This window comes from Hypomesus transpacificus, chromosome 4 (assembly GCF_021917145.1).
Source record: "Hypomesus transpacificus isolate Combined female chromosome 4, fHypTra1, whole genome shotgun sequence".
Classification (NCBI taxonomy): domain Eukaryota; kingdom Metazoa; phylum Chordata; class Actinopteri; order Osmeriformes; family Osmeridae; genus Hypomesus; species Hypomesus transpacificus.
This window is the reverse complement of record NC_061063.1, coordinates 6,761,860-6,898,180: the sequence shown is the minus strand read 5'-3', so window position 1 is coordinate 6,898,180 and position 136,321 is coordinate 6,761,860. Positions and strand designations below refer to the sequence as shown.

At 46.4% G+C, this 136,321-nt stretch overlaps 16 protein-coding genes, 1 long non-coding RNA gene and 1 other non-coding gene across 23 annotated transcripts in view; 8 read left to right on the top strand and 10 right to left on the bottom strand.

Moving 5' to 3' along the window:
• efna1a (ephrin-A1a) overlaps nt 1–2,908 on the top strand; it is a 13,238-nt gene extending 10,330 nt beyond the window's left edge. Inside the window, exons 2-5 of the mRNA XM_047019277.1 lie at nt 5–300; nt 765–830; nt 948–1,040; nt 1,175–2,908. Of these exons, the coding sequence (XP_046875233.1) occupies nt 5–300; nt 765–830; nt 948–1,040; nt 1,175–1,299 (580 nt within the window). The 3' untranslated portion in view covers nt 1,300–2,908. The remainder of the gene's footprint in view (nt 1–4; nt 301–764; nt 831–947; nt 1,041–1,174) is intronic.
• A 4,019-nt stretch (nt 2,909–6,927) lies between these two features.
• On the bottom strand, nt 6,928–7,944 carry dpm3 (dolichyl-phosphate mannosyltransferase subunit 3, regulatory). Its single transcript, XM_047019328.1, has one exon. It carries the CDS (start codon nt 7,895–7,897, stop codon nt 7,619–7,621), a length of 279 nt encoding a protein of 92 aa, XP_046875284.1. The 5' UTR covers nt 7,898–7,944; the 3' UTR covers nt 6,928–7,618.
• Nucleotides 7,945–16,104: 8,160 nt separating this feature from the next.
• trim46b (tripartite motif containing 46b) lies at nt 16,105–27,366 on the bottom strand. 3 transcript variants are annotated; one of them, XM_047019342.1, is made up of 12 exons: nt 26,941–27,030; nt 24,042–24,303; nt 23,554–23,704; nt 22,807–23,005; nt 22,430–22,576; nt 21,939–22,034; nt 21,343–21,596; nt 20,684–20,805; nt 19,590–19,928; nt 18,038–18,267; nt 17,732–17,799; nt 16,105–17,624 (listed from the first exon to the last, which is right to left on the bottom strand). In XM_047019342.1, exons 1-12 carry the CDS (start codon nt 26,962–26,964, stop codon nt 17,189–17,191), a joined length of 2,328 nt encoding a protein of 775 aa, XP_046875298.1. In that variant the 5' UTR covers nt 26,965–27,030; the 3' UTR covers nt 16,105–17,188. The 3 variants fall into 3 exon arrangements, with proteins under 3 accessions (XP_046875298.1, XP_046875297.1, XP_046875296.1); XM_047019341.1 differs by lacking the exons at nt 16,105–17,624; nt 17,732–17,799 and adding an exon at nt 19,268–19,380 and having other exon boundaries at nt 18,175–18,267; nt 26,941–27,366; XM_047019340.1 differs by lacking the exons at nt 16,105–17,624; nt 17,732–17,799; nt 18,038–18,267 and adding an exon at nt 18,780–19,380 and having other exon boundaries at nt 26,941–27,366.
• A 1,698-nt stretch (nt 27,367–29,064) lies between these two features.
• Nucleotides 29,065–32,328, bottom strand: LOC124467178. The gene is made up of 5 exons (XR_006956048.1): nt 32,241–32,328; nt 31,026–31,137; nt 30,700–30,841; nt 30,248–30,409; nt 29,065–29,590 (listed from the first exon to the last, which is right to left on the bottom strand). It is a non-coding gene; the product is annotated as an uncharacterized LOC124467178 (long non-coding RNA).
• Nucleotides 32,035–34,342, top strand: s100a10a (S100 calcium binding protein A10a). Its single transcript, XM_047019343.1, has 3 exons — nt 32,035–32,353; nt 33,538–33,691; nt 34,112–34,342. Exons 2-3 carry the CDS (start codon nt 33,551–33,553, stop codon nt 34,271–34,273), a joined length of 303 nt encoding a protein of 100 aa, XP_046875299.1. The 5' UTR covers nt 32,035–32,353; nt 33,538–33,550; the 3' UTR covers nt 34,274–34,342.
• Nucleotides 34,343–36,591: 2,249 nt separating this feature from the next.
• Nucleotides 36,592–38,562, top strand: LOC124467177 (ictacalcin-like). Its single transcript, XM_047019344.1, has 3 exons — nt 36,592–36,693; nt 37,722–37,864; nt 38,159–38,562. The coding sequence occupies exons 2-3, from the start codon at nt 37,727–37,729 to the stop codon at nt 38,300–38,302; spliced, it is 282 nt and encodes a 93-aa protein (XP_046875300.1). The 5' UTR covers nt 36,592–36,693; nt 37,722–37,726; the 3' UTR covers nt 38,303–38,562.
• A 326-nt stretch (nt 38,563–38,888) lies between these two features.
• On the top strand, nt 38,889–45,974 carry snx27a (sorting nexin 27a). Of its 2 annotated transcripts, none has more exons than XM_047019625.1 (13): nt 38,889–39,291; nt 41,613–41,844; nt 41,994–42,186; nt 42,651–42,715; nt 42,941–43,045; nt 43,245–43,323; nt 43,432–43,595; nt 43,760–43,849; nt 44,087–44,236; nt 44,349–44,477; nt 44,622–44,681; nt 44,878–44,926; nt 45,708–45,974. In XM_047019625.1, exons 1-13 carry the CDS (start codon nt 38,981–38,983, stop codon nt 45,773–45,775), a joined length of 1,695 nt encoding a protein of 564 aa, XP_046875581.1. In that variant the 5' UTR covers nt 38,889–38,980; the 3' UTR covers nt 45,776–45,974. The 2 variants fall into 2 exon arrangements, with proteins under 2 accessions (XP_046875581.1, XP_046875580.1); XM_047019624.1 differs by having other exon boundaries at nt 38,890–39,291; nt 44,878–44,929.
• An 8,785-nt stretch (nt 45,975–54,759) lies between these two features.
• Nucleotides 54,760–66,214, bottom strand: chrna11 (cholinergic receptor, nicotinic, alpha 11). The gene is made up of 10 exons (XM_047019871.1): nt 65,795–66,214; nt 64,313–64,452; nt 63,795–63,839; nt 63,560–63,669; nt 63,365–63,444; nt 59,704–59,871; nt 59,167–59,361; nt 57,848–57,934; nt 57,313–57,422; nt 54,760–56,011 (listed from the first exon to the last, which is right to left on the bottom strand). Exons 1-10 carry the CDS (start codon nt 65,844–65,846, stop codon nt 55,280–55,282), a joined length of 1,719 nt encoding a protein of 572 aa, XP_046875827.1. The 5' UTR covers nt 65,847–66,214; the 3' UTR covers nt 54,760–55,279.
• Nucleotides 66,215–69,709: 3,495 nt separating this feature from the next.
• LOC124467559 (small conductance calcium-activated potassium channel protein 1-like) lies at nt 69,710–73,647 on the top strand. The gene is made up of 9 exons (XM_047019870.1): nt 69,710–70,603; nt 70,839–70,934; nt 71,093–71,380; nt 71,663–71,784; nt 71,931–72,072; nt 72,208–72,318; nt 72,670–72,797; nt 72,955–73,024; nt 73,164–73,647. Exons 1-9 carry the CDS (start codon nt 69,710–69,712, stop codon nt 73,392–73,394), a joined length of 2,082 nt encoding a protein of 693 aa, XP_046875826.1. The 3' UTR covers nt 73,395–73,647.
• Nucleotides 73,648–73,878: 231 nt separating this feature from the next.
• Nucleotides 73,879–75,624, bottom strand: rps27.1 (ribosomal protein S27). Its single transcript, XM_047019279.1, has 4 exons — nt 75,543–75,624; nt 74,827–74,935; nt 74,599–74,709; nt 73,879–74,143 (listed from the first exon to the last, which is right to left on the bottom strand). Exons 1-4 carry the CDS (start codon nt 75,546–75,548, stop codon nt 74,115–74,117), a joined length of 255 nt encoding a protein of 84 aa, XP_046875235.1. The 5' UTR covers nt 75,549–75,624; the 3' UTR covers nt 73,879–74,114.
• On the bottom strand, nt 74,365–74,495 carry LOC124467633. Its single transcript, XR_006956100.1, has one exon. It is a non-coding gene; the product is annotated as a small nucleolar RNA SNORA35 (small nucleolar RNA).
• A 218-nt stretch (nt 75,625–75,842) lies between the features above and the next one.
• lrrc71 (leucine rich repeat containing 71) lies at nt 75,843–80,177 on the bottom strand. The gene is made up of 16 exons (XM_047019703.1): nt 80,096–80,177; nt 79,586–79,692; nt 79,200–79,302; nt 78,934–79,009; nt 78,729–78,803; nt 78,495–78,563; nt 78,220–78,379; nt 78,010–78,093; nt 77,775–77,849; nt 77,468–77,581; nt 77,280–77,367; nt 77,111–77,190; nt 76,948–76,974; nt 76,560–76,671; nt 76,263–76,354; nt 75,843–76,115 (listed from the first exon to the last, which is right to left on the bottom strand). The coding sequence occupies exons 1-16, from the start codon at nt 80,175–80,177 to the stop codon at nt 75,993–75,995; spliced, it is 1,467 nt and encodes a 488-aa protein (XP_046875659.1). The 3' UTR covers nt 75,843–75,992.
• A 648-nt stretch (nt 80,178–80,825) lies between these two features.
• ash1l (ash1 (absent, small, or homeotic)-like (Drosophila)) lies at nt 80,826–104,265 on the bottom strand. Of its 3 annotated transcripts, none has more exons than XM_047019820.1 (27): nt 104,064–104,265; nt 102,979–103,075; nt 99,409–100,201; nt 94,020–98,454; nt 91,854–92,526; nt 91,475–91,648; nt 91,208–91,302; nt 91,013–91,086; nt 90,822–90,867; nt 90,592–90,700; nt 90,234–90,440; nt 89,984–90,130; nt 89,070–89,178; nt 88,801–88,950; nt 88,257–88,327; nt 87,967–88,133; nt 87,463–87,615; nt 86,991–87,045; nt 86,508–86,640; nt 85,804–86,088; nt 85,628–85,714; nt 85,346–85,436; nt 84,963–85,101; nt 84,664–84,836; nt 84,287–84,453; nt 83,615–84,083; nt 80,826–83,394 (listed from the first exon to the last, which is right to left on the bottom strand). In XM_047019820.1, the coding sequence occupies exons 3-27, from the start codon at nt 99,997–99,999 to the stop codon at nt 83,303–83,305; spliced, it is 8,892 nt and encodes a 2,963-aa protein (XP_046875776.1). In that variant the 5' UTR covers nt 100,000–100,201; nt 102,979–103,075; nt 104,064–104,265; the 3' UTR covers nt 80,826–83,302. The 3 variants fall into 3 exon arrangements, with proteins under 3 accessions (XP_046875776.1, XP_046875777.1, XP_046875778.1); XM_047019821.1 differs by having other exon boundaries at nt 102,979–103,072; XM_047019822.1 differs by having other exon boundaries at nt 83,627–84,083; nt 104,064–104,264.
• Nucleotides 104,266–104,740: 475 nt separating this feature from the next.
• On the bottom strand, nt 104,741–107,954 carry rnf115b (ring finger protein 115b). The gene is made up of 9 exons (XM_047019823.1): nt 107,828–107,954; nt 107,170–107,228; nt 107,000–107,057; nt 106,674–106,930; nt 106,413–106,481; nt 106,223–106,295; nt 105,961–106,054; nt 105,587–105,702; nt 104,741–105,375 (listed from the first exon to the last, which is right to left on the bottom strand). The coding sequence occupies exons 1-9, from the start codon at nt 107,903–107,905 to the stop codon at nt 105,250–105,252; spliced, it is 930 nt and encodes a 309-aa protein (XP_046875779.1). The 5' UTR covers nt 107,906–107,954; the 3' UTR covers nt 104,741–105,249.
• Nucleotides 107,955–108,305: 351 nt separating this feature from the next.
• On the bottom strand, nt 108,306–112,126 carry scamp3 (secretory carrier membrane protein 3). Its single transcript, XM_047019008.1, has 9 exons — nt 111,681–112,126; nt 111,395–111,475; nt 110,989–111,102; nt 110,713–110,836; nt 110,392–110,520; nt 109,885–110,044; nt 109,640–109,741; nt 109,359–109,476; nt 108,306–109,065 (listed from the first exon to the last, which is right to left on the bottom strand). The coding sequence occupies exons 1-9, from the start codon at nt 111,732–111,734 to the stop codon at nt 108,916–108,918; spliced, it is 1,032 nt and encodes a 343-aa protein (XP_046874964.1). The 5' UTR covers nt 111,735–112,126; the 3' UTR covers nt 108,306–108,915.
• Nucleotides 112,127–112,458: 332 nt separating this feature from the next.
• tmem106bb (transmembrane protein 106Bb) lies at nt 112,459–116,637 on the top strand. The gene is made up of 8 exons (XM_047019009.1): nt 112,459–112,564; nt 113,416–113,626; nt 113,962–114,025; nt 114,119–114,278; nt 114,412–114,552; nt 114,649–114,698; nt 114,790–114,843; nt 115,041–116,637. The coding sequence occupies exons 2-8, from the start codon at nt 113,428–113,430 to the stop codon at nt 115,177–115,179; spliced, it is 807 nt and encodes a 268-aa protein (XP_046874965.1). The 5' UTR covers nt 112,459–112,564; nt 113,416–113,427; the 3' UTR covers nt 115,180–116,637.
• Nucleotides 116,638–119,607: 2,970 nt separating this feature from the next.
• scin (scinderin) lies at nt 119,608–126,968 on the top strand. The gene is made up of 16 exons (XM_047019007.1): nt 119,608–119,927; nt 121,031–121,185; nt 121,461–121,622; nt 121,832–121,981; nt 122,379–122,471; nt 122,567–122,699; nt 123,002–123,090; nt 123,384–123,599; nt 123,763–123,884; nt 124,027–124,117; nt 125,081–125,251; nt 125,440–125,617; nt 125,737–125,855; nt 126,087–126,164; nt 126,296–126,356; nt 126,607–126,968. Exons 1-16 carry the CDS (start codon nt 119,735–119,737, stop codon nt 126,774–126,776), a joined length of 2,181 nt encoding a protein of 726 aa, XP_046874963.1. The 5' UTR covers nt 119,608–119,734; the 3' UTR covers nt 126,777–126,968.
• A 1,016-nt stretch (nt 126,969–127,984) lies between these two features.
• On the top strand, nt 127,985–130,788 carry arl4ab (ADP-ribosylation factor-like 4ab). Its single transcript, XM_047019808.1, has 2 exons — nt 127,985–128,111; nt 128,836–130,788. Exon 2 carries the CDS (start codon nt 128,948–128,950, stop codon nt 129,551–129,553), a length of 606 nt encoding a protein of 201 aa, XP_046875764.1. The 5' UTR covers nt 127,985–128,111; nt 128,836–128,947; the 3' UTR covers nt 129,554–130,788.
• Nucleotides 130,789–136,321: the final 5,533 nt, after the last annotated feature.

Below are 136,321 nucleotides of genomic sequence, written 5' to 3'. Positions count from 1 at the left end.
TCAGGTTCCAGTGGGACGACTACGCCGTGGAGGTGCGCCTCAACGACTACCTGGACATTGTCTGCCCCCACTACCCGCTGGGGGAGGTGCCCTCCCAGGATGCCGAGCGCTACGTCCTCTACATGGTGGAGAAGGAGGACTACGCGGCCTGCCGCCCACAGTCCTATGACCAGATGCGCTGGGAGTGCGGACACCCCTTCGCCCCCCACGCCCCCGAGAAGTTCTCTGAAAAGTTCCAGCGCTTCACGCCTTTCACCCTGGGCAAGGAGTTCCGCCAGGGAGAGAGCTATTACTATATCTGTAAGTGTCTCCTCTCACAAGTTTAAAAGGGTCACACAGGTAGTTTGTAAGAGGTTTTGGCTGAAGGAGCTTTGTCTGTTATCGGTGTCTAATACACAATCTTAGAAACTTTGGCAAAGCCTGAGATAAGCTTGTTGACCTTTTTGAACAGCCATGTGAAACACCGATGGCATGCTTATATGTGCTATTGCGCAACAGATCTTGGTCACATGCCAGGTAGGTCAACTCTGGCCCAACGCCTTGACCTCCGAGGATGGCTCTAATTAGATAAACAGAGGTTATAGGTCAGCGCTGTTCACAGATGGCTGGGGCTTTGGCCCACGCCCGTCTGTCCATGTCTATGTGGATGTGTGTGTGTGTGTGGAGGTTATTAGAAGGACAGAGGAGGACAGAGGAGGAGGAGAGAAGTGCATTAGCCAGCCTGTAATTAACGCTGGTGTTTCTTCCTCTCTCTCCCCCTGCAGCCAAACCCCTGCACCACCACGGACAGGAGTGTCTCAGGCTCAGGGTGGACGTTGTCGCTGCCGACGGTGAGTGTCGCTCTAGTGGTCGGATGGAGGATTGCAGATTTGAGTATGGTCATGTTTGAGCCTGCTGGTTTGACGTCGGGGACTTGGTTTGATTGTGTGTTGTGTTTGTTCCTCCAGGCTCTCAGGAGGCCAGAGTGGCAAAAGGAGGAGCTGGAGGTGGGGCTGGGGCTGGAGGTGGAGCCCACAATCCCTCCAACAGACTTCCAGCAGGTACAGTAAGAAACCAGGAAGTGTTTCATCTGAATGTTGTAGCTGACATTTTCTAATTCAGGGCACTAGTGTTTTAGATGTTGAGATCATTTGTAGTCAACTTATGTTTACTGATTCTTCTACTCTTCCCACAGATGACCCAGTGGTGATCCTGCCTGAGGTCCAGAAAAGTGTGCGGACAAACTCCGCCGTGACATCATCGTCCCTCACAACCCTCTCACTGATGCTCCCACTCTTATTATTGATGTTGCTGCAATAAGAGACTACAAAAAGAACTACAAATCCCTTGGACTTTCAGGGACACTGAAGGTGGCCTGTGAGGCACCTCAGACACAGACTATAAGCCCAGTGCTGGCCATTGGAAGAGTTTTTACACTTGTAAAGTATGGATAAACACTCATGCACCACGTGTAAGGAGTGAGACAATGGTTGGAGATAACCAAGGAGGCACTTAGCCTTCTCACTCTTTCCAAAAGATGTCAGTATTTTTAGTTTTTTTTTCCAGAGAAAATTATTTCTCTTTAATTGTAGTATTTTTTGTGCTCTCCTCCATATGTGACTTTTCTTTTTATATAAATGCTAATATAAAAGGGGAACACAAACTGGAACAGACGAAGAACAATCAAGAAAAACAACTTTCTCTTTGGATTTTTATGTTATGAAGATGTAAACTTGTAAAAAAAAACAAAACAAAAAAAACAGCATTTATTCAAAAAATGTCTCTAACCTATTGAGCCAAAGATCATAGCGGTCATCTTTCCAGTGTATACTATTCCACCCTGCAGTGTACTGTTTGTTGTATTGTTGTTATTGTATTGGTATTGAGTGACATCAATGTCCAAGTGATTCTTTTCTCAATGTAGCATCGACAAAAGCAGGGCCTGTACTTACCACAGCTGCTCCTTTGCAGACTCGACAATGTGCTATTGTACCGTAGCACTATACTGCACAACAGAAAGCAACACACTACTTATGACTTTGTACAGACTCTGACACACACAGACCATCATAATACAAGCTCCATAGTACAACACAGGGATTCACACTACATAGAACCGACAGGTGTTGTGTACATTCTGTGAAAAATTATTTATATGTGCTGATATTTTACTGTATATGATATTGTATGTTGAACGCAATGATATGTTTACTGTAGAGGGGAAGGAGGCAGATGCTGTTTCTCAGGGTGAGAAACTGTGTGAAAGGAAGAGTGCATGTTTTTCCATGAGCGTGAGACGGAGAAAGAGTGAGTGTGGAAGGATTCAGACACGATGTTAATCTGCCAAAAGTGAACACTGAGATGTTGTGTGTAGCGTAGAGAGGCTGGCCTCCTCTGCTAGTTGTGTCCCTGTAGCGTTTATATCCACCAGCATTTACAACCATGATTGGACTCTTCTCACCGCAGTCCTTCCTATTGTTTAACCGAAACGATGCTATTGTCAGTCAAGAGTGCAAAACAAAATTCAATTTTTATTGAAAAGTACACGTTTAATTCAGTTAAGTTTTTTTGTTAAAATATGTATTGCAATTTGTTTTCATGACAAGTGTGGGAGTGGTTTTGTTACTCTTATTGTTGATAATACAAACCCAGACACAGCACATTAATGTGTGTACTCAATGGACATGACCCAACCCCAGTGATGGCTGCCAAGCACAACATGATTTTATAGGGAGGCTTGAATGACAGACACGACACGTGACCAACATGGAGTCAACCCTACTGTTCTCAGAATATGCGTTACCTTACTGTGTACATGTGTAAGTAAAGTGTATTATATGTACATATAGAAGAAGATTATATAAAGACCTGTTTGATATGATTAATGTGAAATTCTCGTTAAATAAAAAAAGATATTTTTGGAAAACGAGAACAGCGTCCCTTCCTCCAATGTAATAATTTTTTCAAAGCTTGAAACAAACCCTTTTTTTATGTTATTACAATGGAAATAATGATGAGTTGGTAGCTGCACCAATGAACAATCAGTAGTAATGTAGCAAGATTGACCATATATAATCATGCCATTTGTCTCAGTCTATGACCGGAAAGGGAACACAATAGAGAGATGTAGATCTGCAGATGTTATTAACAAAAGACCTGGTGTTAAGTCGGGTGCTGGAGAGACACAGGTGTGGACCCTTCTGACTTAACTCTCTCTCCCTCAACTTTGTGAACCTCCACCCTTCACTCCCACATTCCATTATCTCTCATATTCCCGTCCACTCCTCGACACCACTATTGTTCTTCTTCATTCTATTTCTCTCTCTCCCCTCCCATAAGATCTTTATGGCCGTGACAGTTAAAGCAGCTGTGGCCCCAAAGTGTGCTGGTGCCACAACACTCCCCTGTGTTTTCAAAGTGATTGTCATAAATTAGGCTGGCAGACACTTAGCCGTTTGACCTCTCCAGGGGCCTCTACAGGACAGTAGCTCTGTGAGAAGACTATTCTCTTATTTACTCACTCCACCAGCGCCCTGACATAGGTAAACTTAACTGAGCGATGAGGAACAAGGGTAAAAATCTTTATCACCGCAGTAAATTTTAGGGGGAGTCCAGACAAATAACAACGACAATTGAACAGTCTGCAGACACTGCAGGGATCCGTGGCTTAGGAAACGTAAGAGGAGAAACCTAGTCGGTGCACAAGGTAGACACCCCTCATGAGTGAGTGTTTGGGACTCCAGTTTTCGACAGTCTTGTGGTTGGATGGGTTTTCATTTACACAGGTTTTCCTCAGAGCCAGCCTACAGCAGACATGATGCTGTGCTGTTCCTTACATCACTAAGCAAAGGTTGAATTGAATAGGGACTGCATGGGTTAACTTTAGCGTTGGGATTCACACAGCGAGAAGAGCTGGACTTGGAAGACGGTTGCGTCGGTTTAAAACGGCGGGCCAGCTGGTCGGAGTCTGTTGTTGGACGAAGTCAACAAAACAACAAGACACACGCTGGCTCACAACCAGGCTACTCTTGAGGTGCATTCGGCTCACCGCACAGGCGAGAAAATTATATTTCATATCCTCCTACCCTGTGACTGAGTTAAAGCCGCTGTCACCGTGGCAATAACAGTGGAAATAACACTGAAATATTATGAAAGTGATTGGGAGATATCACAGACAGCAGTCTCGGCCAAGCCGGCACAGGAAACGATATAAAAGCAAGGATGGTTGAGGGCCATGGGGACGCTATCTAACATTGTTGTTTCATTTGTAGCATTTGTAACCTGGGTAGACGTGTGTGTGTGTGTGTAATTGGGAAGCCAGCATTCAAACATTAGTAAGAGAGACCAGCTGTTTAGGAGCCATGAGAACAAAATAGGCTGTCCTGATGGTACATTTTAAATCTGATCCTCTCCATGTCTGAGTACTGTTGTGGATCAGATCCCCCCCCAAAAAATACAAGAATGTCATTTTTTACTCCAATACAAAATATTTATTTTGTATGTTAATGCTTATCAAGTTTTAGGATTCCTGAATGCTGAAGCCCCTGGCTTTGTGGAAGCCTCGGTGATGGCGTCGAGTGACAGAGCGAGTGAAGGTCAGAAAGGACAGTGGGATGGCAGGAATCACTGGTCACTGTCAACAACACAGTCAGCGCTGGCGGTCGGGTTCTCCCAGGCCCTCACTTGTTGGCCCCCTGCCATGGGAGAGCGGTCAGGGTGTGGTCTCCTCTTCCCAAAAGTCCCTGTCACATACTCTCACCCACGGCTCTGACAGGGTCCTCTATCTTGTTTTCCTGCTCGGGATTCTCTGGTTTCCTGACTCTGTCCAGTGCCACCTCTCTCTCTCTCTCTCTCTCTCTCTCTCTCTCTCTCTCTCTCTCTCTCTCTCTCTCTCTCTCTCTTTCTTTCTCTGTCTCTCTCTCTCCCCCCCCTCTCTCCCTCCCTCTCTACTTACCTAGTCACTGTTTAAATATGCTGTGCCCCTATCTATTCATATCTCTTTCGGTCTTACCTCTTTAACATTGGCTCTTTTAAAAGCTTTGAGGTTTGCCTGTGAATTTACAACCTTTCATCACTGTGCGGTGAGGATCTCTCTCTCTCTCTATCTCCCTGTCTCCCTATCTGTCTCTCTGTTTCTCTCTTTCTCTCTATTTCATACACAGAGCAGTATGGTGTCCCTGCCTGCCGTGAGGCCTCCAGGGAGACACTGTAGAATGTCTCTCATGTTCCGTGTCTGTTTGTTTGTCACTGTTGTTTTGTGCTTCTCTCTCTCAACGCCTCTCACCTCTCGCCAGCTCAGAGAGCAGAGGGAGCACATTCTGTGCACATAAGTCATCTCTCTCTGCCTCATTGTCTGTCAGAACTCCTCCCTGCCTGACCTCCGGGAAATATTTCAAAACCCAGAAGAGGGCACACACAGACTCCACTTACCAGTAGTAACTGCAACCAAAGGAACTTCGAAGTTTCAGAGATCTGTGAGTGGGGGGGAGAAACTCTTCTAAGGAAGTGAATGGAGATTCAGAAAAAAACATCCCTTTCAAGGCTTACTAATACTCAAATGTGTTTTATATTCCTGGCTATTTACGATTGATGCATTCCAGAACTCTTTAACCTCCACATAACAAGTGTTATGTGATAAGAGTAGCGGTTCTAGGAGAGATATACTCCTTTTCACTAGCACAGATGACTTCATCAACTATTATACTGACACCTACACTTATGACTCATGCTGGTCCATACATTGAAGAAAAGTTTATTACGTAATTTTTAAAAGGATTTTCTGAGGGCTGGGACATTTGTAAAAGCAACTTTGCTTCTTGCTTCTTCCTAATGCCCTTCATACACAAAACTCATCCTTCGGTTGCGAGAAACCTTCAAAAAGGCCTTGATCAATGTTCCTTAACTTTAGATGAATCACATCAGCTTGAGCAGAATAGCTACTGTCACAGAGACACACCTGGGGATCAAAACACAGAGAGTTTGTTCTTCTATTAGTCTTCTAACCTTGGGGCGGCCCAGAGCTGAATGGTGGGTCAGGGCACGGCTAAAACAAATAGCAAGAGATACAAAGGACACATTTCTCTCTCATACGGGGCGTCCCTCACTTTTATGGGGTTTCCTGATGGATTTTAGTTCCATTTCCAGCTCAATTTGAACACTGTGTAGCACTGTATCCTCAGTGTTTCAAGTCAACCGGTTCAATCAGATATGTTCTCTTTGTTCTGCAGACTCCTACCCCAGTACACCAAACAGCAATAATGCTGTTGCAAATCCACAACTAAAACGTGAGGATATTTTACATTGAAGTGCTTTGGGATTTTATGTGCAGTGGAGTCTATTCGTTAGATTGCAGAATTGTTCTCACTTTGGCATGTTGAGTCTGTCTGGCTTGGTGGTAACGTCATTCATTTTGACATACATTTATTTATTTATTATTCAGTCATGTTTGTTCTTACATTTCAGAACTGCTGAATTACGATGGTTCTATGGTATATTGGAGCTTTCATTTTTATAAACTCTACAATTTGACCAGCAGCCAGACATTTGCACATCAACTCAAAGAAAACTGCCAATTTGTTTGCAAAGTTATTGTTCTGAAGGACTGCAGCAATCCTGTAATGAGGCTCTAAACTCGACTGTTCTTTGTTCATGCACAGCAGGGGTCACTGAAAATGGGAATCTAGGCAGTATTTTACAGCTGACATAGTAAATGAGCCTTTGCCAAAAACATCAGATCCGTTCTGAGCCATATACTTTTCTCATACATCTGAGCTGAACAAGATTTCAAAAAGGGAGAAATTTAGAAATGCTGGTTTGGCCAACACGCAAGAACATTTGAAGATTTTTTTTTCTTTTTTCATAGAACAGAAGACAGCATTCAACGTATGGAAGCCCCTAAGCTCTAAGTCCCAGTCTGGCATGCATTCATTAGACAGACACACAGCAAGCTTTGGGAAAAAATAGACCGCTTTTATTAAGTCACCACAGCCTCAGGACACAAGTCTGAAACATTACAATGGAATGTGCACTTATTAAACATGAAAAAAAACTAACAAAGCTGATGACAAAGATGATTTTCAGAAACACTAGGATGTAATTCCATGTTCAGACTTATCTAGACACAGCTACTGTAAGCCTTACCAGTCCTAGTCCAGCCTGACAATTAGGGCTTTATATACTGAAGTACAAGGACCTACACAAGAGCAGAGTGCTTTAACTATGTCATATATTACTAGTATTCTTTTGGGAATGTTCAAATAACTTTTCCCCCCCCAGTATTAAAATGTAATATTCTGCTGGTGCTATAGGATGAGATCAAAATCTTGAAAGCAGCCCATTCATGTGCACAGTTGAAATGTAACGCATCTGGCACTGGCGTTACATAGTCACAATCAGGATGCTAACTACTGTCAACACAAAGCACTTGCTGTGAATGATTGTACATTCAGATAGTAATTTCCTAGTTTTAGAGTATTTCTCACTAAATCCTGAAGAATAAGACAACCATTCTGTTACCGAACAAAACAACGATTGCTGTGCCTAAACCAACACCTGTGAACATAAAACGGCAGAGTGATCCATGATAAAGAACTCTTTCTTCATTGTCCATCACTGTCTTTTATGAGTCTTTGCGATTGTTTCACATCTTCAGTCCCTTTTTCCTCAGGTCCTCTTTGGCCTCCTTTATCTGAGCCTGAAGCTCCTTTGCGGCATCCTCACAGTCATTGAACGTGGCCACCCTATAGCCCAATGTGGCCAGGGAGTAGCAGCCAAACACCACCAGCAGGTAGACGGGCATGGGCCACGCCACCTCCATGTATGTCTGGGGGAGCCGCAGGTCCAGGAGGTCGAAGGTCACCAGAGCCCAGGCAGCGCCTAATAGCGATACACCAAACAGCCATTCCAGCAGCTTAGTCATGTTGGGGGAGACGGTGAAGATGCAGGGAAGCACCAGGGAAAGAAAGCCTGGTATCAGATGACATTAAAAGAAGAGAGTTTTAAGTAAAGGTGAGATTCTACGTTTGGACACTGGAAGAATTCTGTATGTGTGATGACGAATACGTATTGTCAGCCATCTAACCGGTAAGTTACAGAGCTATCCATTTATAGGAAACTAGATAAGAAAATTAGTATTAACAACTATATGCAAATGGAATTACTATTTTTGTCTAAACAGTAGGCTCTAATTCAATTGATTAGCTTCACATGCTGCTAAGCTAGCAAGCTAGGCTTTCAACTACAACTCAAACTCCTGGCCACAGACAGACGAACATTGATATACAACAATTGATATAGCAACAATTGTAAAAACAATTGATAGATACATACGTGCAGACAAGAGCAAATATGTCTGTCACTATATTCGTTAATCCAGTTACTTGCTACGAACGTTAGCTTCTTCTAAAGCCAACTCACCACTCCTCACTCAGCGCGCAAATAATTGACGTCAGAGGGACGTCGTGTAATATGGGACATGTAGTTCTTAGCAAGTGAGCGGCCACACAACAATGGAAGATAGAGACAGAAACAGACAGAGAAAGGGGGCGACGTAAAAATAGAGCTAATGGGAAACGCAAAACTCGTTAAAATGACATAGTATTCAATTGCCGCTGATGTTTTCCCTGCCTGCTGTAATGTGTCAATTTACAATGGCCCCTGGCACAAACATTAACACAAAATTCTAGTTTTAATTGTTTTTCGAACTAACATATGTTCCCACCTCCTAATTTAGAGATAGCATTTTAATGATTGCCATTAGCTTCCCAAATGGGCAAACAGATGCTGAATCAGACAGTAGTACCACAGTTACAAAAATGTGGGTTAGTATGTGCTATGGGGCACATTTGTTCATTCACAAGGGTGAACTCAAGAGCGTCTGTCAGGCTGCAGCAGGGCACAGCCCTCTTAGAGTGTACTTAGGAACCAAAGAGACATAAACATTGTTCACTTAGCGAGTGCACGAGAGACACTAAAGAGCCACTGAGACATAAACATCATTCACTCCGCAAAAATGGAGCGTTCTTAGGACGTTGGTGTTTATGTTTGTGTGTGTCAGTGTTAATAGAGAGAGTGACGGTGTGCGTGCCTGTGAGGGAACAGGTTGTTCTCCATGTTTACAATGTGTGAGAGGGTGTGTGTATGTTTGACTCTATCTCTGTGTATGCCAGTGTGAATCATTTATTTTAGCCGAAATTTTTATAGAATATCTGTTTACGTGTGTGCTATCTATTGAGTCTGATTTGCTTGGGTTTGCGTGTTTGTCTGTTAGTGTGTGTGTGTGTGTGTGTGTGTGTGTGTCTTTGTGTTCATATCTTTATGTACATCTAAAGTCCACGTCTGCCAGTAAGTGTTGACGTGCATGTGTTGCGTGACCGTGAGCTGCGCAATGCGCATGTGAATCTCAGTGGGAAAGGGCGTGCTGGCGTTTCACAGCGTGTGTCTCTGCCAGCTCCTGTTCCTGTACTCAGGAAACCTGGGCTTCAGTGGAGAGAAAAGGGGGGGAGGGGGGGCTGGCAGACAAAACACAACAGCCTGAGACAGGGAAGGGGAGCGAGGGGACACAAGCTGTGAGAGGGGCAGGGAGGGGGAGAGAGGCCGCAGGGGAACACCTTAGAGGGGCAGAGAGGCTGAGAGAGAGCCTTGGGAGGAGAGAGAGGGTGAAGAGGGGAGAGTTTGTGATTGAAAAGCAGGGAAGGATTTACTCGCTCAAGTTAAGAGAGAGAGCGGGGCCGAGAGGTAGAGAAGGAGGCAGGGGAGCAAGGGGGACCCAGAGGCGAGAGGTTGAGAGAGATGAGGTTTTAGAGTAGGGGGTTTGCAGGTGCAAGCTGAACAATTGATGACCTTAATGGTGCATTAAATCCAGATGTTGATCCAGACTTTTCTTCAATCACCCAACACCTCTGACCGCCACCCAGCACACACAGGCCCCAATTCCCACATCATGTAGTGACAGAGGGTAAAGATAGATGGACTTGATAAATGAAGAGAGAAAAAGAGACAGAGAAGCAATGAGAGAAAAGGGAGGAAGACAAAAGTGGGAATAGGTAGAACAGGGTAATAGAGAGAGAAGAGAAGAGAAAAGGAACAAGAAAGGTAAGTAGAAAGAAAGGAAGACAAAAGAACTTGGGAGAGTGAACCACAGAGAAAATGAACAAGAAAGAAAATGAAAGCTGTAGATAGGTAGAAAGATATACCAGTGATAAAACCGGGAGTAACTGTACTCCCAGAGAGAGAAGATAAGAGACAGAGATAAAACAGGAAACTCAGTTCTGGCGACGTGTTTGGACCATGTTTCTGAGGCTAGGTCAATATTAGTCAACTGAATGATCTAGATAAGAGATTGTTCTAGAAAAAAAAGATTGGGTTTTGTTTGACCAAGAGGAATGTTAGCATGAATACCTTACCAGATTCTACCCAGTATAGAAAGACACAGTGAGATAGCAGGATAAACTAAAATAAAGAGAGTATAACAGGGAAAGAGAAACAGACAGAAAGATATAAGAGAGCGAGCGAGAGAGAGAGCGAGAGAGAGAGAGAGAGAGAGAGGAGAGAGAGAGAGAGAGAGGGAGAGGGAGAGGGAGAGAGGGAGAGGGAGAGGGAGAGGGAGAGGGAGAGGGAGAGGGAGAGGGAGAGGGAGAGGGAGAGGGAGAGGGAGAGAGAGAGAGAGAGAGAGAGAGAGAGAGAGAGAGAGAGAGAGAGAGAGAGAGAGAGAGAGAGAGAGAGAGAGAGAGAGAGAGAGAGAGAGAGAGAGAGAGAGAGAGAGAGCAGAGTGTGTACAGTAAGAAAATGACCCAGCCAGGGAGTAACAATAGAACTTTGGCTGACAAACAGGAACCCTCTGTTTCCTCAGTGGTGGACCTCAGTCATCAGCTACGCAGCAGTAAGACGAGTGTGCCCAGGGTAAGAGAGAGGGCACAGCTTGTGCCCTTAGCGTGTATGGCTGTGTCTATGGTACAGTACACCTACAGACATTTATTTGCTGGGTGAGCGAAAAGCTAAAGCCATTTTCGGGGAGAACAAACTAAAGTTAGAAGCTTTCAGGCAACAAGGACATTTGTTTTCGAACCACCTCGACAACTCATGTTCCGGGGTCAGAGTGTGGCCAAGTGTGACCTGTAGAAACCAGATGACCCTCGTCCTGGTGGTGGTGGCTGTTGCCTGCGTTGGAAAACACACCTGTTTGTGTTCCTGCTGTGACGGAAGGACAGAACAGAGGGGGTTGCAGTGACAGACAGAGGAAGAGAAGGATGGGCTTGGCTTGCCCTTCCTGTACCCTCCTCACCATACTGTCCCCACGCATCGCATCACTATGTTGCCTCTGTTTGTCTCAGTGAACTGCTGTTTGCTGACCTTAATAGCTGTCATTACAGATTAATGTCTATGGTGTGTCACTTCTTTTCAGTGTGTGTGTGTGTGTGTGTTGTGTGTGCGCGCGTGTGTACGAGCGCAAACGTTGGTGTGTGTAGGCCTGTTTATGTGTGTCAATGTGAGCGTTCGTGAGCGTGTGCGTGGGTGTGTGTTTGTGTGTGTGTCCTCTCCAAACGCATCCATCAACCCCCAGCCCATGTGTTCTGATCAAATCTGCTGCTGTCAGTGGAGCAGCATCCATGCGTAAGGTGGCTTCCTCCCTGGAGTGGGACGCCACGTCCTCCAGTGTCATCGCTATCGACGCTTGAGCTAATTGGCACATGCTAAGCTAGCCTGCGGCTATGTTAAATTAGTCTGCGTTGCTTCCCCCCAGCCACAACGCTGCATGGGACCAAGGGCCACATTGCTTTCAAAGCTTCAATGTGGGTCATTTGTCTATGCCCGTCACGTGGCTGTTGAGGTCTAGACCAGATCCAAGTCATCTGATTCGCTCTTCTGATACTGGGGATAGCCTGGGGGGGGGGGGGGGTCGGAATGGTTCTTTTAGGATTTTTAAGTTAAAGTTCTTCTTCTGTAGTCTGTGTTTACGGTCAGGATTGGTGAGAGGTTATTGTTGATGAGGGGATATTAGTTATAGGGATGACACGACAACACCCAGCATAGTGACCCGGTAATTGACATCCTCATTCCCGATGGCCTCCTGTCCTGATTCCATGACATTGATCACCACAAAGAGATCATTGGATATCGACATCTGTCATTCATATAATAAGGTGATCTCATTATACTAATGGAATTGAGACGTACTTTTAGAAAAACTAATATGCAAACACAGTACAACCAAAAACGAATTACAGTAACGACAGGGTTAAACGAGTTATTTGCATATTATATTACAGCAAATGCATGTAGCTGTGCTCTTTTACTGCTTCTCATTATGTGGACAATGGCTTGTCTATGCTAATTAGGTTAGAAATACAAGGGTAATGGCCACTTCAAGGTTGCTCCAAGTTAATCTCTAATTCAATCATCTATGACGTGCTTTAGAATCTGGATATCAAAATGTCATTGAAGCTGCTAAGGTACATTAAACAAATCATATCAAAGTATGACATGGTTTGTAAGGACGGAAAAAGTACGGACAAAGAATGTATGTTTGATTACATGCACATAAAATACTTATGAAACATAAAATGTATGTTGAACAAAACTTTATAACTTAAAAGATGGCCAGTGAGGAATACATTTCCATAAATGGAATGACTACAGGTTGTCATTGAGGCTATAACGTTCACATTAAAGGTCATGAGTAGTGGATTACAGTGCTCGGTGGCTGAGTAAAGCTGATTGCTGTTGACCCAGACAGACGTGTCTGTCAGGCTCTGTAGATGAAGTTGATTGGACGTGACGTCTGGACTCTCTCGACCTGTCGATTTCTTAGCTTGGACATAGGGGATATTGTCCTGTTCCTGCCCCACCCCCCATTGACCCCTCAGAAATCTGACCCATGGACTGCTGTCTCCCTCAGGCACCTGTCAACCTTTGACCTCTCCAACCTGGAGTGTTGGAAGGGGGGGGGGGGACTGGGCAAGTGTTGACATGGTAACAGATAGGTCTAAGAGTTCCAGACTCTTAAGAGACAGTGACTGTTTTTCTCTTTACTCAGGTCAACTGTTTTTAACCTGCCCCACCCCACCTCACTTTTTCCCTGAGTGTGTCCCCCCCCCTCTGTCTACCTGAAATTGATGCTATCACCCATACTCTCTCTGTCATTCTCTGTCTCTCCCTTTCTTTCTTTTGTTCTCTCTCTGTCTTTCCCTCTCCCACTCCTTTTTTTTCACTCTGGTCTTGCTCTATCCATCTCTCTGCGTGTCCCCCCTGTAGTTAACACACAGAGGGCTGTGATGTATGCACAGCTGGTTTTGACAGAGTGCTCTGGGAAACATGTGTGGTTTACGAATCTCCTGTTGACATTCTGATCCGCCTTGGCTTTCGCTTTTCAGGGAACAGGAATTTTAACAGCTCCGGTGACGCTCGCGGTTCCAAGTCAGCACGTCTGACCAGCGCGAGAAAACGAGTTCTAAAAATGTACCGCAGCCCGCCGGCCCTGCCGTATAGATTGAGTTCATATTGTACAAGCTCAACTGAAAGTGTGTTTCCATTGTCAGACCCACACCCACTCCCCTCAGCATGCGTTACTATTAACACTATATCATTGCTCTCTCCAGTCCCAACACTGGTCCGTGCTGGGCTGGGGAAAGAATAACATCCTACTGGTTTTGAATTATGTACAAAGCGTAAAGAAAAATGTAAAGTCATACCAACCTCACAGTCACACCCAAGAGCCAAAGGCTACAACATGTGGTTTGATTTCCAGTTTGGGAGCAGACTTCAAGCTCGATCTTTGACAGTTTTACTGACTTTTTTCCACACCATGTGATTAAAATTTAAATCTTGATATGAAATCAAACTTTTGCAGTCCCCTGGTCTACTACATATTGTAAAGTCGTCTATGATACCTCAGATGACACAATATTATTAAGGGGAAAAAACACGTGGGTGGCCTTGTAATGATACAGCCCACTTACATTAGAGCAGTGTCTTGTGATAGTTATTCTGTCTTCTCATATAATCATATGATGACATTTGTGTGATGGCAATTGAAACAGCCTTGAGAAAAGGCAAACAGATATGCCTCTGTATTGTAAATGGTAATAGACTTCTCCAGCTCCCCTCCTCCCGCCCTGACCCCCCTCCCACCCTGTGCCTCGTACAGCAGGCTTCAGGTCACGGCCATATGGAGCCTTTCTGGTATTACTGCCACCCTTCGTTTACTGCAACGAGGAGAGACGTCCCCTTCATGTCTCCCTCAATCCTCTTACCAAACATTTAGCTGATTGATTCTCTCCGCTCCCTGCTGTTTCTATTTAGCTTATCAATTTGGTAAAGGCCCAGGATGCTCAGGCAGCAGTCTAGATAGCCAGGAGAACCATAAAGGTTTAATGCTTTCACCTTCATCCGTAGGCAGCTCTTCGTATGTGAATCACTCCAATTAAAGTTGAGAAGAGATGAGACATAAGTCATATGGTACCAGAACAATGACATTGTAGGTATGTCCAGCTGGGGATGTCTGAGGTTTCCATGTGTGGCTTTGTGGAGCTGTGAGTGTACTGTATTGAGATTGGGTTGAGAAATGAGTTTGCATTGGAATCAAATATAAAGGAGAATGTGAATATCACGTATTGCAGTTTGCTCTGTTACAGTTATGATTCATATATATAATTATGTATTTAGAGAAACCACTTATTGTTGTCTCTGTTTTGTTAGTCACTTCTGTAGACACAAGAAAACCTGGTAGAGTAGTTTCTCAAGGACAAACCCTCCAGTAACTCGAAATCCTCTCAGGCTCTGAGAGAACTCTCTGCAGCGCACACTGGGTGTGTGCCTACAAGTGGAACAGCTTGTCAATAGCGTATCTGGCAAGGTAAATGAAGTGTGTTCAGTCCTTTCTGAACATCTTGTGTTTGTCTGAGGCATACACTGGCAGGCAGGCAGAGGGACAGACAGACGGACAGACAGGCAGACAGACAGGCAGATAGGCAGACAGACAGACAGACAGACAGACAGACAGACAGAGGGACAAAAGGATAGATATACAGACAGACAGGCAGGCAGAGGGACAGACAGACGGACAGATAGATATACAGACAGGCAGACAGACAGACAGACAGACGGATAGATATACAGACAGACAGGCAGAGAGACAGACAGACAGATGGATAGATATACAGACCGGCAGACAGACAGACAGACAGACGGATAGATATACAGACAGACAGAGGGACAGACAGAAAGACAGGCAGGCAGGCAGGCAGGCAGGCAGGCAGGCAGGCAGGCAGGCAGGCAGGCAGGCAGGCAGGCAGGCAGGCAGGCAGGCAGGCAGGCAGGCAGACAGATTCTATGGCCCAGCAGATGGTACCATCACAGCAGGACTTACAGTGTCTGCCGCGACTGTCATCAGATAAGTTCAAATGACTTATTTTATTTCCCCTGCCAATAGCGATGATGATGAGGAAGATTAAGTATGGGTAATTCCTGCAAGGTATTTAAGAGAAGGCCCATGCTGTGTTTAATGCTGAGTGGAAGGATTACGTGGTCCCATACATGTGGTGTTGTGGCTGCATACCTCCACCCAGCCTAAACCCAATCTGTTACAGATTTACACCAAAAAAGGAGACTAACAGTAAGAGAAAAAAATGAGAAAGAGATGGGGGGAGAGGTGAATAAAACACATTCCACTCCCCATATCACAGGAGATAACAGTGATCAAGCCATGGAAGGAGGAATATGTTTTATCTAAAGTCTAAGGACGTCATACAGCCCTTCTCCTGGGCTTGGGCTTGTTTTTTTCTTTACCTTTTATTGTTCGTTTTATATTCCATTCGTTTCTGAGGCAAACCCAGCCACCCTTCTGGGTTCCCCTGAATATGGGGCCAATTAAATACATATGTGGATTTTAATATCCACGCTCGTAAAAACTGTAGCGATTTACATTACATCTACATATGGAATGCTGAACGTAGTCATGTGTGGTGTTAATGTCAATATCAATAGCAGATGCAGATCATACTTTACAAATCATATTTCATTTTCCACAGTTTGTTTTCAAAATGTGTATTTCACTGCTGCTCTCTTGTGGTGACAATGTGCTATGGTCTGACCAAGCCATGCCACTTGACCTGTGGCAAAACGGGGAGGACATCTTGTAGCTTAAAAGAATTTGCCTTTATTTAACTTTCAAGTCATCAATCCTTTTTGTTTTGCAAACATTCTGCCAGCAGGTAAATTCTAGCCAATAATAACAAGCACAGCTCATGAACTTATAATCAAGACATCTGAAATGAATTAAAAAATATTCTTTGTGTACGCCAAAGCAATCATTAACATCAGCCAACAGGTATAAGTATGATTATCAGTATCATGTGCAGCTACAGACACATGTGCACTCGCTCTCTCTCTTTCATGTGTCCACATGTGCACTCGCTCTCTCTCTCTCATGTGTACACATATGCACTGTCTCTCGCTCTCTCTCTCTCATGTGTACACATGTGCACTCTCTCTCGCTCTCTCTCTCTCATGTGTACACATGTGCGCCCGCGCTCACACACACCATCAATTCAACCATGGACAGAGAATAACAGCAATGCATAAACACACTAATAAGCAGTGTTATTAGAGTGGCTATAGAGGTTCAGCAAGGATTACTAATTCCAATATTGCCTCATATTATGCCTCTGATCTACCTCCAATTCTACTCAGTTACATCCTTGTGTACAATACAATATATAGGTATTGGTTACTTTGGTTGGGATGCTGAGGAGGGTGAAGGTGAGGAAGAGTTCACTAACAGTCCAGACATTTTTCATTTCAAGAGCATCAGTGAAAACCAGCAGGGCCTGCTTCATAGGAGCATCAAAAAGCACGGACTCTGAACAAGGTCCTGAAGTGAACCTGCTGTTCTACATCTCTCACATAAGGCATATATACATATCGTATACACTATAAATGTATACAACAACACGTATTAAATAGAGCAAGCGTCAAAGATATAATAACATATTAACTAGTTATGTGTAATTTGCAAGCCCCTACATTAGCGTTTTATTATTACTGGGCAAAAAGATGTGAACAAAAAATGTAACAAAACTTAATAACATTTGCATATTGGTAGCAATAAAAAGTATTTTTCTTATACAAATTAAATACAAAACAAAACATCTGAGGTGTGTCGCTGTAGCTGACTAAATAGTTTGCGATTCATTTGACATTCAATCACCTCAGATTATTTATTCATTTTAGTGACTCGGGATTGGATGGTAACCCTCCTGACCGGTGTCGGATCTGCATTCCGATTGGCCACCAGCTCTTGTAATTGCAGAGCCCCTCCACCAATGAAACAGAAAGCTGGACAAACCGGGCCGGAGCAATCCACAGGCCCGTCCCACAGAGGGCGGAGTGAGTGGGCATCGTAGAAAGTGACACGCCCCTTCTCGAAGTCAAGGCACACCCCGAGCCTGGGGGGCAGGGGGTAGGTGAGCCCGCCGGGAGAGGAGGGGCTGTTGCCGTTGGTAACAGGGTCGCGGGTACCGTTGGCATGGTGATGATTAGAGTGCTGGGGCAGGTAAATCTTCCCCATTCCCATGGTGAGGAAGGAGAAGGGAGGAGGGGAGTCCAGGGCGTCCTCCGCCCCACTGTCATGGCCGCTGTCTGGGTCATAGCTACGGAGATAGAAAGGAACACTATTAAACCTAGTCTCTCCTAATGTTTTCTTCTAATATTGTTTCTGCGGGTGTCATGATATGGGATGTTCCTCAGTGGAACTCACCGAGGACTGGCCATATCTTGGGGAAGGTGGAACCACTCCTGGAGTTTGGCCTCCAGGCCAACCCCCACCTATACGACACATACAGAGGCCCTTTACATCTATACGGTATGTTACATATTACATACCTTAGAATCCTAACCCCCAATCCTCTTACTCAATATCTGAGAGCACAATATCTGACCCTCCAGGTTGGAACATTTCTCCTCCACTAATTTACATTTGTTTGAATCAAACAGCAGAGGGAACACAGAAAACCAAACCAAAAAAGGTATCCCATAATCCTCCTCTCCCGTTTGTTTTACTTGCCTTGACGAGGTAAGACCCAGGCTCCACTGAGCATGCCCAGTAGTGGCGACCCTGCGTTATGGCCACGTCCCCCACCAGGAGGTCGGCAGTCAGGTGACAGGAAGTGAGGGCGCGGTCAGCGGCCTGGAGCAGGGAGAGTCCGGGGACGCTCCGGGCGCCGCGCTGCTCCTTGCTGACCACCAGACGGTCGGCATGGAGACCCCAGCGAGAGTCCAGGTAGAAGTTTAGCACTGAGTGAGGCAAGAGGAAGCGTGGAAGAGAGGAGGGAAGAGAGGGAGAAGGAAGGAAGGAGGGAGGAGTGTGTTTGCAGGAAAGAAGCGAGAGGGGATTGATAGGATAGACGGAGGGTCCGTTTGGGTGGACGGGTGCAGGAGGAGAGGGAGAACGTAGAAGGAGCAAGTGCGTTGGCAGGTAAGAGATGGAGAGAGAGAGGGGGGATGGAAGACAGGTGCGGGAGGAGAGAAAGAAGGGCACAGAGGAGGGAAACAGAGGAAGAGTAGTAAGGAAGGGAAGAATAATAAGGACAATAGGAAACAACTGAGAGAGAGAGAGAGAGAGAGAGAGAGAGAGAGAGAGAGAGAGAGAGAGAGAGAGAGAGAGAGAGAGAGAGAGAGAGAGAGAGAATGACAGAGAGAGACTGAGAGAGAGAGAGAGACGGAGAGAGAGAGAGAGACTGAGAGAGAGAGAGAGACGGAGAGAGAGAGAGAGACTGAGAGAGAGAGAGAGAGACGGAGAGAGAGAGAGAGAGACGTAGAGAGAGACAGAGAAGAAGAAGAATATCAGAGAGCAGACATGCACAACCTCAGAAGAAAAGGGGAGGAGTTCAGGGAACAAGGACTGAAGGAGCCGAACTTTATCGACATACTGAAAAGCTGACAGACTCAAAGCAGAAGGTGGAACTCTGGGGAGAAACTCAAGAGGAACCATCAAAGAAGGAGTCAGATTACAGGAAGCTAGTCCAGGGGGAGACACGAGGATGCACCACTGACCACTCAAGACTCCACTAGACCAATAACCTGGATCTCAACCACAACCTGTTTGTTAAGCCTTGGGTCTTAACAAACAGCAAACCTCAGCAGTTCATTGACAGATCTTGTTATTGGAGAGAGAAAGAGAAAACGAGGGAGAGGGAGTGAGCGAGGGTTAGGATACATGGCGATGCATAGCAAAGTACATGGAAACAAAGGGTACAGATGCAGAGTATCAAAATATATGAATGCACATCCTTACGCAGAGATGGAGTGATACAAATCGGAGTTGCCGACATATCGAGGGAAAGGAGAGAAAGTGGAAGAGAATCGGTGAAGGGTGGAAGGATGACGGGATGGGAGAGAGGCGGAGAGCTGACACGCAGAAACACGGGAGGTGGTAAGGCCAGGAGAATGGGGTGGGAGAAGAGAGAAATGGAAGGAGAGACAGATGGAAACAGGAAGAAAAAAGAGAATGAGTTATTTAGCTGTGCGTTCAGGTGCTCTCACTGAGTTAAGTTACACCAAGCTTTAGCTGTAAGCTTTACCAACCATAACATTGTGTGTGTGTGTAGCATTCTTACCTGGTGCGGGCGGTGTGTGTAAGTACACCTCCTCGCTGTACTCCCCGAAGCCCGCCTTGTTGCAGCCTCTCACCCTCAGCACATACACGCTGTCCATCTCCAGCCTGTCAATCACTGCACTCGTCCCGCCCACTTCCTCCAGGCGCTGCCAGCCCCAGCGGGCAGCGGCCAATCCCCCCCGCACCCCACCCCTGGCCCCGCCCCCCGGCACCACCCCCCGGCGACGGTACTCCACGGAGAAGTGCCAGGCAGGGGCGGACTCCTGGGGAAGCCGCCAGCACAGGAACAGCTGGTCGTAGGCCAGCGTGCGCTGGGTGTCGATCACTGGAGCCAGCGGGGCTGGTGAGAAATTGAGTCACAAGTGTCAGTCAGACGGCAAACACGTTGGCAGGACTAACAACCCAGACAGACATTGAATCGTGTCTAGCTCAGGGTGGAAGAAGAGATCTGTTTAATCGCCTTGGGATTTGCATAGAGAGGCGCATGGCAACTTTAGGGGTGCAGAGGCATGGAGGAGACCTCCTTTGTCTTCCATAAGCCATGGAAAGGATTCAGAGTCCTACCGCACCCTGTGGGAGGCGACAGGCAACACAGACCCACAAGCAAAGCAGCAGGAGCTGCCTTTAGAAAGGTCAGACACCTTCACATGTCCATGTGGAGCTCTGGAGGAACACACTATCAGCCAGGCAGAGCGGACCAGTTTCCTCACTCGTCAAGAGTTATTTGTTTAAAGGGGCCATCTTGGTATGACTTCATTTTTTTGCCAATCAAGGCCTTTTTCAGTATGAGCTGGTTCCTTGGAATGCACTATTACTCCGACACTCCACTATGACTTGCCTCCATACACCACCTACAGTAACTAAGCAGTAATACAAAACTGTTTATAGCTATTCACACTAATCTCCGTAACTCCCCTACTTAATCAATTAGAGACTACCAAAGCAGTAATCGTATTACTACACACCATCCCATTATACAAAATGACTGTCCTCTGTTTCTTGTACTCTTCCCCACTCGAGCCACCACCAGCCCACCCCATCTCCCCCGCTCCCCCTCTCCCCCGCTCCCCCTCTCCTCCCCCCCAGGTCTCTCACCTTGGGTAAACTGCAGCTCTTTGAGCAATTTGAGCTCCTTGGAGACGTCCAGCTGGAAGTGTCTGAAGGAGGGATCAGCAACCAGAGAAAAACACTGCATCCCCTCGATGGACTTTGATAACCTGAGGTAAACACAATACAACACGCGCACACACACACACACGTGCACGTGCACACAATGGACACCCACACACATTGAAACATTGGACACACATAGAAACATAACAGAGAAAGCGGATATTTAAGGATATTTGACACAGAGATTATAAAGTTGCAGCACAGTAATTGAATTTGCATTCAGCAGATAATCAAGACATACCACTGCCACATCATTGTACATACGTCAACATGTAGTAATCTACTGATTCTTCCTCCTCAAACACACTAACAGTATTCCGCATCATTCCTGGTCTTCAACGAGCACAGTTACATGTATATCTAGTGCCCTCTTGTGGTAAACATGTCACTATTACAGAAGCAATCATCAACACACACTAGGGGTGAAGACAAACAGAACCAACTGAAAAGAGGCAAGCGCAGAAGTGGATAGAAGGAGTGGTTCATGGGGGGAGGGTCAGAAAAAGCAAAGTAGAAATAACAAATAAAACTGCTGTGGGGACAAAGGAGGATTCTGAGGGTTGTGGACAAAGTCGTCAAACCTGTTGTGAGTCTGGCGAGCGGCCTGAACGAAACAGGAAGGGTCTGTCTCCTTCAGCAGCTCTTGAGAGAAGGCCATGAGCCCCGCGTTCTCCATCAGGCTCCGCCTCTCATCCACCTGGCCCGCCAACGCTTCACCCCTCCTCTGCCGCGCCCCCTCCAGGGCCTGGGCCAATAAGGCGTGGCGTTCCGCCAGAGCAGCCGTCAGGTCCCTGACGCTCTGAGTGAGCTGCTCACGGGCAGCAACGCTGTTCACCTGGAGACGCAGACATGGGAGTAAGGAAGAGGTCAATGTGTTCCAAGACTGCAGGAGGAAATCTATTTTGTTTCCCCTTGAGGTTTTTTTTTTAAGAAAAGTACATTGGTATGGGTTGAATACAGCTCAATTAATACTCTGTCAGGGGCTTATACCAATATGTTGTAAAAAACGTAATAAAATAAGAGAGAGATGGGAGATGGGAGAAATATTGGAACTTCCAGGCATGTTGGTGTTGCAATGGAATGAATAATGCTGAAGGGGGAGGTAAACCCAATCCTAAACCCTGTCGGCTGTGGTCTCCCTAGCAGAGTATGTGTCTCTGACTGCAGCGTTGGTCACCTCCATCTGAGTGGTGGCACTCTCCAGCTGGGTGATCTGGGCCAGCACTGTCTCCTGGTTGGCCAGAATGTAGTTAATCTCCTTGGTAATCTTATCCTAAAAAAAAAAAAGATAAACATTAGCAAACAACAACAAATGGAGCACGAGACTTTAATCTGAATGCACGTTAGTGAGTTTTAGCCTACATTTGAACCAGACCCCTCACTGGGTCGTTATGACGCCAAGTTAAGTCCTGTCCTGCAGGACTTGTCTGTGACATGCAGATTTACACCATTAAACACATCAGGATGCTTCCATTTCCCTTCCATATCATCCTCTAAAACGAACATAAAACTGAACAGAACTAAAATGGCCGATTAGTAGATACTTGCATGTACCCTATGTGTTCAGTTTGAGTGTCCGCGTATAAACCACACAATCCCAATATCGCCTACCTCCATTGGCTCAACCAGCCAAGCAGCCAGCTAGCCTGAGGTTTCCCTGATACCCACCTTGAGTGTCTGGTAGGCCTGGGCGACAGGCATGACCTTGTGTCCCGCGTGGGCACGGCGCAGCTTGCAGAGCGGGCAGAGCAGCCGCTGGCAGGACTTACAGTAGAACTGGAGACGCTCCTGGTCGTGCTCAGGGCAAGTCAGAACCTGAAGGCACCAGAGGAGAGGGAGGGAAAGAGGAGAGTTGAGATTACAATGGATGGATAAGAAGGATCGTAAATATTGTTTGTGACCAGTCTTTTTTTTAACCTTTTAACAAGACGAGAAATTCATGGCTTTGTGACACAGGGCCATTCTACTCCCCCCTTTACAGGACCTTCCTTCCCCGTACCCAACCCCCAACTCCCTGCCTGCCAGCCCTCCCCAGCAGGCCTTACCTTGGGCCTGAAGTTGAGAGTGGGCTGGACGTGTTCGTGCTGGGCCCGGGGCGTCCCCCAGGGGTGGTAGAGCTTGAAGCACTCGTTACAGAAGCTGGCCCTGCAGTCAGCACAGCCCTTAGTGGCCTCCAGGGCCTGGGGCGGCTTGCAGAACTGACACATCACTGCTACACTGCCCAGACTGACCGTGTGTCTGTACCTGAGAGAATGGGGGAGGGGGAGGGGGAGGGGGAGGGGGAGGGGGAGAGGGAGAGGGAGAGGGAGAGGGAGAGGGAGAGGGAGAGGGAGAGGGAGAGGGAGAGGGAGAGTCAGCATGAAGCGGTTACATGTACACCATCTACAGTGGGAGCAGATGTAGCTGTTCCTGTGTCGAGTGTGGATGCACTGTCTGCTCAGCTGCAGAGTCAGTGTGCACTCTCTGCTGAAGCTCAGCTCCGTGCTGAATCATGGGAGTCAGCATTTGGACAGATTCCCTCACCTGCTGCTCAAAAGGCTAACGCTGCTGCTAATTGAAACGTAACTACCCTGTAGCACAAGAGGAAATAGCACAGCTTGGCATGAAGCACACACACACACAGAGTTGCAGATGAGATGCTGTGTCAAATGTGTCAGATTGTGTGTGTGTATGTCTCTTTGTGTGTGTGCCTGCTGGAGTGTGTATATATCTCTGTGTGTGGATACGTGTATGTGTGCCTACTGGTGTGTGTGTGTGTGTGTGTGTGTGTGTGTGTGTGTGTGTGTGTGTACCTCTCCACTATTCTCTCCAGGGTGAGGTTGCGCAGGCAGTCCGTCAGGCCCTTCTCCCCCAGCTCCACGTCTCTCCCACAGGGGATGCAGGGAAACATCATGACCAGGGGAGGGCCCTCCTTACGCCGCCGCCCAGGATACGTCCCGTACCCTGGAGACCAGCAGACAAACATGGAGGAGCAGGATGAGTGGAGAGAGAGAGGCAAAGGACTAAGATAATAATATTCACAGCACATCCTTAGACAAGGCTGGACATATTGATTGTCAATGGACAGTGACAACGAAAAAAGGACTTTGTAAGCAAATTAGACTAGAATAGCACTGTCATAACCATAACACTCGGTCATTTGATCACTAATATAATATGAAAGTGGTACAAAGACTGTTGCACTTGTTGGCCGGATGGCGTAGGTACAGAACATACTCGATAAACTAGACTTTTCCACTTCGATACAAAACGAAGAAAAAGAAACGATACAAAAACTCACCAGCTCGCAGAACGCGATCGATGGGCCTCTGCTCAGCCTTGGGCATGGGCCTGCGTGCCTGGCGAGGGGAGCGGGTGTTGGGCGTGGAGGCAGGTGAGTTGGGCTCTGGAGGCAGCTCGGGGGGAGGGTAGCCATTTTGAACCAGGACCTCGGAGGCACACATCAGGCAGACACTGTGTTGACATGGCAGCACCACGGGCTGCTTCACAATCTCCTTACACACGGGGCAGTGCAGCTCTCTCTCCATACTCTTCACATTCGACTAGAGAAGAGAGGAGAAAAGATGGAGAGTGGAGGAGATGGGGAGGGGGAAGGGAGAGTGGAGGGGGAAGGGAGAGTTGAGTGAAGGGGTGGTGTGACGTGGCGTGGTAGGGCAGAAGAAGAAGCAGAGAGGAGAGGTAGACGAGTAGAATGAATCAGGATCCCAAACAGCAGAGCGTGAGTTTGTCCAAACTGCCGACGCATCATCTATCTCCATCTAAGACTTGAAAGAGGGAGTGAGACGCAGTCAGAGGTTGAGGGTGGGGAGGCAGGTACAGCGAGAGGCCTAAAGGACACGGCACGTGTGCAGAGAAGACAGGGATTTCTCCTGCCACATGTGAACACACAATGACCGATGACAGGACTTTATAAATAGAAGTCCCTGATGGAGCATTGGGGCCATCTCGTTAAATATGAATTTGAGACAGACTTTAATTATTTAATTTCTCCACAGGCCTGCATGGGCTGTGTGCTCTATGCCCCGCCCCCAGCCCTCACATGGGCTGTGTGCTCTATGCCCCGCCCCCAGCCCTCACATGGGCTGTGGGCTCTATGCCCCGCCCCCAGCCCTCACATGGGCTGTGGGCTCTATGCCCCGCCCCCAGTCCTCACATGGGCTGTGGGCTCTATGCCCCGCCCCCAGCCCTCACATGGGCTGTGGGCTCTATGCCCCGCCCCCAGCCCTCACATGGGCTGTGGTTTCTATGCCCTGCCCCCAGCCCTCACATGGGCTGTGGGCTCTATGCCCCGCCCCCAGCCCTCACATGGGCTGTGGGCTCTGTCCATTCAAGAACATCCACATGCTGACATCAGTTTACAGATGGATGTAATGCTAGAACGAGATTTACAAGAGTTGATCTATTTGAATAAAAGGATGAATGAATCGATAAACACAAACCACATACAGTCCACGAGGACAGACTGACAGGTCACCGCCTGGATCTACTGCCTCGGCGGCTGCCCTTGACAGAGGACTTATGGTACGCTCTGGAAAACGCACTGAGACCTCAAAGTGTTGCATCTCTCTTGTGCTACAGTCTCCAAAAATAGCTTCCTTTCAAGGGGATTATAGCAGCATGTTAGCCTACGTGTGATAAATGTTGGTCACCCTGCACTGACTCTACATTATGCATGAAAATGGATCACAAACTGATGACCAGCTCCCATGCCCACAAGTAGGCACACAAACATATATGCAGGCAAACACATGTACACACATCATTCAATCAACCAGATTACACAGAAAACCACTTAAGAAATGTCCTTTCACGTGATTGCACTGATATAGGAAGGAGCAACAGAAGATGAGAAACTCCATTGAATGTTAATAGCCTACATGAATTGTTTTTGTCAGAATAAAACCTTTCAATTTTAATTTGATTAGCAATATGCTTTTCACTTCATACAGCTAGGTAATAACGTAGGCCCTACACCACAAGTACAAAGGTTGCACACATTTGAGAACAAGCATTGCGTTCCCATACAATACATGCATTAAGGAAGACATACAACAGCATAAACATACTCCTCGCTGAAAAAAAACATTTCTGTGTCATTCACCAATGTCAACTCAAGCCTGCCCTATTTTATCTCGCTAAATGAGCATGCAATTGGGGAAAACGAAGAACCGTTTTGCTTCTAAAGATTTCATTTTTTAAATAACATCAGAGTAAACTGCTATTAGACGTGTGTCACCGGCGAGGTTGACAGAACACGCGCTGCGACATCCTACCTTCACCTGGATTCTAGGCGCCATGATAGGATGAGCGGAATGAATTCCTCCTCCTTACAATCTGAGCGTTGGGTTGGTTTTACACCCGGTGGTTTTGGATAGTAAGGAAGTCAGGGTTAGGGAACGAGAAAGACGTTCCCGTCCCAAACAGTTTTATGGGAAACATTTTAAGAACCTTCATGTGGAGGATTCATGTAATTTTATCAATTTGCATCGCTGTTGTCACCAATAAAGGAGATTGTGAAGCGCTCTTTGTTTGCACACACTGTTCTTTAGTATATTTGTAGTTTAAAACCATTTTCCTATTTTCATATAAGCCTACTGAAACATGTCGTGAACGTATTTATATCCGTATTTGTAAAGCATTTGTATTCCCCTTTCCATGCAACGCACAATTTCCGCGTGTCTGTATCCCGTGTCCATGGCAACGAGCATCCTTCCACGTCCCATGAGCTCTGACATATAGTGCAGTGTAAGTGTTCATGCTGCTGCACTGCTTATTTTACTATCGTGCAGTAGGTTAGCACACTATGGGTGTACACCGTAAAACTACGTATTTTATATCTCCTTTTTTGTCTTGTTACCATGTGCTATCTTTTTGTTTATTGTAACATAATACGGTCCCAGAGATAGTCTAGTCCTACATGACGTGTCAATAGCATTGTCTACAGAAAGATAAAAGCTTAGATAGAAATATACACATTGGTGGCACCGATGCAAGGCCCATGCAAACCTAGATGCAAAGTAGAATGTACAAGCCATGCATAGCCTACTACAAGTGGGTCCGACAAGTGGGATGTGGGATGTGGGTTCATGGTAGGTTTGCCTCTCACCAATGTAGGCCTGTACAACATACGACATGCTCTGAATCTATCGGCTAGGCTACCGTCACAGCACGTTACTCACACTAATACGAACCAGTGCGTCCATCCTTGAGAATTTTCGAATCCGACTTCGATGAATTACACCGTCAACGACAGAGGTATCCGTGTATGATACCTAACATAATATTTCCAGAAGTGAACCTCTCAATGGTTATATGTTCATCCAAGTAAGATGTAAGATGAAAGCATTACGCCTGTCTGCGTAATTGTTGTTTGGAGCGTTGTAAAACGCATAGACCTATTAATTAATAAAATATGAATTGAAAACAGTAAAAACGAGAAATGTTAAGATACTCAAAATAATTCAAAACTATCATCAAAAGGTCTCCGATTCCTGACTGATAATGTTATCCGCTCCTTGTCCTGATATCCCGTCCCCCAATCCTTCAGATATCGAATCACGCTCGACTAAAATGATGCCTAGCCCTGTACTCAGGTTGTGAGCTGCACGTACATGCCCACTGATGGTGTGACCCACTGAGCATGCGTGATAAATCTTGATGTAAAAAATTGCCTCAAAAACTTAAAAATACTTACCACACACACATCTCTGATTCCTGCAGTGTGAATGTCCTGCAGTCCCCGTCGAACTGTATTGCATAGCCAAATTAAAGGAAGTTATATCTGACAGATATATTTGTAATTGTAGACTATATCAAAGACAGATTCATACTCAAGGTATCTTTAAAGTAAGAAAACATTTAATTCGTTATCATTTAAACTAGAAATACATAACAATAAGACTGAAACAAGCTTTTTATTATGTATTGTTATTTATTTTAACATTTTGGCAAATTAAGAATAGCTAAACATTAAAAGGGGGTCTTAAAGGGGCAATTGACTGGGTTTTTGGGGTATTTCACACTGTTCCTTAAGGTCTCCGAATAGGGTATGTAACATTGGTTGGGTTGAAAATGGCCCGGGTGCTGTTCTATGCCCTCTGACAGATCCTCTGAAATGTTCCCGGGAAAAATCACTAGCTTTTCTCCTTTTATGGTATGCTCATTAATATTTAGATAAGCTGCGCGCTGATTGGTTGGTTATCAACGAGTGAAGCTGGGAGCAAAAACGCAACACGGCCAACAGCAGCACTCACTGAAACACCAAGTTGGAGACTTGAAATAAAAACGCGCAAATAAATCTATTGTGTCTACACAACACTGTTTTCAACAGATTGACTATATATCATTTGAAATGATAACATTACTTGTTTCCACTTCTGTTGTTGAAGCAAACTGGATTGACTTAGGTGGGTAGAACATTAGGCTACTGCTTAGCAACCAAACCATATCGTGATTCTACTCGGCTTCAGTTAGCTAGTTAGGCTAGCTCTAGATATCTTGCTGTAAAATAACATGACAAAGTTCTGGACAAACATGCATCGAGAATTGTAGATTTTCATTACACAGGTTATTTATTTGAATGAAACACAGTCAGGAACATGAATCAACGTTAGCCCCATTGCCAATAAACTAGGCTAAATGATCACACATTCTACCTATGCTCTTGCGTTAACTAGCAAGCTAAACTTGTTTACATCATGCCTACAGTCTAGGTGTTACTAGTAACAGTCACTAGCAATGCTAACGTATCCTGTATCTAGAACCTGCCTTTCTCCAGTTCTTTCAAATAGATTATCTAGACAGGCGTTAGCAATATGCCAGACTGCAGTTCGTTTTCTGGCTATTTTTCGGAAGCTTCCCTTCTAATGCCGACTACAGCTAGTCTAGCTAGAGTCATTTGATGTGTGTAGAAACGTGTTTAGCATTCTACCTGGTATGCTATATACAGGAAACGTTAGCATTGCTAATAACTGTTAGCACAACATCATACCGTCCTTATAGCTTGCGGTTGCAATGAGCATACGGTTGGAACAGCACCTCTTTCCAGGTTCAGCTTCCTAGCATATCCTGCTTGAAATTGTCCAAGGTTGTCAAAACTGTCTTGGGTTAAATGTTCAGAGCAAATGAATGATTGAGTGTCGAACTTCGCCGGGATCTTCTCATAGACAACAGCAGCCATGCCTGTTGAATGTTTGGCTCCTTGGGAAGACTGTGAGTGTTAGCCTTCCCTGTACAGCCTGGAACACAGCATTTACGACCGTGGTCCATTTTTAATATCCTTGTTATAATTCAAAACGTTCTTCTTTGTAATTCCTTATAAGTAGCCTACACAGAGCAGCGCGCAGCTAAACTAGTATCGGAGATAGACGCTACCTCGGGCTGGTCTGGATGTAAATTCCGGGGCGTGACAAAGATACAGACCAGAGCCAATAAGAGGGCGATCACCGGTCCTACGTAGGACCGGTGGCTTTGTTGAAAAGCTAGCGTTTTACAGCAATTTTTTTTCTTTTCGAGATTTGAATAGGAAAGAGGTGTCAATGGACTTTGATATTCACGGTATGTTCAGTTTACCCTCCAAACTGTCGTTTTTCAACAATGACAAGGTAAAATCGGTTTTGCAGTCAATTGCCCCTTTAACATAACCACTGTCTATAGACACCGTTGACTCTAAAAAACATTTTTTTCAAAAACGTTTTAGTGATTTTCCAGTGCGGTGTGGACACTTGTAGCCAAGCCGGCAACTAGAGTGAAGTACTCTTGAAAGTCAAGACTCCCATCAGCGTCCTTGTCCAACATGTCAATCACCTCATCCACTTGGTCTCCCCCTTTCTGTTCAGGAAACAAACAAGGGCCAATAAAAAACGTAGTTCTCATACTTAAATTGGACAAATATTAAATGTATAACTCCCAAGGCCATTCATTGCAATATTATTCAGTTATGTAATCAATGTAATTACATTACATGTTTCTTACTGACGACAAAAAAGTAAAATAGAAATAAATAAAAATAAAGTTCTCTACTTTTGAATCACGTATTATATTGTTGTGCTTGCCAAATGTAGAGTGCTGTAAAACATCTCCTGAAACCACCAAGGACTAAGCTGCGTACTATGGGAGTTTGGGCTTTCTGCTCAGCCGCTCCCAGTCTGTGAAATGCTCTTTCTGATCATTCGAAGACAGCACAGCTTTTAAACGTGGCCTCAAACCCACCCTTTTTACAGAGCCTTTGGTCGAGTGACTCTTTTATTTTGTCCTGTTTTCTTTTTTGGTCTAAATGATTTTTTTCGCCCTTTTTTGTTTTTAACCTGTAGCACTTTGAGATTTTAGCTAATATAAAGTGCATTATAAATATTATTATTATTATTAAATATTCTCAAGCTAATAATGTGATCAGCATTCAGCAGCCTGATGTCTGAAGCCTTATAATAGCTACTATGCAAATCACTGCCACATTCTTTTGTGCAATTAGTTGTTTCAGTGACTCACCGCCATCAGATGAGGAAGCTCACTGGCCAGCAGATTCTTTAGCTCGGCCTTGTTGAGAGTCTGTTGTCTGCCCTCTCCTGCATACTTTTTAAAAGTCGTAACAAGAGCGATCAATCCCATCTCAAGGGTGGTTGGTTCCATGGTTTGCGATTAGAGCGTGATCTTGAACAGGAAGAAAGAGGGAATATGACATGTATTACAGCTGGCTAAATTAGACATTTGATAGATACAATACCAAATTAGGAATATGTAGATAGATAACAAGACTGTGGTCTGAGTTGCAGTTTTCAGTTCTGACCTTGAAGCTTTGGATAACTAGACTTTCAGAATCATTTCTTAACACAGTTATTTCCAGAGTGTCTGTCTATCTCTCATTCAAAATTCAGACACTCCAAATGTTGAAACTGAAGCTTCACCAAAGTTTTTCCTTTCTCGTCATATGCCCATCCTACCTGTGTGCTGGGTGAGTTGAGGGGAAGCAAAGTGCAGGCAAAAGATGGTGTGGGTACTTATATACTGTAGGAGCACTTTGCACATTTCTCCTCCCCCTCCACACATACACCCATCACACCAGTGGTACCAACCTTTACCAACCTGTTTGTGAGACAAGATTACATGAGATTTAAGACTCCTGCACTCTGTCTCAAATTTGATCATGTTCAACAATTCACAAAACTTGTTCATAGATTAATTGGAAGGAGAGTAATAAACTGATGATACAAATAAAAAAAAAGATAAAAAAAGATATTTTTAAATATTTGTGTTGAGTTTATCTCACCCTTCACAAGTGCAGATTGGGTGTGGTCCAACTATTCTTTACAGATAATCCCAGTTTTGAGCTAGTCTGTCCTGTTTCCCAAGTTTTCTATTCAGAATACCATCTCCACCGCCTACAGTTGCAGAACATAATGTAGATCATTCAGAACATTTATGTTTGTGTTAACATTCAACAATGTGTATTCATCTTTGTTTGTTGTCTTTTGGTTCAATTCATAGAATCGGTTGGCTGTGTTACCTATTGCTCCAGAAAATTACTTTTCCAAAATAAAAATTATATATAAAGCAAACTTGTGCAGCAGTCAAAGCAGCTGCACACATGGATCAAGGTATAGTGTCAATGAGAGGGATGATATTTTGAAGTCAAGTAACAGAAGTACATATATGTAATTTAAATAGGGAGTGAAGTGAATGTCAAGTGAGTCATACACACAAGACAAAAAGTACAATGGCGGAAAAATAATCCGTCTTAAAACAAAACTGGAACGAGTCGGACGCACACAATCGCAATACATTTTTTTCGCCAGCAGAGGCCGCCAAACACAAAATGCGAAAAAAGCCGACGCTCTCGGCGGAAAATACCGCCCCTAACTTCGTGGCGCCCCGGGCGGCTGCCCGGTCTGCCAGTTCCTAAAAACCGCCCCGAGAGAACATTCAACTAAGAATTAAACCCAGAATCGACTCTGCTCACAAATTCAAGAAAATATGAAAATTATTAATCTGTAAAGATTGTCCAAAGGATGAAAAATAAAAAATAACTTATCTCAACCAATTACAACTGATTTTTTACTTTTATTTATAGGGGGAAATCTATTTAAGGACGAAAGTGTATATCTTCGTTGTAGTAACACGGGTATGAGGCTGATATTTGTGTGTGTTGTTGGGCGAGGTACACAGCTACACGCCCTCCTGTCCAATGGTTGTTGTCAGTAGATAGTCACTGGTTTGGTGTTAATGATTCGTTCTTCTGATCAGATTACAGTTTGTACGTCTTGTATGTCTGTGGACATTATTTTTACAGGACTTAAACTTTATCACAAATAAGAATATACAATTTATCCTGTGCAGGGCGGTCGTCAAAATAAAACAGATAGCCTATAGTTGAAATAAGCTAATTAAAAAGTTTGATCACACAATCTTCAAGTCTATTTGTTCCGTTGTTAACTATCATAAAGTGAGTGGGCTTATCTTAACATCCTACAACTACATTACTTACCTCGAACTCTGACAGTCAGGGCGGCGCCTGGCTATAAATTCCAACACTCAATATTTCTCAACTCCTGCGCATTTACAAACTCTCTTCAACCGCCATCTCCTCGCTCCGTAACGGTAAGAATTCTGTAATAGTACTGCAAAGTTCTTGTTTGACTGGTATTTTTGTCTCTAGGCGCAAAGTAGTTTAGTGTCTCTTCCACAAGAAGAACCTGCTAAATAAGCGACATGCTTTTATTTTTGATGCTTCTAGTTTGCAGAAAAAACGAGGAAGAAAGATCCGAGTCAAGTTAGAGATTTAGAGACATTTTGGAATCTGGTTATGAAAGAATTGATTTAGCAATTGTACAACTGAAGACGGCTTTTCGTTATTAACACAATAACACTTCACATATTAACACTTTCATCATGCTGCTAAGGTATGAATTTGTCTACAACTGTTTTTAGAACTTGCTTCTTGCCAGTGCCAATGGGCGTACGCTCACACCTGTAGCCTACTAATAATGCACTGATTATGTTAGTGTATGTCTTTCTTTTTATATTTAATGGGGTCAGCATAGGTTTTGAGGGTCTACTTGATCAAATCGTATGAATTTAGGGATGTGTACATGCACGATTTCCCTGGTGTTGATGCAACCTCTCTTTGTCTCTGTCTCTCTCCCCCTCTACACATTTTTCCCTTGTTAGTCATTTTCCCTCTTCTCTCAGTATGTACCAGTGGCAGCCACACCCTTTCCCTGCCCCACCTTTTTCTTACTCTATTTGTAAATTCGAGCTTCTGGGTCAAGCTGCAGCATGAGTGTTTGTGCTTTAAATGGTGTGTGTAAGACTGATGTGAGTATGCCTATAAACTTGGGATACCTTTTAAGAGTAGTTTGCTTGAGTGTGAGTAAGAGTACAGAGAAATTGTAATCGTTGAAATATGCTTTCTTCAGCCAAGATCTTCCCAAGTGCCACATATAAGTACATACAGGCGTGCGTATAGGCCTACAGGCCTCAAGGTCAACGCAAAAAATATCTCAGGTCCCATGATCCCTCCTTACTTAGTATATCAATGGCAGCATACAAAATAAATGAAATCTCTGTCTCTCAACGTCTCTCTCTCTTTCTATCTCAACTTATGTCTCTTTGTCTCCTCTCTCTCTCTCTCTCTCTCTCTCTCTCTCTCTCTCTCTCTCTCTCTCTCTCTCTCTCTCTCTCTTTCCAAAACGCACACACTGCCTCTCGCTTTTGCTCTCTATCTCTCTCATCCTCTCTGTCTCCTTATCTTGCTCTCTCTCTATTTCGTCTCCCTCTGGCAGTTAACCAGCAGCCATGCCTTCTGAACTGGAACGCTCCATGGAGTCCCTCATCACGGTGTTCCACCGTTATGCCTCCAAAGAGGGGGCCGGTAACTCGCTCAGCCGCCGTGAGCTCAAGGACTTAATGGAGAACGAGCTCTCTGGGTTCCTCAAGGTGGGCACCATATCTCCATCTCAGCCACGTCAGACGGTGTTATGTTAAGACCAGCTAGTTTACAGAGATGACTCAGCCCATTATAGAGCTCTGTGCAGACAGTGCCCATGTCAGTGAAGTGTGCTTTATCTGACTGTTCACTGCTAGATTCATAAGAGGTAGGATGAAGCAGTAGTGTTGTGTAATATGAAGAAGTGAGCACACAAATGTACCACGCCCCCTTCTGCTTAGTAATCTTGCTCACCTGTGTGTCACACCACACTTTTACAGTAGCCGTACAGGACATGTTTGTTGTCATCCAGCGTTTTCCTGCATCAAATTGACTAGATCACTGAGAGGAGGCCTCACCTCCGAGACGGTACCTTCGGAAATGATAAACGTTGGTAAAAGTGTTTTTTTTTGTCGTCCTGCTCCCTTCAGTCTCAGAAGGACCCCGCTGCGATCGACAAGATCATGAAAGATCTAGACGCCAACGGAGACGGAGAGGTGAACTTCGAGGAGTTTGTGTCCCTGGTGGTGGGTTTGTCCATTGCCTGTGAGCAGTGCTACCAGATGCACCTGAAGAAGATGGGGAAGAAGTGAGAAGAAGGGAAGGTTCAAATATTTCACTTTTGTAATATCACGCTGTTCATTAAAAAACATGGAGCAACAGTTTTCCCCATGGAGTTTTTTCTGATTTGGTTTGTTTGTGTGCATGAGACAGAGATATATTTTAAATATGGAGCTGCAGTAAGTGACGTGGTTGCAGTTTAAAATATGTTGCATAGGTTTAATGGAGCTGTATGTCAGTTAGTCCATACACTCACAACTGAGATACAGTCTGATAGAGCAGCTCATTTATCATCTCAAAGAGGAATCCACGGAATGCACACAACCTCAGGGCGGGGTTTTACCATCAGAAGTTTAACAGCATTGCCGCCCTCTCTATATCTCTTCTGGTCTTCCCCTATCTCTCTTTTTTGGCAGGACTTCTTGTGTGGTCTACCCCAACCAATGTTATTGGTTACAAGAAAAAAAACATGTATTGCTAGGTTACAGTGGCGTGGGTGTACAGTAGGAAGACATGTGCAACACACCCATGTGACACACACAAAGCCTTGAATGGGTGGAGGGACAGACTGGGGATTCCCCTGTGTCCTCTTAAAGAATCATAACTCTGATTCACTCTGTAACTGTTATTTTCTCTATGAAGATTCACTGGTCAACTTAAATGTTCAACTGTGTTTGGAGGTGCTATACACAGACCATGCCACACTGTGGGAGTTTAAGTTCTTGGTATTCAAACAGTAACTGTATGAACGCGGCTACAAAAACACAATTCTGTTTTCCAGGCAATTCCTTATAGGGGCCTACTTGACTTTTAGATTATTATTGAGACATTTCATACAATGGCCACTAGGTAGAGAAAGGGTTCTACAGAAACTCAGCTAAATCACATTAATTCTGGCTAGCACAGAGTGTATTTGTCCTACCCTCTCTGTTTGATAAGAGTGTAGCTGGTTGGTAGAGTTTAAACATGTTGACAAAGTCGAAATTAGTTTCCTTATTGGTAGTTTGTGTTGTAAATACACAGGGTTTAGGAAATTCCTAGGAGCAGACAGGACAGATTTCGGGACAAGAATTTCATGATCATTCAACTCAATGACAATTGTGGGTTTCTGCTGAATGGATGGAAGGAATGGAGGAAGTAGTCACAGACACAAACCAAGCAGAAAAAACACACAGATGCCACCTGGCCAACACACATGCTTTCATTTAGAGACACAAGCACACAGTAAACAGAGTAAACACCACCATAACCACAAGCAGTTGCCATGGTAAAGAGAGACCTGGTCATCAGATGTTTTTTTGTCAGGAAACTTCAGGCTGACTCATCGGCTCATGGTCCTGACTGTGACTCACAATTCCAACCTCAGAAATCTGGGGTTCCTGTGCAGTGAAGGAAGAGAAGATCTACAGAGCCACCACCCTCAGAGCTATAAACAGAAACTGAGTTGACACCCTCAGAACTCAAAGCTATAGCTCAGTGGTTAGAGCATGCAGATATTAGGTAAGTTCTCAGGTTCAAGTCACATACATTTGGAGCTGGATAACCTGCAGAGGAAACAAACCACATTAAACCAAGGCTCTCTCCTTTCCTTGGCTTAGTTTTGGATAAATCTGGCAAGATTAAATAGCTGTTAAACTGCTGTGTTGAGTCTGTTTGTTGTCACAAGTCATTCTAGTACCATGTACCTATTCTTGTGAAAGCAGTTAGACTCCAACTTGTGACTTTGTGACAGTAAGTTAATTGTGACCCTAGAAACCACTTTTTGTCAAAGAGGCGCTGCAAATTATTGGAATGATACTGTATGACACACAAACAAGAGAGCACTGTAATTGCCAAAACAGACCCTGCCCTGAGAGGAAATAAAGATCTGTACACACATTAGTGATTTCAACATCTTCTCATCACCAGTTCTTAAATCCTCAACATATGTCTATGATATATTAATCTGTTAAATATATATGTTTAACTTTTTAAGTTTTATCTACACGTTCTCATGACAGTATTCATTTTGAAAGGATTTCGTTTAAAGACTTTACTCCTTTGCTTCAGCCTGATTTATTTCTAGAGCATATTTTATTTCTGTTGTGCGATGCATTAATATAAAGTGTACATCTATGCACAAATGCAGAACACCAGTCTAACATTAAGCCAATTTGATTAATTAAAAATGAAAAAAGAGATAGTAATAGAGAGAGGGGGAGAGAGTGAAAGAAAAAGGGGGTAGTGAGAGAGAGAGAGAGAGAGAGAGAGAGAGAGAGAGAGAGAGAGAGAGAGAGAGAGAGAGAGAGAGAGAGAGAGAGAGGAGAGAGAGAGAGAGGGAAGTATAGAAGGGGAGGATAGAGGGAAAATGGGTGTGGTGAAGTATAAAACATAGATTACACCCCTCTCTTCATTACTCTGACTCAATTTCTCCATCACTGGTTTTACCGTTCAAACTTTCTACAACCTCTTAGTGAGTACAAACTTTAACATTGCTAAATAAGACTGCTGTGGATGTTTAAACTATTGTATTATGTTACTGTAGTTCACATCCATGTGTATTACCATGTGTAAACCTGATAACATTTTCTGCATGCCAGACCTACACTGTATCACATTAGGCTCTTTGGATATCATAGCTCAAGCCACGTCCAATCCATGCATTCTGTGTATGGATGAGCAGATTTGTAATTTGTAGGCCTACTTCATGTGTAACACCAAGTAACTGAACATAACTTTTAATTGCAGTGTAAATACTTCAATTCAACAATTCAATGTGTACCTGTTTTGACTCATTTGTACAGTATGGCTTTTCTTGGTATACTTTGTCTCTCAACAAAGCTTGATGGCACAAATGAACCCATCTCAACTATTGCTCTGTCTCACTTCTTATTAAGTTATTTTCATCCTCTCCTGTCTCATCCTAAGGCTTCCCAGTGCCACACCCCATACATGTTAGGCTGCATCCACACTCAGACACAGCCACATGGGAGTGGTTGTATTTGGCTCTCCAGGGAAAGGTTTGGTGTCTGGGTGGGATGTTTTGCTTTTGTAGAAGTGGTCACATAGGTTGGACCCTACTTCCTGGATCAGGCCCAATCAACAAGAGAGAGGGCCGTTGCCATAGCATTGCCTGTTAGGAGTGCCCGGGAGCCAGGGTTAGGGAGCCACAGTTGGGAGGCTTTGGAGGGGTCTCCGTGGAACGGATAAACAACAGGTTTATTTATATCCAGCTGCATGGAAAGTACCTGTACAGTGGAAATACACAGCAAGGGACAAGAGTCATCATGTCCACAAGAGTGTGTGTGCGTTGGGAATAATAAAGAAACTGGTTAACTGAATAACCACCATCACTGGTCACTTTGTCTACAAACAAAAAACATTATGCAGATGATAAATCCTTTGTAACATCTCTTTCGAAATCTTCTCTTTGTCTCATAATGCATCTGGAGCTTTAGTGATTTGCGATCTGCTCTCCTGTCTCTGTTCCCCGCACACCAGCCACCATGTCTGGGGTTCAGCAAGCCATGGCCCTCCTCATCTCCTCCTTCCACAAGTACTCTGGAAAGGAGGGGGACAAGTACACCCTAAGCAAGGCTGAACTGAAGGACCTGCTCCAGGCAGAGCTGGGGGAGGTGCTGGGGGTAAGAATACCAGTCAGGCCAACCTCCACGTAAAGAGGGTTTCCACCGATTCTTGAAGCACGGATGCAAGCATTCTAAATGCAGCAAAATGACTTGTATTCACATCACAAAGCAATTGTTTTAGACTTAAACCGCTCTGATAACTGATTGTTAGGATAAAAATACACATTCGGAAAATGTAAAATAAGAACATTGTCCTGTAATTATTAGCAGACAACTGACTACTAATTGAATGATCAAGACCCAATCATGACCCATTTTAGTTTCTTGCTTTATTTTCTCTCCCTGTTACAGAAGTCTAGTGACAAGGAAGCCGTGGATAGAATCTTCAGCGACCTAGACTCCAACAAAGACAACACTGTTGACTTCAAAGAGTACGTCACCCTGGTCTCATGCCTCACAGTGATGTGCAATGACTTCTTCACCAAAAAGAACTAGATCACCACCTGCTGGCCATTAAGGAAAACTGCAGAAGGGGAAGACGATCCAACAGGCTGAAAATATATCCGAAATCATGCAGCATCTGTAAAGGAAATCGTTCTACAACACAATACAATAAAACAATAAAGTAAATTAATTAAATTTTGAAGTGTGTAACTTGATTTGTTTTCTTAAAATTTGAATATTGTTACAATTGTTATTGGGCACAGATACAGATTGCTTTCAAACCGTCTTATTAAATGCCTAATCTATTCAAACCAGTTTATCATTGTTATAAATTAATACCACTGTCAGAATTACATTTTAGGTGGTGTAGGGTTCACATTGTAGGTTATGTGAATACTTTGAACTTCTGGTACAGTGAAAGTTGGAATCCACTGACAGTAACCACTTAATGCAACATTTATTACAATATGTGCAACAACCTATTTTGCATAATCAACACTATGATCAACACAGAGAGCATGAACAATCCAAATGTTCTGACAGAGACCACAGTGGCCCGTGATGCCTTCGCTTGTGTGATAACAGTTGGGTTAAAATCGAGGTCTCGTGATCCGATGGAGGGGCGGGATAACACCCGAGTCAGTCTGGAGAAGGTTGTCTGAGAGCGTATTCGGTGTTGTTTTGAATCTGCTAGACACGGACCGGAGGGGGTAGTGTTTTCAATAGAAGATGGCGGATGTTGAAGGCGATGAAATTCGGTCGGCTTTACCTTCGGCATCTCGTAATGGACCTAGTGTTGGTTCGGTAGTCGGTACCACCGGACAAAATGCCACAACGGTGACGTCAGGTCCAAGAGTAGTAAGAATTGTCAAGTCGGAATCGGGCTATGGATTCAACGTTCGTGGTCAGGTTAGCGAAGGGGGACAACTGCGGAGCATCAATGGGGAATTGTACGCCCCTCTTCAGCATGTTAGTGCTGTTTTGCCCGGAGGAGCAGCGGACAGAGCTGGCATATCTAAGGGTGACAGGATCCTTGAAGTGTAAGTCAACCTTAATGACATTAAGCCATTTTTTTGCTTGCCAACCAACTAGTGCAAGCTAACTGATTAGCTTCTAGCTCTACCTTTCGTACTAGCTAGTTTAGCTCACTGTTAACGTCGTTGTACAGTAGAGTCAAAGTGTGAACCACTAGCCTAATCTAGCTAACGAATGTTATTTCAGCTAATTTGGCTGTCAATTACAATCTAGTTACCCCTAGCTAGCCACATTGCAGTCCTGCTAACGATTGTGTAAATATTCGACATAGCTAGTTTACGTATACTCAATAGCCTAGATAGAGCTAACTATCAATCAGCTATCTTGCTGCTGCCTGCTATATCCAGTTCAAATTGGGCCTTGCCAATCCATTCCATAATTTAGCTAGTTTGACTACGCTCGTTTGATATATGTAGTTCCGTGCACCTATGAACAAGCTGCATTCGTGGGCTACTGTACATTTAATAGAGTTGCTATTAGCCATAAATTAGGCAGTTTAGCTAGAAAGAGCCTAATGTTTGCAGGCCAGCGAGCTATTTGGCGCATTGAGGGATCTAGCTAGCTCTAGTTGTCCAGCCAGCTAGTCCCCTAAAGTTACAGTTAATCCCCCTGACCGACTAAGTAGTGTAATTGGTTTGTTATAGGATATAGACTCATATTTAAAGTCATGGCTTTCTTGTATAGTATAACCTGAAAGACCTTATTCTGCTTTTCATAAAACTTATTCAGATTCTTGGCTGATGGGATAAACAGTAAGACCAGCTCTATCAAGTCATTCAATAAGCGGTGTGTGTTAACATGCTACTGTATTGCGTTGTATTCAGATTTGTATATATGAATCGTGTGGTTGAAGCTGACAGGCAAGGCTAAACCTTTGAGACTTGATACAAAAGTGCTTTGTGTTTTGGCAAGTCCGGCATCTCATGCCAGGAAAAGCCTATTTTAATCAGGCCTCCATAGGGGTTATTGAACTTTTGTGTGTCTCCCCCACCCCAAACAGGTCAGGAGGTTTCTAAGGATGTGTCTTAGCCTAGCTAACCCACACTTTCAAAAGCAACAATCTGTTGAGCAACCGATTTTACAGTTAGGGGATTGCAGCAGGGGATCTTGTCTCTATCTATAACAGTTGGGTCTAGGTTTATCCTGGCCAGTTTGTGTTCAATTTGATACACAAGTTAGGCTACCATAAAATTGTGTTGTCGACTACATTAAGGCTGAGTAGCCTTTATAGCTTACAGGAGTCCATGCTAGCGTCTACCTGCGCTGGAAGGAAGAATGAGGAACATTAGTGAGAGAGCAAACTTGCTGAGGCATCAAATGGGCTTTACCCTGATCTGTTCTCCAAGCTAGGTCATGTGACCTGTGCTTTTCATGTGACACATTAACCAGCATGATTGCCTCAAGCTTCTCAAAGATGTCTTGATATAGTTGTGGAACTGAGTCATCTCTGTTTTCAGTCATGTTATCTCATTTATTTGGTTTGCAAATTGATTGATCGTCATACCAAGCTGTTACAGTGACAATAACCATTGTATTGCTGTGTTTGCAGTCAAGCTGCTTTCCCTTCACTGATTCTCTAAGACCAGTTTTCAGGTGTCCGACTGTCTAACTGGACCGGCCTATCTTAAAAAATACATTCAAATGACAGACTTTATGTCAGCGGTTTAGCTGGATAATAAGTTACCTGCTGTGCATAGCCAATAAACGTAATATCCTCTTCCCCTCAAAATATCTAATCCCTAATTGCATTTCAGAAATAGGGACAGTTCCCTTTCACCTGTTTGTCCTGGTGCCTCAGGGTTACTTTCCATCCTCATCTCTCCTTTCTGTCCTCCCTCCCCGTTTGTCTCACTCTCGCTGTTATGTTTGGTAGTGAAATTAATAAATGATGATGGAAACAGGGTGCTTAGGCCAAGACAGGTGCTCCCCCCCTCCCCCCCTCCCTCCCTCCCTTCCCTCCCTCCCTCCCTCCCTCCCCCCCCCCTCCCTCCCTCCCTCCCTCCCTCCCCCCCTCCCTCCCTCCCTCCCTCCCCCCCTCCTTCCCTCCCTCCCTCCCTCATTCATCCATCTCAGGCCGATTAGCTCAGACACCTTAATGCTGTGGCCATCTGGACAAGGCGCACGGATTGAGAGGGGAAGCAAGAGATAGGGGGGAGAGTGACAGAGGGTGCCATCACAGAACAAAATAGAGACTGTGGAAAAAGAGAGCAATCCACAACAAGATAAGAAACGTTAATGAAAAGATTAAACAAACAGGCCTACATTTCACGATAGAGAAGTCGACGCACTAATATGAGTTCATCTCCCCGTCCCGTCCCCTCTCCAGTAATGGGGTGAGCGTGGAGGGAGCCACCCACAAGCAGGTGGTGGACCTGATCCGGGCCGGGGAGAGGGAGCTGGTGCTGGCGGTGCTGTCCGTGCCCCCCCAGGAGGCGGACGGCCTGGAGGCAGGCGAGGAGACCTCGGTCCAGCCCAGCTACGACTACAGCGACAAGCAGGCCGTGCCCATCTCCGTGCCCACCTACAAGCACGTGGAGCAGCACGCAGAGAGATTTGTGGTGAGTGGAGTTTTTGTGTGTCCCCCCGCTAGCCCTGTGCTTCCCATATACACTTGCCAGTTTTTGTTATTGCTGCTAGATTGGTACCCCTCACTCCTCCACCCTGTGTTGTGATGGATTTCTTTCCCGGCGCGTGTCCCCCCCTGCAGGTGTACAACGTGTACATGTCAGGCAGGCAGCTGTGCTCCAAGCGGTACCGGGAGTTCGCTATCCTCAACCAGAACTTGAAGAGGGAGTTTGCCACCTACACCTTCCCCAAGCTGCCGGGGAAATGGCCCTTCTCCCTGTCTGAGCAGCAGCTGGACGCCCGCCGCAGGGGCCTGGAGGAGTACATGGAGAGGGGTGAGATAGGGGGAGAGGGTGGGGAGACTGTGGAGGAGATGACGGGGGAGGAGGGGGTGTGCCACTGGGGAGTTGAGGAGGGGGGAGAGAGGGGGTGAGACTGGGGTCGAGAGGGGTGAGAAGAGTCGAGTATAGGGAAGGGGCGAGGATGGAAGATGGGAGTAGAGAGGGGGAAGACGTACAGAGGAGGAAAGAGGTGAGAGCGGGGAGAGATATGAGGGCTGAGTTTTGAAGTTGCGAAAAGCACTAGGGAAGTACAATTGCAAATAAATCTGCATTTTGAAGAAGTGAGAAATGCAGTCGCGTCAAAAGGGGGAACAAGAGAGCGCGTGTCAGAAAGATCGTTCACGACCTCTCGGATGAATCACTGCAGTATCTGTGGGATGTTCCGCAGGAAGTTCTTCACACACTCTCTGACCCACAGCGACCTTATCAGTCTCTTTCTGTCTCTCCCTCCTCCCCAGTGTGCTCGGTGCGGGTGATCGGGGAGAGCGACATCATGCAGGAGTTCCTGTCAGAGTCGGATGAGGTGAGGACGTGTGGTTTGGCCTACTAGTCATGTGGTTTTCCCGTCTGCCTCAATCTGCCCTCTACTGCCTTCGCTTGCCATATAACTCCTGCACGCGCTCACGCTGGCGCACACACTAGGGTAACGCCTCCACAGAGAGGAGTGGACAGACACTGTCCCGTGTGGACACTAAAGACCTCAGCCTTACTTTGACCCCCCTCCTGCAAACTTCCCTCCGTCCCGCAGAACTACAACGGTGTGACGGACGTGGAGCTGAGGATAGCCCTGCCCGACAAGACCACCATGTCTGTCTGCATCCGCAAGAACAGCACCACGGACCAGGTCTACCAGGTACGCCCACCGCCAGCTTGCCCCCCCCCCCCCTCCTTCACGTTCACTTCGTTAATGACTTTGCTTCTTTGGAAGATGTTCTGTTAGAAGTTCAGGAGAAGCTCTGCCCTTGGGGGGGGGGGGGGGGTCATTTTTCTTGTTGCTGCCTCAAATCTTCCTCATTCAATCTGCAATCTCCTCTTCACCCTCCATCCGTCAGGCTCTGGTGGTGAAGGTTGGGATGGACAGCGTCATGGCCAGCTACTTCGCCCTCTTTGAAGTCATAAATCACTCCTTTGGTAAGCTTTTCATCTATCTGTCCATGCAGAGAGTAGGTTTGGGGGATCTCTCTCTCGCTTTCTGACTTTGTCTATCACTTTCTCCCTCCCTCCCTCCCTCCCCCTCAGTGAGGAAGCTGGCCCCCAATGAGTTCCCCCACAAGCTGTACGTTCAGAACTACACGTCTGCGGTGCCTGGCACCTGCCTGGCGCTCCGGAAGTGGCTGTTCAGCCCCGAGGAGGACGAGCTGCTCCGGGACAACCCCCTGGCCATGCACTACTGCTTCCACCAGGTACACTGACTAACAAACACACACACACCAGGCACACTACCCCCCCCAACCCTGCTCTGTTGAGACATGCTTGTTTCATTTCTTTTTTTTGTTAGTTTTATTTCTTTTGTTTCTTTTTTTGTACTTCTTTTTTCCCCACTGTATGTCTCTCTGTCTTCCTCCAGGCACTGGACGACGTGAAGAAGGGCTTCATCAAGACAGAAGACAAGTCCTACCAGCTGCAGAAGCTGGCTGAGCAGAGGAAGATGGCCATGGTAGGTGCTCACCTGTCAGAGACACGGTCTGGTGTGTATGTGTGTGTGTGTGTGTGTGTGTGTGTGTGTGTGTGTGTAGGGGAGGTTTATCATATAGGGAGTATATGCCAGCTTCATTCTTGATGGTCAGTTTTTTCTGTCTCTATCTCCAATTGCTTTGAGATGTCACTTTTAAAGGCTCTATGGAAAATAACACATTATTATTGTTATGATCTCTCCCTCTCTCCCCCTCCCCAGTACCTGAATGTGCTGCGTTCCTGTGAGGGCTACAACGAGGTCCTGTTCCCTCACTGCTCCTGTGACTCCCGCAGGAAGGGCCACGTCATCACAGCCATCAGCATCCACCACTTCAAGCTGCACGCATGCACTGAGGACGGTACTCTGGAGGTGAGAGAGTGTGTGTGCATGTCTAAGTCTGAATCTCAGGATGATTCTGGTGTGTGTGTGTGTGTGTGTGTGTGTGTGTGTTGACCCTGTGCTGTCCCGGGGGGCCCTCCAGAACCAGGTGATTGCGTTTGAGTGGGGGGAGATGCAGCGCTGGGACACGGACGAGGAGGGCATGGCCTTCTGCTTCGAGTACGCCAGGGGCGAGAAGAAACCTCGCTGGGTCAAGATCTTCACGCCATACGTGAGTCGATGCTCACCGCTCACACACACACAGTGCAGCCAGACAGAAACACGAAAGCAACTCTCACTCGACGATTTCCAGTGGAGGAACTAGAAATAGTTTCATGTTTATTCGAGTGTGTGTTTGCGTGTGTCGTCTCCCCAGTTTAACTACATGCACGAGTGCTTCGAGAGGGTCTTCTGTGAGCTGAAGAGGAGGAAACAGGTAGGGAGCACACCCCTTCCTGTACTGTCAACACACCACTTCCGGCACGTTCTATTTTCACCCAGTAGTCCCAGGCAAACAAAAGCTCCCCCACGAACGTGGCCGCGACACAAAACATGTTGGGGGGGGGGGCATCCTTCTCCTGCGGTGGCGTGAATTCTCACCTGTCGTCTCTCCCCCGTGTGAAACGCTCCAGGTGGAGGAGGAAGCCTCCGACAAGGACAACAAGAACTGCAGCAGCAGCAGCGGTGAGCGCGCCCTCCTGCCTCCTGCCCGCCGCCACGGGCCTCGCACCACGTTGTCACGGAAACGAGGCGTCTCCTCTGCGGGGAAAGGAAGGGAGGGAAGGAAATGGGAGGGTTGAACTCCCGTGGGAGTTGGAGTCCCTTGGGGGAATGCTCCTGTGCCCTCGCGTCAAAGCAGTCCAGTCGCTACAGCGCATGGCTAGCTTGTTTTTTTCTTTTCTTTTGTTGACAGTGAGAGTACACCAAACGGACTAATAAAGTTGGTTAGCGGCCGTGAAGAGATAAAAATGGGAGTGAGGGAACATAGTTAATGATCTCCCTGGGCCACTGGGGACAGGTGGATGGACGTAACAGTACCAGCACACAGGGACAGATAGGACAGACAGGAACACGTGATTTAGCCTTGTGGTAGAGAGAAGGGGAGGTGAAGAGGAGGGGGGGTGGAGGGGGGGTGGAGACAAAAAGAGTGTGAGAACGTGAGAGAGGGGTGAGATGGAGAGAGGTATTTGCCCTCAGGGAGACATTGAGAGACAGGAAGAGACATTGAGCAGTCAGGGCATGGCTGCTGTCTCTGCAGACTAAGTGAAGAGAGGAGTCCTTTCTCATAGAGGTTATAGAGAGATAGACAGTTCAGTCAGTCATATTTTCTACAAGCAACGCTACAACCACATCTATATATTGAAGGGAAAACATCTGAGAAAGTTTAAGTATTATGTATTTTCTAATCGTTCTGAAAATGATATTGGACTTCATTTGATGTATTTCCATGTCTCCGCTGTAGAATATCTCCCTCCTCTGGAGAGCCAGAAGGGATGGCGCCATCTAGGGGGGGAGATCGCCACCTCCTAAGACCTCTCCAGAAGCAGGAGGAGGATCGGAGTCCACCCACGCCACCACAGCCACCACAGAACCCACGACGGCGCCATTCCGCAACCAACCATCCCCGGACGGGCTGAGACGAGCCCGACATCACCCCAAGATTCACTCCAAACCCAGGGAAACACACAGCGGAGGACAGCATCGAAGGAAAACAGGGGGAAAAGCGTGAGAAAAAAAAAGCAACCTACATGTCATTAACTAGATGTTCATAGAACGCCATAGACATTTTCCTCCTTGCATCGCCCCTCAGCCATGGGGGCGGGACCTTGGCAGAGTTCTACTATCTCACTGGTTGAGGACACAGAACGATGTGAAGCGCAATTGGTCATTGAGTCACGGCAGCCTGCGATGCCATTGGATGAAAGGGAGCTCCCTCGCCTGCGGCGAAACGCTCGCCGGGAATCCTGACACCCACAATGTGATTGTGACGGCCAGATCTGCGACGTGATTGGGTCAGGTTGAAGCTCAGATGTGCCTCTGGTCAGCTGGACTATGAAATGAGATGCTGGAGTATGGAAACAGGAAATGATGTATGAGGGGAGGGAGAGGGAGGGAGAGGGAGGGAGGGGGAGTTGGGGTGGACACTACTTTCACAGGCAGATAGGAAAGAGCATTTGACATGCTGGAGATGAGTCAGATGAAGATTTCTAAATCATCTATAGAACAAATGGCTCAGTAAACTTGTAACTGCACTGAAGGCTGAAGTAACAGACGGCCATGATTCAGTAGGCTATATTTGCTCGTGACTATGGCAATGTTTTGTTTAATGACCTATTTTATTGTGGAGGAGGGTAATGTAGGTCTTAGTTCTTAGGCTCAAATATTTCCAGTGCGCTAACCAATCTAACTTCCTCTTCAATAATTATTTCTGATGACACCCATCATGTAATGTTTTGTCGAGTCACCAGAATGTTTTTATCGTCATAATTTGGTTTCTATAAACAATAGGCTTTGACCTCTTTGGGTCTTGGGTGACTAGAAACCATGTCAGTCCCCAAATGTCAGTAACATGTGACAGTGCAGTTCCCAGTATAGCCAGCAGAGTGCAGTATTGTGAAGTGTTTCTCAGTATTGAGCATATACCAGACAGGTCTATCAGGAAGCTCCTTAGAAATTGCTCCCTTGGGCTGTGTAACTCACCCTCTGAGTACTGCTCTGCAGTTTGTCTATTAACCGTGTCAGGAGGGTGTGTGTGTGTGTGTGTTAGAGTGTGCGTGTTAGAGTGTGTGCGTGTGTGTGTGTGTTAGAGTGCAGGATGGAGAGCGTGGAAGTGCAGGACTCTGACCACAGCAGAGCAGGTAGAATCAAGTTGCCTGAGTCGCCTTGCTGCACCTTGTGTAACCAAGACAACACAGTATTGGGTTTGTGTGTGTGTGTGTGTGTGTTGTTGATAGGGGGTATTGTTCCCAGCAGACAGAACACGACCGTGTGGCTGACAGTCCAACAGATAGAGATGGATGGAAGACATTTCCTCCCCTCCAGCCCACACTCACAGGCTCTTACAGCTGTGTTAGCCTCCCTCCCTCCGCCCCCCTCTTATCCCCTCATCCACTCTCCCTCCTCCACTGTTCTCCCATCCATCTCTCTCTTTCCTCCATCTCACTCTGTCCTCCTTCCTTTCCCTCCTCCCTTCACTTTCCCTCCTCCCCTCTCTTCCCTTCCTCCTCCCCTCACTTCCTCTCCTCCCTTCACTTCCCCTCCTCCTCTCCTCCCCTCACTTCCTCCCCTCACTTCCTCTCCTCCCCTCACTTCCTCCCCTCCTCCTCTCCTCCCCTCACTTCCCCATCTCCTCTCCTTCTCTCCTCCCCTCACTTCCTCCCCTCACTTCCTCCCCTCACTTCCTCTCCTCACTTCCTCTCCTCCCCTCACTTCCTCCTCTCCTCCCCTCCTCCCCTCACTTCCCCTCCTCCTCTCCTCCCCTCACTTCCTCTCCTCCTCTCCTCCCCTCACTTCCCCTCCTCCTCTCCTCCCCTCCTCCCTTCACTTCTCCTCCTCTCCTCCTCTCCTCCCCTCACTTCCTCCTCTCCTCCCCTCCTCCCCTCACTTCCTCCCCTCACTTCCTCCCCTCACTTCCTCCCCTCCTCCCTTCACTTCCCCTCCTCCTCTCCTCCCCTCACTTCCTCCCCTCACTTCCTCTCCTCGCCCCACTGTGGTGGTAGAACACACCTCCCCACGTGTGACAGATCACGTCCATCTGGTTTGCTGTTGTGTCCAGAGGAGTTGACATCAGTAGCAGGTCTGTTGTAGAGCCCTGCAGCTGTGTGTGGGGAGAGGTGTGGAGAGAGGTGTGGACAGAGGTGTGGGGAGAGGCGTGAGGAGAAGTGTGGAGAGAGGTGTGGGGAGAAGTGTGGGGAGAGGCGTGAGGAGAAGTGTGGAGAGAGGTGTGGGGAGAAGTGTGGGGAGGTGTGGGGAGAGGTGTGGGAAGGTGTGGGGAGAGGTGTGGGAAGGTGTGGGGAGAGGTGTGGGGAGAGGTGTGGGAGAGGTGTGGGAAGGTGTGGGAAGGTGTGGGGAGAGGTGTGGGAGAGGTGTGGGGGGAGGTGGGGAGAGGTGTGGGGAGAGGTGGGGAGAGGTGTGGGGGGAGGTGTGGGGAAGTGTGGGGGAGGTGTGGGAGAGGTGGGAGAGGTGTGGGGGGAGGTGTGGGGAGAGGTGTGGGGAGGTGTGGGAGAGGTGTGGGGGGAGGTGTGGGAGAGGTGGGGAGAGGTGTGGGGGAGGTGTGGAACTGTTGGTCGTTTCCTCCTCCTTCCAAACAGAGTAATAGCCAATTTAGAGATGGATGGCGTAAGGATAGCAGGTGCTCTACCATGAAGTGTGTGTGAGGGGTGTGTGTTACTGTTGGAATGGGAGAAAGAGTACGTGTGTGTTTGTGTGTGTGTGCGTGCTCTCCGAGGTTGTATTCAGTTCTTCCATTTCAGTTTGATTTCTTATCGGACTGGAGATGCCGTTGCCGTGACAGCGCCACGCTGGCTGAGCATGCTCAGTCCAACTCACCCTGTCACCTGAGTCCACCCGCCTGCCATCACCCTCTTGTAAACATGCTTTATGGTCCCATGTCATCCCTGAGGGGTTTGTGACTCTGCTTTGTGAATCACCCTCCTTTGAAGGGCTCTGTACCTAGACCATGGTTCTTTACTTAACTGTTGTGGGAAATACAAACACACACACACACACACACAAACGAACAAACCGTTAAGTGGGCATCATGGTCCTCTAGAGTTTATTGTCATAGAAACAGGATTGTGAGTTAAGACCAGGCAGCTTGTCCATGTCTGTGTGACTCATCTGTCCCCCAGCAGCCACACCAGCGTCACCGCCGCTCACGTGCTCCGACGCCGCTCCTCAAACGATACCATGTAGCCCCGCTGTGTGACAGCCAGCGCCTTTTTCTTCTCGTCTGAATTAGAATGTATCTGTGAATACCCCCTTCCCCCCCCAGCAGTTATCAGGACGGTGTCCTCAGTGAACGACGTAAACAACATAACCCACCAGAACTGAATGCTTTTGTGCAGACGCCAGCCTCAAAGGCAGGACCACGCGCTTTGCCTTTTGGAGCCTGGCGTTATTAAAATCACTAACATGGAGATGGGTGTCAAGTGCTGTTTTATAACTGTCGAGCCTTTGTGTGCGTTTAAACCGATTTCTGTATGTTATGTTTCAGGCTTAGCAGGTCTTTTTACATTTCATGGCAAGTAGGCAGCAATGTTAATATCTGTACCTGGTTTTGTCTTTGTCTTTCAGTATAACTTGTAAATTATTGCAACAACAACAAAAAAAAATGAAATGTCTGATGGACAAGAATGCACTCTTTCTGACTGAAAACTTTAATTTATTTCAGCAAATTGTTTAAGTTGTGGGACATTTTAGTATAGTGTTCTAGAGTTGCCACTGTCATTTTTTTGTGTGTGGGGTGGGCATATGGGGAAGCAAGATCTAATCATTCATCCAGTCAAACTGTGGACGTCAAGCAGTGTTGCCATCTTCTCATTACACTAAAGACATGAATTAACAACTGATACTGAAACACGAAATGGACAGTTTTATATCCTTAAAATAAAAAAAATATATGAAGGTTTACTAACCAATGTCAAAAGGAGAAGAAAAAAAAACAGCTTTGAAAATGTCATGTAGAGTAAAAAATTGTAACATTATTTTAAATAAAATGATATATTGAGAAAAACTATTTGGTGTCTGTTTCCTTGTACTGACAGTGTATGGTTGTCCTACGTCAAATGAGTAGGACAGTTATGGATTCTGGACACATAACACTTGCGTTCTAAATACAAAGTCAGCAGCTGCCTCAATGAGCTGTTTGGATGGTTCGTAAGCGACTGTCATAATGATATACTGGCCTGGTGGGGTTTATCAATGCATGGATCCTAACTGTCCTCCATTGGGAGATGTCTCCATTATTCTGCAGGGGCATCACAACATCACAAACTCTCCTGACTTTGGGATGCTCTTTTTCAAAGCATAGCACTTGTGAACCCTGGCAGGGTTGAGCTCACAAGCTGCTGTGGTTAAAGCACCAGCACTGGTTAAAGATCCACACACATTTCTCCTGCAGAAAAACGCCCTCAATGACATATTGATGGGAGCTTACAGCACATGTCTTTATCAGTGGTCTTGCCTGGCTAAGAGTGCTAGTACAGGCCTCTGGGCCAGACTCTCAGACTGGTAGGTCAGATGGACTTTCACCTGAGGGAGAGGAAACAAGTAGTAGTGTCGTCAATGGAAAATTGATACGCAAACATATATACACACACGCCTTATTTGAAGACTCAAAGTACATCCACTGCATAAGGATAAATACAGTAGGTACTTTATTGATCCACAAGGGGAAATTGAGGCCTTGCGGCAATCAAAAAGAGGAAATATAAACTGGAAATAAAAACTGGTCCCCACAAATAAACTAAATACGCTCCATGAATAAAATACACAAAATACTAACATAGAAAATGACCAATACACAAATTAATGCAAGTGACACTCAGGGGTGATATTCACTATAAAAGAGTAAAAGTAGTCCATTTGGATTGATGTACACACACCAATCACACATACGTTTCCTTACCAGTTTCCATCTCCAAGTCAGCTTCTAAGCCTCTACCTACAGTGTGTCCAACCAGCCAATCAGCCGTGTGGGCAGGTGGGGAGGGTGACAACACAGTGTGATCTTCATTGATGATTAATCTTTTTGGGGATGAAAATAAATAATTTGGAAACATGACTCCTTTGATCACTTTGCAGATCTGTGGAGGGAACATGATCGTGATGGGTTACCATGGTAATAAGGGCTGAAGACTCAGGCACGTTTGTCTTAAATTACAGGGTCACTGTTTTTTTTTTTTTATTACAACCAGTATGGGAATGCCTCAAATTATTCTTGATGGCTCCCACTGGGCCTAAACTAATGATTTATTTGGTTCTCTAGTCATGTTGGAGTCATTTGATTAGCTCTGGTAATTGGGGGGTGCAGGATACACAGGGATTCTAATGCTTATGGAGTACAGTATCGCCATATTAAATGCTTACAATGCCGAACATACTACTACTACTTTTGCAGGGGTGTGGAGAGGTGGGTGAAGGGGTGGAGCGGGGGGTGGGGGGGTGGAGGGGTGGGGGGGTGGTGCGGGGGGTGGAGGGTTGGAGCAGGGGGGTGGAGGGTGGTGCGGGGGGTGGAGGGTTGGAGCAGAGGGGTGGAGGGTGGTCATTGTGCTGAGTGTATGTGGCTCGCCAGGCTTAATCAAGCCTAAAGATGCGTCCCCAGGTAGGACTGTTGGGGCACGGGTATCAATCACTGGCCGGAGCAGGTCTCCCTCTCCAGGATCACGTCAGTGCTATCGACCAGCGGCAGCGGCCCCTGGTAATTAAAATGCATTGATCGGCCCCAGACCAACACTGGGGAGTACAGAGCAGCATCGTGTGCAGGGAGGAACACGGACTGGGTTGTGAATGAAATTGTGTGTGTGTGTGTGGGTGGGTGGAGTTGAACCATGTGTAAATGGAGGTTTGTGTGTGTGTGTGCCCATGTGGTGTGCATGCATGCCTCTGTATGCTTACGCGTTTACGTGTGTGAGAGTGTGTGATTTGTATTGACACACATGGACTACTACATATATTTACTTTATGGATGCATTTATGTGTGTCCAGTGAATGTAATGTACCATATTTACTTACAGTATGTGTGACCTGATCTCCTATAAACCTGTAAGTGCTCCAGGCATGGGCTTGTAGCTGCTCTATCTCCACAGTGGGGTTTTATGGCAAATGCATGCTTCCTGGTGAGGGTTTTTTAAATGTGAAATTGCTAGCCCATTCACACATCCGCAAACTGTCTGAGAGAGGTAATGTGTTTCCAGATGGCTACACTTCAATCGGCCATCTGGAGAAATAACCTCCAGTGCCTGAAACACATTGGCTCCACACTCTCTCATTAACTGGAAGAGAGAAAAACCAACTGATTGATTCACACGCATGCACACGCATACACAACAAACACACAAACAAACGTGTGCGCCTTCACCGATGGACGGACGCACATTCATTCACTCACTCACATATGTGTCTCATATGTACACACACGCTCCTCTCATCTACTCCCCTCTTTTTTTCCATCTGAGTGAACACAGTAAATCTGAAGGCTCCCAGAGTGCTAACAGTGCACATTTACGGACCTCTGAGAGAGCGAGAGAGAGAGAGAGAGAGAGAGATAGAGAGAGAGAGAGATAGAGAGAGAGAGAGAGAGAGAGAGAGAGAGAGAGAGAGAGAGAGGAATATTCAGGGGTAAAAAAGGAAAATAGAGAGGGGAGGGGGCAAGAGAAAGGGAGAGAAGGGAGAGAGACAGATAGGGGAAATTAGCCAGTCAGACGGATTGGACGTGGCTGCAGAAAGAGGCATAGCAGCTTCTACTATAAATACAGCCCTGCCCTGCCCTGGCCCTCTATCTTACACACTGACAGTGACACTCTGAGGGGAGGGTCACACACACACACACGCCCCTGTCACTACGAACACACACACAACAGAAAGAGAGATTCTGAAAAGGATTGAAAAATAAAGGAAAAAGAAACGACAGAGAGCAGCACAATGGACATTAGGTGCTCTCTAGAGCAGTTTAACGTCATTTCGAAATCCCCATTTATGAAACACAATAGCCATACAATGCCCCACTAAACATTGAATGGTTTGGAGTCACACTGTTGTCAGACTGGAAGGTAATCAAACACAGACAGACTTATCTGGATAGAGACATAATGTCACTAAATTCTGCCCTGTTCAGGGTGTTCCGGGTCCTGTTATCACTACATATTCTGTATTGTGGTGTCTTGTAATGTGTCGTTGTGGATGATGTTGGCTGGCTGAGTTACGCTTGTCTGAGCAGCTATCTCCTCGGCCCTGTCCCTCATAAATCCAGTGAATTACTGAGCATGCCCTCTCTCTCCTCCATTAACCCCCCCCCCCTCCTCCTCCTCCACCTCCTCCCCCCGCCCCTCCCTTCTCTCCTCCTTCCTGAACGAGTGATCAATTAAGGCCCTGTCCGGCTCACACTGCTTGTCAGCATTTTCTCTCCCTCTCTCCTTCGCTCTGTCATTTTTCTCTTCTTTCCCTAAATCAGACCCCGTTGTCAGCACAGAGAGGAAACAGACAGAGATAGTAGAAAAGTACTTTATTTTAGGATTTCTGAAATGTTTTGGGGGTCTGTTTGTGTATGTTTGTGTGTGTGTGTGTGTGTCTGTGTGTGTGCGTGTGTGTGTGTGTGTGTGTGGATGTGTGTCAAAGGCAGAACCCAACAGAAGGTTTTACTTTCACCGATGTCACTCCAGAGAGAAAACAGGTGTGCCTTCTGTGGTCACGTGACTAGCACATATACTCTAAAAACCTTCAAATACACTGGATTTAGGAGTGGTAAACTTATCAAATATAACACTTTCCTTCATTCATTAATTTATTATACATTGCATTGTTTATGAATCACATTGCTGTGGGTCACAAAACTGGAACAGATTTATTGTAACTATGTTACCATATTATCGTTTTTCATGTTTGTATCTATGCTGTTTTAATCAGGCATTGTACAGTACATACCAGGCCATTTATCTAGAGCCTACAGACATCAGATCTATTAGGCTCTGCCACATTTTATTAGGTATCTGTATCTATGGTTCATTATTGGATCAATCTTCCACTGTAAACCAATCACAGGCAATTATACTGGCGATTACGGACTAATAAATCCAATCACAGCAATCCCTCAGCTTTGAGAAAGAGATTCAGATATCTGGAGATTGTTCAGCGCTTAGTGTCCAGCCGGCTGAGATTAGGATAAGAGGAATAAGTGGTCTGTTCAGGTTCTCTCTGTTTTAAATGTAGAATGGAACTTTAAATAAAAGGGTTTTTCAAAGCCTCTCTATTTGACAATCATGAAATTGTTATGACAGGATGAAAGATAGAAACCAGATCAGTTCTATTTGAACTCATCTGTGCTTCAGAACCTTCAGACTTTCTAGGCTCAACGGATTCCTCGGCGTTCCCTGAATTCTATCTCTGTCACTAGGCACGTCCTCTACTTTCTTTCTCTTTGTTGTCTCTCCTGGTAAAGTCAGCCTCACCCCCACCCTCCCTCTTTCTGTTTCTCCCCAGCTTTCATTTCCGTGAATGACGGCGTCTTTCCGCAATCTTTTTTTCAGTATGCAAGGCTGAAGGTCTATCTTCTCTCTCCCAGTAAATAAAACCGGCCAATATGTCAGCCTCATTTATCTGGCTCCATCTGTCTCTTTCCCTCTTTCATTCTGTATTTATCTGTCTCTCTCTCCCAATCTCTCTCTCTCTTTCACTGTCTTTTTCTCTTTGCCTCTCATTTCTTTTTGTCTTTCTCAGTCTGTCTGATCATCACTTACTCTCTATGTCTGTCTCTCTCCCGCTGTCTCTCTTTCTCTACATCTGTCCGTCTCTCTCTCTTTCTCTACCTGCCTGCCTCTCTCCCTCTCTTTTTCTGGCTCTTCGTAGGTTCACAATCTCCCGATCTTAGGCTTGAATTGTTCTGTTTTATTCTGGCCTTATTGCCCTTCCAGCTCACCTTCTCCCCCAAAGAACCTCTTTTCATTTCCTACTGGCTATTTCAGCCTCCTATGATGGTGAAATAGCCGATAAACCTAGCTCTAAATGACGAATGCCCTTTCGTGTCTTTCTTTCCTCAACTTCTTTTCATTCTGCCCATTTTCTATGTTAGATTGCCTGTGATAGACTTAATTCAGCTTGTGGTCCATTTATAAGATGTGCTAAGTGCATCCGAAAGAAATCTCCTGTGCAACTGAGGGAAAACCCCTCTCTCAGAGCCATAGTCAGGTCTAGATTCACAGAAAATAGTCCCTTTTGATCCCCAAGTCTATCCTGTATCCCTTTTCACCCTACTTCCCATTCTCTCTGTTTCCGTCTCTCCCTCCTCCTTCTCCTCCTCCCTCCATCCTTTCTTCTTCTTCAGATAAAATCTTTTGAGACGGCCTCCACAAAGTTGGGAGCGGACATGAGGATGGAGATGGTGCAGATGATGTTAAACACACTGAAGGCCACCAGACACAGGCGGTCGATGACCGCCGCGGCAAACTTCCACTGGTCGGCCATGCTGTCCGTCTCGTCCTGCTCACGGAAACGATCTGCCATGTACCGCACCTCCTCCAGGATGGCCTGGAGCTGGGGGTCACCTAAGACCCCCTGCGAGCAAGCCCCTCCAGGTCCACCGCCAAAGCCCCCGCCGCTGGAGACAGTGCTGGGGCAGCCCACTGTGTCCATGTTGGGGGTAGGGGGCGGCGGGGGGCTGCAGAATTGGGGGGGCAGGTGTGGAGGGGGGCTCCCTGCCATCCGGGGGGGTCCGGCCGAGATGCTGTTCCTCTGGAGGGACTCGGGAAGCAGTGGGGGTTCGTCCAGGTTCTGGAACCCTATGTAGAGCAAGTTGCCGTTGTTGTTGGCGCTGGACTGGGCATGGAGGTGGGGGTGCCCAGCGTGGAGGGGCCCAGCCTGGAGAGGGGCAAGGTTCTGTGGGTGCAGCGGGTGGAGCATGGCGTCTGGAGGGTTGGGGAGGCTGCCGCTCTGGGAGCCAGAGGAGCAGCGGCGGAGGTGGGGGGCACAGGGGGGGCGCTCTGGCCCATCGCTTTCCCCCGGGCGCTTCATACGCAGGAACCATGCCACCCACTGGAGCAGGATGAGCTGGACCTGGAAGTGTGTGTGTGTGTGTGTGTGTGTGTGGGAGGGGAGGGACACAGACAAAGAGAGAGAGAGAGAGAGAGAGAGAGAGAGAGAGAGAGAGAGAGAGAGAGAGAGAGAGAGAGAGAGAGAGAGAGAGAGGGAGAGAGAGAAAGAGAAAGAGAAAGAGAAAGAGAGAGAGAGAGAGAGAGGAAGACAGTGAAAGATAAAGAAGAAAGAACAAAACTGTGAGATGTGACGAAACAACCTGGCGAACACTTCACTTCAATAATAGAACAGGTAGAAACAACATTTGATGTTTGAAAGCTTTGATGTACATCCAAGCAGTAATTGTGAATAGGCGTACCAAACTTCTCAAGTCAAGGGAACTTTCAATTGTACGTATGACTGCAGTCACATCAAACCGAGTTTTCACAGTTAATTGTATTTGCTGTATTCTATTTATAGACATCTAATTGAGAGAACTGAGAGAGAGTGGTAAAGGAGTCCCTGTCCTTTTGAAAGCCTCCACAGACTTCTCTGATAATCCGGTTGTCCTCCAGGGTATTATGAACCACTAGGACTCAATGCCCTTCTCTGAGCCCCATCACTTACTGTGCTAATTGGCAGCTGACTGGCACAATCAGAGTACTTCATCAACACAAAGACCTTGCAGATGTGCAAATCTATAAGCTATCCACGAGCCGTCCTCACTTTTTCACTCCAGGCCAGTTTGTTTGGCTCAAGGATATCAATAAATTGTCCTTTTTTTCTTTTTTCTGTAAGGTCACTTGATGCGGGGCATCTGGAAGGGATTCAATGCGAGGTTTAGTGTGCGAGGAGAATGATGGGCAGGGGGGGCAGATTTGGGAAGCAGAACGAAGGGACTCAGACACAGCAAGCTGAGGAGCCAGAGCTCTGAAAACAGAAAACAGCCTCCGTTTGATGGAAAACCTCCGACCTCCGTAGTCAGCCTCTTCCTGCTGTGAAGGGGGGAGGGGGGGGAGAGACGGATGTCGGCAGAGAGAGGGATTGTGAACGGAAGAGGGAGTACAAAAGGAAAAACAGAAGAAGGATGAGAGTATAAAAAGGATTTAGGGATGTGGAAACGACACAGGCGGTAGGAGGAAAGGGACTGAGGAGGCAAAGTGGGTGACGGGCAGGCAGGGAGGATAAGTGCAGAGGCACATAGAGGTACATTATGTTTGCCAGATGGAGACGATTGTAAGTTACTGAATTTAAAAAGGATCTTTAGTCTTAGTGTGTGTTGGTGTATGTCATGGCCTGTGTGTGTGCACGTGTGTGTTTATGTGCATTTGTGTGTGTCTTACCCATTTCGGCATTGCTCCTCCATTTGGGTCGTGGTGATGATATTGCAGCACCACCACAGTGGCTATGACCGACATCCCCACGATTATCATAATACTGGCAAAGTACTGGCCTGGGAAAGTGAGAGGGAGAGAGGAACAGACTAAGACAGCATTGTGATGGCCATTTGTAATAACAATAATGCTCAGAGTGGCTCTCTCACTGATCATGACTGGGCATTTTTGGGGAGTTTTAATGGTCAGGATTTGTGTTGGAGTCAGAGAGTTGTCTCTGCACTGAGCTCACTGGCACAACCATCTTTTCCAGCAGAAAGCCTTGAGGATTTATTCCGGGCAATAACACTTAAAGGCGACCAGATGGCTAGATCACCAGAGCTTGACCACAGTTGGGCTCCAACGCCACCATGGGTCCAATTAGCTAAAGCACATCCATGCATACATACTAACACACAAAACACACTCACACACTCATGAAACATACACACTTAAATACATTTTTTTTTTTACAGTATTGTCAGACCCACACACACAGATTTACCTATCAAAGGGATGGAGTCCGATGTAGCTGGCATAATCTCTGCTACCAGTAACATGAAGACTGTGAGAGACAGCAGCACTGTGATGCCTGTGTAGGGAGACCACGAGAGAGAGAAGGAAGAGAGAGAAAGAGAGATGAGTGAAAGAGACATGAGATATGTTAAAGTTGGAATAAAGTACTCACTACCTGCATATTACTCTTTCATCAAGTTCCAATGGGCTCCTGTTGGTTTGACAAATGTGTCAATTTGGGACTTTAACCAATCAAGCTTAAGAAAACGGTTTTAGTAAAATCAGATTAGGTTCGATCTGATTTGATTCAAATTGCAAAAGTGATGGGCTAAATGCTCACAAGTAAATTACTTTTAGCTGTAGTTCCTCCGCCAGCCTATCCTCTCTAATTCTGCTGTGGAAACCCACCCCTTAACCCCTCTCATCTCGCTCTTCATTCATCCAACTTCCTCCTTGTCTTCTCCTCTTCCTCCCCCCGTTTATCCTCTGTCCCATTTCATTTTTTAAAGGCCAAATTTCAGAAGTGCTTTCTTGGCACAAACGGCGCCATCGGAGAAGACCCAGTAAAACATCTGTCAAATGCGCGAGACTCGTTAGATCACAAGACAAAACGCACCGCCCCTTTAAGAATGTGGGAAAACTGGATGGATGCACTTTTAAGAATGTCACCAGCATTAATGGGAAAGGCCATCATTTAAAGGCATGTGCCTTGCCGGCTCGCGGAGGCCTTGAGTTTCTGGTCCCTCTCACCCCTCCATCATGTCTGAGGTCAGTATGTGTTCCTGGTAGGCAGCGAGTGTGTAAGCTCTCTCCTTAATCAACTTCTTGAGCTTAATTACATCAATAGGTTAACTGGCTGTGCATTTTTTCTCTCACTGAGCTGAAATGCAACGTAATGCATTCTGTATCTGGGTTAAATATATGCTTGCATACATCACTGCTTTGGCAAGAACTGAATCTTCTTTTTTTCACTTCTCTTCCTTCCTCTTATTTTTTCCCTCTCGTCTACTCTCCACATCCATTTCGCTTCATCACCGGGGAGCGTCTCCATACCTTTCTCTCCGTCGCATCAGCCACTTCTATTGTCGTGCCCCTCTTCGATGAAATCATTCCTCCAATCAGACCCTCTCTCCCTCTCTTTGAGTTTACACTGTCTACAAGGTTCTTCTTTTTCCAAGTTCAATCCCCCCATCACACCCTCACATCACTCCATTTAAACACCCTGCCCTGCCCTTCCCTTCCCTGCCCTCCAACCCCCCCCCCCCCCCCCCCCCCCCCCCCCCCCCCCCCCCCCCCCGCCCCTCTCACCCAGAGAGATCTTCTCTCCTGAGTCTGCGGGCAGCACGAATATGAGCAGCGTCATGGAGGACAGCAGCACGCAGGGGATGAGCAGGTTCAGAGCGTAGTACAGCGTCCTCCTCCTGATGGTGATCACAAACGTCACGTCGGGGTAGGGCTCCTTGCAGCAGTCATAGAACTGCTCACCGCGTGTTCCAGGCACAGCTGGAGAGAGTGGGGTGAGCCGAGAGAGAGAGCGACAGAGAGAGATACAGAGATAAAGAGAGAGAGATAAAGAGAGGGAGAGAGAGAGACGGGTAGTGAAGGGAGATAAAGAATTAATCAAAATATTGTCTAGAGTTCTACCAATGCAAGGACAGATGAATAAAATCCATTTGGAAGACATTTCTATGCAAGGTGAATTTCAATGCCGCGAGTGCACTCAGGTTATATTTTAGTATTCCAGATCCTAGCCTTGTAGAACCTGAACCCAAGACCTTGGTGTTTTAAAATGCCATGCAAACCCCCAAAATGAATTAGAATGGGCTGGACCCACACACCACTCACCCACAAGATCCCACTCGCCGTTGGGCATGTATCCTGAGATGTCTGCATCGCTCATCTGGAGGTCCAACAGCCAACCGTCATAGGTCCAGGAGCCAAACTTCAGCTCACACTTTTGTAGGTCGAAGGGGAACCAGCGCACGTCCACATTACACGTGCTCATGAAGATCCCTGACAGAGAACAAGAAGGGGAACCAGCGCACGTCCGCATTACACGCGCTCATCAAGATCGCAGAAAACACAGAGAACAGGAAGGTGACATTTAAAGGAAATATCACTGAGACCCAGTAAAATTGAGAAAGAGAAGGAGCTAAAGACGGAGGAGGGAGGATCGAGACGTCAGGGAAAACTGGATGAAATGAGTATGCAAGCATTGTATTGTTTATTGTTTCTGTGTACATATCTACTGAGCAGGATGTTTGTGTATCTCTCCGCAGCACAGGGGATCAGTAGCATGTTGAATAAGCAGAGCTGCAGAAGAGAAGGTGCCAGACTCCTGATCGTCACTTCTCATTATGCAGCAGTCAGCTTCCCCAGAACACAATCACATTAACCACACACACACACACACACATACAGACACATACACATTCATACATACACACACACACACACATACACTTACTTTGAACCACTGATAAACAGTGGTTGCTTGGGGGAAAATGTAAGCTGAGCAATTACTGATATGAACAAATCAAGTCTTTAGAGATTTCAAATAGCGCAGAATCAAAATGTCATCTTCAACTCAGGGACAGCATTCGGAGACGTTGGTCATCTGAAGACATACAAATGAGACCAGTAGGAAAACAAATCAGGAAGCGAAAGGCCCAATTTGAGTGCATTAGCAATTTTTCACCACCAAAAGAAACGCAACAGGTTATACAATAATAGTGATTTAGTCCTGCTTTTATCATGTAAATCATTGTCACGTCACACAGAAGGCAAGATTAAGGAACTAAATCACATCCATTTCATTCAAGCAATGTATTAGTGATGATTCATGATTATTGTATTATCCCTGTTGCTGAACCCCTATATGGGCTTGTGATGTTCAAAGCGTGACCAACAAACACTCCCCAACAAAACTTCCTTCCCTCCTCCAGTTCACATCCCTCCTCCAGCTCACATCCCTCCTCCAGCTCACATCCCTCCTCCAGTTCACATCCCTCCTCCAGTTCACATCCCTCCTCCAGCTCACATCCCTCCTCCAGCTCACATCCCTCCTCCAGTTCACATCCCTCCTCCAGCTCACATCCCTCCTCCAGTTCACATCCCTCCTCCAGTTCACATCCCTCCTCCAGCTCACATCCCTCCTCCAGCTCACATCCCTCCTCCAGTTCACATCCCTCCTCCAGCTCACATCCCTCCTCCAGCTCACATCCCTCCTCCAGTTCACATCCCTCCTCCAGTTCACATCCCTCCTCCAGCTCACATCCCTCCTCCAGCTCACATCCCTCCTCCAGTTCACATCCCTCCTCCAGCTCACATCCCTCCTCCAGTTCAAATCCCTCCTCCAGCTCACATCCCTCCTCCAGTTCACATCCCTCCTCCAGCTCACATCCCTCCTCCAGCTCACATCCCTCCTCCAGTTCACATCCCTCCTCCAGCTCACATCCCTCTTCCAGCATACATCCCTCCTCCAGTTCACATCCCTCCTCCAGCTCACATCCCTCCTCCAGTTCACATCCCTCCTCCAGCTCACATCCCTCCTCCAGCTCACATCCCTCCTCCAGCTCACAGCCCTCCTTCAGCTGCATTGCCTGGGCTCTGACTTTGCTGTAATCACACAGGGCAATTAATTAATCAAGAGACACTAAACCTGAAATTACACTGATTAGCTAAAAGCTATCTTTATTTTCACTTACCATGGCCTGTACTCCCACATCTCAGCAACAGTTACACGACCATACCGTCGACCCCTTAGTTCACTACCACCTTCCCATACCATAACTCCATCTGTATTGCTACCGTCTGGGAGTGAATATTAGTCCAGACAGGCCACTTGTTTGTATTCTTCAACCCGGGTTCTCTTTGGTACTATTAACCCTCAACATCACCCATCCCCCTGTAAGCTGAGAGCCCCATGCATCACACACTCCAGCCCTGCACATCCCACCTCCACCCTGCTCCCCCCACCTCCACCCTGCACATCCCACCTCCACCCTCCACCACCCACCTCCACCCGGCACCCCCCACCTCCACCCGGCACCCCCCACCTCCACCCTGCACATCCCACCTCCACCCTGCACCCCCCACCTTCACCCTGCACCCCCCACCTCCACCCGGCACCCCCCACCTCCACCCGGCACCCCCCACCTCCACCCTGCACATCCCACCTCCACCCTGCACCCCCCACCTTCACCCTGCACCCCCCACCTCCACCCGGCACCCCCCACCTCCACCCTGCACATCCCACCTCCACCCTGCACCCCCCACCTTCACCCTGCACCCCCCACCCCCCACCCCCCACCTCTACCCTGCACCCCCACCTCCACTAATAAACTCCACTATGCTCCCCCCCACCTCAACCTCCAACCAGAAACCTCCCTGGTCTGAGCCTGGCAGTGTAATTTCAGCAGAATTATTCAGCAAGGGTGTCAACCCTCTTGCTCGCTCCTTGGCAGACCCACCAAAACATAATCACACATTCACACAGCCTTTTATCTCCACGGAGGCCAAATGGACCCCGGTAATTTGAGAGTCAGATCTGGCCCAAGTCAGGCCACTCCAGGCGGGTTGGGCTCTGCTTCTTAGCTCTCTGTGTGGCGCAGTCTATATAAGCATCATGCTAAGTATCCTTTTCTCTCTCTACACTCTTGCCTAATTGGTCTTAGCTTAAAGTAAGAAATTAAGCATCTCTGTTCACATTCAACAATCTATGAATAAACCATGCTCCACCAGTGTTTTAAATGACGGGGTTTCTTTTCAAGCATCCCTAAATCTGGCCTTCAAAAGGGCATCTTTTTGCAGCTAGCACCAGAGACAGGATCAGAGCCTTCTTTAATGTGGTGGAGCGGAAGAATCCTGAGGGGGATGAAACCGATGAACTCTAAAAATATGAAGTGGAGTTGGAAGGGGGAGTGGGGGTGCTGTATTCTACTTGGCGTAGTGATAGTAAAGTATTCCTAAAGCATTTAATACATCTTAATGTGTTTTTTATTTTATAGATTTATAGTTTAACCATTTAATAATAAGAAAATTATGTAATTACATATTGTGAATCATGTCTAAATATAACGAGCAGTAAGTATTCCACATGTTTAATCTTGTTTATTACTCCTGATCAGAATTTTGTTTGTTGTATGTAATTTTAACAGAGCTAAAAATATATATTTACAGACTGTTGAGCTTATAAATTGGGAATCCAAAACATTAGTGACACCACAGCATATAAAATTGGTTTGTGTCTATACTTTTCCCAGTATGTGGATCCACATCTCTTTGCGTCCATATGGCTCTGAGCTCTGATGCTTTGTCACAGCAACAGAACATGTTGTTATGTTGGGTAGTAATGGAATATTTACGTGACGTTCATGAACTGACAGGCTGAAGGAAAGAAGGTGTCAGAGTCAGAAAGAGTTCTGTAGAGGATCCTTGAAGAAGGAATGGACAGGATGGAGATGAAGGGCATGTAAGATGGCTATTAAAGAGTTGACAGACTTACCTGGAGGTAGGTATTCACAAAATCCACTAGAGTTGACCAGCACATTTGTCTTGAAGGTGGAGTCAAAGTCATCGTCTGCACTGAAGAAGGAGAGAGGAAAGGGTGGAACTCTGGATGCCGTTTTCTCAAGTGTGTGTGGTGTGTGTGTGTGGTGTGTGAGTGTGTGTGCTGTGTGTATGAACGTTGGTGTGTTACCTGTTGTACAGAAGGATGTCTGGGGTCCAAACCTGGTCTGTGGTAAAACGCAGGTTTTTTACGCCCGGGTATTCAGACTGGTTCCATTGGAGATAATGATCGAACCAGCTCTGATAGACATAAAACAAGACTTGGAATGAGTCATCGAAACACATTGCATGTTTTCTTCATTTGAATGTCTGACTTCAAATGTATCTGGAACCGAAGGGGTCGAAAACAGAAGAGCAGTCTTTACCATTCGAAGCCATATGTTTGTGGTAAGGACCTGATTTTTCTCATCCTATAAAAGAAACAAGAGACAGCCATTGAGTCGAAAGATTGGGTTCTTTCCATCAACGGAACAGACAGTTACCGCACACAGGACAATGTTGATAGAATCATGGATCTGCCAGTCGTCATCAGCTTGAATTAGCTGCATTTCGACAACAAGACAGACAGACAGACATACAGACAGACAAACGGTCAGATGGTCAAGCAGGCAGACAGATGAACAGAGGGAGGGATGGAGGAGCAGGCAAGTAGCCGGATAGGTACACAGACAGGCAGACAGACAGACAGACAGACAGACAGACAGACAGACAGACAGACAGACAGACAGACAGACAGACAGGCAGACAGGCAGGCAGGCAGCCAGGCAGGCAGGCAGGCAGGCAGGCAGGCAGGCAGGCAGGCAGGCGGACAGAGAGACAAATGGACGACTTGATGGACAGACGGGTAAACAGGTATGCAGGCGGCCAGACAGACGGTGCCTACCACATCCATGATCTGGACCAGGCTGAGGGTGAAGATCACGGTGAGGGGGAGGGAGTCGTTGCCCACCGGGCGCTCCATGCGGTTGTAGTCCTTCAGCAGGTTCTTCAGCAGGTTCCTCTGGTGAGGGCCCTGCACAGACACTGAGGAAAGAGTGCACAGGAGAGGGGGAGGGAGGGATGAAGTCACATTAGATGCAGACAGAGACATGATGGATGGTTGGTGAATTTGCATTGAGAAGAATAATAGAAAGTTGATGACGGGTGAAAAAGAAAGAAAAAGACTGCAGAGCATGTGGAGAATCTGAGGAGGAAGTAAAGGAGGGGTGAAACAGTGGCAAAGTCTCCCAGAAAGTTCTTTACAAACTTCATCAATACTTCACTTGCTTTAATGATTCGTGATCTTTGTGTGACCTAGCAGTGTATGATAAAGCTGTCATGTTAGCATAAAATACCCCAACGCTCGACAGAGCAAAATCACAAGTGTGAAGTGAACGCTGAATGAGACATCCTCAGGCTTCCTGTCAGGGATAGTGGAGATCATTGTTGGGTAGTTCTTGAGAACATTGACACGTCTCTTTTATCATAAAAGCACATACAGCCCCATTTTTGCATTCATTCAATATCTGTGTCTACTGTGAAGAATATTCTGGCAGAATTTCAAGACAACATCAAGTCTGACTCACAGGCAGTGTACATTATTAGTTTTAAGTTATTTATGTGTTGCATACTCTGCCTGAAGTGAGGTGACAAACCTCAAAAGCTCTGTGGTTCCAGAACCACCTAGGGTATATTATTAGTTCTCCCACCGGCAACCTGTTCCACTCTCTGTACAGTTTGTCTGTACAGCTGCAGCAACATGTCTCCAACAACAGAGCAGGGAAGCAGGATCCAGACAGATCCATAATGGTGCTCAAATCAAATCATCCCCCTGCTGATACAGGCCCCCAGTGAACAACGCTGTCTTGTCTAAAGACTTCTGTAGAGATTTTGGAGAAAATAGGTTGAGTGGGGAGAAGTCGAAAGGGGAGGGCGGGGGGGGGGGGCATCCGGGTAAATTTATGATTGCAGTTAAGGATCCTTCAGGAAAGCATGCCACTCTGTGTCTCTATATTTATCTGTGAACTCTACCTGCCTCAGGCTCGGCACCAGACGTTAGCGCAGTCGAACAGTCATTATCGCAGCTGTGTGTGGATGATCTCTGCACATTCATTTGGCACACATATGCAAATTCCCACTTATAAACAAGGCAACAAACAGATCTGGTATCCACACACACACACGTAAACACTTTCCCTTTGTTCTGCCTTTTCTTCCACACCGGCTACTTTCACCTCACCCCCCTCAGGCAATGATTTGAGAGGTAGAAATATTGAGAAAGAGAGAGTGACGGAAGAAGAAGCTACAGAGATAAGGACAGACAGTCTGTAAAAGAGTCAGAACTCTAATCTTTAGACTTGAGAGCAAAAAAAAGAAAGCGACTTACCGTGAATCAGAGCAGAGAATCCACAGAAAACCAGTGCACCAGAGCCCCACATTCTAGTGTCCAGAGCCAGGAGAGGAGACAGACCGGGTTAGGGGGAGCCTGGATGGAGAGGGGACGAGGAGAAGCACGGAGAGGAGGAACGTTGGATTCACAGCCAGGAATTCCCCTGGTCTGCATCCACCAAGCATGAGAGGGAATGAGTGAGTGTTCCGGAGGAGAGAGGGATAAACAGAGTGATGGAGGAAGAGAGAAGAAGAGATGGTGGATGTGAGGTACGGAGCCTGAGCTCGCACAAGCCTTCGGGAGATTGCAGTGAGTGAGTGGGGAAAGAGAAAAACATCTCATTGATTCGAGACACCAGTCAGCTCTCTCTCTCTCTCTCTCGCTTTCTCTCTCTCTCTCTCTTTCTCTCGCTCTCTCTCTCTCTTTCTCTCTCTCTCTCTCTCTCTCTCTCTCTCTCTCTCTCTCTTCTCTCTCTCTCTCTCTCTCTTCCTCTGTCAGTCTCTCTTTCTCTCACTTCACCCCCTCCCTTTTAGAGTTCCTCTATTTCTCTAGGAGGTGGAGCTAAGGAGGAGAACCGGAGACAAGGAAATAATGGATGGAGAGAAAGAGTGAAAGTAAAAGGGGGAGAGAAAAGAAGAGAAGGGGGGTGCTGTGGTGTGTTGGCCAGCCCTCATTTGACCTTCTCTGGGCTATATAAACGGACCCGGTTGGAATTCACGAACACATGAATATATGAATTACAGCCTTTAATAGAGGGGGGTCTTGTGGGTTCCTTGTGGAATATTACTGCCACAGTATACGGTGGTGGTTTGCATGTGTCTGAGGGGTTGTTGTAGGTATTGTAGGTGAGGGATGTGTGGCTTTGGAGCTGGTTGGGGGGGGGGGGGGGGGGGGGGGGGGGGGGTTGAATCAGCAGGACGGATGGACTCATGTCTAATTGAGAAAGTGCTGGGCTCTGCAGGAGACTCGGGAATGTGCATAGTTAAAATCCGCTTCTCATTCGTCCTCACGAAGTGCTGATGCAGGGACGGAGGGAGGAGAGAAACGGAGAGTGTGAGAGCAAGGCAGGGAGGGTGGAAGGGAAAAAGAAAGAGGGGTACTGTATAATAGATTACCCTATTACTTCTGCTGCCCCCCTCGATATCCAAAGGTTCCTGGGGGGCTGTCAGACATCCTGTGTGCCCAGGAGGAACGTCGCCACGCTCGAATGCACACAGCATGAAAGGAAGGCCTTGTAATCCTATAGGGTGCCAGAGAAAAGAGAGAGTCAGTAGGAAAAGCCTGGGTGAAGGACCAAAAACAGCACCAAGCGTGGAAGGAACACAGCTGTAATATATCACCGCGGGAGAAAAAGATTTTCTGCGGTAATTGCAGAGCTAAAATTACTTTTTCAGTATGGCCTTCGCACACCTGGCCTGAGCTGTTGATCTGGTGGGATAGAAGTCTGGTCTGCTGTTAGGATGAATATTTAGCCTCAAAATAAAACCATAACGCTGGGTTAAAAAAACTAATCAGAGACAACGAGGTGTGGGTGACATCTTGTGGTTGATACTGAAAGGGCATTGTGAGTGCAACAAATTTATGTGGCCTACATAAGTGCTTCATTATTTCAGTGGCAGTTTTGGGTGAGGGCTAAGGATAACTGGGTGCAGGAGAAACTGTAGAGACTGTTAAGAAATGGACGAGTACTCCAAAAGTGAGACTGATTACGTGCGGTGAGCTTATTATGGTGATGATGGCGGTAAGGATAATCCTGCGACTGTGTACACTGTGCCTTTGACTGCTGAGGTCTGCCCCTGACAATGCACAAGCCATTAGTCATTGTGCTTTGCTGTGTGTTTTTAATGACTCCGCTGATTGGATGAGACATCCTAACACGCTGACGCTCCCCCACCACTTAATAGGGTATTATCGACAGCCGAGCTCATACATCCACAGTGGCCGGGTCTTCTGACTTCTTGCAGTAGCCTAGCTGAGCACGGAGGCTTGCCGGCTGTCTAGATTGAAGTCGTTCACCTGTCTAATTACTGGAGAACAGCATCAAGCTCCAAGGTTTATTCGTTTGAAATACAATGAAATGCAAACCTCCAAGCATTAAGACAGAATCTACGTAGATACAGTACATCTAAAATAAAATACCCTTTGGCTCAATCCAAATCTCACGCTAAGGTGAGTAGTCTATCTCTGCGCTTCATCAGTGCACCATTTTTACGTCACTTTGGAGAAAAGCATTTGCTTAATAAATTTAATGTCAAATGTAAACGTCAACTGCTTAGTGATCAGGCTGAGGGTGAGGCTGAGCCCTTGGAGCCAGGTGTGAGGGTGCTAAAGGGCTGGAGCTCCTGGGCAAACCTGCAGATGGGCCACGTTTGCAGCGTAAGCATTCACTGGTTCTACCTGTAAGTAGAGATTGTGGAAGACAGCAGCTTTCCCAGGGTACAGAGATACACAGTGGGAAGTCCCAGTATTGAAGGTAGCTCGTGTTTGGGTCTGTAATAGGGTCAGCGCACCAGGTTGTGTAGTCCAGATGTCTTAGAGAGGAATCATTGAAAAACAGGCTGCACTGAGATTTCCTTTCCTTTAGTTTCACTTCTCTCTCTCTCTCTCCCGCTCATTCTCACTCATTCTTAGCTCTGTTTTATATCAGCTCTGAGTAAAGAACATGTCTTTTGATGAGATTTATGTACTGTATAAATCTTTCTCCATCCATCCATCCATCCTCCTTCCACCCCTCCTTCTCGGTGCTCTCTGTGGCGCCGGTATCTGCAATGGCAATCTGTCACAAGAAGAATTATTAGATGAGATAAACGATCCCAGATGTATTTGTTATGACGTTAATACTTAATACTTTTTCCTCCAGCATATTGACAGGGTAAAGGGGTGACACATTTAATATTTCATAAGCCTATAAGTATCGGCTCTGTGACGCTCATACTAACTTGATTAAGATGTCACATTCCCTAATCTGTGAACCGTCAGCAGGACCATCACTCACTCTCGCAGATTAAATTGGAGGAGATCCAAATTGACAGCTTTAAGAGTCCCCTTGAAAACATAGATAGCTTTCCAAAAAAAAGAAAAAAATACACATACAGGAAAGTCTATCACTTACTGGATCAATGTCTACTAGCCCTGCCTTAAATCCACACTGACACACACACACAGAAATACGCCAGCAATAACCAAGGCTGTGGAACAAACCCTTTTAGATGCTGGAGATTTTATGAAGTACTTTTTTTTGTATGTACCACAAATGATGATTGGTTTTAATAATTTAAATGACATGGAACCCTAAAGATATGCATGGACATTGTACTGAGATTCCATCACATGGATTGAAGTTAATACAGTAACATCTTCTTATGTCTATGGGAGGAGCTTGGCTCTGGCACGGGTTTTTGGTTCACAGTTCTGTCTAGCAAAACCGACAGATTAGGAATTTTTTAAATGTCTTCCTATATTCAAGTCAATTAATTTCAGGCTATTGGATCATGATCTTACTAAAGGTTTAAACAACTGGGAACCTCTTCAGTGTCAAGCTTCATTGGATACTTCAGAAGTTTTCTCGTCAGGTAAGACTGAAAAAGGGAAACTGTTTGACACTGCAATGATGCTTTAGCTGCACCATTCCGATGCAGTAGACATAAACGTTTTGTAAATGTAATTATAATTTATTCAGTCATTATCAGAAAGGCGGAATTCCAGAATAAGATGTTTTGGTTTGGGTTTTTTTACACAAACTTTTACACTTTTGGGTGTGTTTATCTCCCATGCACAGAACACTTGATTTGTTTGCAATGCTAATCAGTGAGGAGCCTTTTTGACAGTTTCCTTCTTGTACCTCTGTTTCTCCAATACAGTCCTCATAAGGTCAGTCAGACACAGTGACGCACCACCTGTGCTTGTTATACAATGGAGCCTTCTCCCTCTATAAACTTGTCAACGCTGGAGGGCGACTTAGAAGCAGAAGACCATCATCCCCTCATGAGAATGGTTCCTCCTCCACCTGCCTTCAGCAGCCAATGCGGGATACACCATTCACTCCAAAAAGGGGGGGATTACTCAGTGTGGCTGGATAGACCCCAGCCGCTGTCTGCCCAGCTTTTGTACAACGGCCAACTCCATGCTTCGCCCTCACCCTGCTCGAACAGACGGGTGGAGCAGGAGAGGGAGAGAGTGAGGGATGTACAGAAAGAGAAGAAAAACGAACGATCATCTGGGAACAAACTGAATAAAAAGCACAAAGCCAGGGGCTGGGGCTCCATGAAAAGTCCAAAAAAGAGTCCCAAGGAATGTCCACAGAACAAACTATCCTACAATGACATCTCTATGGGGCCCTACACGTTACCTGGGTCCCCCTATAATGGACTGGGCCGGTCCCAACTGAACTTGATGGAGAGAGAGAGAGAACTGTGCAACTACGAAGGTGGCAGGCCCGATGCCACGTCACTGGAGATGTACGAGCAACGCAGTCTCCCTGAGATCATCATCACCACCAAAGAGGATTCCCCTCAACAGGACCTGAATGAGACCCCCGGCTTCCAGCAGGACTCGGACCAGGTCCTCACCCCGGTCAAGGAGCTCCAGGCCGGGGTTGAGGAGATCCATGCTAGCCCAGGGAGGTCCAGGCATGCGGTCAGGGACTGTCCCGGAAGAAGGAGCCAGAACATTGGCTGCAGACTGGTCCAACGAAGAAAGCTGTTTGAGAGGAGGCAGGGACTGAACGACTATGCACTGGCTGTGGGGATCTTTGGCATGGTGGTCATGGTGATGGAGACAGAGCTTTCCTGGAGTGTTTACAGCAAGGTCAGCTAACGATTAGATTCTTGTCACTTTGGGAACAATTTGATTTTAAAGTGTTCTAAATAGGGTATTGTGTGACTCAATAATGATGTCTATGATGGATCTATAATGGATCCACTCCTTTATATGTATTTCATTCCCAAAAGACAAATTCTTATTTCCAAAGTCAGACTGACAGTTGAATATTGGCATCCCCGGTGGTATTGTTATTGTTTTTCAAAACATGTGCTCCCTACAGAGTTCCATATACTCCCTGGCTCTGAAGTCCGTCATTACTTTGTCTACGGCCATCCTGCTTGGGCTTATTGTAGCCTACCACATGTGTGAGATCCAGGTACTGGATCTGCCAATCACCTATAGGAGATCCATCAGCTTGTACTGTCTAACCTTCAAGATCACCTTTGATACATAGTTATCACAACCATGTTTTATATATCGCTGTAAGTATAATTGTTTCAGTTAAACGGACACAAGTTTATCTTTCTCCGGCAGCTCTACATCCATGACAGCGGCGCAGAAGACTGGCGAATCGCCATGACGACCGAGCGGGTCACCCTGATCGCCCTGGAGATGGCCGTGGCGGCCATCCACCCGTTCCCGTTGGGCCTGCCGCTGGCGTGGAGGGAGCTGGCGCTCACGCCCACGCTCTCCGAGTCGGAGCTGGAGATCGTGCTGGCGCTGCCCATGTTCCTGCGGCTCTACCTGCTGGGACGCTGCATGATGCTGCACAGCCGCCTCGTCACCGACACGGCCTCCCGCAGCATCGGAGCCCTCAACAAGGTCAGGGGTCGACCAAGGGCAAAGGTCACCAGTCTGACCTGGCGGCGCGCACACACAGCATTGACTGTGACCTCTACCCTTTGACACTACCCCCTGCCCTGTTTCCAATCTTAAATTCTGTGCTTACAAAATCCTTTGTAATTGCTTTTTTTTAAGTGTGACGCAATTGATGACCTTGACCTTCAGTCCATAATACCAAACCTCACATTCATGCTGCGTTGTCTCTCTACGATACCTGAATTATCCTTTGTGTTGGTATATGTGTCTGTGTGGGCTTCCTAGATTCACTTCAACACTCGCTTCGTGATGAAAGCCCTGATGACTATCTATCCTGGCACGGTGCTGATGATCTTCAGCGTGTCGCTGTGGATTGTGGCTGCCTGGGGCCTACACGTCTGCGAGAGGTAGACGCACCAGTCCTGACCCAAGGCCTCTCATGGGTCCGATTTCTTCATCATTAATAAACATCACTTTTAAAGTGACAGAAAAAAAGACTGGTGGATTCACAAATCCTCACGGTTTGATCTTTTCTGATGAATGCTCATCTCAGGCACCATAACTATCGGGACCTGAGCAGTAACTACATGGAAGCCCTGTGGATGGTGTCCGTCACCTTCCTGTCCATTGGCTACGGGGATGTGGTGCCGCACACCTACTGTGGACGCAGCATCTGTCTTCTCACTGGAATCATGGTGAAGAATCAAATAAACCTGGCAACAAAAGAAATAGTATAAATGTAACAAAAATGTAATCTTGACAGCATGACATATCCTATGTTTATCTATCCTTACTGTCTGTCTGTCTCTCACACACACACAATCTTGCAGGGGGCTGGATGCACGGTTTTGGTAGTGGCAGTGGTTGCCAGGAAACTGGAGCTGACCAGAGCAGAGAAACATGTCCACAACTTCATGATGGATTCCCACATCACCAAGAGGGTAGCTGTTAGACTCACAAGTCCAAGAGCAAAACATTTGTACATTTGAATTCACTTGAAATGTATTTTCTTAGCCCGTCACAGCAGGATCTCTGTTGTCATACATTTCAACACTGTCCAATGGCATTTCTGGTAGACTGAATTGTTGAGTTATTGTGACACTGCAGTTGAGATGTTATTTGTGCACTGTGCCTGGTAAATACATACCAGACCATTCCTTGACTCTAACCTCTGATTCTAAATGTTCTGCTCTTTCTGTATGAACCATGTATGTTAATTTCACTTAAGTGTCTACTAAGTGAATGAAATTGAAAATGAATGAATTTTTAGCTCAAATTTTACTTTGATCCAGATAAAAATTGCAGCAGCAAATGTTTTGAGGGAAACGTGGATGATCTATAAACACACCAAGCTGTCGAGAGAGAGACACCACTCCAGGGTGCGCATGCACCAGAGAAAACTCCTATTGGCTATCCACCAGTAAGGAGCCAGCCAATCACACCTTTCCTTATACTGACCTAACAATCAGATTAATGCTCACCTTCATACTCTTCCACTATGACCTTAATACAAATATTTAGAGGCTGAATCACAGGATACATTTCTGAATGTTTGATCCTGAGTCCTCTTACTTCAGGCTGCGGGATGTTAAGATGGAGAAGAGGAAACTGATGGACCAGGCCAACACTCTGGTGGACCTTGGCAAGGTGAGGTGGGCTTGGTGAAGATGGGGCCTAACCTATCCTGGTTCCAATAACCAAATCAAGTTTAGTAACATGCAGCTATTTGATTGGTGTGAATTTTTCTTTGTGTTTCTCCACACTCAATTATTGTTGAGTAACCCAGATGCAGAATATGATGTATGATATGCTGTCAGAGGTACAAGGTTGCAGAGGAGACCTGGAGACGCATGTGAAGAACCTGGAGGCACATGTAGTGGAGCTGAGGGAGGGCTTTAGGACCCTGATGCCCCTCCTCTCCAGCACTCTCTCCACACAGAACTCTTCAATCCGACATCTGCTCAGAGAGAGGGAGGTTCAGGCAGAGACAGCCAGTATGGGTGGACAGGATAGGTAAAGAAAACAGACATCCTGAGACCAAGGAACGCTCTCAACTTTAGAAACCATTATTTGAAGCAATTTATAAAACCAAGTCCAAAGAGATCTGTAGATTTGGGGAAAAAGGTGGGATTGACACCAGGTGTGGCAAACAGTGTTTAGACAATTTGCAAGTTAATTGTTAACAGCATTTTTTGTGTAATAGGGGCATATTTTAGCCAAAGAGTGACAGTTTAGCACTTATGAGTGCAGAAAATGGTAGAAAAGTTTGAGGTGACAGGATCATATATGCACTTTACCTTTTTTCCATTATGTTAGTGGGACAGCCCATCAAAAAGACGTTATAATAGCAAAACATAAATAATAATACGTATACTGAATTTGTCCCCATTGTATAAATAATTTAACAATTTTGCAATTGTATCCCTTTTCTGCCAAGTATGAAATGTTACCAAATAAGCATGATGTGCAAATACTTACAAATAAATAAAACATTACACCAATTCTTCAGCCAAAACACTTTTATTAAGAGACAGGAGGTTGAAGGGCAGAGTTACAGCAACTAACTGATCTGTAATTTTCAACAAGCACTTTCATCATCTTGCTGCCAGTCTTCCAGTGTGGTTCCCGCAAATTCCGCTGGGTCTTAAGTACCTGGCCGTCATGTTGGAGCCAGGGCAGCTGATATCAACCGGTCCAACCACTCCTCTCCCTCATACTGGGGGCGCTGGATGCAGAATTAGTGCTGCTTCCTTCTGAATGAGCACCCTGACGGATGGAAAAACACAGTCAGGCCACAAGAACAAAAGGGGGTATTACAGCTTACATTGCACTGGTCTCTGGATGCTGCTGTCTGTGTTTGTGGACACATTCTGGAAGGAATGTGCGTTTCATTATATAACATCTTCTAAAATCATGTTTTAATGCAGCTAATAGGTACCCAACCAGCTTGGTATAATGAACATTGAGACATTGACTTTATAACTGACATTTGTTCTCAACTTTCGAAAGGGGGGCGCCAATGGTCTAGCACAGCCCTTCTGCAAAGAGAGGTTAATCTAGCACTGGAATGAGATTGAAAAACCATGGGAGGTAGTTGTCCAGTCACTTGGCAGTGCGGAAACCGAAATATTTAAGATTCTGTCCCCCCCCCTATGGAATGCAACTGAGGCAAAGCAGAGCAAAATTCGGGTCGGGAATGTTTCATATGGGAGACAACTGACCCTCTGTGAGACGTGCTTTGCCCCCAGTTGGCTGACACAGGACAGTGGAACAGCCAACACACAGCACAACAGTCTGGGCGTGGCTGAACACCGTTGTAATCTTGTAGCATCCTATGGGAAAAACATAGTAACACAGTATTAATTGTTAATGTAAATAAAAAAATACCACAAAATAATCTACAATATGATGATGTCGAGCTAATTCCCTGGTGGTGAAGTGGGGCTTACCTGGACACTTAACATCCATGAAGTAAGAGTTTGGACACTGGACGAGTCGCTTCTTCTTGTGACTCCTCTTTTCCTCCTCAGGGGATGGGTGCAACAAGTCTTTTGCGAGCTGTTAATGACAGGACATTTTTATTCTCTGGTTTGATTGGTCTGGCGAGATGTTGAGCAGTGCCAAAGTATCTACACAGTTCATTTGGACCATAGGGTAGAACAACTGCATCCGCAGCTCAAATCTAGCTAACTACCAAGCAAACTGGAATCTACATGGTCTTAATAATCGTTGTTTTAGATTGCCTAGGCTAAATTGCTGATTTGCTGGGTACTGTAGATGGCGAACGTTGCAAATCTAACCCAACTAGATAACAAGCATTTTGTCTGACAATTGCACGTGTTTTTATTTCTGTAGAGCAACACAGCTTTCTAGAGGTAATTAATTGTACACCAGGTTGCCCAAAACTGCGTTCTGCGTACGAGTTAGTTTCTCTGGGCAGCGCTGTCACCATGTTTGCAATATGCGCGTCGCCATCTTGTATTAAAATGCGCTAGCAATGCACGCGTGTAAAAGATTATGTACAACCCGATCGACGTAACGGATAGGGTTAGAAACCACAACGGTACATTCTTCACTATTTTATTAAATTATTAAGTATCACATGGGGTTCTAAAACTCGGTGTAAGTAGGAAGACATAAATTGTAATCCAGTGCGGGTACTCACTGGCATGTTGGCGAAGATATAGCCGCTGCCGGAAAGGGAGCTAAACCGGAAGGAAGGGGTTCATATTGGCGATGCATTTGGTGCTCAGGCAGGAAGTGAGTAAATGGAATCAAACTGGCAGACATATTTATAAGGTCTAAACTGTTCCTTGACGTTTTTGTGTTCGTCAACAACATTGGTGTGTTGACGAACACACCAATGTTAAATAAAGCAGTTCAGTTCCATTAAAAGCAACTCTTTATTAACAGATAGCAAATAATGTCACAAGTAATGCAAAGTAATTGACTTTTAATTAAACAAGATACATCCATAATTAATTAATTTACTGTAATTATGTGGGATGACATCTGTACTCAGGAATATATAATAAAGTGGAAGACAAAACGACTAAATATATATTTAGAGGACGAATGAAGATGCATGGGATCAATATAATATCCTCTTACAAGACTATGCAGCCTGCCCCTGGTCCTCCTCAGGCTGACCGATGGCAGTTTTGTTAAGTGGGTCTCTATGTGACATTATCTCTTGTATCTTTTGGAAGACTTCACAATCTTGAGGGAAGCGGTTCCTCTGCAGGAAAGAAAGAGTGCACAGTATGGAGTCACGTTAAGGTTTGCAGACCTTGTGGGACTCAGTGTCTGATACAACTATGATATCATATCGTGGAATAGATATATCTTATATGATAGATATGAGAGGATAGTAAAAGAGACTCACATTGAGACAAAGACGTAGCAAGCCTCCTGCTTCACCCTGTGCCACGAGCGAAGGCAGGAACAGGAGGAGAGATTTCTCAGTCAGCCTGTTGCCTTAAGAGACCACACATTCAACAACACACATTTTAAAAAGATCATTCATTTGAAATCTGCTCGGATGATTTGTAATATTACCAAACTATAACTAATGCGCAATTATTCTAATATTTTTTTTACAGTGGGATTTACCTTAGGCAAGAGCTTTGATAAGGTGAGGGATGAGATAGTGAAGGAAGATTGCAGAGGAAGTGCCACTCACCTGCCAGGTTAAGGGAGGTGAGAGCTGTGTTCCCAGGCAGAATGACCTGGCCTCCAGCGTGCTGCACGCCTGCTTCCAGCAGGGGGCTCACTATCTCAACCAACTCAGCTGACTGGTTGTTTGTGTGTGTGTGTGTGTGTGTGAGAGAGTGAGAGAGCGAGAGCGAGAGCGAGAGAGCGAGAACGAGAGAGAGAGAGAGAGAGAGAGAGAGAGGGAGAGAGAGGGAGAGAGAGAGAGAGAGAGAGAGGGAGAGAAAGGGAGAGAGAGGGAGAGAGAGAGAGGGAGAGAGGTTGACAACAGTTGCCTCTCACAAGCATTCATGAAGCATTCTTTTTATTATCTATGACTAACGACACCCAAATACAAACCTCAACAGAAGCATACAAACCTTATTCTGTGTACCATTGCTTTTATCCTGCACAAAGACAGACAGAGCTATGAGCTTTCAGCTTCGGAACATCGGCTTAATAAATCCAGTGGCATATACCGCAAAAGGTTATTTCTGTGATAAAGGTACAACACAATAAACCTAGCGTTGCGTGTTTCAGTACCTCTTGGTCTGATACAAAAGGACGTTTTTCTTTGCCCCCTGCCTTGCCCCCTTTACCTTTGGGCACTTTGGTGTCGGACACTTAGAAACGAACCGGACAGAAAAAATGAGAACAGTCATTATAAACACAGCTGTGTAACATTTGTATCCGTTGTAGCAAAAAACCTTACCTTTCTTGCTGAGTTTGAGCTCCTCTTTCTTTCCCGCTGCAGCCCCTGCCTGATTAGCAGCTGGCTTCTCATCTTTTTTGGGCGTATCCTGGAACAACACACTTCTAGTTAAGTGATGGAACAGGCTTGGCGGCCTCTGATTCCCTTTCTTAACTGGAGGAAGCGGGAGCCCTGAGGAGGTGACCTACCTTCTTTCTGGAAGCGCTCTTGGTCCCCTTGCTGACGTTGCGCTCCAGAGAGGAGCTGCTGGGGATGGAGAGAGGACGGTCACACTTTGAGTCAGCGCTGACTGCTTGAGAGGGCTGAACACGCAGGGAGGGAAGGGACACTGATTAGAGACTTGAGATGAGAATAGGTCTACTGGACAATAGGGGGGTAACCAATAGCTGGATAGTGATATTTTCAAGGATTTATTAATGAATTTTGAGCACTTTTAAAAGGGAGTTGTTTTACGAGACGCTTAGAGAGAATGAGTGGAATCTTTCCCCCTCTCACCGACTGGTCCCTAGTCAGCAGCAGCTTTCTCCTTTCCACTATCTCCTCGTGGCTCAGGGCAAATGGACCAAGTACCTTGACAGGGCGGATGGAGAATTGCATGACAAGCCACACAAAGAGGAGCACATGACAGCACTCCAGAAAACTATAAAACATACAGTACGTCAAAAGTAAACTTGATATTTTGAAGCATTTAAGACACCAGAACAGGTAGCTAACAGGAGTTTGTTCCTACCTCTGCCAGACGGGCAGCCCCAGAGTCTCCTATCTGGTTGTTGGCCAGTGAGAGACAGAGCAAGGAGCGATTCAGACGCAGACCCTGGAACAACAGACCAAAGTGGCAACACTTTGATGAAATGGATCATGAGTATCCATTATCATCCCAAGCAATATTATCTTAATCAAAAGCTGGATGTTTAAAAAAGGGCATATATTTATAATATACCTGTGCTATATGAACGGCTCCTGCATCCCCAATGGAATTGAAGGCCAGGTTCAGATGTAAAAGAGTCTTATTGGCCGAGTTGCTTGTTGACAGGGTTGAGCCAATAAGACGAGCCCCCTCTTCTCCGATCCGGTTGTTTCGAAGTGATAGGTGAGTAAGGCTTGAATTAAAAGGACGAGTAGTAAGAATTGACACATACTTGAACAGGGAGGTGTGTTTGCGAGGGTGTATATGCAAGTGCATCTGTGGATTTGCTGACTCAAACAGTAACTCACACACTATCTTCAGATAGAAGAAGGTGGTAACTCTGCTCCGGAATAGGGTTTCCCTCCAAAACGACATTCCTGGCAGAGAAAGAATAATCTCAAGTTACATAGCTATAGAAAATCTTTTTTTCCCTTAACATACAGTATGTTTCAGTAAGCTGTATGTCTATGGCACTTAAATCAACTGTGTGTCAACGGCGTGAAGCACATGCAAGGAACAAGATACTCAAATCGCCCAGTCACCTGAGGTTGGAGCACAGTGAGATTGTATTCCTAATGGAGATCAGACTTTGCTCCGTCAGACCGGCCCTCCACAGACTGTAACAGAACACACATTTATTTATCTCCCAAAAAACAATTTCTACGTCAGACGGTACAATTTCAGACGTGTTGCTGTCATATTTGGTATTGCATTAGATGAAGAGGTACTCTCATGATGGCTACTCACTGCAGGTTTTGTAGATGGCTCAGCGATGGAAGAGTCTTCTTCAGCACTCGCGCCTTAAGCTCATCCACCTTCCACCCTGAAAGATGATTTCAAAGAGTCATGTCTTTTATAAACATGCTTGTTTTGATTCAAGATGATGTGTATAATTCAGAAAGGCTTCATGGTACCCCATGGTAAACCTGGTCAACTAGAAAACGACAATATAACGTTTCGTTTGTTCGACCGAGTTGTTTAGAATATAGTAAATAGCTAAGTTCTGGTCTCACCAAATATCCTGACCTCTTTGACACTGCAAGGGTCCTCATTCTCCAGCTCTACCTGAAGGCGTGGCTTTGGGCACCATGTGGTGGTTGCTAATCCAGCTCCCATCTGGATTTGACTGTCCTCTGACACCCACAGGATGTTGTTGCAAGATTAACAGTTGGAAAATGTTAATGAGTTAAGGATAAAAAGGAAATAAACAACTACTTAAACATGACAAGAGTCGTTATGCATGTGTGAGGAGGGGGTGGCAAGAGAGACAGTGAAGCAGGTAAAGAATCGAAGAGGCAAAAGGGACAGGAGATGCTAGAGATACATGTAGTAGTGAATGACAGTGCCAAGTCAACTGTCAACTGTTACCTATATTGCCTCTGTCTATGGTTGGGGAAACAGAGGTAGGATGTCTTATGGTGACAGAAGGGATTTCCCCCATTCCTAGAAGACCACAAAGCTCAGGGAAGTCCATCTCCAGACTGCTATCAGAACACTGATAATCATCTACAGGGAGGTAGAGGAAATTCGTATTATACTATCTCTAAGCAACTCATCTAGCTATTACTGTGAGGCATGACTGTGAAGTGGCAGCACTGTTACTTAGGAAAAGGGATCTGATGACAACTATTTGTACTTACCTATGTTCTGAACTGGACATCTATCCTGAACGTTTAAGCCTAAAAGTAAAAAAACAACAACATATTACCGAGAAAGACATTCAGACAGTGATACCGTCTAGGCTATCTATATGTAACACGTTTACAAACGTTATTTAATGGTGAGTTATATTTATTATTTGCAGATTATTTGCACAATTAGCTTAGGCGGCGCTAACGTCTGGACTGTTACAGTACTACAGTAGCTAATGACTGTACTACAATGCTCACGTCAACTAGCTTGCTGTTACCTGCCGTTTTCGAGAGTTGTTCCTCAACTCCTGCATTGCCCTTCTCTGTCTTCTCTTTTGCCTTTTCAACTCGCTTTCCCATTTTGCCTGTTTAGATAGGCTAATTGAATATATATCAAGCTAGTCTATAATTAGTAAAGCAAGCTAGCTCTATAGACGAGCAGCGTCATTAATTGTTGCTATGGCAGCAACCAAACAGAAAGGTGTGTAGGATGAAAAGTGGATATGTTGTCTCACAATATTAGTCTAGCTCTACTAAGAATGTTTATCAAACTTTATTTCCGATTTGTTACATGGTGTGTCTGGTATTATTAGTGCAAACACAAATGCAAGCTGTCTTGACATACAATGTAGCTAAATATTCATATTAGATTACTGATACTAGGCTGGCTCTATGATGCTTGATAAATGGTCTCTCAGCGCAAGGTCTATGAAAGACACAAATGACGCGACAAAATGCTGTGGGGTAAAGTTGAGACTCAAATCGTTGGCCTACTAACAGCCCCAGTGCTACCTTCCAATCCTTAAAAGCAGAAAGTCGGTGAGGACATATATGGTATACTGGTCTTTTTCATTTCATATTTTGCATTTATTATTATTCAAGATAGTACTACCATGGGGCCTGCCAGTTGCTGTCTTCAAGTATTGTCAAGCCAAATTAATGAGAATAAAATGTATTTTCAAATGTAAACTCACCATAATTAAGACAAAAGCCAACACCACCAAATTATTCACAATAATGTAGTGCTTTTATTAAAAAACAAACAAAAAACAAATAGAATATAAAACAAAAAGTAAAAACCAACAGCATTTTCATGACTTTAGAATCATAATTACAAACTTTGAACGAGAGTGGAAGAAATTTTGACAAACTGTACACATCACAAAATGTCTGCCAGTCTGCCATTTACAATGCTTGCATCTTATTTTGTGATTGTCTAAAAATAACTAAACAAATCACACAAAACACACAAATACAAGTACAAGCATCATATTTATGACCGCTATCACAAAAAAACAACCATATTTTGAGAAAAAAAAAGAAGAACAATGATATTGAGTTGACAGTCTTACATCTGTCGTCTTTCAAAATATCATAACATTTTTATGTTGGTTTGTTTTTTTAGTGTTCAACACTTTGCAGCAAAAGTCGAGGAGCACATTTCTCCTCAAAAAGAAATAATATTATTATTAATATTAATACAGTGACAGATGTTCTTTCAATGTCACTGATGTGTCCCAATGCCTTCTATGAAGTCTGGTCGACATTCCTCTTGCTCATGCAGTACATTAGATCAATTTATTTTTAGGCAACAAAAACTCTTGTTTAAGTTTTTATGTCATTCAGTTAGGACAGTTGTGGTGCGATTTACAGGACAAAAACTCCACTTCCTTCTCCTCCAAGCTTGAGTGTCTTGATTATAGTAATACAAATGGCAGAAATTATACTATTATAATAATCATAATACATATAGGGCTGAGTCCTGTACAATACAATAATACACAAAATCCTTTATCAAGATATTGCTTTTGGAGACATTTCTCACGTAATCCCAGTCTGTATATACATAACTTGGCACTGTACAACTTCCCCCTCCCCCCCTCCCCCCTCTCTTTCTCATTCTTGTCATTTGTATGTCAGTTTTATCTAGATGGGACCTCTGACTGCCCCATTTTCACAGAGGCTTTAAGAAAAATCTCATCAAATTTCACAAGTTATTTAAAACATTCTCCATGGCAACCAGAAACACAATTAAGAGGAAAAAAAACTAGAATCCATCCCTTCTGATATAACCCCCACCCCCACAGAATATAAGAAAATATGACCATCACGATACATTTCATGTTACCTATTGTTTTCATAATTTTCTTTAAACTGTTAATTGCCATCGAGCCCTTAATTTTTTTGTTTTAATTTTTTTATATCTTCAAGAATTCTGGCAGATACAGACACACAAATGTGCGCACACACGCACACACTCACGCAAGGCAGTCGGGGACCATGGCGTTCTAAGGCGTTACAGTAAGAGCCAGTGTTCCGCCGCCTGGTTTAGTTAAGCTGGTGAATCAGGTACTTTAGAAAGAGGGGCGAAGCTGACTGCCTCACGAACTGAACAAGACACTTTGACTGACTAAGCGCTCAAACACTCTTATCTTCCCAAAAAACACCAGCCACTCTCTAGCAAACACAACTCCCCGGTCCTTCACTGTTCCTAAAAGTATTTACTACAGTTTGACAGAAAAAGATAATATACGATACTTATTATAAACTTGCTTTTCAGACTGCATCATCCAATACTGTAAGAGAGTTAGTGTCTCATTGATACATAACAGGGAGCTTAAGATTTCCTTGGTACCAAAGTGCAGTTGACCAACCTCCTACTAGCTTCTCTCCTAGTTCATCGGCAGTGTATGCACAGTGTATGCATACACTACACCTCCTATGTCACTCCTATGCCTTCTCTGTGAAGGTACAGTTCTCATGTGGCTAACGTTGAGGTTCTCCAATTATCACCCAGTCCCACTAGAGGGCGCCAGTCTCCAGTATTCTCATTCCCAATTGGTGGTTTAAAGAAAAAAAGAAAAAGGGGAAGAAAAGGGGAAGAAAAAAAAGGTCCATAAGAGAGTCAATGACCGTGTCTTACTGCCACACTCAGTACCACGTTTCTCCTTTCCGCCACTCACTGAAATGAACTGACTCATGATCGCACCTTTAGCCATGTTTGTCGACATAGCAACAACTCAGCCATCGTCCTTCACGAGTGAACAAGCCGTCTTTGTTCAATGCATTTAAGTGCATGGGGTACATACATAATCCTATGTAAAAAAAATAGAATTACACAAAAAAAAAAAACGGTACACATTTGCGTTGTACTTCAGTAAGCCTGGGTCCTCTCCCCTGAGAAGTGGGAACCAAAAACCGTTGATCGTCACTGGTGTCACGGCTTTGATCCGCTCCTCAGTTTCGCTGTGTCCAGTTTAAGATTTCAGATGACAGGTCTGGGGGAGAGTTGAGCCTTAAGAGTGGTGGGGGGTCTCAGGAGCGCTTTCCCCTCTGTGGTGAACTCCCATCTCTTGGTGACATCTTGGTCTCCCCCGTCTTTCGAAATGGCATCTTCTCCTATTACTACAGTCTGGCTCTCTGTTTGTTTGCACTCCCACACAATGTGAGGGGCGCTGGCTCGTCTGGCCCGGCGTGTGGCGACATCATTTCCTCCCCACAAAATCCCCAAATCCGAGTGTCCTTCTGCGCAACCGCCTCCCTGAACCCTCCTCTAGGAGATAGGTGACATCTATAGCTGTTCACAGAAAAGAGAGGAACTATTAGACATGGTTTGTAAAACCCTTCAAACTGGTTCAAATAATTCGGGAAATGTTTTTGAAGCGTGGTGGGGGGTGGTGGCCACTGAAGGTAAAGATGACTACACAGCTCGTGAGGTATGAAGAACGGTTGAAATCCTACTTTAAATGATCATTCCAAAAACAGCCCTTGGATGTTTTGACCCTCTGCCACTATACCTGTTCCCTCACCATTCTTGCTGGGTGTTCTGTGCAGCAGGTCCAGCAGGATCTTGTTCAGTCTGTCTCTCTGTGCCTCCCTCTTTCCCAGGCCTGCGTGGTGCAGCGGTGAAGATGACGAGGAAGAGGACGGGAGCTCCAGCATTTCCCCTACCCTCTCGGTCGCTCCTTCCTCCAGCTCCCTGTGTTCCTCCGTTTCCCGGCTCTCCTCTTCTTCCTCCTCCTCTTCTCCTTCCCCCGTTTCTGCCGCCTCTGGTTGTTGGGGTGGCACGGGCGGGGGCGTGGGTTCCTCGGGCACCGGCTCAGCGTCGGCCTCCCCTCTCAGCCCGTCTTCATTTTCCGGGCGGAAGTCATCGGCCCTTTGGCCAGGGGAAGCCTCCTCCTCACAGCCTCCCACCCCTTTGGGCCGTTCGCTCTTCCAGGCCGAGCGCCCCCCGTTCCTCTTGTAGTTGTCAGGAACGTAGTGCGGCTGGTGGAAGGTTGAAGAAAAGAAGAAAAAAAACACAATTCACCCACTGCTAAATGGGACATGCAAGAGTAATATTGGCACAGATGAATCAAGTTCTAACAGAGCTCAGTCACACATTAACATCTTGTTATAAAAAAAAAAAAAAGGGTGGGTTGTCCCCAGTCCCCCCGGCCTGTCTGAGAAACAGTCTGTTTCTGGCTTACCGAGAAGTCTCTCTTGGGGGCGAGCCTCTTGGAGAAGTGATTGAAGGCATAGGGCTTGGTGCACACGGGGTAGCGGTTGCGATGGATCTTGTAGAAGAGGTGGGCCGACTTGTCGAGGCGGTAGTCGCAGATGTAAACGTCCTGCTCCTTCACTCCCTTCGGCCGACCTGCAGGGACCAAACACACAGGGTCAGGGGTCACAAGATCACGTCGACTCCCGTGTGTCAACAACAGGGTTGCACTCCCGGGCCTGATCCTAGAAGTGTGAGCGAGTTTGCGAGTGACTTTGAAAGTGCGATTCGGTGAAGGTGTCCGTCAGGAAATGGGGTGGTCGTGAGAGACCACCCAGAGGAGAGAAGGCGTGAGTGGAGTCTCACCCTTGCAGAAGGTGTAGAGGTCGAGCACGCAGCAGGTGCCCACCACGGCCTCCAGGGGGATGATCTCGTACAGAGGCATCCGGAACAGCTCATTCTGGTAGAACCGCCGTGAGGGAGAGTGGTGTGTCTCATGGGGGCGGAAGTAATGGTGGCCGAATGCAAACCTCTCCCCCCTTTAAGAGCAACAGAGACAGTCAGAGAAGGAATCCCACGATGGATACTACGACCAACATTGAATGAACCCAAGCCTGAATCATACATCTACGGTTGATCATTTTCTGGAATAAAAACCAACGTACTTCTCACTCTTCCAGAGTTTTTCAATGCGGAAGATGTCCAATTTGTCTCTGTTGACGTGGGACAGGAGGCGGTAGGACTGGCGGACTGGCTGTCCCTCTGGCGTGCGCCTGCTGTCCCTCATCAGGTACACACAGTCACCTGCACAGGGTCACATGCAGGCGTTAGAAAAAGGAGATTTCTTCAATATGCAATCATGCATGCAAAGGCTGTGCCACAATTGGAGGAACACGCCATGGAATACTTGATATGTGGCCAGTTAGTGTTTACTTAAGGGCACTTGACGGGCGAGGCTGTTTGCTGCCATGGAACCATAAAAGCATCATTAAGCCCTCTTATTTCTTCTGGAAGTGCTTGGGCCAAAGGTTGAGGTTGCCACGGTTACCTTGGTGTAGCAGCAGCTCATCTCTGAGCAGGCATATGTAGTAGATGGAGCCGGACTGGGCATAGCTGGGCTGGGGCAGCATGGGAACCTCCTGTACGATGGTCCAGAGGAGAGGAAACAGGAAGTTGAAAGATGAGGACTGATTTTTGCTAACACTACGTGGATATCATGATACCTTTTGGTCACAATTGAGATGTTTTCCTTCGATGCAATGGTGTAATAACTGCTATGTAATAATAGGGAGTCTCATACGGAGGGAGGGGTGGGGCACACTTCACTCACCCTGTCCACGGTTCGAGGCTCACACTGCTCACACAGGTAGTGATCCACCTCCGTCTCCAGGCGCATGCAGTCAAAATGCTGCCACACCTGAAACACACACACATTTCATGGGGATGAAACTCCCAGCGAGTTGACCCCCCCCTCCCTGCGGAGGGTCCCCAGCCCTGGCCACTCACCAGGCACTTCTCACACTGGATCATCAGACCCTCCTCCTTGTACATGCCGCAGATGCAGCGGATCACGTCGTCGTCCTTGTCGTGGCCGCCCGGCCCGCCCCCCCCGTGGTGGTGGTGGTGATGGTGCCCGTGGTCCCGCTCCTGGGAGTCGGAGCTGTCGGCCTCGCTCGCCGTCTCGCCCACGATCTCGTCGATCTGGACGGCCGCCTCGTGGCGGGCGCTGTAGTAGGCCTTCCTCAGGCGGCACACGTCGCGCCCCACCGACGACTTGCGGCCGTAGTACTTCTGTAAAGAGGGCGGGACACGTCGGAGGTTGAGGCGAGCTCCAGTCGACACGGCGCAACAAAGAAACCTCCTCCTTTGCCACGCAGAACAAAGCCTGTGGAATCTCACGCAGTGCTGGGCTACAATACGAGTCAAACTTTTGAAGCGACGCACGTTCCCCCGGGGTACTTCACAAACCCCGAGTGGTTTTGACAGAGAGGGTCAGAGTCCCTTTCCAGAAAGAAGATCCACTTCAAACTTCAGCAACGGCATGCTTGAGTACTCCTCAGAGGATATAAGTGGCAGTGCTTTAAACAGCTACCCAACAAAACAAATGTAAATCAAGGAGGCCAGGGAGTGTGTGTGGTGTATGAGAGAGGGACTGGAGGGTTTGAAGACATCCTCTCAAGGGGGAGAGAGAGAGAGGGAGGGAGACCCACCTCAGCGTTGCGGAACACTTTAAGCATGTCCGTGTCAAAGGCCTCCACGGTCTTGTAATGGCCTGTGAGGATCTGTTTCTCAATGGTGCTGAGGTCCAGTGGGTCTGACACCTTCTCGTAGTACTGCGAGTTCCTTTAGACACACACACACACACACGTTAGGAGACGATTGTAGAGGAGACCGTTCAAACGTTTCTCTTTAAGAAGGCTTAATCCTTCACAGCACTTACATGTGTGCACTTTCGTAAATGCTTTTATTGGGTCTCTTTATTGCTGTTCATATCTTGTGTGATAGCTTTTCGAAGAAAAACATGTAGCACTTTGAGATCCCCAAACAATGAAGAGTGAAAAATAACTACAAAATGCATTATGATGTGTTCTTAGAAGACATGGATGAAGGCTTAAACTGTCCCATTTCAAGCACTGACCTATGTGAATAGGTGCACAGTATGTAGGAATGTATTAAGGACATGGCTGGGTTACCTCTTCCTTGAGGGTAAGTTGACCAAGGGAGCAGCAAGGGTCTGACCAGCAGAATCTGAAGCAAGAAGGAGAAGAAGAAAAAAAGTTCAATTCTGGCCATCTGTTGCTTACTTCTCGTGATTGTGTGTTATGGACCATCATCACAAGCAGTCTATAGAAACACTGCAGTCAACTCCACTTTGTGACAGCATGGGCCAGGCTTTGTGCTTGTCACGGCCCATGAACCCAGTCCTGTTGTAACTGTTTAGGTCTTAGTTTCCTTACACCACAGACTTCAGAATAAACGTCTTTGTCATTCGTTGAAACTGGTTTTAAAACCAATTTGCTGATACCAGGCTGGTGACTGTTCATCAGCGTATGTGTGTTTGTATAATGTTTGAGTAGTGTACATTCAGTATATCATCTACAAAAGCGTGTGTGTGATCCACAACAGCTGCCTCGTGTGTGTGTGTGAGTGCGCGTGTACACAGACCTTTGTAGCTGGTGATCATGTCACAGATCTCCTTGAAGATGTGTGCGAGGCGAGCGGTGCGCGTGACCTCCGTGTTCTCCTCGGCGGCCGCCAGCCTCCGCGTGCGGACTGACCGGGACGTCTGCAGCGCCGAGAACTGCGTCAGGAAGACGTCTGGAGCGGGGGGGGGGGGGACACACACGCCCACTGAGTCTGCGTTCCAAATCATGCTCACGCGGTATCGCATGCAAAACTCTTTCCCTCTCTCCCTCCCTCTCTATCCCTCTCTCCATCCCTCTCTCCATCCCTCTCTCCATCCCTCTCTCCATCCCTCTCTCCATCCCTCCCTCCATCCCTCCCTCCATCCCTCTCTCCATCCCTCTCTCCATCCCTCTCTCCATTCCTCTCTCCATCCCTCTCTCTATCCCTCCCTCTATCCCTCTCTCTATCCCTCCCTCTATCCCTCCCTCTATCCCTCTCTCTATCTCTCTCTCTATCCCTCCCTCCTCCTGCACACCCACACACCTGACTTGATGTTGCCGTCGTCGCGGATGACGTTGGGTCCCCAGCGTGTGTAGATGGACAGGCTGCTCTCTCGCTCTCGCTCTCCTTCTCTCTTCAGCAGCTCCTGCTTCTCTCTCATCTTCTCCCAGTTCCTCAGCAGGAACACACGGTGCTTCAGAACAAAGTTCCTGGGAGAGAGACACGGCACAGCCTCACCGTTACCCCTGGGCGTGGCTGTGGGTTGGTGTGCAGGTTGACCCAGATTGTGTTTGACAATCTGTGGGGGAGGTGTGTGTGTGTCTATATTTCACCTTTCTCTGTTCGACATTGGTTTCATGAGTAGGTGAGGGTAGAACTTGCTGCTGTCACTTGACTCCTCCTCCTGGACAGAGAGAGAGAGAGAGGAGTGAGAGAGAAAGAGAGAGAGAGAAAGAGAGAGGAAAAGCAGAGAGAGAGAGCGAGGAAAAGCAGAGAGAGGAAAGAGAGGGAGTTAGAGGTGGATGAAAGCTGATCCTCTTGTCGTCTGTCACACAGTCTCCTGTTAGTGTTTAAGTCCTTTGTGTCACTTTTTTTTTCTCTCTTTTAGAAACCGTGCGGCCCACAATGAGCTCCTTAGAGACATTAAACACTCATGCCCTATATACATACAGAACCTGAGATTCCACTGGAGCTGAGCAGAAGAGCTCTTTGTTTAATGAGACAGCCGCTTACTGAACTGCAAACTATGGTGGATAGCATTTGATAGCCTCAACACTGGGGGAAAAAACGAACTGCAGTCTGAAATAAATGTCTGGCTCCATCAAATCTTGTACATGGTGCAAGTGGGACACATTTTCACTCTCCCTCTTTACTCACTCGTTTCTTGAGCTGATGCTTGGATTTGCGTTTCTCCTTGAGTCGACCCAGCCTCCTGGCTCCGCCCGCTTTGCCAGGCAGGCCGTTGATTCGCTGGCTCTTCCCTCCAATGATGCCGCGGCAGCCCTCGGAGCCACACTGACACACTTGCTGTAGCGAGATGAATAGAGATTTGGGAGGGGGGGGGGGAATGAGATTGTGTTCGATGTAAATAAAAAAAAAAGATCTCAAAGCTGGGCAGAAGTCAACATGTCACTAGCATGCGTCACCTGCTCCTCTGTGTTGAAGGAGTGGAAGTTGTAGTCGTAGGTGAGCTCCGTTCCGCTGTTCATGTCCTTCAGGGCGAACAGTCCGATCCGGTACACCCCGTTCACAGACCTGGGGGAGGGAGACGAGCACAGCTCACGTGCTGAACAACACTCTGTGCCATGTGGGGCTCTGTGGCACACCGCAATGCTACACATGCCCCCTTTTAGACAAGTTTTCTCATGTATTCTCTGTGTGAGGATGGGGAAAAAGCCAGTTCAGCACATTGTCTCAGGGCACTACAGCTGTGTCTGAGGTCCTACTACGCATAATCGCTCTTCGCTGACAAGATGGATGGCTCGCAGGTCCACCACACTTTCCTGCTCAAAATCTTTCCTCTCTACCCATCCCTTATTTCGGGGCCAGCCCCGCTGCACTCCGCGCCCCAACGGAGCGTTGGTGAGGCCGCTGTCCTAGATTACCAACCTTGCTGTACGGGACGGGAGGTGGAGGTGGCAGGTGTGGTGACTCTTGGGTCTCAGTGATTGTTAATTGTCTGAGTTCAGGCCCACAGGAGTTGAATGGTGTATGTGTGTGTGTGTGTCTCTCTCTCTCTCCTTGGGCATTATTGTTCTAAGTAAACGGCAGGCAGGATCTTGGACTGATGATGGCTGATTGTGGATTTAGGGCAACCAGGGGGTGAAATGCTTCGCAGATGACTCGATTGGTTTATTTCAGTAGAATGGTTTAAAAGCACTTAGCCTCCTGCAGAGACAAGCCAGGGTGATCTCATCAGGCTATCGTGACTAACCCAGACGAATGACTGCCTGAGGCTTCTGGGGGCAGATTTACCAGGAACACTAAAGCATTACAAAACCGAGTCTGTGTCTGGACTACTTGGGACTGAGACTGCCAATGTCACGGCCTGCCCACTCACCACTTCTGCATCTCGCAATTGGGCTCGCAGCTGTGGTTGATGAAGCGGGCCTCGTTACCCATACGGTAGCTGTCGATCACCATGCCGCTGTCCAGGTTCAGGCAGTACTGGCCGCTGTGGGCAAAATACTGCTCCATCATACGACTCCTGTGAGGGGAGGGGGATGGGGCGGGGGAGGCAAATTAAGACACCACTCCTAGACATCAATACCAATATCCATAAAGCCTTTAGGACCGGGCCAATCCCTTACCGGAACTCATGCTCGCTGACCACCTCTCCCAGGTACTCGATGATGAACTGGCCCGAGCGCAGGGGCTCCTTGGTGCGGATGCCCCAGCCTTTGCCCTCGGCGCGGAAGCGCTCCAGGCACTGCACCCACTCATGCCTCTGGATGTGCTGGTTGTCACACTGATCCATGCAGGGACAGGTGCTGGGGGAGCACTCCGCAAAACTCATCCTGGGGGTTGGAGGGACGGGCGTATGTGATGTGGACAAACAGCGTCAATCAATATTGCAGGAGCTTGAGCATGACTAAAACATCCGTTTTGACTAAATGGATCATGACTCAGCTTGATTAGCCCCTAGGCTAGGCTAACTGGGGTCCACACCTGTTCAGGCACTCGTCAAGGCAACCTTTCTCTTCCTGCTCCTCAGGGGCCCTGCAGTTACAGGTGGTGGTCTCGTACCCGGAGAGAGGCTTCACGTCCACGTACACATCTGAATCACACAGGGTTCAACAAGGTCAAAAGGCACGTGGGCAGGAGATCAGACCAGATGAATACCATGAAGGTGCTACGTTATGTCTAGAAGGGGTTGTCGGAACGGGAAAAGTACTCACTTGATCTGATCTTTTTATAAAGAGGCACATCAGGCCTCTTGTACAGCTGGAACAGAAACAAACAAGAGCTTAGTAACCACATAGCACAACAAGGGTCTGAAATGGAGACTGATCTTTTTATAAGCCTGGGGGCTATCGAGCTACACTTCTCTGGGCTTGAAAGGGGATGAGCACTCAGTGAGACGGATCACCTGGTCGTGTTTCCACAGCCACAAGATGTCGTAAGGCAACTGGAAATCGATGCGCTTCTGTCGCAAGTACTTCCCTGGAGACGGAGAACGGGTTAATAGGAGGAGAAGTAGCTCCGTTCTGGAAATAGCCGGGAGGTTGTGTGGCAAGTGTTCAGCTCGACTGTGACGGGGCTCGGAGGAAGGGGCAAGACTCACCAACGTGGATGGGGGCGGGAAAAAGGCCATACTCGTGTTCCCCAGGTACATACTCGAGCTTCTCCTTCTTGAGCTGCAGAAGCTGGCTGCGTGGACTGAGATCCCCCCCAGAGGACAACGGAAAGATGCACCAATGAATTGGGCGATATGGATGTGTGGATGTGTAATATCAATGAATGTGTGACAAGACTTTTTTTTTTTTTTTTTTTGAAAAGGGTTTCTTTTTTTATACGTGTGTGCAGGTTAAAAAGGTCATCGGATCCTCACTCTGCAGTCTTGTACACGTCAGAGTAGAGTCCTGCTTTCTGGAACTTCTTCTTTGGAGGCCTGGCTGCTCTTTTCTCCCGTTGGGTTGTTATAGGCATGGGCGGAGCTTGCTCTGTGGGGGCGGGTTCTTGGCGTTCAGGGGAGGCAGGCCCATCCGGCTTCCCCTCCAGGGCACTGAAATAGAAAGATGACTCTGGTTAATGTGATGAAGGGGGGTTGATGAATTCTTCTCTATAACCGTCTGGTATGTTCTAATATTAGCAATGCCGATGGAGGTTTTAGCGTTAGCAGGAATCCAAAACGTCAGTGCCTACGTGATGTGAAGGCCACCACACATGAATCTGTGGCCACCATTCAGTTGGTGTGCTGTGGTTTCTACCTGCGAAAGCAGTGCATCTCATCTTGGGTGAGCCAGACTCCTCCTCCTCCCCCTCCTTCTCCTCCTCCTCCAGCTCTGGACCTCATGCCAAGACCACCGAGGTTCTCCTCTCTGTCCGTCGTTCCTTCCTCCCCTTCATCCCCCTCTCCTTCCTCCTCCTCCTCCTCCTCTTCGTCCCCCTCCCTATCCCAGTGTTTCCTCTTCTGGCACCTCCTACGCTGGCCCTGGACCACCGACTCGATGGCATCCGTCACCGTGTCCCCTTCCCAGGTGCGGCCCCCTGAGCCCCCTCTCTCCCGGTGTCTGGGCGGGGCCGCCTCGGCAGGGGGCGAGGGGGGCGGGGACGGCAGCGGGTGTTTCCTGGGGCGTCCGGGCCCCCTCTTCTTCACCACGTTGTTGCCGGTGCGTGCCTGCCTCTGGAGCTTCTTGGCCCGCAGGATCTTGTTGACGTGGTGCAGGCTGTGCTTGGGGGGCCCGGCCCGATGGGCGTGGTGCTGGGGGGAGGGGTTCAGGCAGCAGTCTGGGGAGGGGGAGCTGTGGCCGCAGTGGGAGGCGTGGGAGTGGAAGAGAGGTTGGTGGTGCTGGTGGTAAAGGTGCTGGCGGTGGAGGAGGGAGCCCTCAAGGCTCTCGGGGGCCGAGTGGGCCCCTCGTGTCTGGACACCTGACCCAGAACCTACACAAAGAGACGCAGAGAGAGAGAGAGAGGGGTGGAGATGGAAAGAGAAGGAAAATGCAATTCATTAAAGTGTCGTTCGGGTTGGATAATTTTTTGCCATAGCACTGAAGCACTGCCCATTAAGATTCAACATCACTCTTTTGACTTCACAATGCACACCACTGTAGTCTCCTGATCTTCTCCGTAAACATTACATAAGACAGTAAGATACTTGTCCAGTCCTCTCACAGTAAACACTCCTAATAATACCCAAGGATGACGAGGCGTGGAGCTACAAGCTTCGTCTCCCAGACGCCTCTTTCCCTCCCATGCTGATGGTGCTGTGCGTTTATTCCCACCCTCTGCCACTCCACGCTACCTCGAGGTCGCAGTCGGGCTGACCGATGGACTGCGTCCTGAGCTGTAATCCAGGATTACCCTGGCTGGGGTTGGACACCTCACCACGCTACTTCGCCAGGGGACCTCTACTAAACGTGCCGTCGTGCTCTCACGCACACTGAGCAAAGACGCTCGATCACCGGAACCACACACACACACATACACTCCCATCCATCTCTGTCAGTCTGCTTGTTGAGGACGCTGGATCTTTACTATGGTGCTCACTCTTACCTGTTCAGCAGTATTTGCTGAAAGCAGGTGCAGTGTGCACAGGGATAAGATGAAGCCTTTAAACTTGGGGTGGCAGAAGGAGGGGGCGGGGGGCTTAGGATACTGATATCTGTCTGAAGAGACGGGCCTTATACACCACCCGGCAGCACACGCAGAAACACAATTATGTCAATGGAAATTGAAGAATCTAAACTGGACAATCCAAAAAAACACACATAAAGTAGGCCAGTTGAAGTAATTAGGGGGGGGGGGAGAGAGATACTGCTGCCAAGCTTTTAATCGCTAGTTAGGGCTATCTAATGTCAGGGCAACACTATGCCTACTCTACAGACGATGGGGTGTGTCTCTGTAAAAAGACAGGCCAACACAGAGGTATAGAGCTCACAGATTCAGCAGGGGTACGGTTCCCAGTCTACCATATGGTGCTGGACGGAGAGGGTCACTGCATGAATATCTCACCCTGGAATCGATGCCACAACTAATAGCATGGGTACTGTGCCAGTATGAGCCTAGATGCCAAGCATTGAAACTAAGCAGACATCATCCAATAACATTCAAACCACTGAATTCCAGAACAATAATGGCAGTACTATTTTGGGATTTCTTTTGTGCACGATTTAGTCACCTTAGACAATGTCAAATTCAATTTAGGTTGATTTCCACCGTGCACAAATAATTTTAATGTGGGCAGAAATCAACTTTCAAAGCTATAAATAGGTGCTGGGGTTTAATGTTTTCCTAGAAATCCAATGCATTGAGCCTCCCTTACAAATCACCTACATTTCTCCAACTACAGACATGCCATAGCTTAACCCTACCGTTCCCTCTTTAAAGGAATAGTTCACTCAAAAATACACATCGTCAACGCAGTGGTGACTCACCCGTCTCCCTCCTCTCCGCGGACGTTGAGCGCTCCTTCATCAGTGTCCTCTCCATGCGAGAGAAGCTGGCGCTCTCAGGGGCCCCTCCTTTCCGGCCTCGTCCGCCCCTCATGGAGGTACGCGTCAGGGCAGAGGCAAACAGGTTAGTGTGGTGCGGGGGCTCCTGGGAACCGGGGTCCTCCGGTTCCTCCGTGGGCGTGAGGGTTTCGTCATCCTCACTGTCCGAGCAGCCGGCAGGGTCGTCGGCCTGGCCGTCAGCAAACACGCCCTGGCCCACCGCCGGGTTCCGGGACAGCTTGGCGTAGTCAGCCTCAGAACCGGTCCCCATCCTGAACCAGGACTCGACAGGGTGGTGACCCCTGGACCCACTGCCCAGCGCTAGTCTGGAGGGCCCCAAGCAAGACAGCGTGTTCTCTTTCCTCTTGTACCTGTCCGCGGAAGACGACGAAGACGAGGAAGGCGAGTTGGCCGAAGGGGTGGCAGCCTGTTTATTGGCGCCAGCGGTGGGGGTGGAGTCTCGTCCGAACCTACAGCGTTGCAAGGACTCTGCCATCCCTCCGCTGCTGCTGCCCACACGCTCCACTCGAGCCGGCCCCCCGCCTTCCGGCATCCCTGCCACGCCTCCCCTGGTCCCGGCTCCTCCTGCCGCCGCCGCCCCGCCCTCATCACCATCCTCCTCGGCGCAGCGCTCACGGTGCTTGTGTCGGTGTTTGTGTTTGTGGTGCCAGCTGAAGGAGAGCTCAGACGACATGGCCGGGTAAAGCACAGGGGAGCGGCCCCCTGCTAGGTACTTGTGTTTCTTCTTGTGGAACTTGGAGGGGTTGAGGAGGAGGTGCGAGGGGTGGTGGTGGTGCATGTAGGAGGCAGGAGGGGGCTGGGGAAAAGACGAAGAGTGGTGCGAGTGGTGTGACGGGGCTGAGTGGGGGGCCTGGTGGTGGGGGTGGGGGTAGAGGGCACTGGCTGGGGGGTAGCCCCGGTAGTAGCCCAGCCCCAGAGGCCCAGAAGAGTAGGGGACGCTGTAGGAAGGGTGGTAGAAGCCCCCGCTAGACAGAGGAAAGCCCAGCCCAGGAACGAAGGGCATCTCAGACATGGACTCCCTAAGCTTGGGGGGCCGTCCGCGCTTCTTCTTCAGGTCCGGCTTACGGACATAGTGCAGAGAGTCGCAGGGGTAGGCAGGGTGGGGGGAGTAGTATCCGCTGAAGTTGATCCTAAAAATGGTGGGTAGGAGGTCCCTGTGCAGGTAGTGATGCGGAGGGGGGCCACCTGCACCTCCGATGCCACTGCCGGGCCGGCCAGCCACCCCTGGTACCCTCCCTGCTGCCCCCGCCATGCCTAGCCCGCTGCCCAGCCTGAGCGCCGGTGTGCGGTGCGCTATCCTGATCTCGCTTAGCCTCACAACTATCTCATCCAGCTCCGCCAGGAAGTCCGGGTCCTGGCGCCGAGAGCGCAGCTGCAGGTACTTCTTCTTCCGTTTGCGCTTCTGCCTCTTCAGCTTGTCGTATCCTGGGCAACCGTGGCTGCGACGCTTGCATTTGTGCTTGTGTTTCTCCTTGTGGCTCACCAGAGAGGAGGCTGGGGTGGCCGGGTGGGGTCTCCTTGGGTCGGGAGAAGACCTCGCACCTAGCGGAGAAGGCGTAGGGGAGGGGTGCTCCAGCAGCACGGAGGACGAGTGTCGCCGTCTGCCCCGGGAATTGAGCCCTAGTCCTGCTCCCATGGCGGATCCCATGACCCCGGGCATCAGTACCCCGCTGCCCGGAGGCATACCCACCACGCCAGCCAGCCCACCGGGTCCTCCGGCCTTCTCCCCTCGGTCCGACGTGCTGTTGTTGTCTGTTCCTATGCCGCTGTCACTGGGCACTGTCTCCTCGCTGTGGGACTCGCTGACTGGCGAGGGCGTGGCCTCCTTCAGCTCGCTGAGAGGGGCAGGGGAGGTGGGGTGCAGGGGCCTTGGAGGGGAGAGCTTACGGTAGTGGTAGTGCTGCCTGTAATGGTGGTGGTGGTGGTGATAGCCACGGCATGAGGACTTTTTCTGGTTGACCATCGCCGAGGAAGAGGTGCTACCGAGGGGGCCGAGGGTGCGAGGGTTAGGGGCGGAGAAAGTGGGGGGTGGGAAGGGGAAGGAGTGATGGCCGTGGTGGGAGAGACCGTAGTGAGGGTGTGTCAGGAAGTGCACAGACCCCGGCTCAACGAAGCTGGCATCGCTGACGGGACTGTGACCCCCACTGGACTGGGATAGCGAGGGGGAGGGGAACACCTCGGAGGCAGAGAGCTGGTGTGACTGGGACGGGTGGTGGAGGTGGTGGTGGGGAGGGGAGGTGGTGTTGGGGGACAGAAAAAGTTCGGGGGGAGGCGTCTGATTGGCGGATGAGGGGTTTGACGCTGCTTTGGGTTTGCGGCCCCTCCTCTTCCCCATGTAGATGGTCCCCTTCTTGCTCACATTGATCTGGGGTCCAAGTTTCCCTCCGAAGGACGCCGCAAGTGAAGACAGGGACTGGGTGGCTGCCGCCACCGACCCCACCACCCCGCTGCATGCCCCTCGGGCCGGATCCTGTTCTGGTCCTGATCCCGGGCCGAGCAGGATCTGACTCAGGATCCGTTTGCGTTTCACACTCTTCATCTTGTTGATCTTGCCTATGATGGTCTTCATGATCAGCTGCCCATTTCCCTTATTCCGGAACCGTTCTCCTGCCTCAGGAGCCAGGGTTGGGGGCTGACCCTCCTGTGGCAACGTAGGGGGTAGGCGTTTTGGACGCCCCCTCTTCCTGGGCATGGGTTTGGGAGGGTTTAAGTCCACCTCAGGGTGAAGCACAGGGGGGTCCTGCTCCTCTTTAGACTTTAGTAACGAGGAGAATACTTTGGAAGGGACCAGCTTGTTGGGGGGACGCCCACGGGTGGGGGCATCAAGCCTGGGCATCTTAGACTTAGGCCTCCCCCTCTTCCTGGGTGGGAAGAGCTGAGATGCGGCAGGGTGTACTTTATTTGGGTTTGGGGGCCGTCCAACGGGCCTGCGTATGGGCGGGGGTGTATCCAGGCTGGAGGATAAAGGCATGGTGGTTTTGCACTGGTCTGAAGGGCTGCCCTGGCCCATCCTCGGATTCCTGTTGACTACTCGTGTCCAACGTGGTTTCCTGCCCCTGCGCTTCTTCAGGGGTTTGCTGTCCTGCTCTAGTGGGGAGTCTGGAGATGAGTCAGGTGAATCGTCCCTGAGGGGAAGTGGAGAACTGTCCCCAGCAGTCTCTGGTGGTGAGGAAGTGCGTCTTACAGACACAGGGGAACTGGAGGTCCCACTGGGCCGTCTCTCTCTGTCCCTGTTCTGGTCCCTGTCACGGTCCCTGTCCCGGTTAGGACTACGCTTAGTAGGGCTTGAGCTCTTCCCCCTTTCCACTCTGAGGAGGGACTGACTCGCCCCCTTCTCCTTGCCTTCAAGCTTCCCTGATCCTGATAGAGAAGGGTTTTTGGTTAAGTCTCTAGGGCTGTCTTTGTCCCTGTCTCTGTCCTGCTCCCTCTCCCCTCTCTCTTCAGCCTTGGAGGGGTTCTCTCTGGCCTGGTGTGTTTGGGAGGCAGGGGAGCCCTGGTGAACGGATCCCATCCTCTGCTCTGGGGCTGACGAGGACATGCGAGAGGGTGAGGACGTACTATGTGGTGGGCAGTGACCGAGACGGGCCTGTGGCAGCGATGGCTTGGTGCCACCATTGTTGCTGCTGTCATTGTTCTCCTTTGAAGTTGTTGCTAGGCGGCTGTTGCCATAGGTGAGCGCAGGGCTGCTGCTGCGACTGCTGTTACTGGAGTTGTAGTTGTTTGGAGTGTTAATGTTGGTATTGTTGTTGTTGCCGGACTTACCAACCACTTCTGCCTCTTCCTTCCTGGGTGGGGTGGAGAGCTTTTCAGAAACACTGTCTTTGTTCCTTGAGCCATATGGCCGGCCAGGAGGACGTGACACGGGAGGTGGTGGAGCAAGGTGGAGGGCTCTGGAGTAAGTGGCTCTGTTGACTAGAGCTCGGTCTCTCTGCTTGGGTGTGGGTGCCATAAAGCCTGAGTTGCTGTGCGCCGCAGAGGGGGCCATCTTAGAAGGCTTGATGGGCTTGGCGGACTTGGTGGGCGGGCAAGTGGCTATGAGCTGGGCTAGTTTCTCAGTGACGGTGGGCGTGCCCCAGGTCGGACACGTCGCCCTCTCTTTCTCCCTTTGACTCTCGCCGCTGTAGGTGTACTGTGGTGGTTTGGGCACGCCCTCGAAACTGGCTTCCTGTGGCGTGGGAGTGGGAGGGGAGGAGGACGTCTGAGCGTTGGGGTGAGGAGTGGGCGTTTTCTTGCCGCATGGGTGTGTTTTACTGTCCGCTGAGGGGCGGTGAAGATTGAGGGGTCTCTCCAATGATGACGCTGCTGCTTTCGTGTCAGACTTCTGCGTGTCCGACTTGCCAGCCATCTTTGGAAGACCCTGGAAAGAGACAACAAAAGACAAGTGATTACATGTGATCCATAGAGGCCACTGTAGAATTTATATGGCACTTCCAGAGTCTCAGACAAGGATTTATTTAATAATTGAAAATGTACTGAAGTCACCATGTGTACAGCCAATTGTCTGAAAATGTGGTTTCCAATGCTAAAAATATCACCCACATTGAAGCTATCGGATCTGGTCTATTCAAGCTGCAAATGATCCATCAATCAGATGGACTAAGACTTAAAAGCAATCCAGTGAAGTCTTGTTTATCTCTGTGTAAATCGCAGTTCATTGACGAGATTTTCTGTCCACTACCACTGCAACTTCTCTGCCCTGCCCAGAGGGGATGTTCCCCTTAGCTCAATACCACTTATGAGGGTCAAACCAGGGACAGAGAGGGAGAGAGGGATGAAGTAGCAGAGGAAGAAGAGGACAAGAAGAGATGGATGGGGAGGAGGAAGAGAGAGTATTGCTCTGAAAGGAGACTGTAGGTAGGAGGCGAAGAGGGGGATGGCGTCACAAGGACACGGAGAGAGGACGACAGGAGAGGACACGGTAAAACAGAATTGTAGATGAAGATGGAGAGACAGAGAAAGGGGAAAGGAGAAGAGGGGGGGGGCTAGAGAGATGGTCATCATGGACCGCGAGACAGGTCAGGAAAAAACACAAAATGCACAAAAAGCGATAAAGATGATTGAACAAAATCAAAAGACTAATAAGATCATTTTTTTAAACAATTCAGCGTGTGAGGTCATTCATCAAACCAAGTTAGGGGAAGGAATTCACCGATGTGCTGGATTCAGTATTGCTTACTGTGTTTTACTTTTTTTGGCATAGGACAGAACCAGATGCCTCTTGTGCAATTCCTAATAGTCTCTTCAGTCTGGCTTCAGTTTGACAGGGATATGGGTTTTGAATTAAAACGTTCATACATGCTGTGCTGCTTACCCTTTTAGCTGAAGCGCTCCCATTCACTGGGGAGGGTGACATAGTGCTGGGAGGTGTCGGAGTAGTAGGTGGTGGAGGTGTAGGGGCTGCAGGAGTGGCGGCGAGGGAAGAGGATGGCGGGGCGGGTCTGCTCATGCAGGGACTCTGCTCCCTGTCCCTTCCATGTGGGGGGCTCGGAGTTGGGTGGCTCCCGTCTCCGGTCCCTCCTCCACGGGCCCCGCCTCCGCGGCCGCCCCCTCGCCCGCTGTGCCTGACGGTGGCTCTGAAGGCCGGACGACACACGTAGTTCTCCAAGATCTTGGGCGGCTTCTTCATGCGCTTGGCCTGCAGGCCGATCTTGAGCTTGACATTGCCCTCGGAGAAGCTGGTCTCCTTGACGGAGAACTGGGGAGACTGCTGCTGCTGGTCTGTTGAGGCTCCTCCTCCAGCCCCACACTCGGTCTGGGAGCCCTCTCTCTCCTTCTCCCTCTTCTTTTTCTCCTCCTCCTCATCTTTCTTTCCACCCCCTACTTCCTTCTCTCGTTCCCCTGGAGGGGCTGTGTTGGGGAGGGGGGGTGGAGTCGCAGGTCCCCCCTGAATCCTCTGATCCATCAGAGATTGAGGGGGTGAGGGGTGACTAAGGAGGGATGTTTTGGATACCAGGTACAGTTTTTAGGGGAAAGCAGTGTCCCAGAAGGAGATGGGATAGGGGCAAAGGGGAAGGGGGGATAACGGTGAAAGGGAAAAGTAATCCTTGTTTGATGATGGCGATCTTTCCTTTCTGTCTATCCAGCCTTCTCTCTCCTTCCTTCAACTGGGGAGAAAAAAAGATGGGTGCAGGGAAGGGAAGAGATAAAAACATGAAAAAGAAAATTGTCAACCATCACCAGAACAGGAAACCGTAACCAACAACAATGCCTTTTCAACTACTTTCAACGAAGAGTAGGACAAGCCTTTCATATTGTCCCATAGCCTAGCTAATGATGGCTAAGGAGACGCAAAGGTGAATTTTTTTTTTTAATCATCTGTTTGCTAAGAAATCGTCCTTCAACATAGGTGACTTTTTACGACAGAGACATCCGTCCTCACAGGCTCTAACAATCTGTGACCTATTTACACAGCTGGCTGTCTACCTGGGGACAGGATGGAGTTGTAGTCATGAGTCTCAAGTACCCAATTAGACCAACTCACCTAAGAACTACAACCCCCAACCGTCCAGGGTCTCAGAGCACAACACCCAACCCCGTGCCTCAGCGGATGCTTTACGATAAACTGCTAAATGAACCACAGACTTCTTCATTAGTAAAAGTGAAAACGCAGCACGTTTAGTGCGGCAAAAGTTCCTCATTGTGTTCTAGGACCGTATGAAAGAGAATGGTTCGCTCCCTTCAGCCAATAAGAGTGATTTAATGCGGGTTTGCCCCAAGCAGGTGCTTTCGCAGGGTGAAGTCATTTGGAGGCGATTCAGAACTGTGACCTCAGCACATTGGGTCCTCTGGGAGACAGAGGATCCGGCCGCCTTTCCCGGCCCACCGCAGCAGCCAATGAGCGCCCGTGAGAGCAAGCATGCGGACAGCCTCTAAAGCACTAAAGGACTCACTTAGTCGAGAGCGTGCCTCAGAGAAAGTCATCTAAGTCCTCATAAATAAATAGCAGTCAGCGGAGTCAGATCTACTAGTCTACAGAAGGTCACGATGCTATTTACTAAGGATTATTGTTTCACAAGAATGGCAGCAGGAGGCATTTTTCTGTGGAATCTCTGTAGTTTGCTTTCTGAAGTCCAGGATTTGGAGTCTGGCCTGTGTTTTACCCACACCCACATCTCAGTGTTTACTTCAATTATTCACTCCATTTCGCCTCAGACTCTACCAGACTCCTCCCCCCCCCCCCCAGTTACACATACCACACTCAGATCACACCTCCCTCTTTTCTCCAACCACTTTCCCCTTTTCCCCTCACTACTTTTTTTCCCCCCTCTCTATTATTTTCCTCTTCTTATTCACCCACTTGGGAGGCAACTATGAACTAACGACAAAAGCAAAGTTGCCGTCTTTTCTACTAATGGAAAACACATTTCATCCCCACCTTCCCTCTATTTTCTCTCCTCCCTCAATGTCCTTCTCTCACTTGGTGACAATCACTCTCTTGTGTCTTACTTGTGGCTTCAAGTGTTACTACATGAATAATAATTTTGGTGCTTCATCTAATTGGACAGCAACTCATGCCAAAAATATGCTTCTGTGTTAGCAAGCTATTGATATGATGAAACTGGAGTCAAGCCAGACAGGGAGTCAAAACATTTCCCTTTCAGTACAGTTCTATCTTCAAAACATTAATGACTCCTTCATCTGGTATGCGAATGTCCTGACATTTTTCTCTCTTTTAGTTATCTAACCACACAACATCCCAGAAGACTTCCTAAAGTTTGTGTCCAACCTTTCTCTACTAAGGATAAGTGTGCATGATAAAGGTACAGAGAGTTAATCTTGACAGATTCGCAGATAAGTAATACAAAATTATAAATAATGGATAAACATATTATTATAGATATTCAGATTATCTGGGACATCCTGAATGACATCAAGGAATAGAATATGGTGAAACAGTAACATAGTAAACAACTTCATGTGCCCCCTCCCCTTTCTCCCCTCCCCTACCCCCCCCCCCCCCCCCCACACACACACACACACACTTTGCACACGTTGTTCATAGCTGCTGATTTCCCTTCGGCCAGTGGAGTGGTAGGATACTGAAACCATACAGCATGCACAAAATACCTAAAGCCGTCTGCAAGCAGGCTCATCAATTGGTTCAACATCTTGTCTACTGCAAAGAAAACATAGCCTCACTCAATGTATGTGGCCAATCACAACAATAAAATCAGTAAATACCTTATACTTGTAGTAATGCATTGATCTCTACTCAGATTCAAAATAAACGCAATATTTTATGAGAAAAAGGACTCAGCCATAACAAGGAGCCCCGAAAACGCCAGACGTCATCATGGGAGTTTGCGCGTGCGCCCCCCACGCCTATCATCCCGTTGGGTGCACTTGTCAGTACTGTACTGGACCTACTGTACGTGTAGTGAACCATGCAAGATGTTGCATTCATCTTCAGTCATCGTGCTGACTAATATATGCACAATTCTTTTTTCAAGTATATAGGTGCCACATACAGGCGCAATTGTGAAGTAGCAAGCCAGTTATCTATTGTAATCTACATCTTGCTACATGCACCTTATCTGTTCCAAACGCAATACAAATCCATCACTACAGAACTAGACAGGTCTCTCGTTAATTGTTGAGGCTTTGAGACATTGCATCGACAATTGCTTTTATCTATAGAGCTATCAAAAGCGTGCCCTTCCGTTGACAAAGTGAAACTGAAGACATCAGCATGCAATGTATCAAGAATCAAACACGTTAACTAAAAAATCACCTAGTGTAAACGAGCAATGCTCTAATAATGGGTGCGGGTAGACTAACCACCAAGATGCATATTGCAAAATGAATCACATTTGCACGCAGCTCTAGACTGTTATAATCTAGAATTTACAAACAAATGTTTTCACATTATTCATCCACTCACCTTTATCTGAGTCCAAAGACGGCGTTCACATTATTTGGCTCGAAATCCTCCCTTGGTACGTATCGACATGGTGGCCACAGCATTTATGTTCCAACTGCTGATTTACCAAAACGCAGAGATGAGAGAAATGTGAAATATCATTCCGATTTGGCAATAGAAAAAGCACACAATTTATATAAAAAGGTAACCATTATTAGAACTGCTTAAAATGCACGCAAACGTCATTCATCGGAAGTATTAGGGTATCGTGCTAATAACATGCTTGTTATCAAGGTAAGCTATGACCCCAAACCCTTCGTCCTGTCAGAGACAGAGGATAAATGTTGATTACGGGGGAAAGCTACAATGCTTGTGAGCCAAAACCTGAAAGTTGTCCTGTCTGGCGTTATGGCAGTAAATTCCTTTTAAATGGCTGGCAATAATACCAATCAAATCGCGCAGCAAAAAAAAAAATAGATTAAGAAGTCACTTATGAAGGAACGACGTTTATTTTGAAACAAGCTACCGTCCAACCAATGGCAATAGCTATAACCGAGCTGTGCAAGCTAGAGCTACATTGTATCAATGGCACTAGATGGCTAGCGATCATGATTTAAGCAAGCTTGCTGAGGATAACTTAGCCAGCAAGCTAGCTAGATTTGTGGCAACGTGGCTGCAAAGTGTAGCAACACAACACATTTAATTATGTTATATAAACTGGTAGACTCAATGTTTCTAGGAATATATATACATCATGAAGCAGTCACACCACGGGATGACTACAGAACCTATCCCGTCATATTGTAGTAGCTAACGACTCGTACAAGCATTCTGCCAGAACTATGACGGCTAACGATGCAATATTGTTTTGCCCGCCCGCGAGTCAATTAATGCAGCCTATAGTCGAGAGACTACATTGCAATATCTCAATAATCAATTGTACTACATCGAATAAAAGAAGATATAGATAAAATAATAGATGCAGCGCTCTCTACGTTATAAAAAACACGAACTGTCAACAAAATGGCGGCTGCGTTGAATCAACAGAGACCCGAAATGGATCTCCCTATATTTCTTCTTCCCCGCCCTGTTCTTTTTTTCCTCACAGTAATTGGTATCCGTGATATCTCCAAGCACAATCGGACTCCGTTCCGAGACAATGTTAGCTGAGCCGAGACGTGTCGGAATGAGCCTCAGTCATTAATCGGGCCTCCATGTCTGCTCAGCCCGTATCGTTCCTGTCAGTACAACACGGGCATTCTCAGTCTCAGAGGGAGGGAGGGGAGTGAAGGAGACGGGCAGAGGAGGGGGGAGGAGGACGAATTGAGGGGAAGGGAGGAGGTCAGATGTCGTACGCCACGACTGTCCACTTTCCCTCATAGCACGTATATATACCCAGATACCTAGCCTATTATGATTTTTTTTTCTACACATGATGAGTGCTGAAAAAAAGATTAAACTAGAATAGAGATTCGTCTCGAAAAATTAACTACTCATTCACGTCAAATGGTCTATATTTAATAGTCTGTAATGCATAATTAATGGACAAACTTTGCATGTGGTAGGCCCTAACAGGTGTCTGTATTAGCCTTTAGTTTAGCCACAGTCAAATAATAAAAATATTAGTGTTAAACTGAGAAAGGGGAAGTGAAACTGAGTTTATTCATTCTCAGTATCCTTCCATCCAATTTTTTCCCTGCTCACTTCAGCTCTGCAGTATCAGGTGCTTGAGATACCTTCATATGACCAGAAACATGTCTCATTCAAGGAAAAAGAAGAGGAGCACAGATTTATACTTTAATAGCAGATTCCAATTAAGAGACAACATTCATTGTTAGGCTGGCCTGTATGAGATCAGAAGGGGAAACCAAAAAGTCCAGGAGCAGACTAAAGGGAAAAGAGCCTTGGTACAAAACAAGGTTTTTCGCCAATCGTTACTATAAATTGTTTATATGTCCTCATATTTTGCCATTTCCTAAAGGGTGTAAATACCGGATTCACGAGGGATAGATTCTTTAGGAACTCAAGTTATGAGGCAGTATGGGAGAACACCAATCCAAATCGTGTCAGTGAGCCTGCATCTGAGTTTATTTGTCCATATACTGACTATACTACTATCAGAATATTGTTGCTGTTTGATTCACTGCAACCAAAAGAAAAACTGGGTCCTGGATGATTTCAGGGAGGTGATAAATAAACAGAAATTGGTTATTTTAATGGGAAGTCAGAAAAAGGGTGGAAGGAAGGTGTGTGGGAGAAAAAACAGAGAGGTAGAAGTTCACAACTAGTCTCTCAAATGGCTTGTCTCTCTTCCTGTGGTTCTGCTCTGATGGAGAGAGCCTCAGGGGGTTCTGACGTGGGTTTTGCGCTGTTGTCAACACCGTCAAGACTTTTCCGACACACCGGACAGGTATCATGCTGTGGGTGGAATACACATCAACAGTAAATGACTTTTAATTAAGAGCACCTGCACTTTTGATACACCACAAAACTGTAATCAGCCTCTGCACCATTAAGTGATGACTCATTCACTTACCCCCTTGTGTAACTTATGAAATGCAGACGTATTTAATAGAACACAGTGATTTTCAAGTGCCTACTAACGCCTAACTCTCAGTGTCCTTCTTACCAGTTCCAGCCATGGCACAATACAGTCACTGTGAAAATAATGGAGGCAGGGTAGTTGTCTGACAGACTCTTCCACAGAGAACTCTTCCCTACACACTGGACACTCCAATCTGCAGTCTGAGCAACCAAGGAACCAGAAAGTTAGTGAGGGTAGTATGTGTTTGGGGCCTATGTCCAATCAACCTTGAGTGCAACAAGTTTGGCTGATGCAATAATAGGATTGGTTGAGAGTTGGTGTCTATTGTGGATTCTGTACGTGGTATAACACATTCTTATGTATAACCATGTTCTTACAGTTGTTGTCTGATGAATACATTTATTTTAATATAGGATTGGTTGTATTCATACAGTATGAAGTCTCTGTTGGTAACACACCTGTCTGTTCTCGAGAGATGCTGACTGTTGGAAGGGATGAGATCATCTCTTTCTCTGCAGGGGGGGGACCTGTGCTCTCAAACTGACCTAACAACTGGAAGAGCGGGCAGAGAGACAAAGAGATGGAAGGAGAGAGAGAGAGCATGAGGAAGAAAAGGGGGGTAGACCGAAGAAATAGGACAAAAGAGAAAGAGAGAAAGAGTTTATGAGACTCATTGTGTTGCCATGAGGCCTGGGCATTGTGAGTGGTGACATCACTGACCTCTGTGATAACAGCATCTAGACCCCCCTGACCCCAGGCATAGTCCCCTGGGTTGGAGTGTAACATACTAGTTCTAAGTCAGAGAAAAAAAACGACAGATAGAGAGAGGAAGACAGACAGAGGACACAACATTTCAAATAAAATAATTATTTAAAAAGGGCTACTGTTGAGAAAATTGTTGGTTGTTTACAGTGAGGCTGGTGCGGTGCCTGGATTCCCATTGTTGGAAAACAGACCGGCTAAGAACTGCTGCACAATCCTACAGAGAAACACACAAAGTCGATTATCATTACCAATACCATCAAATGAAAGTCTGATTTTTAACTTTTTTGATTATGTAACCACACTCCTGTTTGATGATATGATTATGTAACAGAACAATGACTCCTTCAGAGTTTGGAGTTTGTATTTCAATGTATTTCCCACACATGTATCTCCCATCGTCACCCACCCCTCCACAGCTGGTGTTGGGTCAGGCCTGGATGGTCTCCTCTCTTGACCAAGGGGAGGAGAGGGAGGCTCTGGTGCTATGGTCTCACTGCCTCTAAAGGGGACTCCTGGGATTCTGCTCTCCAGGCCTTCCCCTACCAAGTTAGAGGCGGTGGACCCAGGGACAGGGCTGGGGCTGGGCTCCACGTCAGAGTCAGGGCCAGAGGCAGGGGGTTCTGACAGGAGAGCAGAGCGTTCCATGAACAGCAGCTGCCACAACTTTGGATAGAGAACAGACCAATAAGTAAAGATACATTAGAGAATATAATATAATATAAGACGACCCACCTCTGAGAAGAGTGTGCCTGCATCTTCACTGGGCTCTGCATTGCTGTTCTCCAGGAGACTGAAAAGGCAAAGTGGTTTATGGTTCAGTTACAACAATGTAGCAATTGAGATTGGAAAACTGTGCAAATGTGAGATTTGCATGTTTAAACTGCAGTTAAGTGTAATTTTACCTGAAGTCTTCTGTCACCTCCTCAATAAAGCCTGAATCACACCTTGGGCAAACATATTCCTGTTAAAAAATAATAATAATGATGTAAAGATTAATAAAATAATCTTTACATCAAAACATGCAGCAAGCAATGGTAGTACATATAGCAAAGATCTGCTAGTTATTATTTTGACAATACTTTGACAAGGGGGGGGGGGGGGGGGGGGGGGGGGGGGGGGGGGGGGGGGGGGGGGGGGGGGGGGGGGTGTCAGCTGTTTTCAGAACGCCCTGGTGCGTCTGGTGTGCCGAGAAGTGACACCCTTCCCCTTCTGTTGCTCACATGCAGTTGACAGTTGCCTAATGCATACTAGTTGGCGACACAGTTGCCAACAGTAGTGCTTCTAAATATGGCAACGACGCAAAGGCGAAACTTGAATTACCAGACTTGATGTCGAAAATGAAATATCTCGATGCACTCCCCGTGCAGAAACAACATAAGTATGAAACAGCTGTATCAAGTAATTATACAAGTGTTTTAAAACATGTATTACTACACTTCAGATGTGTTCAGGAGGCGGTGACTACTTCTAGTCTATGAATGGCCACATTGATTCGGCAATATGCCATCCACGATCGTAGCCTACTGGTGCGCGCGGTGGAAACTAGTTGTGCAAACTCACCGGGAGTTTTGGGTTGATTTCACCTTTACAGCAGTGGCAGAAAAAGCGCTGTTCTGGTGTCGCCGCAGCCTCCGCCATCTTCACCGTGTGTAACGCTGTGTCACTGACGTCGCTATCGGAGCTTACAGAAGAAGGCGTAGAGCTTCTCAAAAGGGTCAATTCAGTCCACTTTCACTTTACCACTACTAATCGTAGATCAGTCCAGTGTAATGTTGTTATTTCGGAAGCGTTTGTGTAGTTCATTCACCTTTCATACAGAAGTAGTTTAATTTAATATTTAACGAGTCTTGTGAAAATCGTCAGTTTCTCATCAACACACAGCTAAACTTAAACCAGTTGAAGTAGCCTGATAACAAGGAAAAAAAAGTTTTAGGCTTATGTAAATTAAACAGATTAGTAGACAGGAGACAGTATGTTCAGTAGGCTATGCAAACAATATAGAGAATAGTATGATATTGACCACAGACAACACAAAACCTTTCAGCATAACAATTTATTTTCATTTAAACCAATAGGCCTACATGTAAACAGACAGCACCAACAACAGTATCCGCGAAAGGTCACAACCAAAATATGAGCCATCAATTCCAGTTATGATTTTGGCAAATGTAGTGTAAATAGGCATTACATATTTCAAATATCAAAACAACTTGAGTTAGAGCTCACATAAGCAACACAAGAGCATGGGCCAAACACAGACAAATGAACCATTCAGCTGTTATTAAAATGTTAATAGAATCACTTCAGTTTATTCTTGGCCAAGCTATTCACTACACATAGACCAGACCAGCCGTATTCTTTAGACATTATTACAAGTTCTCTATCCCCACCAACCACATTTGTCAGGCCCATCACATTTTGCAACCCAGGGCACTTAGAGAAAAAGGAAAATAAATGTACTGCCTCATCTCGTTTGTCACAGACATTTTCAGCCAGTTATTTCTACCCTTCCTTGGTCTCATATCCTATACATGTACTTCCATCATCAGGCCTTGAATGTCTCTATATGGCACACATGTCTCCTCCCCCCCTTTACTTGCCTGACCAAACAGTCTGCCACCTGCCCTGCTCCCGCCCTCTTCCCGTATCTACCGACCGCCAGAGAAGGCCCCTTGGGCGACACCGGTAGTGGCACTGGCAGCAGCCTGGCGCACTGTTTGGTTGGACATAACTCCAGTGGCAAACTCGGCCTGAGCCTTCTGAAAGCTGGCACCGGTCTGCCTGTACATTGAGTGGATCTGGGAGAGCAGAAGGAGAGAGCGAAAGAGAGAGGAATTGATACTTGATGCACACACTAATACAGAAACTTATTATAATCTCCCTGTCTGTCTGAAACTGAAATGGACCTAGCCAATAAGTGGTCACACTTAATCCCTAAAGTTACTTACTGGTGATACTTACTGTGATGTAATTACCATGGTGACAACATTAAATATGGCCCATTTAATTACCCAGTGATATATTTATTATATTAATTCTCTTGTTCTAGTGTCTCTCATCCTCTTTGTAGATACATTTTTCATTACCGTACCTTCTTAAGCATGACTACTCCCATGGCGGTCTGGGCAGTGAAGAGGACGGCACTGAGCATCATGATCACCCCAACAGGCACACTTGTCTTCAGAGCAGCCAGACTCACAATCCACCCACTGGGAGAGTGACAGACAGGAAGAGAGGGTGAAAAAGAGAAGGTTAAAGGAAAAACCAGAATGAGAGATGGAGGATGTCAAAGTTGGAGAAACGTAGTGGACACATGGCATCAAGGTTTCATGTTCATGTGCTTGGTCCCTCATAATTGTTTTTCATCCGTACCTGAAACCCCAACCGGGAATTCCAATGGTCATGATGACATAGATGATAACTTGCACAAAGAATACGAAAAAAAAGGCAAAAAAGTTGAAGGAGCTGTCAGTCCTGTGAAGAAAATACAAGATTTTTGGTGAAAGTGAAACGCAACAGGTGTAAAATATCCACAGACTATCTAAGTATGTGGTACCAGTCTCGTGATACCAGTCTCCATCAACCAACCCTGTTTGGAAATGTGCTCTGTTACTTACCTAAAGGCTTTGTACACAGGCCTGTACCAACAGACAAAAGAACAGGGGGTAGAAAGAAGGACCCAGAGGATGGACAGGCCCAACCCGACCCCATTTGCAGGGTCCACACAGAACATAGCCAGGCAGGCGATTAAGTTAAAAAACAGCGTACAGGCTGTGACTGGGAGAGGGACAAAGAGAGGGGGAGAGAATCAGAGGCAAAGACACAAGTTTGAAGTTGGAGATTTTACAGGAAGAGGGGAGTGAGAGAGACTAACAATTAAATACATAAATATAATTCAAGAAAGAGAAAGATGGACAAGACAGGCGAATTAGATCAGTTTGGATACTACAATCATAAAGAATAATCCAAATTGTCCTTAATTATCCTCATTGTCATATATGTGAAAGTGTGAACTAGATAACTGTTAGCTCCACATTCATCCAGCTGACCTATCATGGTGACGTTAAGATGATCTGGTGACAGTGAGATTAAGGTGCCAACAGCAGAGGCATCAGAAGACTTACACATCCAGTAGTAGTACATGATAGTGACAGTGCGCTGAAAGTTCTGGCTGATGTCCAGATTGATGTCCTGGTAGAAGCATGGTCCCACAGGGCAGAACGATGGCAGGGGAGGCCAGTTATTTTGACGGGCTGAGAGAGGAGAGAGAGAAAGCATCAATACATAATCAAGATTTTTATCGTATCACCATCCCTGCCCCCATCTCAGGGGACAGTTGATGCTACTATCATCAGATATTTCTTCTGCCCATCGCTACACTGACTATCCTCCTTCTTTTCCTTCTCTCTCCGTCTTGCATCTCTCCCTCCATCTCCTTTTCTTACTGGCTCCGGGGCCGAGGGCATGCGAGTCCAGCTCCCTCTCTCTCCTCTCTAGATCTTTGGCCTTCCTCTCCAGCTCCTCCTGCTTCCGTAGGAGCTCCGCTGTAGTGGCGTTCACTGCCGTTTGCTGCAGAAATCAAAAGAGAGTGAGAAAGACACAGAAAGAAAAAAAACCCCCGAAGAAACCGCAGGAAGAGGAGGAAATAAGCATAACCTTAACGGAAAGGCGGTAAAATGCCAGTACATCCCTTTACGATTACGTATGCACATCATGGGTACCTGGGAGTTGTAGGAGCCGTAGTTTCTGGGTTCCGTGGGCGTGGTCCTGCTCGGTGGAGTCTGAGCAGGAACTGGTTGGGCGGACGGAGATGTGGCCTCATAGGGTGGCGGTGGCTGGATAGGAAAACCATTAGAAATTCTGATCATGAATATACAGGGACGAGATTAGATGTCATCCTATGTGGATGTTGTAGGTATCTCTTTAATAGGAAGGTTGGATGTTAACATGCCATCATGTCCATTCGCTTGGAATGTATCTACATTCCTACAACATGCCATAGGCAACATATCTTCAGTTATGAGGAAATGTCTAGAACTTCTCCTAATAAAAAGTCATTTTCTGGAGTTTGCATACAAACATGTGGCTGCACACAAACGTTCATAAAAACCACACACACAGCCTTACCCCAGTTTTATTGTCGAATGGGTTGTACAGATCCAGTGTGGCATACTCAGTATTGCTGCTGTGTTGGGTCACTGCAGGATCCTGGGACACAAAAAAACATGCATTAAATGTGAAGTTAATGTCTCATTCAAACTCTGGAATCTGATCACAGATTAGAACAGTGAGCAGCGACATCACCTGATCAACCACGCGTCTGCTATTAGGCAGGGCTTGCAAAACATATTCTCCTATATTTAAAGAGGAATACGATAAAACAACCATAGAAAACATAATCTCTTTTTGTCACCTGAAATGGATTGGCGTCGTCACTTGGCTCCGGAAAACTTGTATATTTTGACATTATTGACTATTGTTGTTTATTGACCCTCAAGTCAAAAGCAGTTAACGTTATCTTGTTGTTATTAAGGTAAATGTATACGAATTTTCTCCACTCAGAGAATCCCTATGTCGGATTTTGTCATTGTTACGGTGAACAATACTTGCGTGTCTGACAAAAACGGCAAAACAAATTTGACAGCTGGTAATTTGTTGCTACAACGTTTCCCCAATCTCTCGATTATAGTTAATACAAAATCCTCATTGTTGATTTGATTGACCAGTTTTTCTTCAGCCTTCATTCAGTTTAGTTTTCATTGGGCGTGTTTCCTTTTCATATCGTTTTTTACAGCTGCAACGGTTTTCATCTCGGCTAGCACAAACAACTGTGAAATGGGAAATCCAGGAAGTAATGTCATGTGACAGTTGCGACAGAGCGATGGAGGCCAACCTGTGGTCTGTCATAAACACCCATTCAAAAGGAACAGTTTTTAATAATCTTGTTGAGATTATAGTGATATTTAAAACAGATTTATGATGACATTAATGATAGCCCTCTTTTTTTTTTTACAAGGGTTATACGAATCCACCTATTCACTGGTAGTCAGCACTGTGTGCTGCATGGAAGATGAGTTAAAAACCATTACAAATGTATTTTGTCTATAAAACAATAATACATTTTAGGGTTGTGGTCAAGAGCGGAAAGATATTTACTTTATCGCTGCGTCATCAACAAGCAAAACGATAGGGGGCGTTTCTTTGAGCACTGATTTACATGATACCGATACAGCTAGCTAGCTTCATGCCAGGAACGACTGCAAATAAATTGCTAGCCTCTGACAACATCGATAGCTGGTAAGGCTGGTAGCACCTGGCTTATGGAATTGTTGTTCATATGCTTAGCACGAGCTAGATGTTTTTCAAATAAATTGCTTTTTGTATACGACACTTTTGAGGCCTAGTTTTTGAGATTTTAGGCCAGGGTGGATGACTGTGTACGTTAGCTCTAGCTAGCCATGTCGTCGACTCAATGAAGTTTGTTAGCTTTGCTTTGTTTACGTTATAGCTAGTTACTGCTAGCTAATATTTGTGGGCGATCTAATCAACAAGTTTGGCTGAGAGGGACCACTCCCTCTACTAGCTATACATATAATTTATTATGATGATTCATTTAAGTTGAGTTGGCTAGTAGATAGTAACTAATGCTAGGTACTAAGTCTATTGCTGGCTAGTAGCAGAACTATCTACTGTGTTGCTAGTCAGGTACTAGTAACACCACAACAACACTGCTTTCAAGCTAAAGCAGCTACTTGAGTAGCCTTTTCAAGCTAGCTAGCTAGCTTACATATATAACCTAATGTATTTGTAAGACAATAGTCTATTTGGCTGGTAGTTAGGTGTGTCAATAAGATGTTCTTACATTTACCATTATTGGCGGTTCATTTGAAAATCTTTTACGGAATACTTTTGATTACGAACTGTTAATCTTTAAGGCGTTTGTCTATTTCGACTGTTAGAGTTACAGTAATCCTTTATGTCCACCAGGCAATTTAATGGTTGATACGAAAGCATACTTTCTAGTCGTATAATGTCCGGGCGAATTAAATGCAATTTACCCATACATCCATCCTTTGGCACAGTGTTCCTAAACAATAGTGAGTCATTTGATTTAACCAGACAGCTACATTGTATTTGCCTTTTGACAGGTGTGCGTGACTATGGGAAAGTCCCTCTCCCACCTGCCCAAGCAGACATCCCACGACGAGTGTCAGGACAGTCTGACAACCCACCAGGACTACAATGGCATGGGTGATGATGGAAAAGGGGGAGATGTGTCCCAGTTCCCCTACGTGGAATTTACTGGCCGTGACAGTGTCACGTGCCCCACCTGCCAGGGCACAGGGAGAATCCCTAGAGGTGAGCAGGAATGAGAGACTTGCCTATTTAGCAGGGTTTAGTTGAAACATAACAAATGGCGATTGGCACCTTTGGTAATGTACTGTGAAGCTGCCAGAGATGGCGTAATGGGTTTAATTCTTTGCTGATTCCGACTTCCTGTTTAACTCTGCCGTGTGTGGCAAGGATTCATGTGATTAGTTGTTATCAACTTACAAAGGGGTTGGAGGCAGTAAATAAGTGAGTCATCGAGTTATACAATACGTGTTACTCTTCAATGTCACAGGGTATGCCTTCTGCCAGCTTTTAAACACAGTCACTGGATTCTCTCCTAATAAATGTTTTTACGTCTGTAGGTCAAGAAAATCAGTTGGTGGCTTTGATTCCATACAGTGACCAGCGACTCAGACCCAGAAGAACGTAAGAGCAGAATTGTTGTCTTGGTGGTTGTTCTTGTGAATTTGTAACATTCCGATACTAACTCCCACCTTTCTTTGATTGTGTGCTTTTCAGAAAGCTGTATGTGACAGCTTCAGTGATTGTGTGTCTGCTGCTGTCCAGCCTGGCGGTCTTTTTCCTCTTTCCACGCAGCATTGATGTGTCCTACGTGGGGGTGAAGTCAGTCTTTGTCAGCTATGACCAGGACAAGCGTATTGTCTATCTCAATATTACAGTGAGTGAGCACCCTCGCTCCCACACATTGCTTTGGACTGAATTGACAATGCTGAAACTGTCAACTTTTGTAGTGCTTTTTTGTTGAGGTCCACTAAACAAATATAATTTCATGGTACTTGCCTGCCTTCCAGAACACTTTAAACATCACCAATAACAACTACTACTCGGTGGAGGTGGCCAACATTGCAGCACAGGTGCAGTTCTCCAAAACGGTGATTGGGAAGGCACGCATCAGCAACATAACTGCCATCAGTCCCCTGGACATGAAGCAGGTATGATTTTGTCAAATTCAATGGATACAATTTATTCACAGTAAATAATGTATGTTTGTTTTTAGTTTTTTCTGAAAATCCAATTTCCACACACAGATGGACTATATGGTTCCTACCATCATAGCAGACGAGATGAGTTACATGTAGTGAGTATTGCACAGCACATGTAACATCCCTCAAAAGTCTTTATTGGTATGTCATTAAATCTGACAAAAATACACAATCCTTTCCCGACAGTGATTACTGCACCCTGCAGACCATCAAGGTGCACAACATTGTGGTCATGATGCAGTAAGTACTGTCTAATGTTCAATGATATACATTCTACATAGTCTCAGACTGTCCTTCAAATGTCTACCAAAAACAATGTTTTGCTGCTGGAGTGATATTCAACAGAGATTTACATTTGAAAAGATTTCTAAAAACACAGCTGATCTTGTTCTGTGTGGGTCATGTCATCACCTGCTCTTCCTCTGTTGTTTTTTCAGGGTAACCATCACAGTCAGATACTTTGGGCACATCGAGCAGGTTTCCCAGGAGATGTACCAGTATGTGGACTGTGGAGGGAACACTACCTCTATCCATGGGCAGGCCAAGCCATCCAACGTCCTGCTTCCCCCTGAATAATATACACACGCTTTATGTATAACACCCCCCTTCCCTCTCTCTGACCTGCTCCTAGGCCATGACATGGGCTTAGTGGAGGCTAGCCATAGATAGTTCACTGTGTTCAACGCTTTCTCGTACTTCACTTCCTTCTCCACACAGCAAACACATTCCACTGTGTGTTTCATTTCTATGCTTGTTGACTGGTGTTGGATGTACATTTTTGTAAAATGGCCGATGTTGTCACGTTCCAGCAGAGATTAACTGATGGCTCTGACACGACTATCAAAAGAACGTGATTTTTCCGGAGGTACACTATATCAAAATGGCAGCATGGATGAATATATATTTTTATCACCCAACCAGGATGCACTTTATGCACTTCTGACAGAGCACACTGGGTACCGCGGCTGTTACCGTATCACCCAAGAGTCAATGCATTTTCTAACACTGTAAATGGATATGGTATATATTCAGAGTTTGGCAACTCCTCATCCATATGTGGGTGAAGAGAATCTTGAAAGTGTTCTCTCATTAAGATAGAACTCACAATGATGGAGCAATAGTGTGTATTATGATTACATGTTTGCTTAGTATGTCTGCCCTCTTACTGCCCTCACAGCTTTAATTATTGTCATTATCTGTGATGCTGAAGTTCTCCAGTAGGGGGTGCTGTGTACATGTTTTCAGCTGTACAAAATGTTTACCTACCTTCCTATAGGGTGATCTCAGTGTTTGTGCTGTAATGATCACTTGAAAGGCAGAAATGCCAGCTAAATCGTAATTTCAAGGCATAAATGTACCTTTACTCAACTGCAGCTTTGAGTCAGTACAGGTGCTGAGGCATCATTTGATGTTGGATCATCTCTAACACTGTGGCTACTAAATCACCATGGGCGACCACTGAGATACACATACATATATGCTTATAAAAAGACCAAGGGGCTTTGTGAGTTTTGATAAAGGACTGGTTGGCATTTCAGACCTTATTTGACAATTTGTGGAATTTCCTAGATTAGAACAAGAAATGAATTATACCATACTTAAGTATGATTGTATCTATTCCAGAGGATTTTTGAAAGCTTAAAAGTTGGAATATTTAACTATACTCATTCAAAGTACCACAAAAAGTACAGAAGTTTTAGTTTTATTTTCAGTAGAAATTTTAGAAACCTAGAGTAAAATTAATAACAATTTTGTTTGTTCCTACAAGCACTTTAACCTGTTTTAAATGTTTTAGATTAGCTAAATTTGCTGTCCTGTGGAAGATTAATTTGTATTGTCACAAATCTGTTTATATTTGCTGTAGGCTCTATGTGTAGAACTTAACCTCTATTTATTTTAACAGTCATTACGCTTGTTTTGAAGAGTACTATGACAGTTTTCATAGATTGTCATTACGTTGATCTCATAATATGTAATTATGGAATCCCATAGTGTGGTATCAGTTTTTACCGCATGAATAAACTTTTAAAGCACTGATGTGTAATGTGTCACTACACTACCAGTCAAACAACCAAAAGGAGAAGCAGTCATAACACATGATTCATTGTGACATCAATAGAGTTCTCAACAACACACTGTTCTGGTTGGCAAAAACCCCCACCAATGACACTTAGCCAGACATGGAAAACCTTGTCCTTGTTAAATAAGATGTCAATAAATAAATACTAATTTACCAGACAATCATCCATTCAACATACAGGGAGGATTTAAAGCTGCAACCTCTTAATTTGCATTTTGATCTGAACACTTCAAATGCTCAGCATACCTATCACGCACCATCTGATGAATTGGTCTCGATCAATATGTACAATTGCTCACTATCCTCATTCATAGAAAGTTGCCATACAGATACTTTGAAGCAACAATTTGATCATCATAAATATCATTTATGACATCACAATCAGTACAAAGTATAAATAGCTGGATGTAGAACATTTTGGCATAGTATTTCATTTCCTTGGATGGCTGAAGGTCAGTTGTACAAGGGTAATTATGAGCTTTCAGCCCAGTTTGGAAAGGGACCATCCACTTACTTTCCATACAGAAAATGGTAAGTGAGCAATTCTGATGTTGAGGTGAACTTTGCACACCACAAAGATCAGCATCCACACTGTATGTAATGGACAGCTTTATCATGGTGTTATGCAGAGACAGTTGTATCGGTTGTACTGACCCATGACCCCCCCCCCCCCAACTTTGCAGGGGATTCAAACCAGGAGCCAGTCACTGTTTCTGACAATCCGGAGGTGGATGGCGTCCCGGATCCCACCCTGATCCTGGCTCCTTCTGTCCCACAAGATGTGCCGCGTTCACCACAAAAGAAGAAGAGGAAAAAGAGTGTGGTGAAGCGTCCGTGTAGCCCCAACTTTATGACGAAGTACAGAATATTGTTGGCAAAGATACGATTAGAGAAGGTGGCAGAAAGACAGCGTAGAAGAGCCCAGCGCAAGCGTCGAAGAGAAGCAATGAGAGAAGCAGAGGAGAGAACTGCAGGCACCGATGGCTGTCCAGATGCACGACCAACCGGACCTGAAGGAAGGCATGATCAGTATGGCCCAACACCTTCCAACATCCCCTCTGATGCAGACAGCCAAGCACATTGGACCACGACCAACCCAATTGATGACCTGGAGTACATACTGTCCACACCAGTGGAGGGGGAAAGGGAGGAAGGGGCACGACTCCTGAGGCTATGGGACAGCTATGCCGATGCTCCGAGCTACCCCGTCCTTTCGGAGATGCTCTACTATATGGCCTCAGAGGATGGACGCTCAGCTCCGTCCCCCACAGGCCCGTCCAAGGCCAGCCAGGCCTCGCCTCAGAGACCCCTCACCCTGTCAGACTGGGCTGTTCTCTCCAAAATGACCCCACTTTCCACGCCCCCGACCTTGCACCCAGCGGCTTGTTCCCCTCCACTACCTTCCTTTGGCCTGGATGATGGAGAGAATCTCAATGCTGTCTGTGACGGGGACAGCCCTGGTGACCTGTGTGAGGAACAGGACCCTGAAGCCTCCCCGTCCCTTCTGCCGGTGAGGCAGAGCGACTCGCGGGAGAAGCTGAGGATGGAGAGCCAGCTGGAGCGAGAGCAGGGTGCCAGAGTCACCTGGCTGGGGGTGGACAACAACGTGTTGGCAGCTAGGGAGGAGTACACCCTGGAGCGCTTCCTACACCAGCTTTATTCCACTGAGGCAGGGACTGTGGAATAATGTTCTCAAATGTCCAGTCCATATTTTTGCTATTAAACCTATGAAGCAAACCTATGAAACAAATCCAGTTTGTTTTGACTTTCTGATTAGGTGAAAATGCCAATGTATTGCAACTATGATAGTTTGAAAGAGCTAGATTCTCTGACCTGATCAAGCATACATTCAATCATGTGATGTGTAATGCAGGTGCGTGTCTGTAGAATTGTCTATCGATTGTGAAATGCCAGAAAAGCTAATGCAACAGCTCCAGATTCAGGTTCAGTTAGTATATGGTGCATTAGTGATAACATTAACTACAGAAAGCAAATATCATACTCATCAGCATATATAATTCACCTACCATGAAACACTAGCTACACCCCTGATCATATTCAATTCAATCTTGGGTTATTGGGAATTGTTGTTTCATAACTGAGATGTTTGGAATAATCCCTATGACATCCTATCTAACTAGGCTAACGTGTTCTAGGTTCTCAGGACTCAGGCCCATTAGTATAGAGAGGTTCAAAACAGCATAAGTCATCTATTTTTGGAGGTGTAATAATACTGGCGTTTCTTTCAACATGACTATCACACTTCCTGTTTTCTTATCTTTAATTACAAGATAAAATGAAGTTTTGTAGGCCATCAAACCCCAATTCAAGAGTAACCTAACTACTAACTAGCATTACTAAATCCGATTTTTTCTTAGATGAATAAGGAAAGCCTTGACTTTCAGGGGAACTTTAAAATGCATTCATTCAATATTATTCATATCTGGAAATAGTCTACCTTCATCAATTTACTTTACTCAGTGGCCTGGGGAACTCCAAACATGTATGACTAGTAATTCTACATAGTTGTAAAGAAGACACTTTTGTCTAAAGCTAAGTACAAGTTTTGCATACAGAAAGTGCAGCAGAAGATCAAGTTTCTTAAGTAAAGCTTGTTTATTTCCACTGAAGAGGCAAATATGCTATAAGATTTACTGAGAATTAAAATAAGGAAACATATTGTCAGCTTGTGATTTGTGTAGCTAAACAAAGAACTTGCGGAATAGTTTCTTGTTTTTGTAAATTTAACTTAGGATTTGTGATGCGACATTGTCTGGAAAATGGTGAACAGGAACAGCAATGTTTAAGTCTGAATAAGTGTGCGTGTGCATGTGTGTGTATGTGTATGTGTACTTTGGCCACATGTAGACACACCCACCCAAACTCAACTGAAGCAAAACAGCTTTGCACACTGAGACTATTGACTCAGTCTTCCACAGGAACAGACAAGCGCTGTGTTCCTTCTCCCTCACCTCGCTCTCCTCACACCGCTCTCCTCACACCGCTCTTGGGATCCACATCCATCCTGTCCACCTGAGCCAGGTAACAGACATGGTGCTCCACCACAAAGAGTTTGACAAGGCAGGCAAATCTGCTGGCCTACAGGTATGGAGGATTGAGCGTATAGATATGGCGCCTGTACCAGATCATCTGCATGGGAATTTCTACATTGGGGATGCCTATGTGATTCTCCATACAGTCAAGCAGAAGGACACCTGCTTCTATGATCTGCACTACTGGTTAGGTGAGTTAGAGAGAACTTATTCATCTATCTATCATATATGTATACTGTATATTGTCTGTCATTAGCTTCTTGTGCATGAGGGCAGGAAGGAAAAACATAGCTGTTGAACGTCCTACAGTATCTCTCATTTCTTCCTGGCAAGTGCAGGGCCTACAGAAATGCAGCCAGTGACACTTTTTGTGTGACATTTCTCGATTGTGGTCTTTGAGGTCACTGAGACACTAATCTAGCACATTTGCAACTAGGTGGCAAACGTTTTCTCAAGCACAAAAAGAAGACTCTGTTTTAAGATAGTAGAGGTTGAGGTCTGAGATTCAAATATAGCTTTATTATCTTTTAGGGTAGGCTATAAACAGTACTGCTTTATAGTAAAATCTGTGTTCTCAATGTACTTAATTGGAGCATGATTATTCGTCATAGACATCTAAAAGTGATCACGTCTTTTATTAGTCACTTCTCCTTTTCAGATCCTTGCAGTTTCTAATAATGGGTTAAAGTGTTGTGAAAGTACAACTGTAAAATGTTTTATGGCTTTCTGTGACCACACACTCTTCCTGAATTCATAGACATTACCTCCTATTATCTCACTCTCTATCTCTCTCTTTCTCTCTCTCCCTCTTGTTTCCTCTTACTTATGTATGTCAATATCACTCAGATGTTGTCTTGACTAGTCTTCCTGACTCCCGGAAACGCCCTTCATGTACCACTTAAAATTAGACCTGCATGTGGACTGCTATTATGTACGGCTAATGGTCTGAATTGCTATAAAGCTATATATTATCCCATTACCTCCAAATGCTCCCACTTCCTGACCCACTACTGTGTTGTTTCTGTTGTACTGTTCTTTTGGACCACTTGTCAACCCAAGGCACTATCCGTGCATATCTTCAGCAACCCATTAAGTAGTCAAGCGAGCAGAAAAGTGTTCCCAATCAATGAGTGATTATGGTGCCCTGTAAAATGTATTGAAAGTAGTTTATAATGCAGCATGGTTTTATATACAGTTGTCTAAATAATCTAATAACATCACCAAAGTCTGTGGTGCAAGGTCTGGGTTTGTCCCGACAGCCTGACCAGAATCCGTCTTGTATTTGTTCACACAGGGAAGGAATGTACTCAAGATGAGAGTACAGCGGCAGCCATCTTTACTGTCCAGCTGGATGACTTCCTGGGAGGAAAGCCCGTCCAGTACCGCGAGCTTCAGGGGGTGGAGTCAACGGCCTTCACTAGCTACTTCAAGGGGGGCATCACTTACAAAGTACTGCACAGTCCCATTGGTCATTTCAAGATTTGACTTAATTCTGTTCAAGTCCTTTAAATCCCATGTACAACTGAAGAGACTTGAGATAAGCACCTAGGACTCAAGCCAATATTGCACAAACAGTTTATTGAACAACCAGTTTCCACGAAAGGTGTAAGATTATGGTTGGCCAAGGATGAGATGTGACTCATGGGATGGAACAAGTACCTGGTGTGTGTGGAGTGGAAAGGCAAAGCAGAAGAGAGGAAAAACAGCTGTGTGTGTTTCCCTAGGTGGGAGGAGTGGCGTCAGGGTTCCAGCATGTGGTCACCAACGACCTTGCTGCCCAGAGACTCTTCCACATCAAGGGCCGCCGTGTTGTCAGGGCGACCGAGGTCCCTCTCGATTGGTCCAGTTTTAACAAGGGAGACTGCTTTATCATTGACCTTGGCGCTGTAAGAACCCCTCTCCCTGCCAAGGCCCCACCCTTGACTGACACCACACGTTAGCCTGACAGCCATTGTCCCAAGATGCACAAATTCTACTGATAAGTTAAATATATCCTGACTGTTTGTTTAAACTCCAATGTTTACACAAGGTGGGTTTATGTGTCTCTGAAGACTATTGTATATTGACAAAGGATTGTTCCACTGCATGTCAACAGGTGATCTACCAGTGGTGTGGATCTATGTGTAACAAGTTTGAGCGTGTGAAGGCGACCCAGGTGGCGGTTGGCATCCGCGACAACGAGAGGAATGGACGGGCAAAAGTGGTGGTGGTGGAAGAGGGGAGCGAGCCTTCTGAGCTCACTCAGGTGACACTTACATCATAAACACACACACACACATATATAAACACACTGCTTTCACACAGTGTGCCATCACAGTGGTGGTTGAAACTTGAAAGGAAAATTTAATTCATCTATAATTACTGTGAATCGTGTTGTGTCTTGACTGCTGTGTAAGAAAACCACCCAGTATGTCTTCATAGTATAGCAGGTTTGTCTGTCTTCTATAGGTTTGCATAACCTCTGTACCCCATGGGGTCAGAGTTCACATGACCCCGACTCTCCTTCTTTAGTCGAAGTAAAACAAATGAATTTTAGTAGATCTAACAATGTGCAATAGTCAACAGAAATCATAAGATACATTTAGTAATTTAGTCAAACATCACTATAAATGTACCAGTTTGGTTTCTGTGTGATTGTTCAGGTTCTTGGAAAGAAGCCAGAGATACCTGAGGGAGACGACAATGACGATGCGGTAGCAGACATGTCCAACAGGAAAATGGCCAAACTCTTCATGGTATAGAGCAGCCCACAGACTCATAGAAGAAACAGCACATGAAAGAAGCCATGAATAAGATGATGTGAGATTTGACTCTGACTGTTTCATCCCAGGTTTCCGATGAATCCGGGTCCATGCAGGTGTCCCTGGTGTCCGAGGAGAACCCCTTCCTCCAGAGCCACTTGCTGTCTGAAGAGTGCTTCATCCTGGACCACGGCAAAAACAACCGGATATTTGTATGGAAAGGTACATTTGCGATGTTTAACTTTTACCAAATGCATCTGCACACACCCAAATTGGGCATCTATTGTTTCTTGTGACATTGTGAAAACACTTTTTGTGTCCAGTGCATCTCCAATATTTGTTTTAATAAATGGTATCAGTTTACCTGCACATCTAATTGTATGTTCAGGGATACTCCCTTAGGGCCCCAGTATTGTGGGGAGGATCTTCTTGCTCTTCATGCTTGCTCATAGTACTGTGCATTCACCATTCTCTTTTTGCCCGGTTCCTCCACCGCATGACCACCCACCCTCGCCTCCCACTAGGGCGCAACGCCAACCCCAACGAGAGGAAGGAAGCCATGAAGACTGCTGAGGGATTCATCAAGCAGATGGGCTACCCGCCCAACACTCAGGTTCACACACACTGCCATTCATCATCAGCTGGCTCACCAAGGAGCTTCTTGCCTGCTTACTGTCGCTCATGGCATGTTATCGAGCAAAGGACAAGGCTTTAAAAATCTAACTGAAGTCAAACTCAGTCCTTTGACAGATAATTGCTTTTTTTTTTTTTTACATTTGTCACCCTACGACCTTAATTTCAGTAGATTTGCTACACTTCCTGGTATAAATCTGGACGAGGCTCCAGGCCTCTAAGTAACCACGTTTCATCTAATCTCTTTGTGACTTCTATGTAACCCCTCCACAGATCCAGGTTCTTCCGGAAGGTGGTGAGACCCCCATCTTCAAGCAGTTCTTCCAAGGCTGGAAGGACAGGAACCAGAGCGAGGGCTTTGGTAAGGTCTATGTCACAGAGAGAATTGCCAGGATCCAGCAGGTGAAGTTTGATGCATCCAAACTTCATGAGTCTCAGCTCATGGCAGCCCAGTACAATATGGTGGATGACGGTTCAGGAGACACACAGGTGATCAGCCAATTTACAATTCCTGAAACAGTCTGTCATGAAATGGTGATGTCATGTCATTTAGGTTAAAGTAACATTGCTGTGGTGTTTCATAATGGGGTGCAATCATGTGAGACTTTATAAGTATTTCAAACAGTTCCTCAAAACATCTCTTGGATTTTAGATCTGGAGAGTGGAGAGCAGTGGTAGAGTTCCCGTTGAACCAAAGACATACGGACAGTTCTACGGCGGGGACTCTTACATCATCTTATACACATATAAAAGAGGACAAATCATTTACACTTGGTGAGACTCATAAATCGACAGTAGTGATGATAACGGTGACCTTTGTAAAGCGATTCACTTTATGTCTCGTTAAATGATAAACCCAAACTTCCTGATTTCTGAGAAACCGCTGATTGTGTTTGCATCTCCGTGCTTTTTACAGGCAGGGTGCATCCAGCACTCAGGATGAGCTTACAGCCTCGGCCTTTCTGACCGTGGAGCTGGATCGCTCTCTGGGCGGAAACGCTGTCCAGGTAAATCTAAAGTCAACAAAACAGCACCCAACACTTACCTTGGATCTGTAGGTGTTCGGTGTGTGTAAAGTAAAAAAACATTTGTTAAGTAAATATATTTCGCTTATTTGTTTTTATGACAAGTAAGGACACTTTTGCTTGTCCTTCAGCTTGTCAACTGATTTGACAGTCATATAAGTGTCTTTTGAGAGGTGGAACAGTGTCAGGTTTTGGAGTTCGTTAGTGCAGACACTTTCAGACCACATCCTCTGTATCTTCAGCAGCTATAGCCTGGTCTTAACCAGACTCTGGCCTCGCTCCATTGACAAGTGTTGACTTCCTTGTAGGCGGGTACTCTGTTGAAGTTTAAAACTATTGGATATGCCCAGAGCCACTCTGATCTGCCATAACCAATTGCTAGCGTTCGCCTTAGCCAATTCCTTCACCACTACTGTAACAGAGCTAGCTGCCATAGCTGGAAAATCAAACTTTTCCCGAACCCCGTGGGGAGGAGGGCCACAACATCATGGCCACCAACAAAACTCAGCAAAACTTGTTCTTGCTCCGGCTTTAGCTGTTGGATATTCGGTAGCGTTGCCACAACGGACCGAATGGCTTAGCTCGGATCTATCTCCGCCTCCATTACGGAACTACAACACAAACTAGCGCACGACATCAACGTCATCGTTGTCAGCCACTCCCTCTGTTCGCTGATTGGCCGGTTAAAAATTAACCTGTAGAATCTGACTTACGTACTGAATGGCCAGAGTACAGAAGCAAAATCAAAATTGAGCGGAAATACATAGGACGGCAGAGCCAGGCTAATTGAGTGTCTCTCTCAGTAAAAATCAACCCACCCACCTTTTCTTCATTGGTGATTTTCTGCCACCTAGTGGTCATTGACAGTATTACTTTCTCGCTGGCAGTCCTGTCATGTCCATGCCGCCAATCTCTCATGTGCTCTATCTGTCGATTGGACCTCAGGTACGGGTCTCCCAGGGTAAGGAGCCTGCCCACCTGCTGTGCCTGTTCAAAGCCAAACCCCTCATCGTTTACAAGAGTGGTACGTCCAGGAAGGGGGGGCAGGCCTCCGTGCCCCTCACACGCCTCTTCCAGGTGCGCCGGAACCTGGGCACTATCACACGCATCTCTGAGGTGAGGACCATGCTCTCACCACTCGCACCATACTCTCACGAATAAGCACAAAAACACACAAAAGCACACACACTCACACAAGAGCACACACACAAGAGCACACACACAAAACACACACCCTGTTTGGGATGAGCCTTCTTACTGTTAGTGATGGATGACTGATGGGCTCCTCATGTGCTGTGTTCCAGGTTGAGGCCCAGACTAGCAGCCTGAATTCCAACGATGCCTACCTGCTGAAGCTGCCGCAGGGGCAGGGGTATGTGTGGGTGGGCAAGGGGGCCAGCGAGGAGGAGGAGCGGGGGGCAAAGTTCATGAGCGAGGAGTTGAACTGTAAAACCAAGCGCATCATGGAAGGACAGGAACCAGGTAAACCAAACTGAAGAACTTGGATGCACAGATACACTTGTTTACAAGAACAACAAAGGCCACTTTAATGTATGACCCCCAGACTGCTTGACCTTTGACCGCCTGTCTGTGTGTTGTAGATGAGTTTTGGACTGCATTGGGGGGAAAGTTGGATTACCAGACCTCCACTCAACTGGAGAATAAGGACTATCCACCCCCCCGCCTGTTCGCCTGCTCCAACAAGACAGGCAGGTTTATTGTGAGTAGCTTGTTGTCCTGACCAGCATCACCACACAGCTTTGCAGGAAACGTGAACCGTATCCGTTGATTTAATATAAAATGCTCAAGATTTTTATTTACGGAATTCTAAATTAAAAGCTAAATTGTTGGTCCTGGCTGAAGCATAGTCAAGACCATGCCACTGTACTGCTCGACTGTGGTAAACCTCTGACTGTCAATTCATGCACAATCCGTATGTGTGGTGATGCAGATTGAAGAAGTTCCGGGAGACTTCACCCAGGAGGACCTGGCTGAGGATGATGTCATGCTGCTGGACACCTGGGAGCAGGTAGGGGGTCGGGGGGCATGGAGGTGGTGGGGGTGGAGTGGACTGATCCCAGGCTCCAGCACCATAGTTCAGAGCATGGGGAGGGGGCCAGCCCATTAACACCATCTGAATATGTGTGTGTATTGTCTCAGGTGTTTGTCTGGATAGGCAAGGATGCCAACGAGGTGGAAAAGACTGAATCAGTCAAATGTGGTAAGAAGTGTTTAACACTTGATTTTAAGATTAGGGGTGTGTTTGAGGTCCCCCCTGATGTTTGCTCTTTCAGACCCCAAGACAGCTTTCCATTCACAGACCTTCAATCCCACATACTTTTAGATTCTCAGGGCCTGATTGGGGACTGCAGCTTAAAGCAGAGTGTCCTATGTCATCTCATGCAGGATGTTTCATTGATGTTGTTTACTGCCCTTTGTTGCATCACTAAGAGTTTGTTTGCTCCTAACAGCCAAGGCATACATTGAGACAGACCCAGGGGGCCGGGACAAGCGGACCTCCGTGGTGACAGTCAAACAGGGCCACGAGCCCCCCACCTTCTCAGGCTGGTTCCTGGGCTGGGACTTCCAGCGCTGGGACTCAGAACAAACTGCCAGATCCATGAGCGCACTCCAGCTATAGTGACAGCATTGCTTTGATTACCGGTAGATAGAAATGGGCTGATGTTACTGTTTGGACGTTTTTTTTTTTGTGTGTATGCTTTAAAAAAGGTTATTTTCTTACAGGTAGTAGTACTTAATATAATATTTTGGACAATATGAATGCTGAGCTTTTTATTTTGTCATTAAAGTTTTGGATGTGGCATTATCTCCACACATACTATCCTTTCATTTTTCGAAATTGTATTTGAACATAATTTCAAGTCAAACTAAATTCCTTTTTTCTGTGACAGAAACATAATGTGGAATCATTGGTTGTTAAATTAGAGGAGTCAATATAGGAAAGGGAGACACTTAAATGTTTTCCCTGAAAAAAAGTGTATCTTCAAAACATGTAGTTGACATTATCTGCCACCTGGTGGTGCAACAGTTATCAGAATCAGAATCAGAAAGGGATTTATTCGCCATGAAAGTTTGCACAGACAAGGAATTTACTTTGGCAGGAAGGTGCATACAATAAACATATAGGAACCTAAAATTTAAATATGTGGACTATCTATACTAAGGGTACATAAACTAGAAGTACTAAGTAGAATTAGAATTAAATAAAATGTACAATAAAATAAAATAAGTTATATTCTCGACATGGCAGTCCCATGCAATCCAAGACAAATGTAGCTGGCAGGGGCTCAGAATGCCTATCACCAGCCAATACCCTGAGTTTAGTATTCCATCACTTGGATCAAGAGTAGCAGCCCGAACACTAATACTTCCTATCTGGATAACTTGTGATTAAAACTATGATCTATAAAAAAGCACCCCAGCCAACTGAAGTCAGCCTACTTAAAGCAGCAAAGCCATTGGCCAGGTGAAGTTTCCTTTTGTCATCAGTAACATAGGTCTAACGTTATGTCTAAATAGAATCATATATGAGGTCTTTGTTTTATTATAAACACAAGCATGAGTGTTTATTAATTAAATATTTGAATGAGGCCTCATTATTTTGGCGTGAGAACATTGATTAATTAATTTACCATCCAAATGTTTGTTCATGGCAAACAAATGTATAGTATGTATAGCTGCTACTTCAGAGTTCTCTGAGTGACACAAACAGGTGGAGAGAAGGTGTGTCTCGCTGAAAAACGACAGGCGTTGCTCTCATCCAATCAGGCAACGCGGAGATTGGCGGCTGCGTGATGTGGGTTGAACCTGTGCTCTGGAATAGAGAGGAAGGAGACGCACTTTATCTTTCAGTGGTTGTGTGAACGTGACTGTGAGAGGTTCAGAAGATCAAACAAGGATACACTGTTGCACCATTGTTGATTTTCCATGTTTGGAAAGTACATTCATCGTTAAGGTAAGACAGCAAAAGGTCATTTTCTTTTAGCCGTGCGCAGTGAGAGAGCTTCGGATTAAACAAAAATAATTAGACAAACTATCGTTGTGATCGTTTTCTAAAACACGTAAAAGTGTTGCTTACATAATTGCATCATTTGAAATTATCGTATTGATGAATTGATTTCAACATGTAGGAAATGCTTTTCCCAATGCACTTGTTGGCATAACCGTAGAGGCGCGTCCATCAATATCAGCTTGCCATGTCAGGCTGTACCCTATGTTGCCGCGCAACAGCTTTCGTTTTTCATAGCTTTTTGGGGTAGCTGTTGAAAATGTCCTTGCATTTTGACTGTTTGTCAAGACGAAAACACACGTCAAGCAATGTGATGCTTTGCCACTCTACAGCTGTATGCATAATAGAAAGAGGGATTTTTGTTGGAAACCAAAGCGTCCAAGTACATTTATATCGATACTGCCATTGAAAGGAAATTAGCGTATCAAATCCCCGTCCTCTGCTTGAGGCGCTACATGTGCAAATAGCCTCTCGTCCACCCTGCTGTTTTATTTCTCATTCATCTCCTATGGCCCGGAATAACGTGGACGCAGTTTAAAAGATGTTAAGGCTGTGGAATAAAAGGGAGACGGGGTTTATTCACTTAACATTGAATAGCCCCTCCAATTGTAAAGCAATGGACTGAATGCTTTTACTGTTGCTTACACTGCATCCTCCTTTTTTTTCATAGGTTAAAGCTGCAGCCCCGGGGGGAATGAGAGAAGCCTCGTGAATATTTTGGTGAAGCAGTAGTCTCCTCCTGTCTGGCCCTGCTTCTATCCTCTCCAACGTGACAAAACAAGATGGGGAATGGATTATCGGACCATCCAGCTCTTTTCCCCTGCCTGCCCTCCTTCCAGGCTCTCCACATTGTTATTCTGGGGCTGGACTGTGCTGGGAAGACCACCGTATTGTACCGGCTGCGCTTCAATGAGTTTGTGAACACGGTCCCGACGAAGGGATTTAACACCGAGAAGATCAAAGTGTCCCTGGGCTCTGGCCGGCGGAAAGCAGCCTTCCACTTCTGGGACGTGGGCGGGCAGGAGAAACTGCGGCCGCTGTGGCGCTCCTACACCCGCTGCGCCGACGGCATCGTGTTCGTGGTGGACTCAGTAGACGGCGAGCGCGTCGAGGAGGCCAAGACGGAGCTGCACAAAATCACCCGGTTGGCCGAGAACCAGGGTGTTCCCGTGCTGGTGGTGGCCAACAAGCAGGACCTGAGGAACTCTCTCACCCTGCAGGAGATGGAGCGCATGCTGGCCCTGGGCGAGCTGGGCGCCTCCACGCCCTGGCACCTGCAGCCCGCCTGCGCCATCATCGGGGAGGGGCTGCAGGAGGGGCTGGAGAAGCTGCACGCCATGATCACCAAGAGGAGGAAGACGCTGCGGCAGCAGAAGAAGAAGAGATGAAGATGATGATGATGACTAGGCACAGCAACGTCAGTCAATGAGGACTAGCAGGAGATACCAGCACACAGCCCCTCTGGGGGTTTTCCACGAGCCAGACACAAAAGGTTGATCTCGAGTCAGCCGACTGTCCCGTCTCATAACAGGCTGAGTTGTATTAGTCCAGTGGAACTGTGTTTGTTCAGGGCCTGACCTGGTCTGGACTGGACTGGGTGTTCTCTCTGGGGCTGATGATATTGATTTGCCCCGTGAACTTTGGACAGCAACTATCCTGTGACAACCATACGGGTCTAATGATCTGTTTTCAAGGATGTATTACGCCATAGCCAAATGATTCAAAACAGAGAACATTTGAAGTGTCAAAGAAGGAATATTGACATTCAGACTTCGGTTCTATTCTGAGGTGTTACAAAAGTATGTAGCCAAGTGTTCAGCAGTTTTCAGCGTGAAACAACAATGTAATGTTCAGTTTACCAAAGCCTGTGTTGAGATTGAGTTCAGACATTAATAGGTTGCAGGTGTCAGTCCTATTAGTATGGTGGAACCTGCGTGTATATCATGGTTTTGTTGGCCATGTTGCACAGCGGTGGTAGGGTCACGTCAGAGGGTCGTTCACAAATAAGCTTAATGGTTCACAAAGAGAATGCGCAGACGGTTCTTAAAATGTCAAAGGAACAAATGTGTTTCGTCAGTCATAGATGTTTTAGGATTTACAGCAGCTATTCAATGTGACTGTCATTTGGGGCGAGGGGTTTTTGAGTTCAGCGTCAACCCCTTGTCTCGCTGGATCTGTCATGTTATTCAGATGATTGACAGCCTCAGTTGGCTCAGCAGGAATACTCCCTCCTGGCTGACTGTCAAACGCCCCCCCTCCCATCCTTCTAAGTGGCATCCTGGTGTCAGATCCAGCTTCCCCCACCCAGAGACATGCCCCCCCCACACCACCCCACACCCTCCATTCCCTAGAGACAGTTAAATGCACTTTATGGGCTTTTTTCTGACCTTGAAAAATTATTTACTTGCACCGTCTGAATTTTGTATGAAGTTTATGATATGAAAAGAAAAATATGAAATGAAATGCTGCTTCAAATGAAGCGTTTTATACAAGTCGGGTGGCTGTTTCCACATCTGTCATCTTTTCACTCGGTGTGCGTGTGTGTGTGGGGAGGGTACGGTGTTCATAATTGATGTTTGTCTGAATATGTTCACCTTGAATAAAAGCAAGAACGAGACAGAGACTTTCTGGTCCCTTGTTTGTTTCACTATCTCACGACGGGATGAAGCATTATTGTAACATGCCATGCGTTGTACCTAATTATCATTACCATTAATATTATTCATAGTTAAAGAGTATGATAGAATGATACCAAGAGTCAAAAAGCTTTTTTAAGATTCAGTATTTTGGTCACTGGTAGCAATGAGGTGGGACAAAATAAAGGCTGAACCAGTGGAAGTAAAATATGTAGATATATTTAAGTGCTGAACCTGTGGTAAGTCTGAGGCACCTTTATTTATTCAGATTTTGTTTGGGGAAAGGTTTCTGTCAGATGTGTATCTGGGGTCGGTTTCTGTGAGCCTAAACTGTTGGATTTGGTGGCAGTGTGCATTGAAGCGGTGTGTTTTGAGAGAGGGGGGAGGGGAGGAGGGGGGGGGGCCACAGGCACTGGCAAAGTACCTGCCCCTCAGAACAATAACAGACACAAACAGAGGGAGGAAAGGGAGAGAAGAGGGAGGGGGAGCAGAAGGAGGGAGAGAGGGGGCATTAGTCAGGGTAGATGACCCATTAAGGAATGATTTAACTGGACTTGTTTCCCCTGTTTTGGGCTTCTCTGGCTGGAAGACCTGGATGAAGCAAAAAGGGGCGGGAGGTCACGTGATGTACACAATACACACACAGGTCTATGTGCGCCAGGGATAATGGAAGTGAAGCTGGCACCCATCTAATTGTTTCAGAGATGATGAAGTATGCAGCCAGCGCTCTCCTCTCTGGCAGAACCTACAAACTCACAGAACGCCCTGCTTGTGCTCCTCACCAACAAACCTCAAACAGAATTCTGAATGAGTATTTATTTATGCAAGACTAACAAGCATACACTTGCGGAGCAAGTGCGGAGCAACATTATGAGTCTCATACACACAAACTGGGGAAATTGTCAGACAGAAATCATATAGAATTTGCAGTTTTACTGGTATTTTACTGGTTCTGCTTCAATTAACCACATAGTGAAAACATGTCAGTAACTTGACATGGCGTATAGTGTGGAAATGGCAGTACATAGAGAGGATTCCAAGTCCCCCCCATTTTAAATACAGAGTCTCCATCACATCCGAACTGGGGAGTGTGTGTGTGTGTGTGTGTGTGTGTGTGTGCGTGCGTGCGTGTGTGTGTGTGTGTGCGTGCGGGGGGGATCTGGCAGCCTGCCCAGTGCTCCTGTACTTATTTTCCGTTAAACGAGCACTCATGCAGGGGTGGATGGCACGGCGGGTTAAGCTGCTCTTCGTTCCCATGGCTGGGGGCATGGGGGAACCAACCCAGTTCATCAGAGGGACGGAGGGCCAGAGGCGATAGGCTGTTCCCATGCCCCTCATATCATGCTCCCTCCTTCCTCTGCTCCCTCCCTCCATCCCTCCCTCCATCCCTGCACCCACCACTCCCTTCCTGTACTGGTACAAACCCTGTCCCGGGCCCCTTTCTCTTTGATCCTGTGACGTAATTAACATGAGATTAGTGCAGCCATGGCAGGACTCTACTGGGGCCCTCCAAGCCCTCTGCCCCCCCCCTCCAGCGCAGAGTGTAGAGGTACCAGGTTGCTTGACGTCTGTACCCCCACCCTTCCAGCCCCCCTCCCACCCCAAAGGGCATTGGGGAGCACAGAGCTCTCCAAGGCCTCCTTCTGCCCCCAAGCCCCCTCATGCCCACTTCCAAAACACTGGATCAGAAAGCACTGCATCCAGGCCGTGCCACACCCTTGCCCTCCCTTCCTGCCCCCGCCCTGCCCCCACCCCCGCCCCCGCACTGCCTCTTTACTCTCCTTCCATGGGCCGCGTCGGGCTGAACTGTACCATGGCCATAAAAATCCTGCTCACAGTCATTAAATGGGCACAGCACATGGCCATTAAGGGCTTCCACAGCGGGATGTGGGGCAAATCTGGATTGTTAACCTTTATGTTTATGACAGCTGGTTACTCCAACTTCCTCCGTCCACGACACGCCACCACGCAACACCAGACCAACACAAGAACTGAGCTCTCCCCAGCCCCGTGATTGGTGCCGCCTCTGCAAGACACAGATACCGTATTGTTGTGTATAGAGTGTCGCTGTTCAGGTTCATTTGCATGGATCCTGTCTGGCTCAACAAAGGATTTTGGTCTGACGCCTGTCTAAGGCTGAGGACCCAGCCTTGTTCCACAGGTGTGAAGGAGAGGGTCGTCATCTTGGATGCTGATTATGAAGCCCCCATGCTCCCCAACACACACACACATATCCTGGTCTGTGTGTGAACTGTGTGTGGGTGTGTCTTTGTGAGAACTGTGGCAGGGTGACGTATGTGGGTGTATGTAAGAATTGGGGCAGGGTGTGTGTGTGTTAGAACTGGGGCAGAGTTAGCATGTGTGTGTGTGCGTGTGTGTGTGAAAGAGAGAGAACTGTGAGGGTGGGGACATTGCTGCAGAGGAAAGGACAGGATGATAAGAGAAGAGGAGCCAACGCCCCCCCCCCCCCCCTGCTCTCAAGACACAGGAAATGACGTGAGGCAGTTTTCACATTTTAATATGTGTTTTAACTGTCTCAAGTCTCTTATTCCCCTTTTGTAATTTATTTCCTATTGTTAAGTGAATGTTGGTGGAATGTTTTTTTTATTTATTGAATATTTCGAGTAATAAAATGTTCTGTTTTCTCTGTATGAAATTCATAACTGTTCGTTTATATGACTTGAATTATGAATGATGTGCCAGGATAGTTTTTGTCAATGACTTACAGCTGATTAAAGCTAACAAAACATGCAAATACATTTGTATTAATAGCAAGATACTGATACCACACAAATGCAATTCAGGATATATACATTCTTTGTACATTCATTTTATTTGATTACAGTTGATTACTTGTTTGATTGCAACACAACCAAAAAATTCAACATATTTGATCAAATTATGTTATATTGAATCTTATTATAATTCCTCTGTAGTGACAGTCATTGTTGCATAACAATGACATTATTTATTTATTTATTATTCCTCAGCTATATTGTCACCCCAGCATATCAGGATACTGACTTAAACAATATTTAGACAACTGCTCAACTAAAGCAATCATTGTATTTTGAATGAAAGACATTTGGAGAATTCACAGAGAACCTCTGATGTTGCTGGGTTGTTTATTTAGACTGGACGCTATTTCTGTCTGTTTCTTGCCCCATGGCTTCTGTTCACATCGAACCCACGACAGCTTAGAGTCTGTGCCTGCCTGTTTTTGAAGATTCAGGGGAACAAAGCAGGTTTCCGTTCCTGAGACAATTGGAAGAGAGAGGAAGGGAGGGGGTCTGGTGGTGACTCCCCAGCACTTTGGGTTTATTTATCCAGTCACGGGCACATGAAGACTGAAGTGTGAACTGGCACGTTGACGAGTACAGAGAGAGGGGCGGGGTGGTGCAGTTTCTGTCGAGTCACGCCACTCAGGAAACAGGGTTGCAGACCACCTTGTTCTGTTCACTGTTTTTTCTTTCTTTCTCCATGCCATGTTTAATCTCTCCAGCAGTATTAGTAGAAATGGCAGGCACTTTGCCTAAAATCACAGACTGATTGTGGGGTCTCCTGTAAAGGTTCAACACTGTGTAGAGCACAGGACAAGCACTTACAAAACAGGCTAGTTACAGAAACACATTTCATCCAGTACGATACTCAACTCATACTCTCCAGTGACAATACAGCTCCCACTATTAAGATTTGTCGTGTTTATATTTCTACTAGGGTGGGGCAGGGATCATTTAATTATCTTTGTGTTTGTAGTATTTTTCTTTTGGCTCCTGTAGTTACCGGTCAGAGTTTTTAAGTCAACAAACAGATGGGAAACCTCTACATCTCCTTGTTCAAGTCAGAGGGCTGGACAAACCTGATGTTTTAGGGTGGAGTTCAGACGATGATAGGAAAGGCGTGAAGTTTTCGGCTTGACTTGGAGCGGGAACGTTCCCCACACCCTTCTTGTCATGATCAGAGGCAAATGTTTTAGGGTGGGGGCAACCCAAAGTCATGGCAGGATTTGGACTTTTCTGTTTGGTCTAAAAAGCTTTGTTACCTCACAGGGAGGGACTGTCGAAGGTTTCCTGCTTCGGGCCTGCTGGGCAACGGCCAAGGTTTAGGGGTTGTATTCCTCAAACAAAGAGACGACCGTCAAGGTTTCACATTTGCCTTCAGTGATCCCGTGCTACTGGAATAGCAACAATTCCTCAAACACTGAAGCCGGACTCAGAGATACTGGTTGCTAGTTATGTATATTGTGCTTATTTTAAGCTCAAAATCATTTTGGAATACTTCGGAGTATCAAAGTATTTAGCATAGCAAAGGGCAATGTGATTGTCTGAACACCTGCGTGAATCTTAAATGCTGCAAAATACCTTCTTCGAGAAAACCCTTTCTTACCTGTCCACTAAGCCTTACATAATCTTTATTTACATCTGCACTGTTTGAATATTTAAAGGTGTGTAGTGCCAGATACGACCAGTATTGTGTGACCTGTCAACCCTCTATCAAACTTTCAGCCACTTAAACAAACACAAAAAGGTGGCCGGTTGTAAAAAGCTCTTTGGTTAAGTGCTTTTTAATGTTTCCCTCCCTTTGCAAGCACCCACTCATCTCACCCCGTCCCCTACCCTGGTCTCATCTCGTGTGATGCTGCGACCCAAAGTCTGCTCGGCAACAACGACCAGACCGGCGACTATCTGGACAGAGGAGTGAAACTTTGATCTCATCTCATGTCTCTTTAGTTCATTCCCACATCTCCTGGTCACATGGCATACCATGCGTCTTCTTCATGGATGATGGAGAGGAGAGCGCTGGTTATACTACCGTCGGTGCCTGAAGGTTCCCCCGGACCTCAGTGGGAGCACAGGTACCTGGGATGAGCCTCTGTGCAGACAGGCAGCATGGCTACACCTGAGTACGGTCCCCCAGCCAATCACGAGGGAGCAGGGGAGGACCCCGGAGTGAGATTGACAGCTGTGCAATGCGCTGCATGGAACAGGGCACCTGTGAGGATGTTTACTGAGGTGAACCAACAGGATTATCTTACCAGAAGGTAACACAGAGCTACCGCTCTGCGCCTCATTATCACCTCTGATTGACGTGCTGAGAGCAGGCAAACGTGGGTCGTGTCGCCCTCCACTTCCTGTTTTTTTCTCTCTAAGGAGCTGACACAAACATGACACCTGGAATGGCTACATCCTAACAAATACTGCCATTAGAAAGCAGGCTCTCAGGGGGTCTGCATTGTCCTGCCTCTGCACCCTCAGTTTGAGCCAACACAGCAAACACAGAGCATGCAAGTAAATGAAGCCCCCAAGCCATTGGGATCAAGTGTACAGATTTGAGGATATCAGAATATCCAGTTTGTAGTAAACAGATTGGAGCATACAAACACAGTCTAAATGGTACATAGTCCAGTAGAGTAACAGCTCTATCTGCCACAGAAATGTTATGTAAAGCTGGTGTCATTTCCCCTCTGTGGAGCTGGTGGTGGCAGGGTTTGAACGCGCTCCAACAGGAGCCACCTGTGTT

Coding starts and splice junctions, on each gene's coding strand:
- dpm3 (XM_047019328.1), bottom strand. CDS start 7,897: ATGACTAAGCTGCTGGAATGGCTGTTTGGTGTATCGCTATTAGGCGCT.
- trim46b (XM_047019342.1), bottom strand. CDS start 26,964: ATGGACGCACTGGTTCGTATTAGT. Junction 22,577..22,806: donor CTCTCAACTTCAGGCCCAAG/GTAAGGCCTGCT, acceptor TGGTGCCTTCAG/GTTCTGACTTGCCCTGAGCA. Junction 21,597..21,938: donor GTGCCACCACTCAGATGGAG/GTGACCAACGCT, acceptor CTGCGTCTCCAG/GTGAACAGCGTTGCTGCCCG.
- s100a10a (XM_047019343.1), top strand. CDS start 33,551: ATGCCTTCTGAACTGGAACGCTCCATGGAGTCCCTCATCACGGTGTTC. Junction 33,692..34,111: donor AGCTCTCTGGGTTCCTCAAG/GTGGGCACCATA, acceptor TGCTCCCTTCAG/TCTCAGAAGGACCCCGCTGC.
- LOC124467177 (XM_047019344.1), top strand. CDS start 37,727: ATGTCTGGGGTTCAGCAAGCCATGGCCCTCCTCATCTCCTCCTTCCAC. Junction 37,865..38,158: donor AGCTGGGGGAGGTGCTGGGG/GTAAGAATACCA, acceptor TCCCTGTTACAG/AAGTCTAGTGACAAGGAAGC.
- snx27a (XM_047019624.1), top strand. CDS start 38,981: ATGGCGGATGTTGAAGGCGATGAAATTCGGTCGGCTTTACCTTCGGCA. Junction 42,187..42,650: donor GGAGGAGTACATGGAGAGGG/GTGAGATAGGGG, acceptor CCTCCTCCCCAG/TGTGCTCGGTGCGGGTGATC. Junction 43,324..43,431: donor AGTCATAAATCACTCCTTTG/GTAAGCTTTTCA, acceptor CCTCCCCCTCAG/TGAGGAAGCTGGCCCCCAAT.
- chrna11 (XM_047019871.1), bottom strand. CDS start 65,846: ATGTGGGGCTCTGGTGCACTGGTTTTCTGTGGATTCTCTGCTCTGATT. Junction 57,935..59,166: donor AGGAGAGAAGATCTCTCTGG/GTGAGAGGGGCG, acceptor CTCCCTACACAG/GCATCACAGTGCTGCTGTCT. Junction 56,012..57,312: donor GAGGAGCAATGCCGAAATGG/GTAAGACACACA, acceptor ACACACTTCCAG/GTCCAGCTCATCCTGCTCCA.
- LOC124467559 (XM_047019870.1), top strand. CDS start 69,710: ATGGAGCCTTCTCCCTCTATAAACTTGTCAACGCTGGAGGGCGACTTA. Junction 72,073..72,207: donor GTCTTCTCACTGGAATCATG/GTGAAGAATCAA, acceptor ACAATCTTGCAG/GGGGCTGGATGCACGGTTTT. Junction 73,025..73,163: donor CTCTGGTGGACCTTGGCAAG/GTGAGGTGGGCT, acceptor TGAGTAACCCAG/ATGCAGAATATGATGTATGA.
- rps27.1 (XM_047019279.1), bottom strand. Junction 74,710..74,826: donor CATGGATGTTAAGTGTCCAG/GTAAGCCCCACT, acceptor TTTTTCCCATAG/GATGCTACAAGATTACAACG. Junction 74,144..74,598: donor CAAAGCACGTCTCACAGAGG/GTCAGTTGTCTC, acceptor TCCATCCGTCAG/GGTGCTCATTCAGAAGGAAG.
- lrrc71 (XM_047019703.1), bottom strand. CDS start 80,177: ATGGGAAAGCGAGTTGAAAAGGCAAAAGAGAAGACAGAGAAGGGCAAT. Junction 79,303..79,585: donor CCATAAGACATCCTACCTCT/GTTTCCCCAACC, acceptor AGTCAAATCCAG/ATGGGAGCTGGATTAGCAAC. Junction 78,094..78,219: donor GAGCCGTTCATATAGCACAG/GTATATTATAAA, acceptor CTGTTGTTCCAG/GGTCTGCGTCTGAATCGCTC.
- ash1l (XM_047019820.1), bottom strand. CDS start 99,999: ATGGATCAGAGGATTCAGGGGGGACCTGCGACTCCACCCCCCCTCCCC. Junction 91,303..91,474: donor GACGTGTACAAGACTGCAGA/GTGAGGATCCGA, acceptor GGGGGATCTCAG/TCCACGCAGCCAGCTTCTGC. Junction 85,715..85,803: donor TCCAGTGTGAGAAGTGCCTG/GTGAGTGGCCAG, acceptor TGTGTGTTTCAG/GTGTGGCAGCATTTTGACTG.
- rnf115b (XM_047019823.1), bottom strand. CDS start 107,905: ATGGCGGAGGCTGCGGCGACACCAGAACAGCGCTTTTTCTGCCACTGC. Junction 107,058..107,169: donor GAGGTGACAGAAGACTTCAG/GTAAAATTACAC, acceptor TTGCCTTTTCAG/TCTCCTGGAGAACAGCAATG. Junction 105,376..105,586: donor TTGTGCCATGGCTGGAACTG/GTAAGAAGGACA, acceptor TTCCACCCACAG/CATGATACCTGTCCGGTGTG.
- scamp3 (XM_047019008.1), bottom strand. CDS start 111,734: ATGTCAAAATATACAAGTTTTCCGGAGCCAAGTGACGACGCCAATCCA. Junction 110,521..110,712: donor TGCCCTCGGCCCCGGAGCCA/GTAAGAAAAGGA, acceptor CTCCTCTCTCAG/CCCGTCAAAATAACTGGCCT. Junction 110,045..110,391: donor CATGTACTACTACTGGATGT/GTAAGTCTTCTG, acceptor TCCCTCTCCCAG/TCACAGCCTGTACGCTGTTT.
- tmem106bb (XM_047019009.1), top strand. CDS start 113,428: ATGGGAAAGTCCCTCTCCCACCTGCCCAAGCAGACATCCCACGACGAG. Junction 113,627..113,961: donor CACAGGGAGAATCCCTAGAG/GTGAGCAGGAAT, acceptor TTACGTCTGTAG/GTCAAGAAAATCAGTTGGTG. Junction 114,553..114,648: donor GTCCCCTGGACATGAAGCAG/GTATGATTTTGT, acceptor TTCCACACACAG/ATGGACTATATGGTTCCTAC.
- scin (XM_047019007.1), top strand. CDS start 119,735: ATGGTGCTCCACCACAAAGAGTTTGACAAGGCAGGCAAATCTGCTGGC. Junction 125,252..125,439: donor CTATCACACGCATCTCTGAG/GTGAGGACCATG, acceptor GCTGTGTTCCAG/GTTGAGGCCCAGACTAGCAG. Junction 125,618..125,736: donor CATGGAAGGACAGGAACCAG/GTAAACCAAACT, acceptor TGTGTGTTGTAG/ATGAGTTTTGGACTGCATTG.
- arl4ab (XM_047019808.1), top strand. CDS start 128,948: ATGGGGAATGGATTATCGGACCATCCAGCTCTTTTCCCCTGCCTGCCC.